The sequence below is a fragment of the Lepus europaeus genome, chromosome 3 (assembly GCF_033115175.1).
Source record: "Lepus europaeus isolate LE1 chromosome 3, mLepTim1.pri, whole genome shotgun sequence".
Lineage (NCBI taxonomy): Eukaryota > Metazoa > Chordata > Mammalia > Lagomorpha > Leporidae > Lepus > Lepus europaeus.
The window spans coordinates 31327629-31449524 of record NC_084829.1 but is presented as its reverse complement, the minus strand read 5'-3'; the positions used below and the strand labels follow the sequence as shown (position 1 = coordinate 31449524).

The following is a 121896-nucleotide window of genomic DNA, read 5'->3' as shown; positions in this document are numbered from 1 at the left end:
GCCCAGATGAGGAATTGAGGCCTAGGGCCATTCAGTTGCATTTGGCACAGGCATATAGCCAGTGGATGACACTGAGATCTGGGACTTAAACATGACAGTGGGCTGGGTGCAGGCCATGAGTCCTGGGTGGCAGGAGGTCTGTCAAGCTGCGGGTGTATAGCAGATGAGACTGGGCAGGAGCAATGCAAACTGGGAACACAGGAGGGAGCCGCTTGCTTCAGGGGATGGAGGGCGGAGTGAGCATGACTTTGCTGGGGCTGTGCTCAGAGAGAAGCTATGTCCCTGTGAATGAGGGTTTATCAGGCACAGAAGGGAATTCCAGGCATTTTGGGAGGTGTTGGGGTGGAGGTAAAGGGAGCTTCTATTTTGCTTTCTTGCAACTTTGGAGTTCTGGGGCTTCGGCACTTCCGAGTCACACATCCTCCAGACCAAGGTGGTCTGTGAGTTGCTGGGGAACCACAGCCCCTGAGGCACTAGTCATGCAACTCTGAAGGCCAGGATTTCCTTCCAGCGCACCTGAATCATCTCCAGCGAATGCAAGCCAGAAGCAAGCAGGACTACAGAGAGGAGAAGGAGAGGGACAAGCCTTCCCAACCCCGAGCTGTGTGTCCCCCCCCCCCCCCCCCAAACACCTGGAAGCCAGGGCGGGGCCCGGGCAGGGTAGATGTGACAAGTGCAGGCTGACCTGTGCTGGGAAGGTGGAGGAGTGAGGACATGCGGGGTGGGAGGGGTGACCGGCCGCTCAGCCAGCCTCAGACCCCATTTCCTTACCTGTGTGCACAGTTCCATCTCCTACCTGCCTAGCCTTGCTGCTTTCCTTCTCTTACTTGTGCCTGGTGGATGCTTTCTCCAGAAGTTCAAGGTCTGACCCGGAGTGGGGCATCACCAACAGTCACCACGGGGTGCAGTGGGAATGGTGCCAGGGTGGCCACCCAGCCCTGCTATGGAGGACACACAGCAGTTTGGCAAGACCAGAGGCAGTGAGTTTCTCCTGGTCTAGGGGAGCTTGAGGTCTCCTTTGTCACTTCCTGCTCCCTGCCCCTCCCGCCCCTCAGCCCCTGGAAGGGAGTCCCACCCCACTCATGGGCCTTCTGCTTCTAGCCTGGGGTAGGAGGGAATCTAACAGAGATGGGCTGCCCTCGGCGGGATGGCACTGCTCAGAGCCAGCTGTACTCAGAGATCCCAGGCCAATGCTGGTCTCAGCAAGACCTCAGGTGCACAGCCAGCCGGCCACTGGTCTGTTGGCAGCCAGAGTCTCTTGTCCTACAGAGGCTCCCCTTAGTGGGTGCCCCAGTCTGGTTCTTCTCTGGGCTTGTGGCCTCTGCAGGGAGAGAGAGAGAGAGAGAGAGAGTGTTCCATCACTAATTCACTCCTCAAATGGCTGCAATAGCCAGGGCTGGCCCAGGCCCAAACCAGGATTTAGGAACTCCATCCAGCACTCCCATGTGGATGGCAGGGCCCAAACACTTGAACCACTTCTGCTGCTTTCCCAGGCACATTAGTGGGAAGCCAGATCAGAAGTGGAGCAGCTGTGACTGGACCCAGTGCTCTGATTTGGGATGCTCGCATCTTAACCCACTGTGCCCCAACACCAGCCTTCCCCCGGCTCCCTGCTTTCCTCTTCATGAGAAGTTGGAGGGCTACTTGGATATCGGAGGTGGGTTCAGGGGCTTGTACCAACATCTCACTGCATCCCCTCTCTCCCACCTCTCCTACCCCAGTCTCTTTGCAGGTGTAGAGAGAAGAATCTGTGTTCCCATGCTAGTGAGAGATAAAGGTTGATAGGATGATGCATGGGGACAATTTAGTTGGAAAGGAAATTTAGGGCTCATTTATTCCAATTTCTCTTTGTAAAAAAATTATTTTCATTTTTATTGAAAGAGAAACAGACAAAGAGAGACAGAGATCGTTCATCTGCTGATTCACTCCCCAAATGCTGGACTGCTCTGGGCTAAAACCAGGACCCAGGAACTCAATCCAGGTCTCCCTGGATTGTATGGCAGGGACCCAACCACTTCAGCCAACACCTGCTGCGTCCCAGGATGTCCGAGAGTGGAAAACTGGATCAGAAGTGGACCTCGAACCAGCACTCTCATATGCGATGCAGGAGTCCCAGATGCTGACTCTGCCGCTGCACCAAATGCCCACCCCTCTGATTCCTCTTAGCACTTGAGGAACAGGCACAGAGTGGGCAGTGCTGTTAGCTGGGAGTCAAAGCCAGGGCCTAGAACCCTGGCTGGGGACTCTTGGTTTACTCTTGACCATTCTCCTGGCTGCCCTACCCCTCTTACTCTCACTTCTCTGCAGACTCTTCTGTGTGGGGGCAGTGCCTGGATGTGGAGAGAAAAGACCTCAGTTGGCAGGCCCCATGTGGGAGGTCAGAGAAGTGGAGGGCGGAGGGCGAGTGTGGGTGAGCAGGGGAAGCTGTGTACAATGAGATCAAGGGAGACCATCTCCCAAGGGGGCCAAACCTGATCCTTCACTCCCTCTCTTTGACCTTCAGATTGGCAGAACCCAGAACTCAAAATAAGTGGTTTCTTAGCCTAGCCTTGCTCAGACCCCACCGGGGCCTTTCAGCTGGTCTTCCAGCCAGGCAATGGCTGGGCCCACTTGCCACACCTTTCTGACAGCCCTCACCTGCCCTTCCTGGGCCTCCCAGCAATGCTCTGTGAAGGGCCTTGACATTGAACTACAGCAAAGGTGGGTGTGGAGTGTTTATAAGCACATATTGTTTTTGTTTTTTAAAGATTTATTTATTTATTTGAAAGTCAGAGTTACAGAGAGGCAGAGGTACAGAGAGAGGCCTTCCATCTGCTGGTTCACTCCCCAAATGGCTACAATGGTCAGACCTTGCCTGGGCCGATCTGAAGCCTGGAGCCTAGATCTTCCTCTGGGTTTTTCATGTGGGTGCAGAGGCCCAAGCACTCAGGCCATCTTCCACTTCTTTCCCAGACACATTACCAGGGAGCTGGATCAGAAGTGGAGCAGCTGGGACTCGAACCGGCGCCTATATGGGATGCCAATGTTGCAGGCAGTGAACGGCTTTACCCATTATGCCACAGCGCTGGGGCTCCCCAATTTTTTTAATATTTATTTTATTTATTTGATAGGTCAGATTGGCAGAGGAGAGGCAGAGAAAGAAAGATATCTTCTGTCTGCTGATTCACTCCCCAAATGGCCATGATGGTCAGGCCAAAGCCAGGAAGCAGGAATTCCACCTGGGCCTCCCACGTGGCTGGCGGGGACCCAGGTACCTGAGTCATCACCTGCTGCCTCCCAGGGTGCGCGTTCGCTGGAGGCTGGGTCTGAAGCAGCTGAGGGACTCAACAGTTACCAGCTCCACAATATGGGACGCGGGTGTTCCAAGGATTGGCTGCACCTACTGTGCCACAGCGCCCACCCCCTCATCAGTTCGGGGAGGGTTTTTGGTGTCTCTTTAAGACCCAGGAGACTCAAAGAGCCAGGTCTGCTGCCTCAGCCCAGCTTCCCTTCTCCTCCAGGGCCCACAGAGCCAAGGCTACTGGGCCAGGCCTGGGGAGAGCTGGCTTTGGCAGAAGTGAAGCCGCAGGCCCTTCAGGCCTAAAGAGGGTGGGGAGGGGAGGGGATCGGGTCTCATCTGCCTGTGGGCCCTGGCCAATCCAGGATGGGATCAGCTAGGACTTCACATATATTTCACTTGATTTTCCGTTTCCAGGACCAAAGGGCCCGGATGTACTGGCCTGACCTGGCTCAGATGTCCAGTCACAGGCAGCCAGAGGCCCAGCCACCAGCCCTCCACTGGGTCCCTCTGGGAGTGTGTCTCTTGTGCAGGCCAGAAACGACTACCCAGAGCAGCTATAAATTATAATCTAAGAAGCAAGAGGGTGCACCAGCATGTTTATAGCAGCTGTGTTCACAACAACCCAAAATATGGAATCAACCGAGGTGTCCATCATCAGTTGTATGGATTAAAAAAATGTGATAAATACACACACACACACGAATATTATTCAGCTATTAAAAAAGAATGAAATTCTACCACCTGCATCAAAATGGTTACAACTGGAGGATATCCTATTGAGTGAAATAAACATCCCATGTTCTCCCTTATTTGTAGGAGCTAGAATTTTAAAACAATAAACTAAAACAAAAAAAGAAAGAAATGCCTGTTGTGTATCAGTTTTGTTGCAAACAGAGCATTTTGTCAATTTTGTTTTAAACCTTCGTGGAATTGTTGACAATTCTCTAGTACTACAGTTTTACCGTATGCAAGTGAAATTGAACATCTTTTCATTCAATTATAGTTTATAACCCTCGCCTGTTTTCATTGTGAACTATGGTCTTTTCTACTTTTTATTCGTTGAACTATTTATTTAGCAGAGAATTAAGCCTTTGGTTATAATGCAAATTGAAACCACGTTATCTCAAAAATGAGAAAAAAATACTATGTTAAAAAAAAAAAGAGAGAGAAGCAAGAGGGTAGTGAGGAGTGGGGAAACTGTGGAGGAGGACCCCAGGGCTCTGGGCTGGCTGGGCAGGAGCCTATGGGGGGGACAAGCTAAAGAGCACTGGCCTTGGGGCGATCAGCCTACCCCTCCCCCTCCTCTGGGAGGCCGTCTTGTCCGCAGACAGCAGAAAAATGCATGACAAAGGTGCCGGGAGGGCTGTGTCCCAGGGTTGTGGAGATGGCTGGGGAGGGGCCCCTCCAGTTCCAAAACCTGTCCCTCCACCCCCACCTTAGCTACCTGCCTCTGGGGCAGTTCCTGGCTGCAGGTGGGCACAGCTCCAGCGGCACTGCCCTGTAGAACTTCAGGTACACCTGTGCGACTGAAGTGCTTGAGACTGGCTGGTTGTCCCCATAGATGGTGCACGTGGGAGGTGGGCCGCGTGACACACACACTCGGAGAGGGAGAAGGGAACCGGCGTCGAAGACTCACGGACACCACCTAGCAGACAGAGCCAAGCCACCCAGCCCCTCAGCAGCCTGACAGGGCCACTGACCCCAGCCAGCAGCCCAGACAGGGCCGTTCTGGAGCCCAACAGGAGGAGGTGCCTTCGGGTGGGGGTTGGCAGGGGACAGAGGCCCTCTTCCCCAGGGTCTGGGTTCTGGCCTTTCCAGCTGTGGGGAGCTGTGGCCCGGAGCCTGTTGTGGGGTAGACAGACAAACAGCATGCCCAGCAGACAGGCGATCTGAGGACTATTCTCTTGCAAACAGGATCAAGCCCTAAGCCAGTCAGCCTGAGCTCTCTGGAAAGCCCAGGCCCCAAAAAGTCCACACCAAAGGAAAGCTCTGGGCTGGCTTCCTGCACCCCCTCCCCCAAATCGCTCTCGGCCTCCTCAGTAACTTTCCACCAGGCAGCCACCCCCCCCCCCCACTCCCGACAAAGCGCATCCCATGGCCTGAGAGCCTGGGGGCAGGGTGGGTGTTGGGCGAGGCTGGACACCTGACTCCCCCCAGAGGAAGAGGGAGTTGGATACCTAGCTCCCCATGGGGGGCCCCTGGTACCCGTCTGAGGCTGGGTCTCAGAGAGGCTGGGGTGGGGGGGTCTGCTGGAGCTCCTTTTAGGCCCTCGGACTAGGGATTCCGTGAGAGGGGACTGGGGCCGAGGGGGTGGGGGGGGCAGGAAGCTGTCCCCAGGGGAGCCATCCAAGGCCCATTCAAGGGTTGAGCACTTGTTTAGGGTTAGCGCTGCCCCCTCTGGGGACCGGGATTGTCCAGCCAAGGCCATTGTCCTGCCCCCTTCCCCCAGTCCCTCCCAGGCCTCTTTGAACCTGAAGTCAGATTTTTTTTTTCTCTGCACGCACCCCCTCCCTTGATTTTCCCCACCCAGGCCTAGGGCTGGAGGCCTGGGCTGTGGAAGTGGGGGAGGGAGAACTGGGAGCCCCTGGAGAGCTAGGGAGCCGGCGGCCAGGGCGCAGGTTTTGCAGTGAGCGTCCCCTGAGACTGGGTCAGCTCCTTCTGTCTGGACAAAGGTTGGGAAATACAGGCCTGGTAGGTCCATTGCCTGGTGCTCCATGCGGAAGTGGGGCTCAACCCCGGAGACTAGAGGGGAGGAGACGCTGGAGCCCCAAGGCTGGTGGCATAAAACACCCTGGCCTGGCCATCTGCCTCTGAGAAGGGAGTTGGCAGGTGGGCCACCGGCACTGGGGGCTGCGGGGTGGTGGCAAGATTTGGTCGAGATCTCCAAAGGATTGCGGAGTTTCTGGAAGGGGATCGGAAGCCACCTGGCCAGAGAGCCTGGTGCTCTTAGTGACTTGCGAGGGGCGGTGTTTCAGAAGTGAAGAGCTCCCCCGGGGAGGGGTCAGAGCCGGGGTATCCGGGATGGGGTGGAAGGGACCCCAGACGGCTAGGCCCCGCCGACGGCCAGGCAGCTTGTTGTGAGTTGAAAGTGAAAATCTCCAAGGCTCAGAGGGGCGCCTAGCTCCGGCTCAGACGCCACCGCCAACCAGGCAAATATCCCTCGCCTCAGTTTCTCCCACCCCCCCACCCTCTCCTCCACCCACCCAGGGGGCGGGGCCAGAGGTCAAGGCTAGTGGGTGGGATTGCGGAGCGAGAGAGGTGTGGGGCAGTCTCCTGGCCAGCCCTTATTTCACCAGGCCCCCGGTGCGGGGCGCCCTCCTTCCCCCATGGCGGGACACCTGGCCTCAGACTTCGCCTTCTCGCCCCCGCCGGGCGGTGGCGGCGATGGGCCTGGAGGCCCGGAGCCAGGCTGGGTGGACCCCCGGACCTGGCTGAGCTTCCAAGGCCCTCCCGGTGGGCCCGCCATCGGGCCCGGGGTTGCACCGGGCGCCGAGGTGTGGGGGATTCCCGCGTGCCCGCCGCCGTATGACTTCTGCGGAGCGATGGCGCACTGCGCCCCGCAGCTCGCCGTGGGCCTCGTGCCTCAGGGCGGCCTGGAGACCTCTCAGCCGGAGGGCGAGGCAGGGGCCGGCGCGGGGAGCCTGTCGGAGGGGCCCTCCCCTGAGCCCTGCGCTGCGCCTCTTGGTGCCGTGAAGCTGGAGAAGGAGAAGCTGGAGCAAACCCCCGAGGAGGCGAGTGAGCTGCAGGCGGGATGGTGGCCAGGGTGGCCGTGAGAGCGGGAGGTGGTCACCTGCAGCTGTCTGGCCTGGGACCCAAGACGGGGAGCAGGGAGGGGGTCGGCCCTGGGCAGGGGGAGTGCATGGTGGCAGCAGGCAGGCCTGGGGCGGTTGAGGCGATCTGGGGAAGCCAGTGCAGCCGAGGAGCTGCAGCAGTTGGTCCAGGCTGGCCTCCTGCTCCGGCCTGGCCCTTGTGAGGCCTGCCCAAGGTCAGGCCGCTCACCCAGCTTGGGGTTTGCTCGAACCCCTTCTTCTTGGCACTCTTAGACCTTCTGGAAGATGTAATCCTTGTCAGGCCCCGGCATCTTGGCCTGAGGGTTGAGGATTGCCTGAGGGTGAAAACAGTGCTTAACCCTCCCGGAACGGTTGTTCCTGAAAGTGTAGGGTGTGACTGGTTTCTGATAGCAGCTCCTTTTCGGGCTCTGTGGACTTAGTTTTACCTCCATCAAGTTGGAGGCTGTGCCGCCTGGGGCCCCGGAGTCACCGTTTACTTGACTGCACAGCCTGGCAGCCTCCTGGGAGAGTGCTGGATGCGTGCCGATTCTGATTGACTTCAGACTCCGTTCCATTAAGTCGTAAACAAGAAAAAAGAGCAGTGGACAAAGTTGTCTCCGGGCCATTCCGCAGTGGAGAGGGATGTGGCTCCCAGTGCTCCCGAGGGCCAGGTGTGAGCCAGCTGAGATCAAGGCCAAGGCCTGTGGGCCTCGCAGAGGGTGTGAGGGGTCCTAGAGCAACCGGACACTGCAGACCGTCTGCAGGGGTGGCTGGTAACAACAATGGCCGCCGGGCGCCTGGCTGTGTGCTAGCTGCACACCCTTATCTCCTTACATCTCAGAGGGCGTGCTATTGGTCTGTTTCACGGGTCTTCGGTGCTAAGTGGTGAGGCTGGGATTGATTCCACATGCTCACAATAGGATTTGGAAAAGCTGAGAAGACAGGTGAGAGGGCATTCCCAGGTTTCAGTCATGGGCTAAGCAAGAGCTGGAAATAAAAATGAGTGCTCGAATGTGCTAACTATCCATGTCCATTGAAACATTTTCCTAAAGGCTTTCAGGATTGGAGCAGCCCTTGATTTTTCTCCCTGGCTGCTACCTTTGCTGGCTCAGCTACCAAGGCAGTGGCCCCAGGCTTAGTCCTTCAACCTCAGGTGCTCTCTCTCCCCTTCCTTCCTGTCACCCACCCCTACCCCACCCCACCCCTGAGGCTTAAATACTTAACATTTAGACATCTGGTGACTGCCGCATTTTCTGCCTCCTGCCTGGACGGCTCCCTGAACTGCCCCACCCCACCGTGCTGTAGCTCAAGGCCAAGTTTCTTTCACCTCCTACCCTGACCCTTAGGAAACTCTATTATCTTTCCTTTCCTTGCACTTCCTAAATCAGTTGCATCTACTCCTGGTCCCAGTCACCATTATGCCGAAGCCTCCCAAGTTACACCTTGTGGATTTCTTACAGTGTGCTGCCAACACATCAGCTAGACCCTATTGCTTTAAAATGGGAGTGACCATTGCACTGAGTAACCCAGAGTTGCAGGATTCCCAGGACTTGTGCAGGTCCCCTGCGCCACCGCCTTTGCTCAGCCACTCCCCTGTCCTACCCTTCCTGGGGCTGCAAGGCCATTCAGGGCTTTGTCACTTGAGGTGCTATAGCTATAGCCCCTGGATCTTTGAAGATTGTCAACCTCATACTCTTCTGCTCTTGCCCTTATCGACTCCCCATACCCTCCTTCCCCACAGCACTTCTGTCTGTGGGATAATTGTTTGTGTCCGCCTTAGAACGGAAGCTCCCGGAGATATCAGGCTATTTGTCTGCTTTGTGTAGCCGCTGGCTTAAAAAAGGTGCTCAATAAATCTTGCATTGATCAATGAGGCTGCCTTGCTATTTGCAGAAAGAGTAAAAATAAGATAAATCAGGTTTTTTGTTTAAATCGAGCACCCAGTGTGTCATTTGGTGTTTCCATGAACATTGTATACAAAGTATTTTCAGTCATGCCTCTTGGGACACCCATGACTTTTGGTGGTATGTTTGCTTATGTATGCACATGCCATGCCATGGTTTGTGGGACCTTGGGACAAACTGGGGAAAGTGTATTAAATCTAGAATCAGATATGGTATTGTATTTCACTAGTCTCAAAACTTTCTCAGACTAGGAGTCACTTGAGTCAAAGAGACTTGTGAGCATTAAATGAGGTGGCAGGAGGGAGCTCAACAGGTGCTCTCGGGGAGACTGGAACCTGCCTTGTACCTTGCATGGTGCCCTGCGTATACTGGAGGTCCCAGTTTCTGAGGGTCAAGTCCTCATCATATGCAGAGGCCTTGAGCAGCAAGTGGATGAATTATTTGGTAAATATTTTCTTTCTAGATGTTTGGGGGGCAGAGATACTTCATTGGGTCACAGATTCTTTTTCTTTTAAGATTTTGTTTGAGTCCTGGCTGCCCCACTTCCAATCCAGCTCCCTGCTAATGTGCCTGGAAAAGCAGTAGAAGATGGCCCAAGTCCTTAGACCCCTGCACCCATGTAGAAGACCCGGAAGAAGCTCCTGGCTCCTGGCTTCAGCCTGCGCCAGCCCTGGTTGTTGCAGCTACTTGGGGAGTGAACTGGCAAATGGAAGATCTCTCTTTCTGTGTGTCTCTTTGTCTCTCTCTCTCTGTAACTTTCAAATAAAGTAAATAAAAAACACTTATTCATTCATTTTATTAGAAAGGCAGAGTTACAGAGACCTTCTATTGCTGGTTCACTCCACAGATGGCTGCAATGGCCTGGCAGGAGCTTCATCCTGGTCTCCCATGAGGACTTGGGCCAACCTATCCTTCAATTCCGCCTTCCCAGGGGCATCAGCAGGGAGCTGGCCCAGAAGTGGAGTAGCCCAGATATAAATTCACGCCCATATGGGACAGCAGTATCACAGGCAGTGGCTTTACCCACTGCACCACAATGCTAGCCCCTACAGTCAGATTCTTGAACCCCAAATGGAAAGAGAAGGTAGGTGGTGTGTATGTGTCTGCTCTCACGAGTCCTCTTTTTTTTTTTTTTTTGAATGCAGTCTCAGGACATGAAAGCTCTACAGAAAGAACTCGAGCAGTTTGCCAAGCTCCTGAAGCAGAAGAGGATCACTCTGGGCTACACTCAGGCTGACGTGGGGCTCACTCTGGGGGTTCTCTTTGGTGGGTGTTCACCCCACAGGGGCCACATCTTCCCTGGGAGGAACATTCTTGAACTCAGGAGGAGCCAGGGGAGGGTATTTGTTTCGGCCGCAGACTCCACCTTCCCCCAAGAAGAGGGGGAGGAGGCCTTGAGCAGGTCTGGAAGGCAGGCCCTGGGGTAGGATCTTGAAGGGCGGGGAGAGCCGGCAAGGCCTGGGTCTTGGGTCATGAGGTCCTGCCTGCCACCTCATGTTGCTTTCTCCTTCACCCGGCCTCTCCCAGGAAAGGTGTTCAGCCAAACCACCATCTGCCGATTCGAGGCCCTACAGCTCAGTTTTAAGAACATGTGTAAGCTGCGGCCCCTGCTGCAGAAATGGGTGGAGGAGGCCGACAACAATGAGAACCTTCAGGAGGTGAGGATGCAACGGGGGCTGTAGGAGTGCGAGGCCTCCGTTCAGCCCACAGAGGGACCAGGGCCAGGCCCTTGATATCTCAACCGCCCTGGCTCTGGTGACATCCAGTCGATGCCTCCTTAGCCATTTGCTCCTGCGGCCCTGACTTCCTCAGTGCACTATTTATTGCTCAGCAGATGCAAAACCTGCCCTTGTCACTCTTCCCACCCGCCCAGATTTGCAAAGCGGAGACCCTCGTGCAGGCCCGGAAGAGAAAGCGAACGAGTATCGAGAACCGAGTGAGAGGCAACTTGGAGAACATGTTCCTGCAGTGCCCAAAACCCACGCTGCAGCAGATCAGCCACATCGCCCAGCAGCTGGGGCTCGAGAAAGACGTGAGTGCCCTGCCCCTGTGCTCATCTCTCCTCCTCCCCACCTCCCCTTCCCAGGCTTGCCTCCTGCCCTGTGACCACTTGAGGTCCATTGGGCTTTGGGGGAGATAACCCAACAAAGCCAGACCGCACCCCCGCCCGGAGCTCATAGGCTAACGGCACTCTTCCCTGTCATCCACTCCCAGGTGGTCCGTGTGTGGTTCTGTAACCGGCGCCAGAAGGGCAAACGATCAAGCAGTGACTGTTCCCAACGAGAGGATTTTGAGGCTGCTGGCTCTCCCTTCGCAGGGGGGCCTATGTCTTTTCCTCTGGCACCGGGGCCCCATTTTGGTACCCCAGGCTATGGCAGCCCTCACTTTGCTACCCTGTACTCGCCAATGCCCTTCCCTGAGGGGGAAGCCTTCCCCTCTGTGCCTGTCCCTGCCCTGGGCTCCCCCATGCATTCAAACTGAGCTGCCCGCCCTTCCCAGGAACCCAGGGTTGGGGCAGAGGTCAGGGGAGACGCTAGGGAGAGAGAACCTGGAGTCAGGGCTTTGGGGATTCAGTTCTTATTTCACTATGGAAAGCATTGGAAACACAAAAGGTGGGGCAAGGAGTTTTGGGAACTGGTTGGCGGGAAGGTGGAGTTCAATGATGCTCTTGATTTTAATCCCCACATCAATCACTTTGTTTTTAAATAAAGAAGCCTGAGACACAATGGATAAGACACTGTTTAGTCTTTGATTTGTCCTCTGGGAATGCAAGTACTGGGTGAGAATGGGGATGATCAGTGTGAGGGATCCACTGCTCTCATCCCTAAGTGGCCCTGGGCTCTTGTGTGTTTTTTTGTTTTTCAATTTTGGTTGGTTGGTTGAAAAGGCAGAGTAGGGGATTTTCCATATGCTGGCTTACCCCCCCTACATGGCTGCAACTGCTGGGGCTGCCAGGAGCCTGGAACTCCATCGGGACCGCCCATGTGGGAGGCAGGGGCTCAAATATTAGGGCCATCATCTACTTCGTTCTTAGGTGCATTAGCAGGGAGCTGGATCTGAAGCAACACAGCCAAGGACTCAAACCAGCGGGATGCCAGCAAGCTACCGCTTATAGCTCGCTGCATCATAGCCCCAGTCCCTACCTTTGCCTTTTTTGGATGCCGGGGTTCATTTGGTTTTCATTTAAGGATCTGGCACACCCTGTCCACAAAGGACTCACTAAATGCCCACATCTCTGGCTCCGCCACTAGCTAACGAGGGGCCTTTGCTGTGGGAAAAACCCAGGTTGGTTAGGTCTAGCAGGGAGGAGACGGGACAGGTTGTAATAAAACAGAAACGATGCTTTGACAATCTCTTGGCTTCATGTAAGGCCCCAGAAGGTCCTGTGTACCAGTTGGTGGTTTAGGAGGTTGCCCCACACTGGACCAGGATGATATCTGTTTAATCTGTCTTCCTTTTTGGGAGAGAGAGGGCTCCTGGTTCATCCCATAATCTCTCACCTTTGTAGCAAGCAGGCTCCTTCTCAGCTCATCTCCCCTCCCCTTCCTTTAAGGATCCTCATTCTCCCCAGCAGGGGGCAGCACAGAGTAGGAGACCCACAAGAGTAACTGCCAGAATGGAGCTGTTCTTTATTTGGAAATAGAAGCAAAGCTTTGCAAAGCCAGGTGGCTATGATGGTGGTGGCAGCAGGACCAGACACAGTGCAAGGTGGCTGCCCTAGGTTTTCCCAGGATGCTCTTGGCATCACCATTCAAGAACGTGAAGAACCTTCCCTGCCCCCTCGCATCTTCCCAGGCCTGGCTTCTGCAGTTGGTGGTACTCTGACCATACTTTGGTGTCCACAGCAGTGGGGCTGTACGCCTTGTAATAGCAGGAATTCCCAGGTCACTGGCAACTTCCTGGAGGCAGCTCTGACAGGAAGCCATGTCTTCTGTGGCCTTGGCCATGAGGCCCTGTTCTAGGCACTGCATCAGCACCCACAGCAATGGACCCCTCTCTAGTTACCCCATGCTGAGGGGCAAAGAGAAGCTATCCGAACTCTACTGTGTCCACCCCTGGCCTGGGGGTGCCAGTGCCGTGTCCTCTAGTGCCTTGGTCCTCAGGTCTGGATGCCAACACAGCACCTTGGGCACCGGAAGTCTGCCTCCATGGCAGCTTGGATGCTGCAGCCGACACAGGCCACGTGGAACCAGACATCACAACCATCACACTGAACCCAGGCCACTGTGTCTTCTTGGGGTAGGCTGCAACAAGGGGCTGCACAGGGCTCCCTGCTCCCACCAGCAGGGGGCGCTGTGGAGGCAGCCATGGGGTGCTTCCGGGGACGGCCGCGGCGATTTCTGAAGGAAGTGATAAACACCAGGGTCATCGGAGTTTAGGATGAACCTAGGTGGGCTCACTAGACCAGGGCAGACCTGGAAACCTAGTGGGGAGCCTGCAAATTCATCTCCCCCCCACTCAAGCACTAGAATGGGGTTAAAGCCATCTGAATATAAGAAGGTAGAAACGCCTAGTCTGCCACCTGTCAATGCCCCAGCCCCAACCAGCGCTCTGCTCTGGCCACTCCAGCTCTAGTCTTTCTCTGCCCACCTCCCATCCTCACTCCCACACCTCGGAAAGGAATCCAGAGGCATCCAATAGAAGGCAGTGCACTGGAGAACCCCTCCCCCACTTACCCACTGGGTGTCAGCGGGGCTTTCTCCACGCGGAGTTTCTTCCTGGGCTGCAGGAGCACTGGTAGGGGCCCCTGAGGAGCCTCCTCGTCGTCCAGTTCTGCCAACACCCGGTGAGCTGATTTCCTCCGGTTTCTTGGGGGTGGTGCGGAAGGGGTGGTCCCCGGTTCCCCAGGTGGGGTGGGAAGCGGCCGGCTCTGTGGCCCACTCCCGCTCCGGGAGAAGGTGAGGGGCTGCGGCCGGAGCTTGCTGAGGCTCCCGATGGAGTTGAGGATGAGCGTGGCCTTGGGGGCAGGGGAGAGGGTGCTGAGGGGCCGCTGCGGGGCCCCCTGCGAGGGCAGCATGGGCCGGAAGCCAGCCCCAGCCCCAGCCCCGGCTTCACCCCTAGACCTGGGGATGGTGATGGCAGCGAAGTCCTGAGGTTTGACCCGGACTTGTTGGAACATGAAGTAGAACTCTGAAGGGCTGGTTCCAGGGGCCCCTTCAGGGCCAAAGGTCAGGAGGTCACCATCATTCAACTCCAGCCTGTGACCTCTGGGGAGGCGGACATTATTGACCAAAGTCCCTGTGCGTGGAGGGCAGCAGACAAACACAAAGGCGGACATGAGTGCCCAGGGCAGCAACCCGGCCCGGTTCGCTTTTCAGGGGAACGTGGAGAACGGGGCTCCTGACGTCAGAGTACCCCTCATCCTCAGCCCCTCTTCAGGTGTCAGCATGTCTGAGCCTGGGAGCTGGGAACGAGTTTCTTTTCCTTGTGTGTTCCCACAGATGGGCTCCTTCCTTCCCTCTGCGGCTGGGGCCCGGTTCTCTCAATGCTCGCTCTCGCCCAGCCCAGACTCCTCCAACTCCTGGCCCTCCCACTTAGCAGCTGTGAGACCCAGAGCCCTTATAGCTTCCTGGGTTGTAAATTGGGGCTCCTGTTAGTGCCGCCTACATTCAATGCACTTAAAACAGTGCCTGGCTCATTAACAGTGCACGCTAAATGTCTCGTAATGCCCCCCAAGCCTATGTTTTACCCAACATGGGAGCCACAGCCCAGAGGTTTTGCCAGGGCCTGGGGGCAAAGCTCAAATGTGAACCTAGGCCTTCTGAGACTCAGCTGCTGAGTAGGAGAAAGACACACGCCCAGGGTATTAAAATACGACTCGGGAACAGTCGCTGTGGCACAACGGATAAAGCCGGAGGCTGCCTGGGATACTGGCGTCCCATGTGGGCGCTGGTTTGAGTCCTGGCCGCTCCACTTCCGATCCAGCTCCCTAGCTGCCGGCCTGGGAAAAGCAGCAGAGGATGGCCAAGTGTTTGGGCCCCTGCCATCCATGTAGGAGACCTGGATGAAGCTCCTGGCCACGGCCTGACTCAGCTCTGGCTGTTGCAGCCATCTGGGGAGTGAATCAGCGATGGAAGCCCTCTCTACCTCTGTCTCTCCCTCTCTGAAACTCAAGTAAAATAAGTAAATCTTCAAGGCTGGAAAGTGAAGTCTGTGCGTGGTCCCAGCCCACCGACTTCCCCGATGGTGCCGCCCAGGGCCCCCGCTCTCCAGGTGGTCCTGTATGAACCAAACGGAGCCCACCGTGGGGCCCCTCGCTCCTTCCTCACGGAACAGCCCAGGGGCAAGGCTGCCCTGTCCGCTGCTCACCATGGCTGCTGTGGTCCTCCAAGCTGACTCTCCAGTCTTCTCCCCGGCGCTCAGCGTGCAGCTCCGCGTGCACCCCAGAGATGAGGCCAGGCTCCTGCTGGGGCCACAGGGCCACATCACAGAGGTCAGCCCTGCGGCCCAGGCGGTAGGTGCAGCCAGCCCCGGTGGGGGGGTGGAAGGTGTAGAGATCGCCGCCTCTGCCGCCCCCTATGCGCAGCAGCTGGAAGCAGGGCAGCATGGGCGGGCGCCCCTCTGCACCACCTGCTGCACTTCAGGAGTCCATCGGCTCTTCCATTGCCTGGGCCGGGGCTCGATCTCACTTCTCAGTCTGGTGCAGACGTGAGCTGGCTGTGTGCAGTTTCAACCTGGAGCGCTACTTGGGCAGTGCAAACCCGGAGGAGTGCAGGCAGCTGAGGCGAAGCAGATGTGCAAGGGAAAAAAAAAATCAGGGAGGACAGGGTGCAAGGGGCAAACCCGGAACGCGTCCTCCCGCCACTCAGTGGAGCTGGATCCTCGGGCCGCCAGACATCCCGGGAGCCTCCGACCTGCACGAGGCAAAGGTCAGGTTAGGCAGCTTCTGGGGAAATGCAAATCGGAGGCGTGTGGGTGCTGCTACACGAACGGGCTGCCCCGGTGCAATGTGAAGACAAGCTTCTTCCTGTCAGACCTGCTTATCCAAAACAACACCCCCCTCCCCGTTCGCCCGCGCCCTCGCTCTTTTTGGCCAATCCCTCACTCAGAACTAGCTTGAACCCCGGGGCGGGGGGAGTGAATTCACTGTCACCCCCCAACACACACGCACACACCCGCAAAAAGCAGTGCAAACAGGTCCCTAGGTACTCCCAACAAAGCGGATCTAAACCTCGCTTCCCGGCTTCCTTCGGGTGGGGTAAAGACAGAAGGAGCTCCCGGCGAACACGCGAGCGCTCGCCCTCCCGGCCTCAGCTCCGTTTCGGATCTACCCGCGCGGCGCAGTCTTGGAGCGGGCTCCTCTCCAGGCGACGCCAGTCCGAGCGGCGGCCGCAGGTCCTCGGGCTCCTCAGCTGGGCTACGCGCTCGCACTGCAGTTTGACAGCCAGGAAGCCGGGGCCGGGAGGGGCGCGGTCTCGGCGCGCGGGCAGCGCAGACCCCTCCTTCGGAATTCCCGGGTCCGAACTTCGCGCCCAGAGGGCCCGCCCCCCGGACCGCGCCTGATTGGCTAGTTCTGTGACCTTCTTCCGCTCCATTGGGCGGCTCGCTGGGCGGGTCCCGCGAGCTCCCGCCTTCCGCTTTTTCTGATTAGCTCAGAGGTTTTCCCGGGTTCCCGAAGTGGGGCGGAGCGGCCAAGGCGCGCAGTTGCTTAGACGCAGTAATTGGGCCCAGCTTTAGGCGCCACTGCGCCTGCGTGCACCTTTGCTCCTTTTCCTTCCTGGACAAAACGGGGTTTCAGAGCGGCCCGCCAAGCCGCCCGCCTGGCGCAGGCGTAGTCGGGGGCGGAGGCCGGGCGGGGATCGAGGTGTGGTGGGTGTGGCCGAGGGGGCGTTCTCGCGCTGGGTAAGGGGTGTTCGGGAAGAGTCGGTTGGGGGCGGGAGGGGGCTGAGACGGGGTGCTGGGGGGTGCAGGGGGTCACAGGGGAAGAAGGGTACAGGGGCTGGGTAAAGGAGCGGATGAGGTGGTCAGGACGGCCTTAGAGTTCAGGGTCCTGCAGGGTGAAGGTTGGGGGTATCGGGGCACAGGGGAGAGAGAGCAGAAATCAGGCTGGGGTGCTGGGAGACGCGAGCAGGCTGCTTGTTAGCTGGGAGATGAGGGTGAGGGTGATGGACCAGAATAATTCCTTCAGGAAAAAAGACTAGAATGCAGGAAGGGAATCCCAGGTGGGGGTGAATTCGGGGGGGAGGGTGTGAGAAAGATCTTGAAGGGCCCACTCTGCTCTAGGACCCTAGAGAGAGCAGGTCCGCAGGGATGGACGCGGAGGGCATGGGCGAGAGGGTAGTTGCAAGAAAGATCTGGCTCTTGTGCAGGGGCATCTAGGCCATCTGGACTCCCAGGCGGTCCTGGGGAGGCGTCCAGCCCTACATGTGGCCACATTCATCAGGGGCCAGGCCTTGGGCCAGCGCTCTGCTAGGAAAGGACCCGGGAGTCATGGCCTGGTGGTGTCTGGATGGGCTTCCCCAAGGCCTTGCCGAGCCGTGGCGAGAACTCTGGAGGCTGGGCTCGGGGCCTCCGCACGGTGTGCCTCCTTCCTCCTCTCAGGCCAGGAGCAGCAGGGACAGGAGAAGGGTAAAGACACTGCCCGAGTCCTAGCAGGATGATCACAGCCCAAAAGCTCCCCCTCGGCCCGTCCACCTCCTTGAATTTTCTCCGCCTCCCTCCTGGTTTCTGCCTGAGTTTGTTTTTGTTTTTTTGTTTGTTTGTTTGTTTGTTTGTTTTAAGATTTATTTATTTATTTGAAAGTCAGAGTTACACAAAGGAGAAGCACAGAGAGAGAGAGAGAGAGAGAGAGAGAGAGAGGTCTTCCATCCACTGGTTCACTTCCCAATTGGCCACAACGGTCGGAGCTGCGCCGATCCAAAGCCAGGAGTGAGGAGCTTCCTCCAGGTCTCCCAGGCGGGTGCAGGGACCCAATGACCTGGACCATCTTCTGCTGCTTTCCCAGGCCATAGCAGAGAGCTGGATTGGAAGTGGAGTAGCCAGGACTCGAACCAGTGCTCATATGGAATGCCGGAACTGCAGGTGGTGGCTTTACTCCTTAGGCCACAACGCCGGCCCCCTGCCTGAGTTTTGCATTAGGACAAGCAGGCGGTGGGGTGGGGTCTCATACTTCTTCCACAAGAGTGGGAAGAGGAGCTGAGAGACAGTGGAGCTGGCTGTAATTTAGCATTGTGCCTTTGTTATTGTAGGGGCTTTCTCTTTGGAAGGTGACCTGAAAATTGAACTGGAGTGTCCTTGTTTCTCCTCTTATCCAGGGGAGCGTAGAAGGCTGGAGACAGCATCTAGAGTCTTCACGTCACATGGAGATGTTTCAGCCCGCAGGTCAGTGGGGCAGCACAGGCGAGGGGCTGGCGGTCGCCCCCTGCTGCCTGGGAAGCTGACTGTGCTCTTGTGGTTCCTCAGGTGTCTCTGGCTTGATGCCCCCCTCCCACTTCCAAGCCCGGCCCCTTTCAACCGTGCCAAGGATGGCTCCCACCTGGGCTTCAGACATTCCCCTCGTCCAGCCCCAGGCCCATCAGGATGTGTCACAGAGGCGGATGGACACCGACAGACACCAAGTGACCCTGTGGGAGCAGGATGTGTCCGGTGACAGGCAGGAGCCGGGGCGGAGAGGCAGGTAGGGGACTGTTGCCACCTCGTTCTCAGACTCGCCTTCTCGTGGCCTCTCTTCGCTGAAACAGATTCCATGGCCTGTTACAAACCTGACTCCATAACTTGCTCGTTTTTACATGAGCAATTATTGGTACCCGCATTGCATAAATAATAAGGCAGTGTGTTAGGCCTGGGGATGGGGCAGAGAAAAATGAAGAAGAGAAATCTGGTCTTAAACTTTGTCTTTAAAAAAATATATTTATTTCTGTGCAAGGCAGAGTTACAGAGAGAGAGGCAGAGACAGAGAGACCTTCCATCCACTGATTCACTCCCCTAATGCCTGCAACACAGCCTAGGGCTGGGCCAGGCCGAAGCCAGGAGCCTGAAACTAAATCTGGGTCTCCCACATGGGTGGCAGGGGCCCACGAACTCGGGCCATCTTCCACTGCCTCCCAGGTGCATTAGCAGGGAGCTGGATTGAAAGTGGAGCAGCCAGGACTTGAACCGGTGCTCGGTGCCCGCAGCAGTGCACATGGTGGCCAGCCTTCTCCCACCCCTAACTTAAACTTGACATTGCTAAGGAATTTAAACTCCTGGAGGAGACAGACTGACCACGCATAGTTTAGAGCTCGAGGAAGAAGTACTAGAAATAGGCCTGGCGCCGTGGGTGTGGGTTTATTCTGATGGAGCGGGTACAGAAAGCCTTTTCAGAGGGCAGGAGGCTGAGGGCTGGCCCAGCAGTCTGTGAAGGTATCGTCTGTGAATGTTCTTGTTGTCTCCTGTGTGTTTTTCGCAGTTGTACCGCTTTCATTCTGCCACTCCTGTCTACCATGAGTGGGAGCACATCAAAGAGGAGGGGGTCCGAGGAAGAAGAGGGAGCAGAGACAGACCTGCTGTCTCTGTTTGACTGTCAGCTAGAGGTCTTGTGCACCTCTTAATTTCCCTAGGCTCCAGAGCACTACTCTCTATTTATTTGACAGGCAGAGTGACAGAGGGAGGGAGGGAGGGACACCGAACACCTGCTGCTTCACCTCCATAGTGGCCACAGCACTCAGGTTGGCCAGGCAGAAGCCAGGAGCCAGGAGCTCCATCCAGGTCTCCCTCACGGGTGGCAGGGGCTCCATGCACGTGGACGACTTCTGTTGCTTTTCCAGGCGCATTAGCAGGGAGCTGAGTTGGAAGCAGAACTTAAGGACTCAAACCAGTGCTCTGGTGTGGGATGCCGTTGTTGCAAGTGGTCGCTTGATGTCCTGTGCCGGTTCTGTGGTCCCAGCCTCCAGGAGGGAGCTGCCTCAGGAGTCCTGTCGCTGGGTTAAGTTTTTGTGACCCCTGTAGACCGTGCAAACCTTTTTGCAACAAAATAAACTTTTAATCCCTTTTTTTTTTCATGAACTACTTGAGGTGTTCTCATATTACTTAAAGATCTGGACCGTGTTGTTCACTAATGTGCTAACCCCTCAGGCCCTCAAACAGCAGAGCGTACCTGACCCTCGATGCCTGTAGTGCGGCCTTGCCTTGTCGGGACTGGAAGCTTCCCACCTTTCTCCCCCTGTGCTGGTCTCCCGCTTTTCCTCCTCCTCAGGTCGGAATTCAGCAGTCTCTCTCTCTCTCTCTGTGTTTTCCAGCCTCTGTGCAGAGCGAGTGACCTCATGCTATGTACACTTGCTGGTGAATACAGCCTGTGATGCCTCTCACTGGCGTTTAGGTCCCACGAGCCCAGGCTGAACCTGCTGTGCTTCGCAGGGCCCGGATGGTTGACAATGATGATGTGAACCTGGAGAGCTCAGTGCCCCAAGCTTCATCCCTCGCAGGAGCAGACTGGTCCTCTTCCTCCTCCTGTCTCTGTGTGTGCCCTCGCTACCCTCCCAGCACCAGGGATGCGTCTCACCTGTGCCAACTTATCTTTGAAGGTCCCTGGAACTGGCAGGGTCGCAGGCCCTGAGCCAGCAGGCCGAGCTCATCTCTCGGCAGCTGCAGGACCTGCGGCGGCTGGAGGAGGAGGTGCGGACGCTGCGGGAGACCTCGCTGCAGCAGAAGATGAGGCTGGAAGCGCAGGCCATGGAGCTGGAGGCGCTGGCTCGGGCAGAGAAGGCCGGCCGGGCTGAGGCCGAGGGCCTGCGGGCCGCCTTGGCCGGGGCTGAGGTCGTCCGGAAGAACCTGGAAGAGGGAAGCCAGCGGGAGCTGGAGGAGGTTCAGAGGCTGCACCAAGAGCAGGTGGGCCTGGGGCGGGAAGGGTTTGGTCTCACAGCAGGGTCACAGGGCAGTAGCTCCCTGGCAGAAGGCAGATGTCAAAGAGACCTCCATGAACCATGGAATGGTGAGGTCTTGGGTGCAGGAGAAAGACACAGGTGGCCTGGAAAGAAAATTTGAGTGTCACGGCCATACTTGGATTCCACTTTTCCCCCGCCCAGTGCTGGAAGCCCCCCTTCCTCTTCTGTAGGAAGTAACCCGCCTCCTCCCTTAACTGCAGGTGCCCAGTTCACGTGGGAGCATCGTGGGGTGGGCAGTGAGGAGGGTTATTCAGTCATTTCTCAATGCTTGGTCATCACCATCCTAGTGAGCAAACCTGAGTCCCGGCCCTCGTAGATGGAATTGATGGCCAAGTTGGGGACACGCAGGGTCCACGTTCAATGTGGTCGTTATTCATTAATCGCAGATGGAAGAAGTGCCTTGGAGGGGAGCCCTGACTTAGTCTGGGGGTGAAGGCAGGCCACCATGACGAGCCACAGATGTCACGAATGAAACCACAGAGGCACTGGAAGAGAAGGAGGGTGGGTTCCCTTACAGCTGTGGAGCAGGCAGGGCCTCTCTGCCTGTGCGTGAGTCAAGCTGCAGGCGTCTGGTGCAGGGGTCGAGCTGTCCGTGAGGACGCTGTGCCCCATACCCAGGTGCCTGGCTGCCTCTCCCTCGGACCCCTGACTTCAGCTTCCTGCTCATGCAGATGGGAGGCAGCAGGTGACGATGGCTCAAGTGGCTGCTTCCAGCCACTTGGGTGGGGGACTTGGATCGAGTCTCCGGCTACTGGCTTTGATCCCCCAGCTGTTGTGGGCATTTGGGGAATGAAGTAGCAGGTGGCAACTCTGGCTCACTTGCTCTCTCTCTCTCTCTGCCTCTCAAAGAAATAAAAAAGTAAAAATAACTATATTTTCTAAAAAATCTAGAAGTCATGAAAGCAAATGCTGATAATTGATTTTGTGGTGTTGGTGCCAGGAGTGACGCAGAGTTAGAGTGAGTGAGAAACCCGGGAAGCACACTTGCAGCGCACATCCCAGGAGGAGACCAACACCCCTCAGATACAATGTGTGCCCAGGAATCAATAGAGAAGGCACAGCCCTGTCAGAAAACAAAGGACATAGGCAGGTTGTAGGAAGTGTGAGAACAGCCTTTTGCTTCGTGAAAGAGGCGCAATAAGAAGCAGCTGATGTTTGTGTTGTTACGAGTTGGCTGGTGAAGGGGCACGTGGGGTGGCGAGGGGAGCTGGGGCACTCCGGAGGGCAGCTGTGGGGGTCCGGGATGCTGGAGGCCGAGGGGCTCGAGTACAGGAGATGAGGGGCCCTGGGTGGCACTGCAGAGCTCCCGGCATTCAGACCAGTTCAGAACTTTATGTTTTCAAAGATTTATTTATTTATAGGTTTGAAAAGCAGAGGGAGAGAGGGAGAGACGCACACAGATTGTCCATTTGTTGGTTCACTCCCTAAATGATTATAACAGCCAGGACTAGGACTAGCCAAAGCTAGGAGCCCAGAACTATGTCTGGGTCTCTCCGATGTGAGTGGCATCATCTACTGCCCACCCAGGTGCCTTTGCGGGAAGCTGGATTAGAAGCAGAGCATCTGGGGCTTGAACCAGCTCTCCATTATGGGTTGCCAGTGTCATAAGCAGCAGATTAACCACACTGCATCATAACACTGGCCCCAGAACTCCATCTTTTAAAGCAATGAGTCGAGCCAGCTCTGTGGCAGAGCGGGTAACATCGCCACCTGATATGCAAGCACCCCGTAAGGGCTGGTTTGTGTCCTGGCTGCTCCACTTCCAACCCAGCTCCCTGCTAATGACCTGGGTAAGCAGTAGAAGATGGCCTAAGTATTTGGGTCCCTGCCATCCACAGGGGAGACCCAGAGGAAGCTCTCAGTTTCTGGCTTTGGCCTGGCCCGGCCTTGGCCATTGCTGCCATCTGAGGAGTGAACCAGCTGATGAAGATTTCTCTCTCTGTTACTCTTTCAAAATAAATAAATCTTAAAGGATCAATGAGCAACCGTCAAAAGGTTTTAAGCAGGGACATAAGATGATCAGATTTGTGTTTTAGATTGAAAAGATCAGTTTTGTGACTTTTGTCCGAGAGAATGACCTTGCTACATGGAGACAGCTGGAGGGGCAGCCCGGGCAGTGGGGCGGCCACCTTTCCTTCTGCCCGGTCCATCCCGTGACTCTTTCAGGGGCTCTGGCGCCCCTACTAGGCTTGCAGAGCAGTGAGAAGGGAGGCGAGACCTCCCTCCCCGTGCTCCCTTACTCTGGCGGTGTGATGAGAGTAAGCGCGTCAGTGAGATGCTGTCCTGTGAGCAGTGCTGGGAAGGCCGGGGACAGAGCTAGGACCGAGCGTGGTGGCAGGGAGGGGTCTGCGGGCCTGCCTGAGGGGCCGGTGTCAGCCGCGGACTGCAGAGCAAGGAGGAGCCCACGTCCAGCCCCAGGCAGACCCTTGAGCTGACACAGCATGAACAGTGGGAGGGCCGTGGTGAGGGGCTCCGAGGAGTGGGCCCGGCCTGGCCACAGCCGATGACGTGGGGGCTTGGAAGTCAGTTCTGTTCTGAATGCCACTAAAGGTGCTCAAGGACTTGGTTGGGAGGTGGGTTCTGTTGTCCAGGTGGGAGGTGGTGGGCTACCTGCTGATCAGAGGCGGGGAGACATAACTGAGGACGTGATGGGGCACTGACTGGACCTGCTGATGGATTTGGGGGTGACCCACGAAAGCCAGGTGCCAAGCACGGCCTCCATTTGCTATGTGCAGCTGGGAGCGTGGCTAGTTGGTCTCTGGGGTTGCACAAAGTGGGAGTGAAGGGAGGAGGCCAAGGTGGGGGGGAGGTGTGGGAGGCCCTGATGCCGGGGAGTGGCTCCTGCTGAGTCTCTGCCTCTCGCCACAGCTGTCCTCCCTGACCCAGGCTCACCAGGAGGCCCTTTCCAGCTTGACCAAGAAGGCCGAGGGCTTGGAGAAGTCTCTGTGTAGTCTGGAGGCCAGGAGGGTAGGGGAGGCCAAGGAGCTAGCTGGGACGCAGCGGGAAGCCAAGCTGCTTCGGGAACAGCTGAGGTCAGTGGCAGCCGGGGGGTAGGGGGCAGTGGTGGTGGCCCGAGTGGGCCCACAGTTGGGGTGGGGGTGCTGCCCCCGCTGATGGCTGCCCTGTCCCCACCCCAAACCCTAGCAAGACCCAGAAAGATCTGGAGGCTCACGTGACTCTGGTTGAGAATCTACGGAAATACGTGGGGGAGCAAGTCCCTCCCGAGACCTGCAGCCAGGCCTGGGAGCCCGAGCGGCAGGAGCTTCTGGAAACCATGCAGGTGAGAGAGCGCAAGGTGGGAGGCCAGCCCTTGGAGGAGGGGCCGTCCCCAGGAGAGGAGGCCATGGGGGGCCCTCGGGCAGGCACGGAGGCCCTGCAGGGGCGGCCGCTCTCCCTCTGCCCACAGCACTTGCAGCAGGACCGGGACGGCCTGCACTCGACCGCCGAGCTGCTGCAGGTGCGCGTGCAAAGCCTCATGCACATCCTCACCCTGCAGGAGGCGGAGCTCACCAGGAAGGTACCCCCCCCCCCCACGCCCGGCCTGCCGTCCCTGTGGACTCTTCCTTTCCGCGAGTCCTCTGGCTGTGGCTGCTGGTGCAAAGAAGCCTCCTCCTCCCCCGCCCCACTCGCACGCAGGTTCAACCGTCGGATTCTCTGGAGCCCGAGTTTGCTAAGAAGTGCCAGTCCCTGCTGAACCGCTGGCGGGAGAAGGTGTTTGACCTCATGGTGCAGCTCAAGGCCCAGGAGCTGGAGCACAGGGACTCTGTGACGCAGCTGAAGGGACAGGTCACCGGGCTCTCTGTCTTCTCCCTGTGTTCCACCCCCCACGCCACCCAGCCCGTGCTCCTTGGGGAAGGGTGGCGTTTATTCACAAAGCCGAGCACCTGCCCTCTGCAGCTCGCATTCCAAGCAGCGAGTCATTAGGAAGTGTCCAGAAGTGATGTCGGCTGTAAAGAAGACAATTTAAAGAATGTGGCAGAGACCCTGGGGTGGCTCCGCCCGCAGGGAGGGTGGTCAGGAAGGGAGGGTCCCTTTGCAGCCCAGGGGCAACTGAGGGTGGATGGCCTGATCAGGTGAGGCAGGTCCTGGGTGGTGGGCCAGGGCGCTGTCTCAAGGGGTGGGCAGCCTGGAACGTGCGCCTGGAAGGAAAGCTGGACTCTGATTCTATTCCCGGGAACCCAAGCTGTTTGTCCCCAAACCTGCCTGTGTGTGCCGCTTCCGCCCCAGTGTCCCCGCTGGGGATGGCTTGGCGTGCGGGGCACAGCTGGCCCCTGATGTGCCCTGTCCAGCTCCCTCTCCTCCCCCAGGTGGCTGAGCTCCAGGAACAAGTGACAGCCCAGTGCCAGGAGCAGGCCATCCTGCAGCGCACCCTGCAGGACAGAGCCGCAGAGGTGGAGGTGGAGCGGTTGAGTGCCAAGGTCGGTGTCTGAGATGCGCAGAGGCTGGGGGGGGGGGGCAGGAGGCGGTGGATAAGGAGGCCCCCCCCCCGCTGTGGGGCTGCAGGCTGGGCCCCAGGAGGAACCCTTTCCTTTCCTGCATCCTCCCCCCCCCCCCCCAGAGCCTGAAGATGGAGCTGAGCCGGGCTCAGGAGGCCAAGCATCGGCGGCAGCAGCAGACAGCCTCGGCCGAGGAGCAGCTGAAGCTGGTGGTTGATGCTATCAGCAGGTACCTGGGGTGGCGGGGTCGGGGAGTAGTAGTTGGGTCTCCCCGGCTTCCTGGTCACCTGGCGCTTAAAGAGCCTCAGGCTGGAGGGGCTGGAAATGTGGCAGCTGGAGGACACAGGGCTGGAGGCATGGAGGCTCTTGGCCCTGCAGAAGTTGCTGTGTTGGTTGTTTCCTGGGGCACCCCCTGGGCATCCACACAGGATGGCTTGTCAGGAGCTTGTGCTGCGAGTTCAGCTGGAGAGGCAGCGCTCCCTCCCGCAGTTCAGTCTGGTAACGGCTCGCGCGCAGTACAGCACCCGGCAGGGTCTCCGTCTCCAGAACTGCTCAAGGACGGCGGGTGGACGCCACATCTTTCTCTCTTTATATATCAGCTTGCTCAGGCCTGCCCTGTTTAGTTAGGGGAAGACATAATCCATGTAACGCTACACACCTGCTGCTAGATCGCGCATCTGCAATGCATTCCCGGTCCCTTTTTTTTTTTATTTTTTTCTTAAAGATTTATTTACCCATTTGAAGGTCAGAGCTACACAGAGAGAGGAGAGGCAGAGAGAGAGAGGGAGAGAGAGAGGTCTTCCATCCTGTGGTTCATTCCCCCAATTGGCTGCAACAGTCGGAGCTATGCCAATCCGAAGCCAGGAGCCAAGAGCTTCTTCTGGATCTCCCACGTGGGTGCAGGGGCCCAAGGACTTGGACTATCTTCTACTGCTTTCCCAGGCCATAACAGAGAGCTGGATTGGAAGTGGAGCAGCTGGACTTGAACTGGTGCCCATATGGGGTGCTGGCACTGCAGGCAGCAGCCTCACCTGCTGTGCCACAGCGCCAGCCCCAGCCCGTGTCCCTCATGCCAACTTGGTAGTCGTGGCCTTGCTGAGGCTGTCATAGAGCCTTTGGAAGAGCTGCTTCGTGCTAGGAGCAGCCTCTCCTCGGGCCCCAGGCACCGGGGTCCTTGGGATGGGCGGTAGGCTGTCCGTGTGGAGCCCTTGGTGTGGCGCTGGTGTGTAGTTTGTGCTCTGACTGTCCACGGTCCTCATGGGGCTGTCCTGGATGCATCAGGGGAGTTCTGGGGGTCAGCAGGATGGGCCTTTGCAGCCATGGCCTTCTCTTGGATTCATTCCTTGGGAACCCATTGGCCTGAACAAACTGGGAGCCATTTGCAACCTGCTCCGCACCGGCCTGGGTGTGCGAGCCAGCACCCAGAGTCCGCCCACTGCAGCTGCGCCTGCCTCCAGCAGAGCAGAAAGACAGGCCGTGGGCAGGGTTTCCTGCGGTGCCCAGGGGTCAGGCAGGGTTCTCACAGAGTTCCTGCCAGAAAGCACCAACTTTGGGATGTTACCAGGTTGGCGAAATGGTCCCTAGGTTGACTCGATGGCTGTGTCAGAAGATGGATCTCAAAGTTTTTCTTAAATTTATTTTTTATTTGAAAACCAGAGAAACTGAAAGAGAGAGAGAGCGAGAGAGAGCGCGCTCTTCTGCGTACCGGTTCACTTCCCAAATGCCCACAGCAGCTGGGCTTAGCCTGGCCAAAGCCAGGAACCCAGAACTCGACGTGGGTCTCCCACGTGGGTGGCAGGGACCCAAGTACCAGAGCCGTCACCTGCTGCTGCCGCCTCCCATGAGGTGCACTGGCAGGAAGCAGAAGTTGGAAGTAAAGCCGGGACCTGAACTCATGTGCGATGCAGACGTCCCGAGAGGCGGCCATGTTGTTGACCTCTGCTCCTCACGCCCACCCCCGGAAGTGGCTTTAGAGCCACAGCAGGCGCTGGGCGCTCCCACTGTACTTGCTGTGGTCACCGCTTGTTTTTGCATCTCTGAGGAAGCTCCAGGCCTGCCCCCATTTTCCCCTTGGGCCCGCCTCCCAGGGCTCCCAGCTGAAGGCCCTCAGTTTTCATGGGCCAGCGGCTGATGCCGCTCATGGACCTGCCGTTCACTGTGTCAGGGAAACCGCACTCCTGGGCTTGTTTGAGAGCTGCGGAGCAGTGATCCAAGACCAGGTGGTGAGAAATCAACTTTAGGCCCGGCACTGTGGCATAGTGGGTAAAGCCGCCTCCTACAGTGCCGGCATCCCATATGAGCACTGGTTCGAGTCCCGGCTGCTCCACTTCTGATCCAGCTCTGTGCTTATGCCCCTGGGAAAGCAGTAGACAATGGCCCAAGTGCTTGGGCCCCTACACCCATGTGGGAGCCCCAGAAGAGGCTCCTGGCTCCTGGCTTCGGATCAGCCCTGTCCTGGCTGTTGGAGGCCATCTGGGGAGTGAACCAGTGGATGGAAGAGTTCTCCCTCTTTGTCTCTCCCTCTATTTCTGTAACTCTGCCTTTCAGATAAATAAGTAAAAGGAAGCCTCGAGTTTGCCTGAAAAGATAAGGCAGTCGTCTGAGGCCTTTTTGAGGGGGAGGGGCTCCTTAGACATGGAAGCTTCAGGCCATGTTCTTCCACCCCAGACATGGTGCGGTGTCCAGCGCCAGGAATCCCAGTCCCTGGAGACGGCCCCGCAGCCCACAGGGGAGCAAGTGGCCATCAGGCAGAGACCAGGCCCTGAGGCGTTGTTGTCATTGAGCCCTTTACAGCCGGGGCGCCCGGGGCCAGATGGGGTTCTGTGCACCTTGCTGTGTTGGTTGCAGGGTTTTTATTGGGGACACTGATTCTCAGGATCCAAATGAGAAGTTTACTCTGCATGGGTTGTGGGACCAGGAATAGCTGTGCCTTTTTAAACATTTTTTTTATAAGCAACCAGGTTGTATTTCTGTGACAGTCACTAAAAGGCTAAAGCTCCTCCCAGGTTTGGTTTTAGCAGCTGCAGCTTGGGGCATGAGGTTGGGGCACATGCGCCCCAGCTCCTGCCCCTGGCCTCTCTTGTTTCCCTCCCCTGCTTTCCCCCACCCCCACCTGTGTGACAGTGCAGGATCAGGGGAGGGGTCTGTGCAGGCCCGCAGGCCCTGTGCGGTGTGAGCGGTCAGGGTCAGTGGCCTGTGCTCCTCCAGCTCCCAGGTCTGCCTGCAGAGCACCATGGCTAAGGTGGAGCAGGCAGTGGCCCGGCTGCCAAGCCTCAGTAACCGACTCAGCTACGCTGTCCGCAAGGTCCACACTGTCCGCAGTGAGTTGAGGGTGGTGGTGGGGGAGGTGGGGGGCTCTGAGCTGCATCCTGGCCCAGCCCTCTGATCCCACGGCCACTTCCTCCTCCTGCCCCCAGCCCGCACGTGTCTGCTTCCCAGACTCCCCTTGCAAGCTCAACCTGTCGCTTTCCACCTTTTCTCTCCAGGCCTCATGGCTCGAAAACTGGCCCTTGCGCAGCTGCACCTGGAGAGGTAAAGTGTGGGCAGTGTGTGTGTGTGTGTGTGTGAGTTTGTGTGTGGCGGGGGGCTTCAGGGTGGGACCCAAGAGAACAAGGACCGGAGAACGGACCGGGGAAGGGTGGGCGCGTAGGGGTGAGGCCGCTGCTGCTCTTTCCCGGCCCAGCTGCCCCCCGCCCCAGCCCCCGCCTCAGCTGATGGAAGACGCGAGCCTTGAGCTGCAGCAGCTTCGGGAGGAACGCAACCGCCTGGACGCCGAGCTGCAGCTGAGTGCCCGTCTCATCCAGCAGGAGGTGGGCCGCGCCCGGGAGCAAGGTACACCCAGTCTTGGAGGTGCTGGGTGCCCGCAGGCATGGAGGGGGAGGAGGGAAGACTTTGGGGTGGGGATGGTGTGGGGTGCAGACGCAGAGAGCCCTCCCCCTCCCTCGCAGGGGAGGCCGAGCGGCAGCAGCTGAGCGAGGTGGCCCAGCAGCTGGAGCAGGAGCTGCAGCGCACCCAGGAGTCGCTGGCCAGCGTCGGGCTGCAGCTGGAGGCCGCACGCCAGGGCCAGCAGGAGAGCACGGAGGAGGCGGCCAGCCTGCGGCAGGAGCTGACCCAGCAGCAGGAGATCTACGGGCAAGGTGTGGGGGCGGGGCGGGCGGTGGGCGCTGCCCGAGGTGGGGCTGGGCTCGGGCCTCCTCCCGACCCCCTTCACCCCAGCTCTGCAGGAGAAGGTGGCCGAGGTGGAGACCCGGCTGCGGGAACAGCTAACGGACACGGAGCGGAGGCTGAACGCGGCCCGGAGGGAGCACGCCAAGGCCGGTGAGGTTTGCGGGGGTGGGGGTGGGGCGAGGTGGGGGAACGCGGGATGGGGGACACGTGGTCCTTCAGGAAAGAGGGCAGTGATGAGACAGAAGCTCCTGCTTTAGTGTGCAAGCAGTGAGTGACGGGGGAGTGGCACGGATTGAGTCCCCTTAGATGCGCAGCCCGAGTGCCCTCCCAGCCCTCCCCCTCAGGACGGCCACCCCCGCCCCACTTCCACAAATAGGATGTTCTGCTTTATAACCTCGAGACTGTGGCCACACTGGAAGAAAACCAACAGAAAGTGTACAAAGTCCGACATTCAGATTTCTCCTAGGGGTCTGGGAGCTGCTGGGGGGTGGGAAGGCCCGTGAGGTGGGGTGGGGTCACAGATTCACAGGGTCCTGGGACCTCCGCCCAGCCACCGCGCTCTGCGGGGAGACGCTAAGAGCCACGCAGCCAGCCGACAGCTCCCCTAGCAGAGTCCCTGAGCTGGCCTGTCCTCACCATGCCTGCCCCTCTGTGCCCCGGCTGCCTACGTCCCGCTGACCCAGCCTGCCCCTCTGTGCCCCGGCTCTCTGCGTCCCCGCTGACCCAGCCTGCCCCTCTGTGCCCCGGCTGCCTACGTCCCGCTGACCCAGCCTGCCCCTCTGTGCCCCGGCTGCCTACGTCCCGCTGACCCAGCCTGCCCCTCTGTGCCCCGGCTCTCTGCGCCCCCGCTGACCCAGCCTGCCCCTCTGTGCCCCGGCTGCCTGCGCCCCCGCTGACCCAGCCTGCCCCTCTGTGCCCCGGCTGCCTGCGCCCCCGCTGACCCAGCCTGCCCCTCTGTGCCCCGGCTCTCTGCGCCCCCGCTGACCCAGCCTGCCCCTCTGTGCCCCGGCTGCCTGCGCCCCCGCTGACCCAGCCTGCCCCTCTGTGCCCCGGCTGCCTGCGCCCCCGCTGACCCAGCCTGCCCCTCTGTGCCCCGGCTCTCTGCGCCCCCGCTGACCCAGCCTGCCCCTCTGTGCCCCGGCTGCCTGCGCCCCCGCTGACCCAGCCTGCCCCTCTGTGCCCCGGCTCTCTGCGCCCCCGCTGACCCAGCCTGCCCCTCTGTGCCCCGGCTGCCTGCGCCCCCGCTGACCCAGCCTGCCCCTCTGTGCCCCGGCTCTCTGCAGTGGTCTCCCTGCGCCAGATCCAGCACAGAGCCACCCGGGAAAAGGAGCGGAACCAGGAGCTGCGGCGCCTGCAGGATGAGGCTCGCAAGGAGGAGGGGCAGCGGCTGACGCAGCGCGTGCAGGAACTGGAGAGGGACAAGAACCTCATGCTGGTAGGGGACAGCAGGGCGCAAGGCCGGCCGGGCGGGAGAGCGGGGAGGCTGTGCCTCTGCCAGGCGGCCCCTAACCTCTCCTTCCCAGGCCACCTTGCGGCAGGAGGGTCTCCTCTCCCATTACAAGCAGCAGCGACTCTTGGCAGTTCTTCCTTCTCTACTGAACAAGGAGAAGTCAGCCGAGTGCCGGCTGCGGCCGTCGGGGTCCTCAGCGTCCACTCCTCCAGCCGCAACGTCGTCCTGCACCCGGCAATCCATAAAGGGTAAGGCGCGAAGCCAGCAGGCACCAGTAGGGGGCGCTACCGGGCCCACTCCGGCCCTCTGCGCCTGGCCCGGGGAGGCTCCCCTGGCGCAGAGCCTGCTGGCCGCGCTGCCGCCCACGCACAGCCGCCCTGAGAGCTTCTCCCTCGTGAATTTCCCAGGGTCCATCTCTGTGCTGCTAGATAACCTGCAGTGCCTGAGCGAGGCCATTACCAAGGAGGAGACCATCTGTCAGGGAGACGAGCCCCAGCCCTCCAGGTCCAGTCTGCGTTGACCAGCTAAGCGGCCGGGGAGCGAGAGGAAGCCCGCCGGGGGCCCGGACCCCTGGGAGGTGGTGGGGGAGCCCAGCCCTCCTCCCCACCCAGCCACCCAAGCCCTCCGACCCCAGCTGCCGCCAAGTGTGAACTCCCCCTGCACTGAATAAAGACGCCTACAGCAGAGCTACTGTGCGGAACTCGGGGCGTCGCCCTCCTCACAGCCCCCCACCCCCACCCCACCCCCCAGAAGCTGCCTTTTCAAAGCCCCTGTCCTAGGCGCCTTTGCAAGGTTTTGGGGAAGCTCCTGTTTTCTCTTCCTCCTTCATCTGAGCATTTGCTTAAATCTCTGGGAGATGGTGGAGGCCTGGCGTGGCAGAGGAAGCCTTCGCTCATTAGCCGAGTTCTGGGAGCCAGGGGCCCTGAGCCCACGGCACTTCCAGGGGACAGAACAGACAACTGACGGACGAGGACAACCATGTCAAACAATTAGTGCTAGGAGGAGAAAGTGAAAAACCATGGTTTGATGGAGACCGACTGTGGGGAGGAGGGAGCGCGAGATGAGAGGATGGGAGGCATCAGGAGGGGACCCTGGGCTGAGACCCCGCTGAGGAGCAGCTGTGTCCCTGTCATGGAGGCCCCGGTGGGGACAGTGGAAGGGCGCTAGGGCGAGCGGCCTAGCGCGGCTCAGATTCTGAGGTCACTCGGGAGCCCACGGAGTACTTAATAAGCAGGAAAGCAGGGACCTTACCTGACGGACTTGTTATTTACAGAGACGCTGTGGAGGGTGGGTCTTGGGGGTGGGGGAGCAATGAAGCGACCAATGGGAAGTTTGTGGGCCAGGGTGGGGCTGGCTCCACTTGCAGGTGGATGGGCTGGGGTGGAAGAGGAGAGAAACCCTTGTGAGCCCCCCAGAGGGGACAGCGGTGTCCCTTACTCTGGGGAGCAGCTGTGGAGGACACGTTACTCTCGAGCCACTTACAGACCTTAGGCAGAGAGCAAAGGTGTTGGAGGGTCTCAGGCTGACAGGTGAGCCGAAGCGGTGGAGAGAGCTGGGGCCGGCGGGGCAGGGCAGGGCCCAGGGGGCAGAGAGGAGGAAGAGGCCCTGGCCCAAGTGATGTAAGCAACTGTGGGTGGGGGAGGCCACCAGGATGTCCTCCTGTCTCCTTCCTCTTCTGCCATCACCCAGGCTGCAGTTCCCTGGGTGTCACCACCTGGGAGGCCCTGGGTGCCTGAAGAAGCCATGTGCGGAAGAGCAGCACATCAGGGTCCTGTGGGAGCCAATTCCCCGGGGAGAGTGAAGCCCCCAAGTCGTAGGGGTGGGAGGGAGGCTGGGGTCACAGCTGCCACTGTCCCAGCCGCATCCGATGCTCCAAGGGCACGTGTCCCCCTACCATCCTCACCCCCCCACACCTCCCACCCTGCCTGGGCGTCCCGCCTCCCGGCCCTGTAATTACCACGCTTCCCCACGCCGCGCTGCTCCCATTCTTTGGCTTCCAGTCGCTGCCAGGGATGCAAGGTGACCTTGGAGATGACCGTGGGTGTTGACTGGAGTGTGGGTGGAGGGGGCACCCAGGGCCTGGCCACGAGGCTGGGCCTGGGCCTGGGCCTGCAGTGGGGGAGTGGTGGGGAGGGGGATCAAACAGGGACGCCACCAGCACGTGGTCAGGTGGCCTTCCGAACAGGTTTGGCCAGTTAGGTTCTGACGATGCCTTGTGTCCCTGGGCTGGCCCCTCCCCACAGATGGGCCTCCCCCCTTCCTTCTCCCCTATAAAGCCTCTTGGGGATCCCAGCTTCCCAGACTCAGCCACCCCACCTGTGGGGGCCAGTCCAGAGTCATGATGCTCAACTGGAGGCTGCTGGGGACCCTGGTCCTTTGCCTGTTGGCTGGGGGTGAGTTGGGAACGGGCTGGGAGGGTTGGGGGTGATGGGAGGGTCCAGGTGACCCGCACTCAGCAGGGGGCACTGCTGAGGGTGAGTTGGATGCTTGCAGTGGAGGAGACCCTGGAATTCTCAGCAGGGGGCCCCAGGGATGCAAGCAGGTGCATTTTGCTGGTTTGGGTGGAGCTCCACACAGCCACTCAGAGCTTGGCTGTGTGGGGCGAGAGTCCAGCGGGGCTGCATCTGTTGGGAGTGGGAGGTGGGCTCGTTGTAGAGGCAGGGTCTGGGAGACTCAGGGGCCAGGGTGTGCAGCACTCTGGGCGCCCTACCGACTTGGGTGGGTTGTTTTTTTGGGGGGGGGTAAGCCACCTAAAATTGATCAAGTTAAGGAGTCACAGCAGGATGCAGGACGATGACTTCAGTGTTTTGCAAATGTATAGAGAATGGGTTTTGAGGTTTGTTGGTGGGGTCAGCTCAGGCCGTGTCCATCACAGACCGGCTCCGCCTTCTGGCTCTGTAGCCTGGTAAGGGTGGGTACACAGGCCTGGCCCTGACCTCTGACCTCTCCTCCCTTTATTCTACAGGCATCTCAGGCATCAGGGACCACCCCTCTCCCCAACCCACAGAGGCCGGAGAGGAGGAGAGCACCCCAACTCTGCCTCAGGGTCCCCCCATCCCTGGTGACCCCTGGCCAGGGCCACCCCCTCTCTTTGAAGACCCTCCACCTCCGGGCCCCCACCGTCCCTGGAGAGGCCTGCCTGAGACTGGGACTGCAGTCTGGCCCCCGGAGCCCCCCAGCACCGATCCCCCTCAGCCTCCCCGGCCTGATGACCCCTGGCCAGCAGGACCCCAGCCCCCAGAAAACCCCTGGCCGCCTGCCCCTGAGGTGGACCACGAACCTCAGGAGGAGCCAGACCTTGACCCGCCCCAGGAAGAGTATAGATGAGGGGGTCCCGGAGCGGCTGCTGCGCCCCTCTGTGCCCTTCTGGGTCCCCTGTAGTAGCTTGACACCCCGAGGACTTCCCTCGTTCCCTCAGATTTATTCTGAAACCGGAAGCTGTCGTTTTCGGGGCCGCCTTGAGACCCGTATTTAGCCCCGATTCCCCCTTTATCTCTGACAGCGAAGCGCACGCTCCTACCTCACCTCGGGTCCTCTCCCGCTCCAGCCTCCCTCTCCTTCCCGACCCCGGGCCGCTGGGGCCGCGCTGGCTGCACGGTGCTCTCTGCTGCCACCTAGTGGCCATCAGCTGAGAACCAAAACGGAAAAATAAAAACAGAATTTTCTTAATTCTGAATCTGCGTCTTTCCCAGTGAATATTCCAGTGCCTTTCTCACGGTCCCAAACGCAGAGATTCCTGTCTCGCCTCTACATGGTGCATAAGACGTGGGACTCATGGGGACACTGAGACCCACACTGCTGCCCCCTGGGACCCCTGTACTGCAAAACGAGAAGACAAGTTTTTCTTCAGTCGCTCTCGGTCCGAATGCTCCTGGCAGCACAGGGGAATCTCGGGGGTGTGGGGACAGGACCAGCTCCAAGGAAGTCAGTTTCCGAATTCACACCAGCTCCCTGCCAGTTATTTTATTTGCGTACCTAATTTTATTTGACAGGCAGACAGTGCTGGTTCACTCCCCCAAATGCCAGCGACAATGAGTGCTGGGCCAGGCTGAAGGCACCGGGAACTCCATCCAGATGTGGCAGGGACCCAAGCACGTGAGCCGTCGCCTGCTGCCTCCCGTGGGGCACGTTAGCAGGGAGCTAGAATTGGAAGCAGGGCTGGGACTCCAACCCAAGCACTGTGATGTGGCCTGTGGGAGTCCCACACAGCGGCTTTCACTGTGATGTGGTGCATGGGTGTCCCACGCAGCGGCTTTAGCGACAGGCCCAACGCCAGCTCCAAGCTCCTTCCTTAAAGAAATCCTTTCTGGAGCTACCAAAGGTTGACAGAAAACATAAAGCAGCGCTTTGCACCTTAGTAAGAGATGTACTTTTTAAAAAAAGATTTATTTATTTTGAAAGGGAGAGTTAGAGAGAGGTCTTTCATCTGCTGGCTCACTCCCCAAATGGCTGCAATGGCTGGAGCTGAGCCTGGAGCTTCCTCTGGGTCTCCCATGTGGGTGCAGGGGCCCAAGGACTTGACCCATCTTCCACTGCTTTCCCAGGCCATAGCAGACAGCTGGAAGAGATGCATTTTTATTTTCTTTATTTTTTATTTTTTAAGGATTTATTTATTTACTTGAAAGAGTTACACAGAGAGAGAAGGAGAGGCAGAGAGAGAGAGAGAGCTCTTCCATCTAATGGTTCACTCCCCAGTTGGCTGCAATGGCCAGAACTGTGCCGATCCAAAGCCAGGAGCCAGAAGCTTCTCCAGGTCTCTCATGCGGGTGCAGAGGCCCAAGGACTTGGGCCATCTTCTACTGCTATCCCAGGCCATAGCAGAGAACTGGATCAGAAGTGGAGAAGCCAGGACTCAAACCAGCGCCCATATGGGATGCCGGCACTGCAGGCAGTGGCTTTATCCACTATGCCACAGTGCCAGCCCCACGATGCATTTTTAATAAAAGCTTACTGGGGCTGGCATTGTGGCATAGTGGGTAGAGCCACCAACTGCAATGCTAGCATCCCACATGGCACTGGTTTGTGTTCCAGCTGCCCCATTTCTGCTCCAGCTCCCTGCTAATAGCCTGAGAAATCAGTGGGAGATTGCCCAAATACTTGGGTTTTTGCCACCCATGAGACCCAGAGGAAGCTCCAGGCTCCTGGCTTTAGCCTGGCCCATTGCAGTCATTTGGGGAGTGAACCAGTGGATGGAAGATCTCTCTCTGTCTCTCCCTCTCTCTGACTTTCAAATAAACAGAAATAAATACTTTTTGTGTGTAATTATTGTCGGTATACGTAGTTTTGATTAGTCGTGTCTTGGAATAACTGTGATATAAACTCAGTGCCAGATGATTTTTAACACTTAGAGTCTTATTGTCATTTATTTGAAAGGCAGAGGGCAAGAGAGAGAGAGAAAGAGAAATATCTTCCATTCGCCTGTTCACTCCCCAAACGCCTGCGACAGCTCCAGCTGTGCCAGGCGGAAGCCCAGGAGCCAGGAACAGTCCAGATCTGCATTCGCAGGAATCTGGATTCCAAGGGGAGTAGCCAGGATGGGAACCAGGCGCTTAACTACACGATGTGGGTGTTCCCGGCCGACGCTCAACCAGCTGCCTCGTAGGCGGACGCCTAGTAGCCTGCATTCACCCATTCATTCATTAAGTCGTTAATTACCCCTCAGAAATGTCACCAGTGCCCGTGCCTGGGAGAGTGGGAGGGTCGGCGATGTGGGTTCCACTGGCAGGAAGCTACCGGGAAGCCGGGAGGGACAGCACTCACGTGCGAGGGTCAAACAACAGCATCGCGGAAGGCAAGCCTGCGTATAGCTAGGTAATTACATGAGTAAGCCCCAACGCAACAGCCTTCGCAGCAAAGCCGTGAGCCGGGACTGCGCTGGGCGGCCGCAGAGGGAAGGCCCGGGGCGGGAGCCGCAGCCGCAGCCGGCAGGGAAGGTGCCGCACCTGCCGCCTTCCGCCCCGCCCCGCTGGCTACCACAGGCGCCGGCTTTGGTGGGGCTTTGGTGTCGCGTTTCTCCGCGGGGCGTCTCTCCGCGCAGCCTGCCCCCTGCTCCCGAGGCCTGAGTGGTGGTGGTGTTTAGGGGTGTCTGCATGTCCCCCCGAGACCCTTCCCCTCGTGTCCCGCGGACCCCCAGCGTGCTACCGCCGCCCCCTGCATGGCGCGCCGCCCCGGGGCTGCGGGGAGCCCCGCGTCCTCCGGGACTCTTGCCACTCCGAAGGCCTCCTTCCCGCCCCTCCCTGCCCCCTCGGGCCTCTTCACTTCTCAGTCTCTGTGTAGGGGGGGGGGGGGTTGCTAAGGTGCTGCCGGTGCCCTGCCGATGCAGCTCTAGCCTGATCTGCGTAAGGAGCCCATCTTTACCGCCCTGTCTCAGAAGAGGGAGCAGAGGCTGGGAGAGGCGCCGTGGCGCAGGCAGGGTCACCCAGGTGCTGGTGGCCCACGTGGGATTTGAACTCAGATCTGTGCTGTGCTAACAGCTGATATTCACTGCTTCATTATCTCATTGCTTTATCTTTTTAAAAAAGATTTATTTAGGGGCTGGCGCTGTGGCACAGCAGGTTAAAGCCCTAGCCTGAAGCGCCAGCATCCTATATGGGTGCCAGTTCTAGTCCCGGCTGCTCCTCTTCTGATCCAGCTCTCTGCTGTGGCCTGGGAAAGATGACCCAAGTGCTTGGGCACCTGCACCCACGTGGGAGACCCAGAGGAAGCTCCTGGCTTCAGGTTTGTTTATCCAGTTGAAAGGCAGAGCTAGGGAGAGAGAGAGAGAGAGAGGCAGAGACAAAGAGAGAGAGACAGAGACAGAGAGATCTTCCACCCACTGGTTCACTCCCCTAAATGGATGCAAAGTCGGGAACTGGAACTCCACCCCCTCTCCCAGGTGGGTGGCAGGGGCCATCTTCCGCTGCTTTCCCAGCTCCCTTATCAAGGAGCCGGATCTGAAGTGGAGCAGCCAGGACTCAATTGGGATTGCCAGCATCGCAGGTGGCCACTTAAACATGCCACAGCGCCAGTACAGTCCCTGCTTTTCTGTGTTAAAACATTCTTTTTCATTTTATTTGAAAGACAGAGAGACAGGGAGAGATATCCCTCCACTGACTCATTCCCTAAATGCCCGCCACAGCCAGCGCTGGGCCGGGGCTTCCAACAGAGACCCCGGCCCAGACCTCAGCCTGGGTTTTCCATGTGGGCGGCAGGGGCCCGAGTCCTGGAGCCAGCCTCTGCTGCCTCCCAGGGTGTGCATTAGCAGGAAGCTGGAACTGGAACAGAGCCAGGGCTGGATCTCAGGCACTCCAATGTGGGGTGCAAACATCCTGAACCACTGTGCTGAGTGCTGCCAATCCTCCCCCAGCTCGCTCTTTCTTTCATTCTTTTTTTTTTTTTTTACGATTTATTTATTTATTTGAAAGGCAGAGTTAGAGAGAGAGAGAGAGAGAGAGAGAGTCTTCCATCCGCTGGTTCACTCCCCAAATGACTGCAATGGCCAGAGCTGGGTCGATTTGAAGCCAGGAGCCTGGAGCTTCCTCCAGGTCTTCCACACAGGTGCAGGGACCCTAGGACCTGAGCCATCCTCCACCGCTCTCCCAGGCACATCAGCAGGGAGCTGGATCAGAAGTGGAGCAGCTGGGACCCGAATCGGAGCTCATAGGGGATGCCGGCACCACAGGTGCCCCCAACCCCAGTTCTTTATCTGTGTAACCCTCACATAGAATACAGTGCCCAGGCCTTAAAGGACACTCAAGGCCTGCTTTATGAATGGAATGGCTGAGTGTATTAATGAGTGACAGGTTTGGGCAACAGAGAACAGACTGCGATTGTTGGGCGGCGGGTGTGTAACTTGCAGAAGAGGGAGATGCTGTTGGCCAGGCTGGGGGAATGTTAGGGAAGCTCTTGGCGCCGGGCTTGGAGCTCACATCTGGAATCCTTTCTCCTCTGTTGGAAGCGTGCCTGGGTGGGCACACTGCAGCAGGGAGGTGTGGGCAGGGAAGGGAAGAAACACGCCTGGACCCCTTAGCCCAACCCTCAGCAACCCTCAAGCCAGTGAGATGGCACTCATTGGGAAAGGGAAGAGAAAAAAGTTTTTTTTTTTTTTTAAAGTTTAATTACTTATTTGAAAGGTAGAGTTGGAGAGAGAGAGAGAGGTCTTCCATCACTGGTTCACTCCCCTAATGGCCTCAAGGGCCAGGGCTGGGCCAAGCCAAAGCCAGGAGCCAGGAGCTTCTTCCAGGTCTCCCACATGGAGGCAGGGCCCCAAGCATTTGGACCATCTTCCACTGCTTTCCCAGGCACATTAGCAGGGAGCTGGATTGGAAGTGGAGCAGCTGGGACTCGAACTGCTGCCCATATGGGAAGCTGGTGCTGCAGCTGGAGGTTTAACCTGCTATGCTACAATGCCAGCCCCAAGGGGGGGGGGAAATTCTTAAAGGAGAAAAAAAGTGGGGGAAAGAAACAGCCTGGCGTGGCCAGGGCAGGGGTCGTGTGCTGCCTTGTTCAGCGCTGCTGCACGGCCTTGGTTTCTGTTCTCCCCTTGTAAAGGCCAAGATTCCCGTGCCCTGTTTGTGCACCTGCACTTCGCTCCTGATCCCCGGCCTAGAAGACGTCCCAGTGCACAAGTTATTGACACCGTTTCCCAGATAAGGGAACCACGTGGAGCACCGAGAGAGGTGAACTCCCCCGTGCAAGACAATGACAGATGCCAAAGTCAAGATCAGGTGCAGGATCGCCTGACTCCAGACCAATTGTTCCCAGTTCAGTGCAACAGGTAGGAGAGAGAAGGAGGAGGCATGAGTAATCGGAGATTCTAGAGTCTATTAATAGGCAGGGGATATTGGCATTCCAACGTGCTGTGTTCACGCACTGGGGAGGAGACCAAGTGGAAAGCAACACAGAGAGACCCACTGAGGTCACACAGTGCCCATCCCTTTCCATCCGCCTTGGCTGACCGCACCCGGGAGGGATGGCGGTGGGACATTGTCATAGCTTAAGTCCACATGGAGTCATGAAATAATAGAATAGGATCACAGATTTGTAGAACAACAGCCCGGTCGGTACCTTGCGCATGGTAGATAGCCAAAAAGTGCTTGGCCAGTGAAAGACAGGAGGCCGGAACCGGTGTCACGATGTCGTGTTGTATGGAAGCCAAATTCCCCTGGGGATGCATGGAGCACTGTTGCTGGCCTTCGGGTCGGAGGGTCGTGCGCTGGGTCTGCTTTGCTCTGAAGAGCTCCAGGCAGGGAAGCTCCAACCTTCCATCGCTCCCAAGATCCCCATACCATCAGTCTTTATTGAACACCTACTGTGGGATACAGCAAGCCAGGGACCAACCCAGGAAGCAGTTTCAGTCTCCCTCCCTCTAGCAGCACTGTGTGTGGGGAGGACATCGACAGGTGGATCATGACAACGAAATGTGATAAAATCAGAGAGGTACACCCTGAGGCGGGAGCCTAGGAGAGAAATTCTAACTCCTCTACCAATTTTTTAAAAAGATTTATTTATTTATTTGAGAGGCTGAATGACAGAGAGGCAGAGAGAGAGGTCTTCATCTCCTGGTTTGTTCTCTAAATGGCCATAACAGCTAGAGCTGGGGCAGCCTGAAGCCAGGAACCGGGAATTCCATCCGGGTCTCCCATGTGTGTGGCTGGGGCCTACATACTTGGACCACCTTCCACTGCTTTCCCAGGTGTATCAGCAGGGAGCTGGATTGGAAGTGGAGTAACTGGAACTTGAACCAGCGTTCCAATTCCAATACAGGATGCTGGTGTTTGCACTTAATCTTCTGTGCCACAACATCAGCTCCTCTTCATTTGATTTTTTTTTTTTTTACTTTTTGACAGGCAGAGTGGATAGTGAGAGAGAGAGACAGAGAGAAAGGTCTTCCTTTTTGCCGTTGGTTCACCCTCCAATGGCCGCCGCGGTAGGCGCGCTGCGGCTGGCGCACCGCGCCGATCCGATGGCAGGAGCCAGGTGCTTATCCTGGTCTCCCATGCGGGTGCAGGGCCAAGCACTTGGGCCATCCTCCACTGCACTCCCTGACCACAGCAGAGAGCTGGCCTGCAAGAGGGGCAACTGGGACAGGATCGGTGCCCCAACTGGGACTAGAACCCGGTGTGCCGGTGCCGCAAGGCGGAGGATTATCCTGTTAAGCCACGGCGCGGCCTTCATTTGATATTTAATTCGGTGTCCCTGGGTGCCTGGAACTAGCTCACAAAACTTGTTGAATTACAACCAATTTCATCCCGTAAGGCTTCTCCCCTAAAAGTCTCAAATCTACAGGAATCAGTAGCCTTTCCTTCTGCAGCATAATCTCCACTCCTGTGAGGAGGAAGGCTGGACAGCCTGTTGGTGGAGCATCACCCTGTGGCCCGGATTCTCATTCATACCCCGCCGCCATTGTGTGGCCTTGGGATGCGACTTCCCTGGGATGAGATTTCCTGAATAACGTTAGAACTACACACTGCAGAGAGCCCCAGGCCCTGGTGTGTGGGTGTACCAGGCTCTGCCACCAGAGGGCAGCATAGACGCACCTCGCAGGTGTTTTCCGCGGGCGCGCTCCTTGCGTTGCGTCACTCAGCCCCTCCCAGCCGCTCCCTGGGTCACCGTCAGCCTGCACGAGCGTCCCTTAGTCACCAAGTGACCCCTCTAAGATGAGGCAGGCACGTGAGGTGAGGCAGGGCAGGCTCTGGAGCCCTCAGGAGAACTCAGGCGCAGCTGCCTGGCCAGGTACACAGTCATTACTTAGCCGTTCTGTCCTGGTGACTGGTTTCCTGCCGCGAGCCAGGGCTGCAGAGGTGTGGATGCGGTGTGAGTCAGAGGGACGGGGGCCTGCCCACTCGGGGATCATCTTCTAGTGGGGGGAGTGACCGCTGAGCAGATGCACACGGGTTACCTGTGACAGGGAGTCATGGGGGAGGCAGAGGAAGGAAAACAGAATGATCACTCTGTTACTGTTGTCTCTTACTGTGTGTTCTCAGGGTGGGAGCTGGCACACACTTTAAAAAAACATTTATATAGGAACCAGCGCTGTGGTGTAGTAGGCTAAGCCTCCGCCTGCAGCGCCGGCATCCCATATGGGCACCGGTTCTAGTCCTGGCTGCTCCTCTTCTGAGCCAGCTCTCTGCTATGGTCTGGGAAATCAGTAGAAGATGGCCCAAGTGCTTGGGCCCCTGCACCTGCATAAGAGACCCGGAAGAAGCTCCTGACTTCGGATTGGCCCAGCTCTGGCCGTTGCAGCCATTTGGGGAGTGAACCAGCGGATGGAAGACCCTTCTCTCTCTGCCTCTGCCTCTCTGTAACTCTGCCTTTCAAATAAATAAATAAATAAATAAATATTTAAAAGAAAAACAAAATCTCAGGGTAGAATCTCACCTAGGGATAGAAGGCATCACGCTTAGCTCCCTGGACCTGTGTCTGCCCCACTGAAGTGAGTCCCGTCTCCCAGGGTCCCTGAGAGACTCACAGCCAGGAACTGAACGTTACCCCGGTCACGGGGTCGGGGGAGATGCTCCGGCCTGAGGGTTCAGAGAGCTGAGCAGGACACGAGGCCAACCTTGGCCCCTCTCTCAGGAGTCTGTAGCTCCTGCTCACCTGCGGGATGCAGCATGCGCCAGGCCGGTACCAGGGACTAGAGGGAGCCCCCAGAGACGCTCAACCAGCCCCGAAACAGGAGGGGGGGCCCAGGCTGAGCCCCCCTCAGGGGGCCGGAGCTCCCAAGGCTCGCCGGTGACCAGCATGGCCCGCCTGGGTCAGGGAGGGGGCAATAATAATCTGTAGGAACAGAGGATGAGCGCCGGCTTTTCTCGCACTCGGAGCAGAGAGGAGAGAATATTATTGCACTCAGCTCCGGGCCCGGGAGTGTAACTCTCCCTCAGCTGACTCCCTGCTGCTGTGGGGAAGGAGTGGGGGTGAAGGGACAAGACTGGGTGGGGGGCAGTGTCCCCATCGGGGACTTCTTCCTCCTTTAGGATCCTGTGTCTGAGGACAAGCCTGGCCCTGCGCCCCGCCCTCACTTGGCTGTGTGGCTGTGCCCTCCCCCCCACCCCCCCACCCCCCACCCCCCACTCCCCCACCCCCGCAGGAGCCTGCAGGCCTGCAGAGAGCACGTGAGGTTGGCGCATGCGCAGAGTGGGCAGTGCAGGCCGCCCGGAGGGGAGCTCCCTGGATGGGGAGCAGAGCTGAGCGTGCCCAGAGCACTGGATCTCCCAGAGAGGGGCGGGTGTACGCCTGGGGGGGTGTAGACAGCTCCCCAGGATGCCAGCAGCACGCCTCACTGTGTGTGTGTGTGAGAGGGGAGGCACCTAGCAGAACCCCTGGGTGCTTTTCAAATGCAGAGCGCTGCTCTGGCCATCAGCACCCCAGGGAAGTCCTGGGCTGTGCGTGGAAGTGCCCGCAACCCTCAAAAATAATACAGCAGGAGGAAGAGGAGGGGCTGGGCGGGGGGTGAGGGCGGGCCAGGCGGAGGCGCAGGGCCTCGGTGAGAACCCAGCGCATGCACACCCTGCTCCATCGGACACTCCTGCTGGCCTCCCCAGCGCCTACAGAGGACTACGGGCGGAGGGGTGAAGGGCGCAGACACCAGGGGGGAGGGGGCTGTGCTCCCAGACAGGGCCTGGACGTGGACTTGCCGACCACGCTGCTGGGAACTCACTGAGCCACGTCTGTGCCACGGAGCCCACAGTCAAGGGAAGTGGATTCTGTTCGTTTTCAGCCCTGCAGAGTCTATTCGAGAAGAGGACGAAGGAGCAGGGCCGGGTGGAGAGGGGGGCCTGCCTTGATGCTCTTGTAGAGGTGAGAGGGTGGAGAGGTGGCGGCTCAACTCCGGGGGGCAGTGAGCCGGCCCCGCAGGGCACCTGGGCCATGGGGGAACCTGCCTGGGAACAGATGGGTATGACTCTGCAGGCAGACACGACCCCTTCGTCAGGAGAGGGACTGGGGCCGGGGTGGGGGTGGGAATGGGGACAACACGGGGCTGTCCGCTCCCCTGCAGGGAAACGTCCCCACTGGGAGCAGCCACGGGAAGGAGGGGCGGGTGCTGCTCCCAGGTGAGAGCTGAGTGCACACGGCACGGTGGGTGTGCTGCGGCGGCCAGGACAGAGACGAGGCTCTGCGCGGCCTCCGACCACTGCTCCACCAGCTTCCAGCTTTTCCCCTTCCTACTGTCGTTCACTCCTGGGTCTGCCAAGGCTTCCTCGCAGAGGAGAGAGCTGGGCCAGAGGACCAGTCGGCTGCACAGGGTCAGGGGTCCACCTGGCCTTGGAAGTCCAAATGGCTGGATCTGAGTCTTTTCTAAACTTTTTTTGCTCGGTAGCAGCTGATTTGGACAAATAATTTAAAGTCCACTTCTTCATCTGTGAGATGGGGAGAAAGTGCACTCGGCCTTGTGGGGATTAAACCTGACCGCCAGGGTCCAGTACGCAGCAGTGGGCGGTGTCCAGCCCGAACAGGCAGGCAGTGAATGGGGGCTCTCTTGCCCCGCCTCCTCCTGACCACGCCCTCCTCCCCATACAAAGCCCTTCAGTCCCGCCCTCCAACGCCCAGTGCCTTTTTGCATTTACTCCCTTTCCATCAAATCCAAATAGTGTCAGAGACAGGACAGTCCCGGTCCCAGCAGCCTGCCGTCGGTCCACCTGCTCTCCCTCTGTGTGTGCGTCCCACGCCAGCTCGGTCTTCACGCACCAGCAGCACCGCCAGGGCCCCTGCTCCTGCGCTTCTCCGACATTCCTCCAGGCCCCGGGGAAGTCCTGCCGCCTCCCCAAAGCCAAGTGTCTGCACTGCAGCCTCCTGACCACGTCCACGTCCCCAGCTGGACTGCAGCTCCGCCAGGGGTGTGAGCAGGCGCCCTCCTCTTAGACAGAGAGCAGGGATGCCGAGCCGGCCTAGGACAGCATGTGCTTTCAGCCCGGTTCTCCCTGGGAGGAGGTTGCTCCGAGCCACCCACACTCTCTCATCCATCCCTTGGGCTGGGCCCTCGCGGGCTGGCCAGGGACAGACTCGGTGCTGTGGAATGCAGATCTAACCGCCGGCACTGCTGTCAGTATCGCCCGACTAACCAGCTTCCCAGAGGGCGACCCTGGCCCGGATGGGCACCAGCCAGTGCCCCTCGCCTGTCCTTAGCCCACGAGCTCCAGGCTTGCCCCGTCTGAGCAGAGAGACACGCGGAGTTTAACGGTTGACCTCACACAGGGCGGTGGGCCCTTGGGGTCTCACTGCCCGGGGCCAGGGTTGCCTGGCAGCTCGTGCTCGCGCTCAGTGGTGCGTGCACCCCAGCGAGGCTGTCCTCAGGACGTGGCTGCGGGGTTCATTGACACGTGACCGCGCTGTTTGCTCCGTGCCTACATACACGCCTAGGATGAGGCTGCGGTATGCCTTCGACACAGTAAGAGACAGCAGTAACAGAGCGATCATAATGACAGGGGGACAGAGGTCACTGAAAAGCTTCTGAATTGTTTATTTCTGGCTTTTTCCACCTAATATTTTCAGACCAAGATTGACTGTGGGCAACTGAAACAGTGGAAGCAAAATTGTGGTTGTTGGGGCGCTGGTACTGTGGATAAGGAGGCTTCTGTACTGCAGATAAGGGGGCACCTGTACCGCGGAGTAGGCAGGATTTCAGTAAGAAATGGGGAGAACAGGGGCCGGCGCGTGGCGTAGCAGGTAAAGCCACCACCTACAGTGCTGGCATCCCATTTGGAGTCCCAGCTGCTCCATTTCCCATCTGGCTCCCTGCTAATGGACCTGGGAAAGCAGCAGAAGATGGCCCAAGTGCTTGGGCCCCCACACCTGTGTGGGAGACCCGGAGGAAGCTCCTGGCTCCTGGCTTCAAATCAGCCCATCTCCGACTGCTGCAGCCATTTGGGGAGTGAACCAGCAGATGGAAGACTTCTCACTTTCTCTCTCCCTCTGCCTCTGCCTTTCAAATAAATAAAATATTCTTTTTTAAAAAAGAAAATAAACTGGGGGAGCAGGCTGCAGCTCCAGGGGTCCAGATGCCGGCAGGGCAGAGCAGCCCAGGGTAGGGCGCTGGGGTCGGGGAGGGGAGGGCAGGGCAGAGGGGATGGGAGGAGAGCGGCCCTCTAGTGATGGGAGAACCGTGACCGTGACCGTGGTGGTGTGGGCGGCGCTGGCGGGAGGCCGAGAGAGACTGGGCCTCCTCCAGCCTGGCCGTGCCAGCCCTGGCCGAGGTATGACGACAGCCGGGAGGAATGTGAGAAAGAAAACACACAAACTCTGCCACCGGTGGCTGATGGGAAGTTTGGGCTCGAAAAGAATGACCCACAGTCCCGCTGCACCCTGGCCACGTCCCTGCCCTCTTGGGGTGGCCCTCAAGGATCCTCTCTCCATGCTGTTCCCTGTCCCAGAAGGGAGGGCCCCCTCCTTTCTCCTCAGGCCCTGGCCGGGGCCGGAGAGTCTGGGGAGGGGCAGAAAGAACAGTAGCACTGTCAGTAGCACCCGTGTGTCCTGGGTGAGGCAGGAAGGTTTCTGGAGGTTTCTGGGGTGCGCGGGTTGGAGGCCCAGGAGGGAGGCGGGCCTTGGATAAACCCACCCTGTTTGCCACCCCCAATGGGAGGGTGCAGACAGGGGCCACGCAAGGCTCCCTTTGCAGGGTGCCCATGCCTGGGTGGATGGGGGCCCACACCCTGTCCCATTCAGTGTTCCGGATCAGTCCTGCAGAGGAGCCATTCTGTACCATCTCCCCATTTTCCAGATGGGGAAATTGCCGGAAGCCAGGGGTTAGCTGGGACCCCTGGGTTCCTGATCCTAACACGAGGGTTTCTTGTTTTCCCTATGCATCTACCCTCTTAGGGGCCACCATCCTATCACCCTGTTCTGTGCAGAACTCCCACGACCCCTCTACCTCCCCACTCCAGTTCTGAGAATGGCAGGAGGTCAAGGGTTAGGTGGCTATTGACATTTAAATTAATTAAAAGTAAGTGAAATTAAAACTTCAGTCCCTAGTGGTGGTGTTGGTGGTGGGGTCTTACCAATCCCCACTCCCATTGTTAGGTGGCCCCACGTGGCTGGTGGCCCCTTATCACCCAGAACCGGTGTAGAAGCTTCCGGCCAGCAAGCTGGGCTGCAGCTGGAGGCGGGGCAGGAGGTAGTGAGAGGGATCAGCCAGGGAGACAGCTGCCTTTGTGAGAAGACAGGAAATTCTGGAAAAGAGAGTCTGGGGTGGGGGGGGGGCAGGGGTTGCCCCAGGCAGCTGTCTGGGGGACAGGGACGAAGGCCCGCCCACCTCCCAGGCTCCTCCCTCCGATACCGATCCTTTCATGGCAACACCAACACTGGTGAGCAATTGAGCAATTAACTGGCTGGGGTGCGGCCGGGGCCAGAGCCTAGGGAGGGAAAAGCAATGGAGGAGAAGGTGCCACCTACCCTTCGCAGCTGCCCCCACGGCTCTGGCCTCCATCCTCAGGGACAGGAGCCTACCCAGCCTTCCTTGTTCCTACCCAGAGACCCGCGCTGCCTGCAGCTTCCTGTTCATTCATCCAGGCCAGGGAGCCAGCTAATGGGCCACAGGCCCCACCTTTCCCATTAGCCTTCTTAGCCTCTGTGAGTGGCCGCTGAGTAAGTGAAGCCCAGCTGTGCCGGGGTCCCCGGGTCAGGCCACTCCCCAGGCTGAGCACCCAGCTCCCCTCTTGCTGTCCGTGGAGCCCCACATCCCCTTCCTGGAAGGGCGAGGTTGGGGACCCAGAATGTGAGCACCCAGATGTTGAGTGGGGCAAGTTTCACTCACTGTTGGGACAGGTAGCCAGGTCGCAGGTGTGTGGCAGGTGGTACCTGGACAGCGCAGCAGGGAGACAAGGCCATGGGGGCAGATGTTCAAATCTGAGGAGGGAAGTGGAGCCGAGTCGGGGGCAGGGGGAGGGTCCCGGGGCAGTGGGCACGTCCGGGGGGCTGCAGATGGAGTCGGCCGGGGCAGCCGGAGGAGCTGCCCAGGTGTAGAAGGAGAAGCTGGAATGGCCGCTTCTAGGAACAGAGGCAGGCTGGGGAATGAGGCCGAGCCCGGGGAGGCAGGGAGTGAGGCCGCCAGGCCATGGGCCCCAGAGTGGGCGGCCGTGGGGCAGAGCGCCTGGTTCCAGGTTAGGCAACTGGAGGCAGGCGAGGCGGGCGAGCGGCAGCGTCGCCAGGGCCACGGGGCCCACGCTGCAGCCGGGCTGCTGCTGAGTAGGCAGAGGCTCCTGCTGATTACTTTAGCTGCTCCCGGCCACGCCAACTTCCCCGGGGCACCCACCCCCTCCGCCCCTCCTCCCCTCCCCACGGTGACTCCTGCCCGGAGAATGTCCAGCCCTGGCATAAAGGCCCGGGGTGTCCAGCGCTGCTGTCAGTCAGGAGGCCGCTCGGAGCGCGATGGGCTCCTCTCGGGCACGCCGGATGGGGCGTGTGGGAGGGCGAGGGATGGTGGTGGCCTTGCTACTGGCTTTTGGTCTCCTCCTGCCAGGTAGGCGGCTGCAGGCCGTGTGGGGGAGGGGGAGGAGGGGTGCAGGGAGGGGATCCAAGCCCTGGAGGAAGGGTCCGGGTTTCCTGTGGAGGCAAGGACGGGGCTGCAGGGAACCCGGCTGGGGCAAGGACGGGGCTCCGGGGTCTGCAGTCTGAGCCCCTGGGGCCGCTCCACAGAGCTTCGTCCCCTCGGGCAAGTTCCCTACAGGTTCTGAGCCTCAGTCTCTGGGACTGTGAAATGGGGCACTAACACTGCCTGCCGTCCCGCGCTATGTCTCCAATTGAATCATGAATGGGCACGTGCTTAGAGAATTCCCGAGGGCTATGTAAGTGTTGCTGGCGGCTTTTGTTGTTGTTGTTGGAGGTGCTGGCAGATGGGGACGGGCTCTTTCCCAGCAACAACATTCAGGACCCCTTCAGGGTACCAGACAGGGTTCTCAGCGCTGTGAATACATCAGCACTTGGGGCTATTACAGGGGTGGGAAGCAGAGCTGTCATTCCTACTCTACCCACAAAGACCTTGGGCTTGGAGAGGTTAGAGAACTGCCTGGGAAGCAGCAGAACCCAGTGAAGTCGGGGCTCACACCTGGGCTGCCCCCCTGGGCTGGAGACATAGGCCACCAGGTATTTGCTAAGAAATTGCTGTGGCCTTCCTCATGGAGCCGCGGGCTGGTGGAAAGTGGGTGTGCTTGCTGAACCCGTGCAGAGGTGTGGCAGGGCCTGGGGCGGGGGGTGTTGGCATGAGGTTCGAGTGGAGGAGACAGTGCTGACATCGAGTGGGGATGGGATCTACTTCTGGAGGAGTGTGGCAATGATAACCCGTGACGTCCAGAGCTTCAGGTTTTGTAAGACATCTTCCCAAGCTCACTTTGCCTTCCTGGGAAGGTGAGAGAAAGGCTGGGCAGATTCCTGGTGGCTTGCTAGGATGTGTGGCTCTGTCCACAACCCTCGGCACCCGAAGGGGCTGGGGTGGTCCCAAGAAGCCCGAGAGGAGGAGGAGAAGGAGGGCTGGGCTGAGTGAGCCTGGGCGTGGGAGCGGAGGGTCCCCCTGGAAAGAAGTGGCTCCGCACCTGCACCTGGAAGATGTGAAGGCGGCAGAAGTCAGGCTGGGTGGGTGCGGGCAGGGAGAGGCAGGCTGACAATGGCCAGTGGCCTCTGAGCAGGCTTGTGGGCCAGTGTCTCTGGGCTAGGCTGGCCAGGCAGGGTGAGTCAGGGTGCGGCGTCCTGTTACACTGGTACCGGCAGGTTCTGAAGCAACAGGTGGGTGCCCCCACATCCTGGCTCCCACCCAGCTCCAGGGGCATGGCTGGCGCTGAGACAGGAGCCGGGACTCTCACAAGGAAGCTGACCCCTGACCCCACGTCAGCCCCTCAGCCACCGCAGTCCCTTTCCCTAGCATCTCTCCGCACCCTTCTTCCTTCCCAGCCCTCCCCGGCTTTGCCTTCTGTCCTCCCCTGTGGGGTCCCACAGAAGGGTCTGGGAGTTTTCCTTGGGATGCTGCCCCTCCCTCCCGGAGTTCCAGCCCCGCCCCCCACCCCTCACCCCCGCCCGGGTGGGTTCCTTTCTTTCAGCCCTGCTTGTTCCGGCCCCAGCTTCAGTGCCTTTGATTTCCAGCCCGCGCGCGCCTTTGAAGTCCTCCCACTTTGGAGTGTCAGTTCCTATTTTCCTCATAGATGGTGACCTCCCCATCCCACCGCACCCTGGTCCTGGCCCAGAACAATGACACTGTCCTTACTCTGTCGTCCCAATGTCCTCCAGACACAGCCTTCAGCTCGCTCTCCTTTGTCCACCTCCAACTCTGAAGTCAGAGCCAGGACAATGGGCAGGAAGGTGAGGGAGGAATTCAAAGCTCTCTGATCCTTGCTAACCACAACTCTCCTCCCCAGGAACCTGGGCCAAGAGCATCGCCACCTTCTCAGACCCCTGTAAGGACCCCACGCGGATCACCTCCCCCAACAACCCCTGTCTCCCTGGCAACGGTGGCTCCGGCAGCTTCAGTGGCCACAGTGGCCACAGTGGCTCCAGCAGCTTCAGTAGCCACAGTGGCTCCAGCAGCTCTAGCAGCTTCATTTCCAGTTCCAGTAGCTCCAGTGGCTCCAGTGGCTCCAGTGGTGGCTCCAGTGGCTCCAGTGGCGCCCAGGGTGGTTCTGCAGGCTCTGTGTTATTTAAGCCAGGAACAGGATATTCTCAGGTCAGCTACTCCTCCGGCTCAGGCTCCAGTCTGCAAGGTGCATCCAGTTCTTCCCAATCCAGCAGCATCAGCTCCCAGTCGGGCAGCATCTACTACCAACCAGGGCATGGCTCCGCTCTGCCAACCAACGACGAGGCTTCTCGCACCGTCATGGGCTCGTCCCAGTCCGGAGGGACCTCGAGCAGCTCCAACCTGCGGCCCTGCAGCTCCGACGTCCCCGACTCTCCCTGCAGCGGGGGCCCTGTCGTCTCCCACTCCGGCTCCTACCTCTCCAGCTCCCACTCCGTGTCGGGAGGGAAGAGGCCTGTGGTGGTAGTGGTGGAGCAGCATGGGCCCGGGGGCCCGGGAGTGCTTCAAGGTGCCCCCTGTAGCAATGGCGGCCCTCCAGGAAAGCCCTGCCCCCCCATCACCTCTGTACAGCAGTCTTATGGTGGCTACGAGGTGGTGGGTGGCTCCTCCGATAGTTATCTGGTCCCAGGCATGACCTACAGTGGGGGTAAGATCTACCCTGTGGGCTACTTCACCAAGGACAACCCTGTCAAGGGCTCTCCGGGAGCCCCCTCCTTTGCAGCCGGCCCCCCCATCTCCGAGGGCAAGTACTTCTCCAGCAACCCCATCATCCCCAGTCACAGCTCCTCCAGCTCCAATGTCTACCAGTCCGGTGCGTCCTCAGTGGTGGTGTTCCAGCCGGTGGGCTCTGGTGGGGTCCAGCCCTGTGGGGTCGGCTTCCCAGGCTCCCAGGGGCCCTGCTCCCCACCAGGTTCTAGAACCCAAGTCAGTTCCAGCATTTCCAGCGGCTCCAGCTCATCCTACCATCCCTGCGGTGGGGCCTCCCAGGGGCCCTGCTCCCCACCAGGCACCGGCTCCTTGGGTGGCGGCTCGGGCTCCCAGTCTGGTGGCACCATTGTCCTGCAGCCCTGTGGGAGCAAGTCCAGCTCTCCTGGTTACCCTTGCATTTCTGTCTCCTCCTCTGCATTGAGTGGGGGTCCCGATGGCTCTCCCCAGCCTGATCCCTCCGCCGGAGCCAAGCCCTGCGGCCCCAGAAGCGCTGGAAAAATTCCCTGCCGCTCCATCCGGAACATCCTGGCCCGCGTGAAGCCTCTGGGGCCCCAGCTGGCTGACCCTGAAGTCTTCCTGTCCCAGGAAGAGCCAGTTGACCACAGTCCTTAGACCAGCTTCTGTGCACATGCACACACAGGCACACACACTCCCGTGCGCGTGTGCACACGCACACACACACAGCTTCTCCCACTTGGGAGACATCTGGGGCACAGGGTTAGCTCAGTTTCCACCCTCCCTCCTGAGCACGGCCTCGCTCTCTCTGTTCCCCCATTGTGGCAGACTCTCCCTTATCATCTCTTCTTTCTTCGTCTTCTCGGGATGGGAAACCCCAAAGCCCTTTCCTCGTTCTCTCCCATGGCGCGGATCCCCACCCCACTGCAGGGTCCTCTCCCTGTCAGTCCACATTAGCATCCCCTCTGCCCTTTTCTTGGAGAAGCCCATGGGCTAACCCCACCCATTCAGGTCCTCGAGGGGAAACCCCTGAAACTCCCAGGGTACCCCTGCTGCCTGGATAAGTCATCCCTTCCCCTCCTCCTTTGCCAAATAAAACCAAACCCAAGCCATCATCTGAAGACAATGGTTACTTTTCACTGACTTCTCTTGGCCATCTGGTCAACCAACCTCCCAGGAGGACGCTGGATTCTTGCTCCAAGACCACAGCCATGCTCCATGGTGACACTCGCCACGCCCTCTGAGGTCACTGTTTCCAACACACCCCTCCCTTCCCAAGCTTGGTCTCCATCTCAGCCCCCTCCCTCTCTGGCTGCCGGTTTTCTCAATGCTTCCCTGTGGGCAGAGGCCCCAGAGCATCCTCAGAGGTTGGAGCAGGTTCCCTAGCTCTGGATCCCAGATGGGTGGCTCAATAAACCGAGTGAACTCAATGCAGGCTTTCTTTTTTTTTCTTTTTTTTTTTTTTTTTTTTTGCCTTCTGGGGCCCTGGGTTCCCCTGGGGACCTGGGCGGCGCTCCTATGCTTCTAGAGGTGCCAGGCCCCCCATTTTTGTTTGTCAGTTGGCTCAGTATTGTTCTGCCTCCAGCTGCTCCCACGATGGAGGAAAAGAATAAATACTTGTTGAAATGAAAGCAGAGGTTGCCTGGTCTCTCATGCCCTTCCTTCCCCTTCTCCCTCTCACTGCTCCAGGAAGTGCATTCTCTCTCCTCTGCCTCGCTCACCAGGGGTCTCCCTTCCCCTTGCATGAAGCCTCATCACACCCTCCCCGTTCCCCCACCACCACCACAGGCACCTTGCCCTTGACCATCCCCGTCCCTCACCTGCCAGACACCATCCTCTCTGCCGGTTTTCTGGGTTTCGGGAACATCTGGAAGCCTGGGAAGGCCGGGCCACAACAGCCCAGACAGGATTCCTGGTGCCTGAGTAGGCGCCCCGGTGGGCGTTGTGCTGGGAGCTGGGGGTGGAGAGAGTGAAAGAGAGGACAGGAGCGGGCAGGGAGCTCAGTGAAGCCCGGTGACTCACCGGCCTTAGGACAAGGTCCCGGCCCCTAGCAGCACTGTTGGCTTAACAGTGTCCTCTCCACCTCCATGCTTGGCTGTCACGGCTGGGTTTCGGGGTGAGAGCCGTGGCTCTCGGGTGAGAGGTGAGAGGGTGGCACTTCCCAGGGGAGGCGGGGTGTGGCCTCCGCGGAGGAGAGAACAGGTGCAGAGTGCGGTGGAGACCAAGGACAAGCTCCTACCCCAGGGGGCCGACGGGGATGTGCCTGTCTCTGTAGGGAGCGCCTTTCCCCAAGCTCAGGCCACCTCTCGGCGCCTCTGCCTCAGGATCCACCCCATGCCCCCCTACGCAGACAGCGGTCGCTGGCTCCGAATTCACAGCTCCCGACCCAGTGCAGAGCCAGCAGCAGCGCGACAGTGTCCAGAGAGGATCTGGACGGCCAAGCCCACCTGGAGGGGGCGCTGCAGCCAATGTCAGTCCCGCTTCTGTCTTCACGTTCTGTGCCTGCTCCCTGCCCTACAGCCAAGAGCAGGAGCTGAGGCCCTCGGGGCAGGAGGGGCTCGGAGGGGGTGCTCTCTGAGGCTCCTCTAGTTTCTGGGGTGAGCCAGGTTAAAAGATTTTGCAAAAGCAGAGGATGTCACTGCCCTGCACCCATTGGCCAGTTCTGGAGAGGAGCAGCCAGCAAGGGCTGGCGGATGAGGATGGAGGATGAGTCTGTGAACAGTCAAGGCAGCCACTAGGGGGCTCCAGCAGCAGTGGGCTATTTATTATAACACCTTTAAAACAGAAAATTATTTACTTGAAAGGCAGAGTGACAGAGAGAGGGGGGAGAAGGGGACAGAAAGAGAAGGAGATAGAGAGATCTTTCATTTATTGGTTCATTCCCCAAATGGACACAATGGCTGGGACTGGGCCAGGCTGAAGCCAGGAGCCTGGAACTCCATCTGGGTCTCCCACAGGGTGGCAGGGACCCAGGTATTTGGGCCATCATTCGCTGCTGCCCCAGGTGCACTAGCAGGGAGCTGGATTGGAAGTGGAACAGCCAGGACTCAAACAGGCATTCTGATATGGGATGCTGGCATTGCAAATGGTGGCTAAACCCACTGTGCCGCAACGCTGGCACCCATTAAAGCACTTAAAAATTATTTCTCTATTTCAGAGAAAGATAGACAGACACACACACGAGAGAGAGAGAGAGAGAGTGCACTTCCATTGGCTGATTCGTTCTTCAAATGCCCAAAATGGCCAGTGTTGAGCCAGCCCAAGCCAGGGAGTCCATCAGGCCTCTTATGTGAGTGATAGGAACCCAACTACTTGAGCCATCACCACCACCCGACAGAATCCACATTAGTGGGAAGCTGGAATCAGGAGCCAGAGCCACGTATTGAACCCAGGCGCTCCAATCTCAACATGTGCATCCCAACCAGCATCTTAGCAGGTGGGCCAAACACCTGCCCCTAAAAACCCTTTTTGCTGTGTTAACTTCAAACATGTTTGTAACTGCCCATTTTCTGTGGTTGCAACAAAATACCTGTGGTTGGGTAATAAATACATCAGAGATCCTTATTTAGCTCAGCGTTCTGGAGGTTCAAGGGCATGGTGCTGACCTCTGCTTGGCTCTGGTGAGGATCCCTGGGCGGCATCACCACCTTGTGATGACATCGCGGAGAGGGAGACATCGCATGGTGAGCCAGGAGGCCAGAGGCCTGGAGAGCCAGGCTTGCTTCTTCATAGCAACTCTCTGGTAAAAATTGATCCACCCAAAAGACCAGCATCAGTCACTCCCACTGGGTCCCACCTCTCAAGGGTTCTGCCACTTCTCAGCATGGCCACACTGGGGACCAAGACTCAGCTCGTGACCCCTTGGGGGGCACACTCAGATCACCTCCAAATCAGAGTTGTATTTAAAAGTAGACAGAGGGCTGTGGCATAGTGGGTAAAGCCGCCGCTTTCAGTGCTAGCGTCCCATATGGGCACTAGTTCAAGTCCCGGCTGCTCCACTTCCTATTCAGCTCTCTGCTATGGCCTGGGAAAGCAGTACAAGATGACCCAGGTGCTTGGGTCCCTACACCTGCATGGGAGACAAGGAAGAAGCTCCTGGCTCCTGGCTTCGGATCAGCCCAGTTCTGGCTATTGTGGCCATCTGGGGAATGAACTAATGGATGGTCTCTCTCTCTCTCTCTCTCTCTCTCTCTCTCTGCCTCTGCCTCTCTGTATCTCTGCCTTTCAAATAAATATATAAATCTTGAATCTCCATTCCCCTGTCACCCAGCTTCACCCGCGATCCAGCCGTGGCTGTGCCCCGATGATCACACGCTCCCCTGTGCTGTGACTGGGCAGCAGTTCTTGGTGTCTCCTAGATTTCAGGGACACATCCGGCCACCCGTGCTGCCTGCATCCTAATGTCTGGGATTTGTGAGTATGCTAGATTACTTGGCAAAGGGTGTTGGGGTTGCAAGTGAATTAGGGTGTTAGTCAGTGGACCTCAACCTAACGAGATTATCCTGGATTATCCGGGAGGGCCCCACATAAACACAGGACTTTGAAAGTAGACATGGGAGGCAGGGGAGGATGCCAGAGTGACACCAGGGGATGAGAACCTGGAGCTTTGGGCTTTGAAGATGGAGCAAGGCGACCTTGAGTGGCGGAGCGCAGGTGCCTGTGGATGCTGGGAAAGGGGAATGGATTCTGCCCTGGAGCTTCCAGAAGGGAAGTCGGCCCTGCTGACTCCTGGATGCTAACCCTCAGACACTCATTTTGGACTTTCAGTAACAGAACTGTAGCATAATAAATGTATGTGTGGGGCCGGCACTGTGGTGTAGCGGGTAAAGCCACCATTTGCACTGCAGGCATTCCATATGGGCAGTGGTTCAAGTCCTGGCTACTCCACTTCCGATCCAGCTCCCTGCAATGGCCTGGGAAAGCAGTGGAAGATGGCCCAAGTCTTTGGGTCCCTGTACCCACTTGGGAGACCTGGAGGGAACTCCTGGCTCCTGGCTTTGGATCGGCCAACTGGGGAGTGAACCAGCGGATGGAAGACCTCTTTCTCTCTCTCTGCCTCTCCTTCTCTCTCTTTAAAAATAAAAATAAAAAAATAAACAAATAAATAAATGTGTATGATTGTCCACCCTGAAGCAGCCACAAGACACCGACAGTGCCATCTCCCAGGCGGAGAGCCTCCTGCGGGGGGAGGGGGTCAGGTGGGGGAGACACCAGGTTGCATGGGGCAGGGGTGTTGGGGTCCCCAGAGAAGAAGAAGAGGACCCAGTGTGTTGCCGAGAGAGGCAGCGAGGCCACGGAGACCCCAGGGGTGGAGGTCCTCACAGGCCTGGCACAGGGAACGGCGAGGGGCAGGGCTAGCAGCCAGGTGTGAGCTGTGAGCCAGGACACCTGTGTCAAGAAGAGGCCGGGAGCTCAAGGAAAGGAGCCAGGTGGGTAACACCCAGCTTCCTCCGGGACATTCAAGTGGCACCTGTTGGCACGGACCGAATCAGGAATGAGGGTGGAAGGAGGAGACGCATTGTCCCCACGGCCACGGGCCCAGCCCGTTTCCACCGTCCCCCGCCCCACCACCAGCATAAAGGGGCCGTCTGGGCCCCGCGGAGTCGCTGGCACTGAGCAGGATGTGGGGCCGCGTGGCAGGGAACCGAGCTCCTCTGGGCCTGCTGCTGGTCTGCCTTCATGTCCCAGGTATGGAGGCCACGCCCGACTCTGGGGTAGGAGGACGCTGGGGTCCCCCAGGGCGCTGGAATGGAGGGAAAGGCAGGGGACCCACTTGGGAGTGGCCATTGTGAAGGGGGTTGAAGAGAGTGGGATCCAGGCAGGGAGGGAGCTGGGGCCGAGCGAGCCCGGGCGACACTGGCTGCCCTGCCTTCTCTTCCCCAGCACTCTTTGGCCGGAGCATCAGCCCAGTGGAGGAGAAACTCTCTCACAGCTTGCTGACCAACTTGCCTCTGCTGGGACAGCCGCCCCTGACCGGCCCCTCCAACTCCGGACACCCTCAGTTCGCTGGAGCAGATCCCTTGCCGCTTCCTCCGCTGTCAGATGACTTCCTGCTGGCAGGCGGCTCCGCGGTGCAGAAGTGGCCTCTGTCCTGGGGGCTGCAGTCCTGGTCCTCGGAGGAGCCCTGGCAGATGATGATGAGGGCTGCGGCTGAGGACCAGGCAGAGCAGGTGCTGCCCGAGGGACCGTCCTACCTTTCCAGCACTGGGGCCCTCCCGCTGGGCCAGGGGTCCTGGCCCACCCAGTCCTCTGCACACCCCCTGCTCCCTGCTGCTGACTCCTTCGTCCTCCACCAGGTCTTGGAGCCCGCCGGGCGGCTGCCCCTCTTGAAGTGGCTAGGAGCCCAGAGAGAAGCCCTTGCCCAACGCCCGTTCTGGTCTCTTCTGCACAGGCTTCTGGCAGGCAACCCCTGGGGCGCCCTGAGTCCTGCTGTGTCCTGGGGAGCTGGAGGCTCTGGGACCGGGTGGGGAACAAGGCCCATGTCTCACCCTGCAGGAATCTGGGGTCTCAACAATCAATTCCCAGGCACCAGCTGGGGCAATATTTATCAATACCCAGCCAGCACCTGGGGGAGTGTGAATCGGTACCCAGGAGGCAGCTGGGGGAATATTAATCGGTACCCAGGTAGCAGCTGGGGGAACAATAGTCGGTACCCAGGAGGCAGCAGGGGGAATTATAATTACCTGCATCCTGGAGGTGTCCACCCTCCAAGCTCTTCTTAGGCCAGCCCTGGTCCTCCAAACCCCAGGTTGCAGTGGGGTTAACACACACCAGCGGGGAAAGCCTGAGCTAGAAGCCAGAGCAGGGAGTTCCGCCTTCCCCTGCTGGGGTGAGCTGAGCGGGTTCAGCTCATGTGGCTTCCAGCCTCATCACTGCCCCGTACCCCGCCTCCCTCACTGACCTCCAATAAAGCATGCAATTCTCCACGCTGCTTCTTCTCCGTGTCTTTGTTCCCCGTGCACAAGCTGAGGTGCGTTTCGCGTGTCCCTGTTCTCTAGTCACTGCCCCCCACACACACCGGGGTCCCTCCAGGGTCCCCTGCAGATGCTGTCTTGCTGTCTCCATCCTTTGCAAAAGAGAAAAAGCCCAGGTGTTTGACAGTGGAGCCCCACAGTCTCGCCTCGGCCAGGTGGAACAGGTAGCCAGCTCCAGGACGGCCCTGGAACCTGAGAACGGGACGGGGTGGGGTGGGGTCGGGGGGCAGCAAGAGGACTTCAGGGGGCGCCTGGGGCGGGAGGGAAGGCCGAGGCCCAGTACATATGCCTTCCACCCCATTGTCTGCTTCTCTTCCCCCAAGAGAGAAGCCCTTGGGAAGTGGGGAGGCGTGGGTGTCCTTCCTTCACGCAACACTTAGCTCCTTGTGGCTCAGAGAGCGCTTGTTGGATAAACAGCAGCCCTTGATAAAGCAAAGTGGCAGGGACAGCAGGGAAGCACCTTGGAACTCAATCCAAGTCTCCCATGTGGGTGGCAGGGACCCAAGTACTTGAGCCATCACCTGCTGTTTCCCAGGGTCTATGTAAGCAGAAAATTCGAATTTGAAGCGGAGTTGGGACTTTACTCCAGGCATTCTAATATGGCAAGACAGCACTCCAAGCAGTGCGCCAAGTGCCTGCCTGTCGGGGTGGGGGAGGGGGTTAGTGTACCCATGGTGCTGTGCAGCCATCACCATAAGCCCTCCAAGCAGTGCGCCAAGTGCCTGCCTGTCGGGGTGGGGGAGGGGGTTAGTGTACCCATGGTGCTGTGCAGCCATCACCATAAGCCCTCCAAGCAGTGCGCCAAGTGCCTGCCTGTCGGGGTGGGGGTGGGGGTTAGTGTACCCATGGTGCTGTGCAGCCATCACCATAAGCGATTTTAGCACATTATCATCAACCGCAAGAGAAATCCCACATCCATTGGCAGTCACTGCCCGCTCTCTCCCACCCCCCACCCTGAGACAGCCACCTACGTATTCTCTGTTCTGGACAGTTCCTGCGAGAACACACCACTCACCCAGCGTGCGGTCTTCTGTGCCTGGCACAACGTTCTCATGACGGTGCCTGACTCCTTTTCACTGTCCAGCTCCCTTTTCTTCCATTGTCATCCAGGGTCATCTGATGGCTCCACGTCCAGCCGTCTGAGGAGCTGCCAGACTGTTTGCCAAAGTGGCTGCCCCGTTTCACATTCCCGCCAGCCATGTCTGTGGGTTCCGATTGTCCCACGTCCTTGCCAACACTTGTTTGTCTCTGTGATGGCCAGACTAGCAGTGTGAAATCGTATCTCACCGGAGAGTAAAACTTTTTAGGTATGCATCCTTCACATACACTTTAGGATTTTTAACGACTTATTTTCTCCTGCTAATGTAACATACCTTACAAACCCCCCTCGAGCAGTATTACAGAATCCGTTCTTCTCTCATTATGGTGCGCTGACTTGATCTATTACCATTATTAAATACTATTATTATGCATTCCTTGTTAGCATTTTATTATAATTAGCAGGCCAGTCTAGACACTTAAGCTTGCAGGAGATAAATAATTGGGTTGACCTGGTTAGTTTTCCTTTTTTTTTTTTTTCTTAGCAATTTTCTTTTTGCTAATTTATCATCTTGGTATCTGCGGTTGAAGCTGTCTTCTCTCTCATTATTGCCTCTGACACCACCGCTTGTCAATCTCTTCCCGCTAACGTCCCCACTAACAGCGGGGCTGCTTGGCTTTCTCGCCACTCCCTGTGGCCTTCCTCTGCTCGTATCCGGGAAGGGAAGCACTCACCTCTGCTCTGTAAGCAGACACATAATTAACAGAGGAACCAAATGAATGGCTCCTTTATTATTATTATTATTATTAAAGTCAATTTTAAAGACTCCATTCACTTCTCTTTTTTTTTTTTTTTGACAGGCAGAGTGGACAGTGAGAGAGAGAGAGACAGAGAGAAAGGTCTTCCTTTTTGCCGTTGGTTCACCCTCCAATGGCCGCCACGGCTGGCGCGCTGTGGCCGGCGCACCGCGCTGATCCGATGGCAGGAGCCAGGTGCTTATCCTAGTCTGCCATGGGGTGCAGGGCCCAAGCACTTGGGCCATCTTCTACTGCTTTTCCAGGCCACAGCAGAGAGCTGGATCGGAAGTGGAGCAGCTGGGACTTAAACCGGCATCCATATGGGATGCTGGCACCGCAGGCAGAGAATTAACCTACTGCACCACAGTGCCAGGCCCTCCATTCACTATTACACTGTCTTCTGTGCCCTTTATGTTAACTTTTATCCTTTGAGTGTCAATCATCGCATGGCCTTCCACAGCCTTAATTGACTGCAATTAACCATAATCATCAGCCCTCGCCCTCATTGGCCTTCTTCCTGTGCTCAGCTGTCTCCACTTGAGCAACAAGCGCTCCCGAAGTCAGCGTCCGTCCGGGGCCCTTCCAGCACTCCTCCTTGGAGGGATACCACAGAGCCTTCAAGTCCCATCTTGATTCTTTGTTTCCCTGAGTCCTGAAATCAGCTCTCATCTATGCCGTGTGTTCTAAGGGGCCCCAGTTTCTTTCTTTCTTTATTTGAGAGGCAGAGTTACAGACAGAGACACAGACAGACACGCACACACACACAGAGATCTTCCATCTGCTGGTTCACTCCCCAAATGGCCGCAATGGCTGGAGCTGTGCTGCTCTGAAGCCAGGAGCCAGGAGCTTCTTCCAGGTCTCCCATGCAGGTACAGGGGCCCAAGCACTTGCACCATCTTCTGCTGCTTTCCCAGGCCATAGCAGAGAGCTGGATCAGAAGAAGAGCATCTGGGACTTGAACCAGCACCCAGATGGGGTGCCAGTGCCACAGGTGGAGGCTTAGTCTACTATGCCACCACAGCACCAGTCTGAGTAGAGTGTTTGAAACCAAAGCTAGGTGCTGGGGGTTCACAAGAGAGCTGGAGGGAAAAACGCCACCTCTTCTCTTGACCACTTTTAAGATAGACAATTGCCACTACGTTTGCTAACTTAGTGTGATACGTTGGACATAACTCGTTATGAAAACTTTTGCATCACCAAGACACTGCAGGAGAGGAGCACGCCCCTGGCCAGGCTTTACGTGAGAATGGCTGAAGGACCATGTAGAGGCGGAAGTAGGTGTGGGGAAGGCTGGAGGGTGCCACGTAGGCCACGATCCTGGCCAGGGGAGGTTGGTGGGAGCCAGTGCCCTGGAGAGATTTGGAAGTCAGCCGACTGGGATGGGATGAAGAGCTCAGCGGGTTTCCCACCTGTCCTCACCTCGCGGGGGCCTGGGGAGCTACAGTCATTCAGAGGATGACCATGCTCAACTCTGTTAAGGTTTGAGTTGTGTTCCTAAAGAGATATGTTGAGGTCTCCATCTCTGATACCTCAGAGTGCACCCCTTTTTGGAATTAGGGTCTTTTGTAGAGGTAGTCAAGTTAACATGAAATCATTGGAGTGGGCTCTCGCCCAGTGTGACTGAAGTCCTTAAGAAAAGGGGCAATCTAGGGGCCAGCATTGAGGCAGAGCAGGTAAAGCCGCCGCCTGCTGTGCCGGCATTCCATATGGGTGCCAGTTTGAGTCCTGGCTGCTTCACTTCCAATCCAGCTCCCTGCTAATGCGCCTGGGAGAGCAGTGGAAGATAGTCCAAGTCTTTGGGCCCCTGCACCTATATGGGAGAACGGGAAGAAGCTCCTGGCTTTGGATCAGCTCAGCTCCAGCTGTTTCAGCCATTTGGGGAATGAACCAGTGGATGGAAAATCTCTCTCTCTCTCTCTCTGTAACTCTGCCTTTCACATAAATAAATAAATATTTTAAAAAAGAAAAGGAGCCATCTGGCACGGCGTCGGCACAGTGGTTAAGCCACTGTTGGGGACACCTGCCCCCCCATCGGAGTGCCTGGTTGGAGTTCCAGCTCCGCTTCCTGCCAGTGCCGACCCTGGAAGGCGACAGCAGATGGCTCAAGTACCTGGGCCCCTTCCCCCATGGGAGACTCTCATTGAGTTCCAGGCTCCTGGCTTTGGCCTGGTGCACTTCTAGCTGTTGTGAGGATTTGGGGATTGAATCTGTGGACGGCAGATGGTTCTCTGCCTGTCTCTGTGCCTTTCAAACAGATAAAAATTAAAACAATCAAAGAAGGAGGGATGGGGGAAGAAGGAACCTGGGCACCAGCGCCACCCAGAGGGTCCTATTGGCCTTTTGAAAAAACTTCTCTGGGTGGTGAAGGCGTTGGAGGGGAGGAAGCTGGATGAGCGGAGACGGAGGTGATGATGTGGGGGCTGCAGCAGGAGGGAAAGGGTGGTTAGGGGCCCCCACGGCAAGTCCGCGCGCCCCAGGCTGCCGGGCCGACTCCAGCCAGGCGAGTGGCCAGGAGAGGAAGTGACTCCTCGGATGCCTGCTGCAGGGCCTGGCGCTGGGCAGCCTCACCCGGGCGGGCGGTGCATTGGTTTAATTGCTAACTGCATTTCCTGTTTATGCCCTTCTTTCTCACGCGGGCAGCCCCGGGGCCTCCCGTCTGGGTGCGGAGGTCACCTCCTCGTGGGCCTCACGCGCACGGCCTGGCTCCGCCAGCTGCGCCTCCGTGGGACCACTGCCCGGGGCTGTGCAGGCTGCTGGCAGAGCCTGGGTCTTGCACGGGCCCACTCTCCTTCGGGACTCAGGCTCTCTCTACTCCTCCCCTCTCTCCCCACCACCCCAGGGCCCTGCTCTCTGCAACGGCACACACACCATTTGTGGGACTCACAGGTCAGTGGGGGACCCAGTGGATGAAGGCACAGGTGCACCGGGTCCCTTTCCCGCTAATGCTGTGTGCAGGCACCTTGAGCCCTCGGCCACTCTGCCCCTTGCTGGTTATCCACCTGCCTTCACCTTCCTTCCTTCCTTCCTTCCTTCCTTCCTTCCTTCCTTCCTTCCTTCCTTCCTTCCCTCCCTCCCTCCCTCCCTCCCTCCCTCCCTCCTTCCTTCCTTCCTTCCTTCCTAGATTTTATTTATTTGAGAGGTAGAGTTACAGACAGTGAGAGGGAGAGACAGAGAGAAAGGTCTTTCATCCATTGGTTCACTCCCCAAATGGCCGCTACGGCCAGAGCTGTGCTGATCTGAAGCCAGGAGCCAGGTGCTTACTCCCAGTCTCCTGGTGCCCATATGGGATGCCGGCGCCGCAGGCGGAGGATTAACCTACTGCACCATGGCGCTGTACCCCCCCGCCCCCCGCCTTCTCTTTCTCTGCCTATGAAGCCGTCATTCACTTACTGGATTTTTCACAAAACCTGAGGAATCCGAGGAAGGTGCACCAGGGGAAGCAGAGGAAGGGAGGAAGGAAGTATTTGATTCGGGGGAAAGACTCAAGACGCTCCTTATTAACCTTTGATGTTAAATAAAAAATATCACTTAGGGGCAGGCACTGTGGCACAGCAGGTAAGGCCGCTGTCTGCATTGCCAGCACCCCATATGGGTGCTGGTTTGAGTCCTGGCTTCTCTACTTCCAACCCAGCTCTACTATAGCCTGGGAAAGCAGTAGAAGATGGCCCAAGTCCTTGGGCCCCTGCTCCCACGTAGGAGACCTGAAGAAGCTCCTGGCTCCTGGTTTCGGACTGGCCCAGCTCTGACTGTTGCAGCCATCTGGGGAATGAACCAACAGCTGGAAGACTTCTCTCTCTGTCTCACCCTCCCTCCCTCCCTCCCTCCGAGTGTCTGGGTTCAAGTCCCGGCTCCCCTCCTGATTGCAGCTTCCTGCTAATGAGCACCCTGGGAAGCAGCAGGCGAGGCTCAAGGACTCGGGTCCCCGCCACCCACATGAGCTCGACAGGCTTCTGGTCCCAACTTCAGCCTGGCCCAGCAGAGGCTGTTCTAGGTATTTGAGGAGTGAACCGGTGGATGGGGGAATCTCTTGTCTGTTTCCCTGTCTCCCTGTCCCCTGCCTCTTGCCTTTCAGACAAAGCTGAAACTAACTCCCTAAGTGCTTCAGAAGATCTTGGGCAGTGGTTACTCCTTGGCGATGGAAGTTTTCCAGGCCTTTCAACTCTGTTCTTTGTGCTTTTCCAAGGAGCATGCACAGCACTAGGTTTGCAAAGAAAACCAAACAAACAGAGGGAAGAAAGCCCATCCATCTGCCAGTGACTCATCCGCAGGTCCTTCCTGGGCCTCCCTGAACTCCCGGGCCCCCGTGGCTCCTCGTGACATTGAATAAATGTAGCTACTGGGCCAAGCACCAAACTCCCTCAGCCTCAGTTTCCTTATCTGTAAAGTGGGGACAGTCAGAGTTCTCCCGCGATAAGGCTGTGGAGATGACTCAACAAAATGTTTGCAATCTATATGCCTAGCACAGTGAGAAATGCAGCTCAGAGAGGTTAAATAACTTGCCTAGAGTCACACAGCTCGTGAGACGGTTCCTGGGAAGTAAGGATGGAAGTCAGTCACCTGTCAGTGAAAGTTGTGGGGACGAGAGTCGAGAGTCGCCATCCAGAGAGGGACGTGCAGATGGTGCAAGGAACCTGGGGAGGAGACACGTCAATCAGAGGGTACCCCCCAGGCATGCATCGATGGAGACTTATAATGGAAGAAGGGGCCAGCGTTGTGGCGTGCGGGTAAAGCTGCCGCCTGTAGCACTGGCATCCCATATGGGCACTGGTTCGAGTCCCGGCTGCTCCACTTCTAATCCAGCTCTCTGCTATGGCCTGGGAAAACAGTAGAAGATGGCCCAAGTGCTTGGGTCCCTGCACCTGCGTGAGAGACCGGGAAGAAGCTCCTGGCTCCTGGCTTCAGATTGGCACAGCTCCAGACATTGCCACCAACTGGGGAGTGAACCAGCGGATGGAAGACTCTCTCTCTCCTCTCTCTCTCTCTCCCTCTCCTCTCTCTATGTAACTCTGACTTTCAAATGAATAAATAAATCTTTAAAAAAAAATAACGGAGGAAGCAAAAATCGAGTCTGTGGTGCTGGGCCTGTGGCAGAGCCTTTGTCTTGTAAGGAAGCTTGTTTCTAACGGCCAGGGTTAAAGCTGTGGTGGAGGCCAGGGTCAAAGCTGTGGTGGAGGCCGGGGTCAAAGCTGTGGTGGAGGCCGGGGTCAAAGCTGTGGTGGAGGCCAGGGTTAAAGCTGTGGTGGAGGCCGGGGTTAAAGCTGTGGTGGAGGCCAGGGTAAAGCTGTGGTGGAGGCCGGGGTTAAAGCTGTGGTGGAGGCCAGGGTAAAGCTGTGGTGGAGGCCGGGGTTAAAGCTGTGGTGGAGGCCAGGGTCAAAGCTGTGGTGGAGGCCAGGGTTAAAGCTGTGGTGGAGGCCAGGGTTAAAGCTGTGGTGGAGGCCGGGGTTAAAGCTGTGGTGGAGGCCGGGGTTAAAGCTGTGGTGGAGGCCAGGGTCAAAGCTGTGGTGGAGGCCAGGGTTAAAGCTGTGGTGGAGGCCAGGGTTAAAGCTGTGGTGGAGGCCAGGGTTAAAGCTGTGGTGGAGGCCGGGGTTAAAGCTGTGGTGGAGGCCGGGGTTAAAGCTGTGGTGGAGGCCAGGGTCAAAGCTGTGGTGGAGGACAGGGTTAAAGCTGTGGTGGAGGCCAGGGTTAAAGCTGTGGTGGAGGCCAGGGTAAAGCTGTGGTGGAGGCCGGGGTTAAAGCTGTGGTGGAGGACAGGGTCAAAGCTGTGGTGGAGGCCGGGGTTAAAGCCGTGGTGGAGGCCTTCCCGAGGCCGGGAGCAGAGGGGAGGCGTGCGTCCTGGGAATGAAACGTGGTTGTGACGGCTCGCCGAGGCAGGCTTCAGCCGCAGCCCCAGTCTGCTTCTGTGTGACCACTTCGGGTTCTGCTCCTTATTAACCCCTGCCAGACCGCGGGCGGCTCAGTATGTGGTGGAAAACCCATCATCAGTCACTCTGGTTCGCATGCACAGCATTGAATCAATTCCTGTGGCCGCCATGTAACCTTAGACTATCCAATCACATGTATGCAGGTAACCGGATAAAGGAGACAAAGAAATAAAAACATATATGGAATAACCCGGAAATAACCATCTTTGTTGAGGGCTCAGAAGTTTGGATAAGAAATTCCACCTGGGCCTTATGCTGGCATAATAGAAGACTACTTCTGTTAAAGCTTCGGGGTCCTGTCTCCGTACACGGATCCTGCTACAGGCCGGGCCCAGCCAAAGAGAGGGTGTGGCTGCAGAGCAGGTGGCCGCTATGGAATCCAGGGGGCCACACCGGACAAGAGTCGCCAGCTGGGTAGTCACTGCCTCCTGCTGGAGGCACGCGTGTGCTGACCGGGAGTACCGGCTTCTGTCGTAACCCGCTTTTAACCGAAGCCCAAGTGGCTCCAAGGTCAAGTGCATAACAGGGTGGCACCCGCAGTCCTGCTCCGCCTGTCAAGAGAGGGCGGAGGGAGGAGCTCCTTCTGCCAGTCTGATGGAAGAATGCGTGCGCCGCCTGTTGATGGTCCACACAGAGTCTGTCCCTGGATCCAGCCAGGCCGACAGCACGGGCGCCCTGCGTGACGAGGCACTGCTCTCACTGACCCCGCCTGGAGGTGGCGCTGCCCACCGGCCCTCACTGGGACAGTGAAAGAAGTGGGGGAACCCTAGGCAACTTGTGCTCCTGGGGGGGATGTGGCCCCTGCGGACAACAGAACAAGGAACAACAGGGCTTCCTCTGAGGCTCTGGGCTCTTGTTGCCTCATGGACCCTGGGCGCCGTGTAATGATTGCTTTTCCTTCTTTGAATTGGCTGCTAGGGTGCTCAGTTCCAAATGTATGACTCCTTCCCAGCCCCACCCAGCAGGCTGTTTATGCCAACTTCTCAGGGTTTATCTGATTTTTCTAACTCTTCATTTGCCCTAGGTGTGACTTTTAAATGCTCTTCTATTGTATTATCTTTGGGCAATTTTAGATTTTGTTTAAAACAAGGCTGGTGCAAGGGAATGCGATGTTTTATTTGATGACTGGGGTTCGCTACCACCTGGATGGCATGTCCCCAAAATATCCACCTCCTCCGGCTCCGGTTTCCCGGTAATCAAACACCATTCTGATTCCTAGTCAGCCTTGCCTTCTGGGTATCCTGTTAGGAAGGGGACACCCAGGAAAATGGACAAGAATATCCCACTCGAGGGGCTCAGTGGTTCCTAAACTGGAAACCCAGCTTCTTTTCGGGGAGTGAGGATTGTTCTAGAACTCAGAAGGGAGCTGCCCCGGACGAGACACGCAGGGCAGCCAACTCCACGCCCTCATTTTATGCCCGTGTGTAACAGAACAGCAAAGGACGCTTTTCAGGGGAGGGCGAAGGGCCCTAGGAGCCAGCCCTCAGAGTAGGAGGCCGCTTGGGGTTGAGCACAGTGAATTTGGGGGCTAGAGCAGCCCTCAGCTTCTTCCTTTGAAAAATAGGGCTCATAAAATCGCCTCCCTCACGCGGAGTAAATGAGCTAATTCGGGTAAAGCATTTAGCACAGCCTCAACAAGTGCCCAGACCACAATCATCAATTACCCTCACCATGACTGCCGCAGGTGGCTGTGGCGACTCTACCTTGTACAGGATTTGGGGAACCTCCTGCCACACCACAGTCCTCCACTAGGGGGCAGCCCGAGGCTGGGAGGGGCCCGAGTCCTGCGGCCACTTCCTGAGCTGGGTCCTGAGCTCTTAAGGTGATTATCCCGAGTTCTCCTCAATAAACTTCCTGCCTGCGAGCCAATCTTTTTTTTTTTTTTTTTAATACTCTTTTTTTAAAAGAGTATTTTTTTTTTTTTTTGACAGGCAGAGTGGACAGTGAGAGAGACAGAGAGAAAGGTCTTCCTTTTTGCCGTTGGTTCACCCTCCAATGGCCGCCGCGGTAGGCGCGCTGTGGCCGGCGCACCGCGCTGATCCGATGGCAGGAGCCAGGTGCTTCTCCTGGTCTCCCATGGGGTGCAGGGCCCAAGCACTTGGGCCATCCTCCACTGTACTCCCTGGCCACAGCAGAGAGCTGGCCTGGAAGAGGGGCAACCGGGACAGGATCGGTGCCCCGACCGGGACTAGAACCCGGTGTGCCGGCGCCGCAAGGCGGAGGATTAGCCTAGTGAGCCGCGGCGCTGGCCAAGAGTATTTTTTTTTTAAGAGTTACAGAGAGGCAGCGACAGAGAGAGAGGTCTTCTATCTGCTTGTTCACTCCCCAAATGGCCACAATGGCTGGAGCTGTGCCGATCCAAAGCCAGGAGCCAGGAGCTTCTTCCAGGTCTCACGCAGGGTACAGGGGCTCAAGTGTGTTGGGCCATCTTCTACTGCTTTCCCAGGCCATAGCACAGAACTGGATCGAAAGTGGAGCAGCCAGGATTCGAACTGGCACCCATTTGGATGCTGGCACGGCAGGCAGCAACTTTACCTGGTACAGCACAGTGCCAGCGCTGCAAGACAATCCTAACAACTGGTTTCCGTGGACATCCGGTCTAGACAGGCTGGCATGTAGATTCTGAGATGGCTTCCAGCTCCATGCAGATGTGGCCGAGTGAGGAAAGCAGCCCTGGGTGCCCTGCTGCTTCTTCCTGAAAATCGGGTTCCCTCTACCCACAGCCCTCCGGGAAGACGGCCCCCTTTGCTTGTCCTAGGGCCCAACAGCCAGCTCCACAGTAGCAAGGCCCAGGAAGGGGCAAGCTTGGGGACAGCCTTCGGGCAATTGTGCCGAGATTGCAGGGGTTCCAAGGACATAGAATGTGATTTAGGAGGAGGGGGGATTCCAGGGCTAGGTTCACCCCCTTGGCTTCTCAGGCCTCTCATTTCATGGGTCCTGGAGCCCAGGGCAAGGGCCTCACTGGCTTGAATCTAAGGGGGTGAGCAAAAGAAATTCTTATCTTATTTAAACCACTGTGAGCTGCATGCCACGTTAGATTGCCTGGTTTGAGTCCCAGCTACTCTGCGTTCCATCCAGCTCCTCGCTAGTGCACATCCTGGCCGGCAGCAGGTGATGGCTCAAGCGCCTGAGTCTCCACGCCCATTCTGAAGGAGTTCCAGGCTCCTGGGTTTGGCCTGGCCCAGCCCTGGCTGTTGCAGGCATCTGGATAGTGAACCAGCGGATGAAAGATTTCTTTCTTTCTGTACTTCTCATCTACCCAAAAGGAAGTTGGTTGCTCTCAGAGCCTGGAATGTACTGATGCTTTCTTCATTTTATTTTTTTTTTAAAGATTTTGTTTATGTATTTGACAGGCAGAGTTACAGACAGAGGGAGAGACAGAGAAAAAGGTCTTCCATCCACTGGTTCACTCTCCCAGTGGCTGGACCTGGGCCAATCTGAAGCCAGGAGCCAGGAGCTTCAGGGTCTCCCCACATGGGTGCAGAGGCCCAAGGACTTGGGCCATCTCCTACTGCTTTCCCAGGCCACAGCAGAGAGCTGGATGGGAAGTGGAGCAGCCAGGACTTGAACCAGCGGCCATATGGGTGCTGGCACTGCAGGCAGCAGTGCCGGCCCTATGAAACAAAATCGTTACAAAGATGTTCATTTCAGTGGGTTTTATTCTTTTTCTTTTTCTAATATTTATTTATTTATTTATTTGAAAAGCAGAGTTACAGAAAGGCAGAGCCGGAGAGGGAGAGAGAGGTCTTCCATCTGCTGGTTCACTCCCAAAATGGCTTCAACTGTGGGAGCTGTGCCAATCCAAAGCCAGGAGCCAGGAGCTTCTTCTGGTCTCCCATGCAGGTGCAAGGACCCAAGGACTTGAGCCATCTTTTTCTGCTTTCCCAGGCCATAGCAGAGAGCTGGATCAGAAGAGGAGCATCTGGGACTCAAACCAACACCCATATGAGATGCTGGCACTAGCAGGCATTGGCTTTACCCACTACGCCACAGTTCTGGCCCCTGGTTTTATTCTTTGGTTCTTTGCCTTGTCTCTCTTGTCTCTCGGGTTCTTTTTTTTTTTTTTTTACAGGCAGAGTTAGACAGTGAGAGAGAGAGAGAGAGACAGAGAGAAAGGTCTTCCTTCCGTTGGTTCACCCCTCAAATGGCCGCCACGGCCGGCGCGCAGCGCCAACCCGAAGCCAGGAGCCAGGTGCTTCCTCCCGGAGTCCCATGCGGGTGCAGGGCCCAAGCACTTGGGCCATCCTTCACTGCCTTCCCGGGCCACAGCAGAGAGCTGGACTGGAAGAGGAGCAACTGGGACTAGAACCTGGTGCCCATATGGGATGCCGGCGCCGCAGGCAGAGGATTAGCCAAGTGAGCCACGGCGCCGGCCCTGTCTCTCAGGTTCTTAACCCTTGCGTGTTTAGTCTCCGTCTTTCGTGCCAGTGGGTTTCGTCGCACGACGACTGTTGGGCATCAAGTCAGTGCCTCTGCACGGAAATCCACCTGCCAATCGCAGTTCGGTACTGCAGCCGTGAGCACAGTACTAAACTGTGTCAGTAGAGGGCGCTGGCGGAACACGTCAGGAAGAAATTTTCTGTTGGTTCCCTGAGCCACAGTGCGGGATTCCTTTCTGTTTGTAAATTTTATTTATTAATTTTGTTTGAAAGGCAGACAGAGGTCCTCCGTCCACTGGGTCACTCTCCAGATGCCTGCAACATCCAGGGCTCGGCCAAGTCAAAGCCAGGAGTCCAGAACTCCATCCAGGTCTCCCACGTGGGTGGCCGGGGCCCCAGCACTGGAGCCATCACCTGCTTTCTTCCCAGGAAGCCGGAGTCAAGGAGCTGGGACCCCAACCTGGGCACTCCAGTGCAGGGTGTGGGCGCCCCGAGCAGCAACTTAACCGCTTCTAATGCGCGCTCCGTCCTGACTGCTGCGGTTCGTGCGCGGAGCCCGTCATGGGCGTGGGCAGGCACTTGCGATGCTGTGTACTGACCGCGCGCGTTCCCTCGGCGGGCGTGGACGCCGCACGTCCCAGGCCTCGCACTCAGTGAGTAGGTGCCCAGCGGCCACGCCCCCTCCGCGCTGCCCTTGTGGACTGGCGTGGCCCAGGCACCCCTGCATGTGGAGGGCGGGTCCACGGCCTCTGCAGTGGGGCCTGGATCCAGCTTTGGGGTGGGGACGCTGCGCGGCCAGCGCCCTGTCACCCCGCAGGTGTTCGGTTACGCTTTCCCTGCCCGGAGCCGGGCGCGGCCTCCGCCGCTGGCCGAGCCTCGCTGTGGTCTACGCAGGCTTTTCCCGGATCCTACTGCCTTTCAGTTTGGCTCCCAGCTTCTCACTGGCAGGGTTCAACCTCCGCTCAGCAAGCGCGCGTGCAGAGTGTGCAATACTTTAATGATAAGGGACCATCCGGGCAATCCAAGCATGCTTTTAAGTAAATGAGATGCAGGGCACTGCCATGGAGCACGAGGAGCAGGTGCTACGGGTTTTACTTATTTTTAAATGCTTCGCTTTTGTAATAAAAAATTATTTCATATATTTGAAAGGTGAGCGTGCACTACAACAGCCAGAGCTGGATCAGGCTGAAGCCAGGAACCAGGCACTCCCTCCAGATCTGCCACATGGGTGGCCGGAACGTCACCTTCACCTGCTTTCTCCCGGGTTGCTCATTTGCAGGAAGCTGGCATTGGAAACTGAGCCATTAGTCAGACCCAGGCATCCAGCTGTGGGATGCCGGCATCCCAGCTCCGGTCTGATCCCTGTGCCCCAGTGATGTGGCTCATCAGCCTGAACCAGGAAGGGTTTTAAGAGATGAGGTGTTTGGATAACTAAACAAGATACACAGTTGCCGAACTGATTGTTACAGAATAATAAAATAACTGTGTCAAATGCTTTCTACCCCTACTTTGTTACCCCTTCAGTCAGTATGGAAAATGAAGCATATGGCGTTTTGCCGGGTTCCCTCCCAGAGCTCCTGCCGGCCACAGCTGATTGGATGCACCTGTTTTGATTTTTTTCTGTATCTGCTGGAGCCACATGTGGTTAGGGAGCCGTGTGCCTGGCTGTAGTGATGCCTGAGAGAGTGGCTGCAGTTCCTCTGCTGGCTCAGATCTGCGTTCCCTGGGACGGACACCCGGACACCCGGCTCAGGGGCTCCTGCACGGCCTCCTGCAGGGCGTCCCTGGCCGAGGACCCCTGCTCCTCTGCCCAGGTGGGAGCCCGGGGGGAGGGCCTCAGTTTTCCTGGGACAACAGGCCTGCTGCTGTCTAGCTGAGTTCTTTTTATTAGTTATTTATTTATTTATTTATTTGAAAGGCAGAGTTACGGGGGGGGGGGGAGGTCTTCCATCTGCTGGTCCACTACCAAATGGTCACAGCAGCCAGGGTGAGCCAGGCCGAAGCCAGGAGCCAGGAGCTTCATCCAAGACTCCCACGTGGCTCCAGCCAAGCTCTTAAGCAAAGGTAACTCTCTCCATCAGCAACAAAATTATACTTCCTGAAGTTCCCTGGCAGAGATTTGAGGCAGGATTTCTGGGATACGACTCTGACCAACAACAGTCCAGCAGGGTTAAAGAATATTTTCCAGGTTATTCTATGAGAAGTGGTCAGTTTTCTCGCCTGTAAGTTCCCTAAACTCTGTCCCTGCATCAGACGTGTGTGCAGGTATTTCAAAAAGTTCATGGAAAAATGGAATTAAAAGATAAGTTTATTTTAGTGTAAAAAATTCATATATATATATATACACACACATATATATATGTAAAATCCTGATTTACACCTAACAGTGATGAGAAAAGAAAACTCTGGAACTTTCTCAATCCAAAGGTAGGAAGCAAGGCCAGGACCGCTGATGGCCACGTGGGCTGTTTCCATAGCTACTTGGCTATTTTGATTGACATTGCATATGGTTTGAGGGCTGCACTATGGAAAAAAAAAAGCTATTTCCTGATTGAACCATGATCTAGGCAAGACAGGCAATCAATGGGAGATATCCTCTTAATGAATGGGTAATCTTAGGGAGAGAGAGAAAGGGAGAGAAAGAGAGAGGACATTCCATTAAGGGACAGTACCTGGTTAGAACCCGGGTTTTCAGACACCTTATCTGGCGTCAGTGTTCACTCTGAACGTATTAGGGTCACAGCATCACTGAGGTCCAGGACGTCAGGGGAACCCTAGTCACGGGACAAGCCCCCAGGGCAGGCCCCCTGCGCTCCGTGCCGCGCTGGGGCAGCGCTGCTGTGCGGCCAGCATGCACGAGCCGGTGAAGGGGCAGCCGCGGGCTTTCTCAATGAGAGACGCCTGCAGAAGTGGCCCGCGGCTCACGGAGAAGGCGTGTCGCTGTTTTCCCACGGGGCGCCCGTCACCTGAGGGCGCCCTGACAGTCGCTGCTTCCACCGGTTAGCCTCACTGTGTTTTCCTTTCTTAGCTGCGCCTAAAGCAGTGGCAGGTTTCTGGCAAGTGGAATTCTGGAGTGAGGACAAGGCGGGTGCCTGGGTGCCGGCAAGCACTGGGGGCGCGGGCCCCAGCCTCGGCTAAGGAGCGCGATCGGTTCCCGGGAGGGGCGCGCCTCGCTCCACAGGCCGATGCCCAGGTGCCACCACCAGGGGGCGCAGCAAGACACTGCCTCGGGTAGACGCCGGCCGTCCGGGCTCTCAACTGACCAGGCGGAGTGTTTCCATGGATACGGTTTCCATAGTTTCGCTGGCGGCCACTGCCCCTGCCCCTGCATGGCTCCTTTTGCAAGCTGACTATGTATTCTAATAAAGATCTCCAGTCCTGTCCATGTAACAAGGGTACCGTGTCCAGACGTTTCCACCGGCGGGTTTTCACCACTCGTGACATCTGGTGTTTGCCTCTTAGTTTGCAGTGTGTGTGATTCAGAATCCAGCTCTGCATTCCCGCTCAGCTCCCCTCACGAACTGGGCGTCAAGTGCAGGCGGCTAGGCACGGGGTGGGGGGGGTGGGGGGGTGGGGGTGGGGTGGGGTGGTGGTGACTGCTAATCGGAACAGGGCGACACCCGGCCTGCCGTGGTCTCTGCGGGAGAGACACTCCCCGGGGCGGCGCTTGGCTTCGCTGACGCTAAGGGAACACGTCCCGAAGGGGCCGCGGGGCGTTGGACAGTCCCCATGAGCTTCTGCAAGTCGTGCCTCCGGCTCTGCACCCTGTGTTCTGAGCTGCTGATGCTGACTCGCTCGCACTGGAATTCCCGCTGTACCAACCTGTGCACCGGGCGCGGTTACGTGAGTCATTACTGCCCATCCCCTCCTTGTGCCGTGCACACACTGGCAAACTCCCGGGGTGTGGGGAATCACAGCACTTCGAGCAGGCTTGTCTCAAGGCTGTTTCCTCAAGGCCTTTGGGCGGGATTCTAAGTTAGAAATAGAGCACCTTGTTGGAGTCCTGTCTTCAAACTCTTTGCGGGTGGGACCCGAGATGTGGCATTCTTAAAAGCAGAACTCACTACTGAAGGCAGATAGGTATCATAGGCGTCCAAACTGATAAAACAGGCCAGCGCCGTGGCTCACTTGGCTAATCCTCCTGCGGTGCCGGCACCCCGGGTTCTAGTCCCGGTTGGGGCGCCGGGTTCTAGTCCTGGTGGCTCCTCTTCCAGTCCAGCTCTCTGCTGTGGCCCGGGAGGGCGGAGGATGGCCCAAGTGCTTGGGGTCCTGCACCCACATGGGAGACCAGGAAGAAGTACCCGGCTCCTGGCTTTGGATTGGTGCAGTGGCAGCCGTAGCAGCCATTAGGGGAGATCTTTGTCTCTCTCTCACTGTCTCTCTTTCTCTCTCTCTCTCACTGTCTAACTCTGCCTGGCACAAAAACAAAGCAAAACAAAACAAAACAAAACCATGAAATGCTATTGGGGGGGTCTGCGCTGTGGCTAGTAGGCTAAGCTTCTTTTTGTGGCACTATCCCATATGGGTGCTGGTTCAAGTCCTGTCTGCACCACTTCTGATCCAGCTCCCTGCTATGGCTTGGAAAGCAGTAGATGGCCCAAGCACTAGGAACCCTGCACCCATGTGGGAGACCAGGAAGAAGCTCCTGGCTCCTGGCTTCAGATTGGTCAGGCTCTGGCCATTGTGGCCACTGGGGGAGTGAACCAGCAGATGGAAGACCTCTCTGTCTCTCCCTCTCTCTCGCTCTGTAACTCTGCCTCTCAAATAAATGATTAAATTTTTTAAAAAAATATTTATTTGTTTATTTGAGAGGTAGAAGCAGAGACAGGGAAAGAGATCTTCCATCCACTGGTCCACTTCCCAAATGGCTGCAATGGCCGGAGCCTGACCAACCCGAAACCAGGAGCCAGGAGCTTCTTCCCAGTCTCCCACATGACTGCTTTCTCAGACTCATTAACAGGGAGCTGGATCAGAAGTGGAACAGTCAGGACTCAAACCAGCACCCATATGGGATGCTGGCGCTGCAGGCTGGAGCTTCAGCCCACTGCACCACAACACTAGCCCCGGAAACTTGTCTTTTAATCCCCTCATTCTGTAAACCTTCTGCAGTACCCTTGTGTTTCCAGCCACCTGCTGTAGGCGCAAGGATGGTCCCTCAGTCGTCAGCCTGTTTTCAGATTGGGTGCTCTCCAGGAATGGGGACTGTGACTGGGTCTTGTTTGGCTCAAATTCCAAAGCAGATGAAGAGGAAGGTCGCAGAGCCTGCCACTACAAGCATAAAGGATAACAAGTTTAAACACCCATGAGTTGCTTCTGTGAAGAGGTTGCCATGCATTTGCTCATCATTTGACACACAGCTCAAATGAGGCAAAAAGTGAATGATCCCGGAGCGGAAGACCTCAGTCTGACTCCCCCTCCCCGACCCTGCACTGCCATCTAGCCTCGGTAGGATGTGGGAGGCCATTTATTTAATTTCTCTGAGCCTCAGCCTTCGCATTGCTTGCTAAGACAGGCTGGTTTTCCTGCCTGGCAGAGCCAGTGTGAAAGCAGCACCAAGCGTTCCGTGAGTCTCAGGTCCGTTACCGCAGCCTCCGGAGCTTCCTGGAGTCTGCATGGGCCGAGCGGGGTCCCTGCCGGGGCTCCAGGTCCCTCCGTTACAGCACTTAGCACTCAGCACATTATCCTCCAGTTGCCGGCTTGCTTGTCCCGGAACGCACGTCTGCTCCCTCTGCTCCCCGCTGAGTCCCCGGCACACACCGGACACGCATGAAAGGAACCGTAATTTCTTTGTGTTGCCAAGCAAGACCAAACAGAAGGAGCAGCACCAAAAGAAAGCATGTGTTCATTTATTCCAAAATATGTCTTTCATTGACTCTAAGACATTGAGTACAAAATGCACCATTCAGGGCCCCTGCTGTGGCACAGTGGGTACAGTTGCCGTCTGCAGTGCCGGCATCCCATGTGGCCGCCGGTTCGAGTCCTGGCTGCTCCACTTCCGATCCAGCTCTCTACTATGGCCTGGGAAAGCAGTACAAGATGGCCCAAGTCCTTGGGCCCCTATACCCATGTGGGAGACCTGGAAGAAGCTTCTGCCTCCTGGCTTTGGATGGGGGCAGCTCTGGCCATTGCGGCCAATTGGGGAGTAAACCAGCAGATGGAAGGCCTCTCTATCTCTCTGCCTCTCCTCTCTCTGTGTAACTCTGACTTTCAAATAAATAAACAAATCTTTAAAAAAATGCACCATTCTTTCTGTCCCACTAAAAAAGAAAGAGTACAGCCTGCTAAAGCATGACAAGCCACCAGGGGCGTCCTAGGCCACTTTTTGTTACTGTAACCAAGTTCTTGAGGCAGGCTAACTTTGTAAAGAGGTTTGTTTAGCTCACAGCTTGGAGACTGAAAGGTTCTGACCTAGTGGCCCGGTGGGTTTGGCCCCGGTGCGGAGGGGGTGGAGGGAGGGTCCTGGTGCTGATGAGGTTAGGATGGCGGGAGGGGGTGTGAGAGGAAGAGGTTACCTGCTGAATCAGGAGAGTGACTCAGGGGTCAAGCTCAACTCCTATAGCAACCCCCTTCTAAGAGAAGCTCCCCCAGTGACCTAAGGACCTCCCTCCAGGCCCCTCCTCTTAAAGGTCCCTCCACCTCAACAGCGCTACAGGGAGGGACCAAGCGCCCAACACGCAAATCCATTCTGAACTGCAGCGGGGGAAAGGTGTGTCTCAGGATGGGTGGGGCACACAGTTACTGAATACAACTGTTTCCTATACCATCCTCAAGGTCCCTGTTCTCAGGGCCCTGATTGACATCCTAGTGGGAGGAGACAGTGTGCCAACAAAGGAGCACAGAACTAAACATAACTCAGCTCGTGACCGGCTCCTTGCAGGAAATAAACGTGGTAGATAGAGACTCAGGAGAAGGAGCTGCTTCTGGGTCAAGCAGAGGATAGGTCCTGACCAGATCTGAAAAAATAGCTCCGTGTTTACCCAGGCTTAAAGCCATGCCCTCCGAAAGCACAGCGCTGAGTCACCATTGCCAGATAGCTTCATCGCACATTCGCATATGCAAAGATGACGGACAGGCCCAGCACACACGTTTGCCGATATTTTCGTGAGAGGTGACACGCCCGGGTCTAGATCCTGCTCAGGTACAGTTCTGTATGGGGTGTGCATGCCTGGCTGCCTGAGCCTGGCCAGCACAGGAGGGGCAGCAGGTGGCCAGCTGCGCTCACCTGGAGCTACCACTCCTTAACCTGCTTTGAAAAGTCCTTTCAACGCGGGACTTGGTAAAGAGAAAAGGAGGATTGGCTCGGTGGGGTTGAACATGCAGGGTGGACTGAGCTGTGTACATTCACGCAGCAATAGACTCATAGATGCGTGGAATAAATCACACTGTCGGATGAGTAGCATAGGAGGAGTTTAATACGAGCACAACATGGTTTGGAAGCCAACTACCAAATCTGCCGTTCTGGGTTAGGGAGAAGTGGTTAGGAGGCATTGGCCTTAAATCTGAAGTTTTTTCAGCAAAGACCTGTGCCTTTGGCAGAACTGCTAGTACAAAAGTGTTGCAGGTTTCTTCTTCTCTCTGAATTCTATTTTTTTTTTAAGAATTTATTTATTTGAGAGGCAGAGTTACAGACAATGAGAGGGAGAGAGAGAGAGAGAGAGAGGTCTTCCATCCACTGGTTCACTCCCCCATTGGCTGCAATGGCTGGAGCTTTGCAGATCCAAAGTCAGGAGCCAGGAGCTTCTTCTGGGTCTCCCGTGTGGGTGCAGGGGCCCAAGTGCTTGGGCCATCTTCTACTGCTTTCCCAGGCCACAGCAGAGAGCTGGATCAGAAGAGGAGAAGCCGGGACTAGAACCGGCGCCCATATGGAATGCTGATACCACAGGTGGGGGATTAAACTACTGTGCCACAGCTCCGGCCCCTGCCTGAATTTTTTAGAAATGTCGCAGTTCTTAGGTCACAGCTCTTTTCTCCCCACGGGGCTCTTTGTCCCGTGACAACATGAAGAAGGCACATGGACAAGGAAGAAGGAGCAAGCAAAGGAAGGTAATTGTGAGAAAGAAGAAGCTCCAAGAGTTGAGAGGGACCTGAGAGGGGTTGCTGGCGAGGGGGTCAGGTCTAAATGTTTATAAAGGAGAAATTTCTATTTTTTTTTAAGATTTATTTATTTATTTGAAAGTCAGAGCTACACAGAGAGAAGGAGAGGCAGAGAGAGAGGGGTCTTCCATCCGCGGGTTCACTTCCCAGTTGGTTGCGATGGCCAGAATTGTGCTGATCCAAAGCCAGGAGCCAGGAACTTCTTCCAGGTCTCTCACCGGGTGCAGGGGCCCAAGGACTTGGGCCATCTTCTTCTGCTTTCCCAGGCCATAGCAGAGAGCTGGATCAGAAGTGGAGCCGCCAGTGGAGCAGCCAGGATACGAACTGGCGCCCCTATGGGATGCCGGCACTGCAGGCAGCGGCTTTACCTGCTATGCCACAGTGCCGGACCCCTAAAGGAGGAAGTTCATCTGATTGGTCAAGGTATATGTTAATGAAGCATTCCACATGAGTGAATCAGGGAGTCAGTAGATCCTGATTGGTTCATCCAGGAACCAATCAGCAGCGGCCAGGCAAGAGGCTTAAACTGCAGGATTCGAAAAATGGTTCCAGCGGGGAGTGTCAGAGCCCTCCGGAAACTCCTCCCCCAGGCTCCGTACGACGGGGACCAGGGTATCGTGGGGGTAATCAGGACCCCCAAGTGGTTTTTGATGGTAAGGCTGCCCCTTGTGCGTCCGTCCTGGGCAACAACCCTGGGGTCTTTGGGGAGCAGCAAAAGGACCGAGCTTCCATCTCTCTAATCTGACGGGAGCAGAATTTAGAAGGAAGATAAAACCCTTCGCTGTTTCTTGCCCGCCTGCTGAAGCGCTAGGCGAAGTCGCAGTGGCTGCACTATTTACAAAGATTCCACGCTTCTCCAGTTGCCCGTGGCCCTTGATGTGCAGAAACCCAGCCACACCAACTTCCCCAGCCAGCGTGTGGAGTTCTCATCCTTTCTTTGTCTGTTGCACAAGCCCAGCCTGTGCTGATCTGTAGTTCTGCTTCCTGGAGGCCAAGGCAGACTCAGATTCCTTGTGCTTGCAGGTGCCCGTTGGTGAATGCCCAGCCCCAGCCCCCAGCCTGCACCGCGCGGGAGGGTTTTACAGATTCACCTGACTTTTCCTGTGTGTTAACTAAGGCGCTGTCTCCTTCCCTGCGGTAGACATCATGATATCCTTGCAGCATTCCCAGTCACCAGACTCCTCCTTTGCTGCCCACTGCCTCCTTGGGCTGCGGAAAGAGGGGAGGTCCTTTTGCCACTGCTCTCCCGCTCTGCACCATGGGAAGGTTACACATTCTTAACCTCTTGGCACCGGAAAGGAGCTGCCCCAGTGTTTGCTCAGATGCAATCTCTAATGTATTCTCAGGAGTTCACAGGCTCTCTGTGGCATTTAAAAGGATGGATGGCATCCGTTAGGCACCCGCTGGGCTGGGATTACACGAGCTCGCCTAAGCAAGCTGCGGCATGCCATTTGTCTGCTGTACAGAAGGTCTGGGAAGAGAAGAGTGGCCCAGGCTCAGTGACACTACTGGGGAGCCTGGTGATTTCTTCCCTCTGCTCCACTCTCAGAGTGGAAGCCTCTGCCTCCTACTTTGTCTCCTTACAGTCTCAGCTTGTATTAGTTGGCTTTTTATAACTGTGATGTAAGTGCGAGGCAGCCTAGCTTTGTAAAGGAAAGAGAGTCATTTAGCTCACAGCTTTGGAACTTCAAGTCAAAGACCATATTTCATCCATTGGTTTGGCTTCCATGAGGGCAGTGGGCAATGGAGCAAGTGCAGAGGAAAGATCAGATGGTTAGCAAGGAATGGTGACAGTGGAGACACTGGGTGGACCTGAATTCAGGCTGTTGTCACAACCCTCTCCCACTAGGATGAGCTGCTAAAGTTTCCACCATCACTCAACCGTGTCAGCCTGGGACCGAGCCTCTAACACATGGGAATATGGGGGACATTCAACTCCCAGACCTGTGTTCCAGGCAGGGGGAGGAGTGACAGGCAAGGGGTAAAGGGCTTTCCCTCATGAGCCTCTGCCTCGTGGTTTGGAAAGGACACCGGAGACTTCCGCCCACAATGTATGGACCATAACTGTGCTTCCAGGGAGGAGGGGTACTGGACATCATCAGCTGGGCACAGAGCCAGCCCCCAGGAAACTTGGGTTCTCTAAGGGTGGAGGAAGGGGGAGAATGGATGTTGGGCAGCAATTAGCTGTTTCTGCCACAGGTATCTCTTTGGAAGATTTTTAAAAATGTATTTATTTTAAAGGCAGAATGACAGAGGAGAGACTGAGAGACATCTTCTGTCTACTGGTTCACTCTCCAAATGGCTGTGGCATCTAGGGCTGGACCAGGTCAAAGCCAGGAGCGAGGCCCTCCATCCTGGTCTCCCACTTGGATGATAGGGGCCCGAGTACTTGTGCCATCTTCTACTACCTTCTCAGGTGCATTAGCAGGAAGCTGGATTGGAAGCAGAGTAGCTGCAACTCAAATTGGCACTCTGATAGAGGATATCAGCATTGCAAGAGACGGCTTAACCCACTGCCCCACAAAACTGGGCCCCTGGATGGTCATTTTTATTACTTTTAACATTTTATTTATATATTTATTTACTTACTTATTGGGGTGGGAGTGAGCAGGGTGCCCTCATCAGCTGGTTCCCTCTCCAAATGCTCACAACAGGCAGGGCTGGGCTGAAGCTGAGGATGGGACCTCCGTCTTGGCCTCCTACATAGGTGTCAGGGGCCCCATAGCTTGGGTCATCACATCTGCCTCCTAGGCAGGAAGTTGGAATCAGGAGCTGGAGCTGGGAATCGAACCCAGGTACCCCAACAGGAGATGCAGGTGTTTAACCACCAGGATAAGTGGCCACTACCGTGGATGATAATCTTTTAAATTCCCCATAACGTAAGCATTTACTGGATCCTATTGATGATGAATATAAAACCAGCCTAAGGATAATAGAAATGACTATCCTTACAATTGTCATAGGCCAACAAGATTAGAACAAGGGGAGTGGGTATTTAGACGAGTGGTTAAGATGCCACTTCTCACATCAGAGTAGCTGCGTTTGGCACCTGACCCCGGCTCCTGCCTCCAGCTTCCTGCAGGTGCAGATCCTGGGAGGCAGCAGTGATGGCTCAAGCAGCTGGGGCCCTGCCGCTCATGTGTGAAGCCTGGATTGGGTTCCCAAGTCCTGGGTTGGCCCGGTTCAGGCCTGGCCATGGCAGGTGTTTGGGGAATGAACCCACAGATGCGAGCTCTCTTTCTCTGTGTCTGTCTCTTTCTCTGCTTCTCAAATTGATCAATAAAATTAAAAAAAAAAAAACAAGAATAGAGGACAGACTGTCTTAAAAATCCAATGGAGCATTTTCATTACTTGAAATGCAAGTAACAGCACAGGGGCCAAGAAACTGAAGGCTTTGAAAGAGTTTGTGCGAGAAAATCCAAGAAAGAAAGAAGACATCATGTGACAGTGGAGATGTGGGTAACTATGCTGTAACCAGGGGTGCCACATTACTGTTGGAAGCAAAGCATTATCCTGCACAAGAATATCACGCATTGTACTGCATTACTGCTGTTATTTCTGATTATTGGAACCATAGTCCTATAAACATAAGGACTTTATACTTCATTTCCTATTGTATATATAGTTAGGTAATTTAATTATAAAACCCTTTTAAGCCAACACTGGGAGTTTGCAAAACAAAACTCTTTCTTGAAAAAGTTGTATAACACAATCTTGAGAAATATCAGCCCTTCCATGAACAGCAGCCTAATCTAATCACCCAGCCACAGCTTGATTTCATTTAATCAATGTTTGGTTCCTCAATTCAATTCTTTCAGTTTAAAGACTGGAAGACAGGCTCTGCGGTGTTAGAGGTCCTGCCCCTGGGCCCTTGGGCAGCTGGCGAGTCCCTGGCTTTTCAGTTCCCTGGTGCTCCCCTGCACTGAGTTCCAGTCGCATCACTTGCCACGTGCCAGAAAAGTCAGCCTGCCTGCCTGCCTCGGGCGCCATCCGCTCAGCAGTCTGAAGCTGACCCAGGTCGTAGCCACCAGGTCCAGATGATAACAGGTGCAGTAGAACCTTGGAAGCACAGGCTTACACTGGATTCTGATGTTTCCATGTAATAGTCTGTTCCCCTGACTCTAGACCGTGACTCCATAGTTCCAGTATTTAACCATGCAGTGACGCTGAGCGTAGCGGCCGGGTGAACAAGCAACCATCGCCCGTTTCACATCTGCTCGTCTCTTTGCTTTTTGCCCTGCATTCCTTGCGGACGGCTCCTAGGCGATGCCCTGGCCTTGTCCGTGGCCTTGGCATCTTGAGCATCACTTCCATGACCGCCCCTGTGACTCACAGAGGCAGCCGTGTCCTCCCAGTCTCAGGTCAGGCCCGGACGCCGTGTTCTGGTTTCACCCCGTGATTGAAACGACGCAGTCACTGCTGTGGAGGCCTGTCCCGTGGGGGGTGCTCAGCACATACCTGTGGGGTGACCAGTTAGCTAAATCCCATATACAGAAGCCTTTGGCCTGGATGTTGGGAAGGCTGAGTATTGCCCCCCCCCCCCTTTTTAAGATTTATTTGTAAGGTTGTGCAACAGAGAGGGGGGAAGACATAAAGAGAAAGAGCTTGCATCTGCTGGTTCACTCCCTAAATAGCCACAACAGCCTGGTCTATGCCAGGCCAAAACCGGGAGCCAGAGACTCCATCCTGGTCCCCCACATGTGGCAGGGTCCCAGGTACTGGAGCCATCATTCGCTGCCCTCCCAGGCATCTTTGTAGAAATGCTAGATCGTAAGCAGGGCAGCTGGGACTCGAACCGCACTCTGGTATGGGATGTGGGCATTGCAAAGTGCAGGCAGCTGAAAGCGTTGCGGCCCAAGGCCAGCCTCTAGGTATGGCCCCCTTGAGAGGCCTTCAGCTCACAGGTAGACGAAGTATGTCTGGATCGTGCAAGGCACTGGTAACACGATGAGTAAATGAATGAGAGAAATAGGGAGAAACAGACAACATTTGTCTTATTTATTTGATCAGACTTCATGAATATGTCATATCTCTTAAAAGATGTATTTATTTGAAAGGCAGAGTGAGACAGAGAGAGAGAGAGAGAGAGACAGAGAGACAGACAGAGAGAGAGAGAGATCTTCCATCCACTGTTTCACCTCCTAAATGGCTGCAACAGCTTCTCCAGGTCTCCCACGCGAATGCAGGGGCCCAAGCACTTGGGCCATCCTCCACTGCTTTCCCAGGTGCATTATCAGGGAGCTGGATTGGAAGCAGAGCAGCCGGGACTCGAACCGGTGCCCATATGGGATGCCAGCACGACAGGTGGCGGCTTTATCCGCTACGCCACAGCCCCAGAACATGTCTTATATCTGAGTTGTGTGTGTCTCTCTCAAATAGTTTTCATGACTAAACCTGGTAGATAGCTGAAAGGCAATTTTCCAAAGAAGTAACCGTGACCAGACAGAATTGGGAGATATTCAGAGCAGCGGGTGTCCTTGACCGGCTCGCTCCCAGGCGCAGCCGCCTCCCTCAGCAGGTGTCGCCGTGGATGCCGACAGCAGGAGGGACTGGGACACTTCAGGACATCGTGTGTCACGGTGCTGCAGGGCTGCTGGGGGTTGGTGTTCCCAGAATCAGCTGTGGTCACCACCCGGATCCTCCCAATGGGGCGCTTCCAGTCATGGCCTGGGGGCGACGGCAACCTTGCTGGACGGACTTAACGAACACTCGGGGCAATTTTCTAGGGAGGAAGAAAGTGTTCGATTTTAAGATTCTTGTTCCTTCTCTTAACTCTTGTAGCTTCTGGAGCTCTGCACAGCCCAGATTCTATGACTCTCCCTTTGTTACCCATTTTCTTGAGATTCTGTAGAGATTACATAATTTCTAAAAACTTCTGCAATGATGTAGGAGAAAAAACATTTTGCTAAATGGAACTGGGGGAGGGACAGAAGTAGAAACATGAGGGTAGTTCACAAAATTGTGGAGGGGCATTTTGGCACAGCAGCTGAAGATGTGACTTGGGGCACCCCCCCTTATTTAGAGGGTCTGGGTCTGGGTCTGGGTCGGGGCTCTGCTCCTGATTCCAAATCCAAGCTAAAATTCCTCCTGAGAGGCAGCAGGTGACAGCTCCAGTATCCGAGTCCCCACCACTCCAATGGGAGACCCAGTTGGAGTTCTTGGCTCTTGGCTTTGTCCCAACCTAGCCTTGTGGGCATCTGGGGAGTGAACCAGCAGATGGAAGATTCAGACTACTTCCTATAACCCGAATCTGCGCCATTGCCTGTCTTCCATCTCTACAAGAGACCATGCTAGCGACAGCTCTACGCCACTGCTTAGCAGCCTGGCTGGGCAAAGGAGAGTGTCCCTCGCCCCCTGGCAGGAATGTGACTTTTGGTGTGAGCTGCACCACCAGAACCGCGCTGGTCTGTGACGGCAGCAAGGTCCACAGGGTCCTCCCTTGGCTGGAAAAGGCTGATCTTGGCTCGAGTGTGAGTCAAGGGCACGGGGAGGTTTGGTTTCCCCATTTCCTCTTGTCAGCCATCTAGAACGCTCGAGTTTTAAGCTGTCATTTCAGTGGGATTAAATGCGAACGCCTCAGCTGTCTAAGGCCTTACTGTCAGCTTTACTCATGAACGGACCCAAAGCCGTGGGCTGGCAGAGGTCGATGAGCAACAGGAGTGAACGAGGCTTCCCGGACCTGCCCGAGCTGGCTGACCGTGCAAGCCGCCACTTGTTGAAGTTCGGCAAGCACTTAATCCTGAGGTCAGCGGGCAGAGAGGCCCACCCTTGCCCGCTGAGCAGCAGGCTAGAAGCAAAAGGCTTGGCTTTTGGACCAACAGGCAGCAAGAGGAGGCCAATGGGGCTGCAGAAGCAAGGAGCGCCCTCAGAGACTGAGAAGTACCCAGAGCTCCCGTGTGAGAGGTGTTAGCGGTCTCTGCAGTATGGAGCAGCCGTGCTCATCAAAACCTACCCAAGCCTGGCCAAAAACAAAACAAAACAAAACAAACCATATGCCCAATTGCAGCATGGGTGAGTAGTTAAGCCAAAGGCAGGTGGTTCCTGCCGGGAGTGCACCGCCCCAGCATCTCCGACTGCTGCAGCTCTCCGTAGTTCTTCCTGGATCTGTGCCGCTGTTTCTTTGTCTGCTCTATCACCTGCTTCTCCCCTTCTCCTGTCTCATGGAGCTTCCTCTTGCATTAATTAATTACATTAATTTATTTTAAGATTTATTTATTTGAAAGGCAGAGTTGCAGGGCGGGGGGGGGGGAGGGGTCTTTCACCTGCTGTCTCACTCCCCAGATGGCTGCAATGGCCGGGGCGTCGCAGGCGGCATCTCTGGCCCCTCTGTACTCATCTTTTATGCTGATTGCCCCTTTTTCCTTCCCCACCACCTCTGTCTCTCCCTGGGCTTTGCAAAGCTCCCTCTGGGCAGGGCTCCTCCCACTCGACAATTTCTCCCTCCGTTCTCCCTCCACTTCCCATGGCCTCCAACTCCTCATCTGATACCCTTAGTCCCATGCTGACCCTCTCGCCCCTGGGGCAAATACTCACTAAGATGAAGGCAAGTCCAACACAGAGTGCAACAGCGACCGCGGCCGCAGCCAGGGACACGAGGATAATGCCCAGGGGCGTCAGGAGCTTAGTGGGTTTCACTGTAGAGACTGAGTCTGTTCCCTCAGGGCGAGTGTCTGGATTTTCCGTGGTAAAATACCCCGTGGTCCTGGGGTGTGCAGTGCTGTGGTCCCCCATGGTCCTGGGGTCTGTGGTGACGTCATCCCCCGTGGTCCTGGGGTCTGTGGTGACGTCATCCCCCGTGGTCCTGGGGTCTGTGGTGACATCATCATCTCCCGTGGTCCTGGGGTCTGTGGTGACATCATCCCCCGTGGTCCTGGGGTCTGTGGTGACATCATCCCCCGTGGTCCTGGGGTCTGTGGTGACGTCATCCCCCGTGGTCCTGGGGTCTGTGGTGACATCATCCCCCGTGGTCCTGGGGTCTGTGGTGACATCATCCCCCGTGGTCATGAGGTCTATAGTGATGTCATCCCCCATGGTCCTGGGGTCTGTGGTGACGTCATCCCCCGTGGTCCTGGGGTCTGTAGTGACATCATCCCCCGTGGTCATGAGGTCTGTAGTGACATCATCCCCCATGGTCATGAGGTCTGTAGTGATGTCATCCCCCGTGGTCCTGGGGTCTATAGTGACGTCATCCTTCATGGTCCTGAGGTCTATGGTGACATCCACCTCCGTGGTCATGGGGTCTGTAGTGACATCATCTTCCATGGTCCTGGGGTCTGTAGTGACACCATCTTCTGTGGTCTCTGGGTCTGTGGCATCATCCTCCGTGGTCTCTGGGTCTGTGGTGACATCATCCTCTGTGGTCTCTGGGTCTGTGGTGACATCGTCCTCCATGGTCCTGAGGTCTGTGGTGACATCGTCCTCCATGGTCATGGGGTCTGTGGTGACGTCATCCTCTGGCTCTGTGTGAGCATCCTCCGTGGTCTCCAAGGCCTCCATGCTGTGACCCTCAGTGATTGCTGGGTCCTCAGTGGTATAACTTTCTCTTGTGTTTGAGTTTGTGGGGCTGACATCTGGGTCCTTGGTAGAAACACTCCGACTTGTTCCTACACAAAAGCAATCTCATTTAACGTGTGCTGTTGGCAGCCTGCGTCCCTGCTGCCCCAACTTCTGCTCAGTATTTGTCAAGCTATCCTTGTGTTCCAATGATGCATAACCCTGGGCAACGTGGCTGGATGTGTTTGAGTTAAGAATTTGGGATGTGGTGCCGATAACAGACACTGCAATGGGTCCTCACGCAGTGCAGTATGGATGGCTTAGAGCTAAGCCACGTCCTTGCAAGATCTGTCACCCAGCTGCTGGTTCTGTGCCTTCCAGGTCTTGTCTATTTGCATGCAGCTGGAGGCCTGACTCTAACCTCACTCCCTCGAGGCGGGATTGCCACAATGAGGCTTTCTGACCCCAGGTTGGTGGGTGCCTCCTCTCTCCCAGATGTGCCTGGGGGGTCTGGTAGACAGAGGGGGCAGGAGGTGCAATTCATGTTGAAACTCAATTCAGATCATGGCTTGGTATATGACTTAGAGTGAGACAGCCCTGGGGTGAGATCTGAGGCTGATCAGTAATGGAGGCCGGGGAGAAGCCACGCGTGGTTGTGGGTGTGGTGAGATGGGCATCAGCAGAAGGAAGAGATCAGTGCTCTCCACCTTCGCACCCCTGGCCTCACGGGCATGGGTTCGGGACTGAGAGCGTATTCTTAGCGGTAAATGTGGTCTACATTTTGGAGTTTGGGGGCCCCCGCTGCCTTCCCTTCCTCCCTCCCTACTGCTGATTGAACTCCTCTAGTAGAATTCAGTCTTTCATTTCTCAAGGAAGTTGAAGAACAGAAACTTAAATAAAATGAAAATATGTAGACACAGAGTGTTCCCTGCAAGGTGGGTGTGAGAACACGGATGAGCAAGGTGCTGGGGACCCTGCTTCCCTGAGGCCGGGAGTTGGGACGAGGGCAGACAGCAGGGTCCAGTGCCCCCTGCCCGCAGCCCCCTGCAGGTTCACTGGACACTGGCTCTGCCTAAGTCCTGAGACCCCCACCCCATCGCTCCAGGCCCATTACTCACCTAGCTCCCAGCACCCAGAGAGAAGCAGCAGCAGCAGCAGGTGCAGGGGGCACATGGAGGAGCATTTTTTTCTTATCATCTCGAGGGAACCCACAGGGGCTGGGAGTCTGGATGCCTTTTCCTCACTCCTTCTCTCAACCCGACTTTCAGTCTCTCCGCTCCCTGGGCCTGGGGGGTTTATATCTACTGCTGCCGGGGAATCCAGGGCTCCTGGGTCTTCCTTCTTGCAGGGAGGAGCTACCGACTTCGTTAGTCCTTGTCACTCAAGGGAAGAAGGCTCAGGCTCGGGGAAGTGGTGGGACAGGAGGAAGAGAGAAGTCGCAGGGGGTAAGAAGGGGCTCTGGGCTTTGGACAGGAGCCCAGGGCTGAGCCCCAGCAGGGGATCAAGCTTGTCAGTGTGAGTGGCGCTGCTTTCTGATGCTGAGCCCTGGGTGACAGTTGGTTCACACGGAAGTGCCAATGCCTGGAGAGGACCTCAGGCCTCCTTTTCCACAGCTGGGTGGGAGGGGAGGGCAGGGTGATGGAGGACAAGGAAGGCCAGGCCTGTGGGGGCAGCAATGTATGGCGAGGGGAGGACCAGATGTCAGAGGGGAGCGAGCACATTGGTCCTTAACAGAAAGAGGGGAATCCTTGTGGGGGGCCATCAGCACCCCAGATTTCTAGCTGAAGACTCGTCTCAGTCACCCACCCAAATCCTTCTCACCGGCTTATCTCTGGCTCACTCATTTCTCTCCCTGTTACTGGAGAGTCCTCACCCTAGTAATCACCCCAGCAAGCTTTCTTTAACCACTCGACACAATTAGTTCAGGCCAGGTTACCAATGAGAGGCCGCGCATCGGGGGCCTGGGTTCGAGCCCTGGCTCTGGCTCTGGCTCCTGCTTCCTGTCAGTGCAGATCCTGGGAGGCAGCAGGTAACCACTCAAGTAATTAGGTTTCTGCTATCCATGTGGGAGACCTGGGTTGAATTCTTGGCTCTGGGCTTCAGCCCTGGCCCAGAGTTGCAGGCATTTGGAGAATGAACCAGTGGATGGGAACTCTGTCTGTCTGTCTGTCTGTCTGTCTCTTTGCCTCTTAAAAAAAAAAGTCAGTTCACATCCGCAGGTCTTGCCAGGCCACATGAGAATGCTCGTAATTCTTCCTCCTCTGGCCCCATCTCTGTCTCATGCAAAACATCCAGAAAATTGGAGTTGCTCTGTGTCCACATAGAGACGTTTCCTGCTGTTTGTGGGCCATTCTTACCCAGGGTCCTCCTAAGCGGCAGAGGAGCTCTGGACTCCTCAAGGGTTGGGACCTTGCTCCCCTCTTAGAAGCAGCTCATTTCCTGGAAGTCAATAGCCAGTGTATCAAGTTTAGCTGATTGTTTCAACAACTAATGCTATTTGGATGTATTAAATATTTTAAAGAATATTTAGGTGGGGCCAGTGCTGCAGCTCACTAGGCTAATCCTCCACTTGCGGCGCCAGCACCCCAGGTTCTAGTCCTGGTCGGGGTGCCGGATTCTGTCCCGGTTGCTCCTCTTCCAGTCCAGCTCTCTGCTGTGGCCTGGGAGTGCAGTGGAGGATGGCCCAAGTGCTTGGACCCTGCACCAGCATGGGAGACCAGGAGAAACACCTGGCTTCTGGCTTCGGATCAGTGCGGTGCACCGGCTGCAGCGGCCATTGGAGAGTGAACCAACGGCAAAAAGGAAGTCCTTTCTCTCTGTCTCTCTCTCTCACTGTCCACTCTGCCTGTCAAAAAAAAAAAAAAAAAAAGAATATTTATTTAGGTGGCACAACAGGTTAAGCCGCCACCTGCAACACTGGCATTCCACATAAGCACTGGTTTGAGTTTTGGCTGCTTCACTTCCAATCCAGCTCCCTGCTAGTGCACTTTGGAAAATAGCAGAGGGATGGTCCAAGTGATTGGGCCCCTGCCCCTGTGTGGGAGACCTGGATGGAGCTCCAGGCTCCAGGCTTCAGCCTGGCTCAGCCTCAGTTGTTGCAGTCCTTTAGGGAGTGAATCAACAGACAGAATCTCAATCTCTCTCTCTCTCTCTCTCTCTCTCTCTCTCTCTCTCTCTGTGTCTCCTCATAAAATAAATAAATAAGTGTTTTTAAAAACATATTACTTAGGAGGCCAGTGCTGTGACATAGTGGGTTAAGCCAAGGCCTGCAGTGCAGGCATCCTATATGGGCACCAGTTTGAGTCCCAGCTGCTCCACTTCTGATCCAGCTCCCTGCTAATCCCCCTGGGAAAGCCGTGGAAGATGCCCCCAGTGCTTGGGCCCCTGCACCCACATGGGAGACCTGGATGAAGCTCCTGGATCCGGGCTCCTGGCTTCAGCCTGGCACTGAGACCATCTGGGGAATAAATAAATCTTAAAAGAAAATTTAGATGTATTCAGAAAGTATTTGTGAATGTTTAATTTAACTAATGAATATATCTCAAAAGACTAATAGGGAAAACACTTTTTTCTAAAAGATGTATTTATTTATTTGAAAGGCAGAATTACAGGAGAGATAAGGAGAGAGAGAGAGAGAGAGAGAGAGAGAGAATGAATCTTCCATCTACTGGTTCACTACCCACATGGCTGCAACAGCCAGAGCTGGCCCAGGCCAAAGCCAGGAGCCAGGAGCTTCTTCTGGGTCTCCCACGTGGGTGCAGGGACCCAAACACTTGGGCCGTCTTCTACTGTTTTCCCAGGCCATAGCAGAGAGCTGGATTGGAAGAGGAGCAGCCGGGACTAGAACTGGCATCCATATGAGATGCTGGTGCTTCAGGCAAGGGCTTTAACCCTGCTGAGCCACAGCACTGGCCCCGCTTAGTCTGATTTTTTGAAAAATTTAGTTATTGGGACAGGCGCTGTGGCATAGTGGGTAAAGCCACTGTCTTCAGTGCTGGCATCCCATATGGGTGCTGGTTCGAGTTCCAGCTGCTCCACTTCCAATCCAGCTCTCTGCTATGGCCTGGGAAAGCAGCGGAAGATGACCCAAGTGCTTGGGCCTCTGAACCTGTATGGGAGACCTGGAAGAAGCTCCTGGCTCCTGGCTTTGGATCAGCATAGCTCCAGCCATTGTGGCCAACTGGGAAGTGAACCAGCTGATGAAGACCTCTCTCTCTCTCCCTCTTTCTCTCTGCTTCTGCCTCTCTATAGCTCTGCCTTTCAAATAAATAAATAAATCTTTTGAATGGCAGAGTTATACACAGAGAGAAGGAGAGATCTTCCATCTGCTGGTTCACTCCCCCAAATGGTCACAACAGCTAGGGCCGGGTCGGGCCAAAGCCAGGAGCCAGGAGCTTCTTCCAGGTCTCCCATATTATGGGAGGCAGGGGCCCAAATACTTGGATCATCTTCCGCAGCTTTCCCAGGTTCATTAGCAGGGAGCTGGATGGAAAGTGGAGCAGCTGGGACTCCAACTGGCACCCAAATGAGATGCTGGCATTTCAGGGTGGGGGCAGCCTAACCCGCCGTGCCACGATGCCAGCCCCAAGTCTGATTTTCTTACAGTTAGGCAGAGGCTGTGAGTTAGTGAGAGGTGATGATCCCTTCTCAGGGCAGCTCATCAGGGAAGGCAGGATGTCAACATGACCTTTCCTGGTGGCGGTATCCTAGTCACTCGGTTCAATGGGGTCAGGCAGGATTCTCCACCATCTAGTTGCTATTTTTCCCCCACCGTAGTTATTGGATAGTGGCAGGAGCTACTTGAGATGAAACAAGAGCTGTTTTGTTGAGCTGTTCGCCCACCGACTTTAGCCTCTGTTGCTGTGGCTCGAAGACTCCTGTGAGGCTCTGATGGCTTCTACACTCATGAATTAGAATTCTCCTCTAGGGAAAAAGCGTCCCATCTTACTGACTTATTCATTCAATTATTTGTTCACATCGTGTGGACGTCTGCTGTTTTCTGATGCTGTCACAGAATACCTGAGACTGTGAGATTACTGAGAAAAGGAATTGATTTGGCTCAGAGCTCTGGGGGTGGGGAACCCCAGCGTTACAGAAAACAAGGCGGGGCTGCTCACTCTCACAAGCCAACACGTGAGAGTCAGGAGTGGACGCCCGGAAATCAGGTTTAAACAAGAGGCTGGCGGTCTCGGGAGATGGAGGGCATCCCGAAACTCTCAAGCTGGTGAGAGAGCTTTGGAAGGGAGCAGAAAGGGGAGGTGTAGGGGGAGTCGGGAGCAAGCAGACGAAGGACAGGGCCGGCTTCACACTGGCCCCCCTCCAGGCGAGAAGGGGCTGGCTACCCTCACCCGCATGCCTGGTGTGGTGAGCCACTGCACTCTGCAACTTCAGCCAGCTCTCTCAAGACCGCGTCCTGAAGTCCTCAAGCAAGGAGCACTTACCTGTTAAGGTAAGGAAGAGTCTCATTGGCTGCACAGCCAACAGTTAGCCTTTGTTAGGCAAAGTGGAGGCATGTGAGCTACTGGTACACATCCATGGGCTGGAGCTTCTGGCCAAGGCTTTTGCACAGCATCGTGATCCTGTAGAATAGAGCAAGGCTGAGCAGGAGCTTGGAGAGAAGGCAAAACACAGGCACAGCCCCTTCCTAAGGTAGCTAATCCACTCAGTGTGGGAGAGAAGTCACTCACTCGTGCAAGAATCAACCCAGTCCCATGAGAGTGGAATTAATCCCTCCACACTCCAACATATCTTAAAGGTACTATTACTTCTCAACACCATCACACTGGGAATCAAATTCCGATGTGAATTTCAGAGAAGACAAACCATTTTCAAACCAAAGTAGAACTCGATGTTTAGTTCATGCTGTGAGTTGTGACCAACACTATCGCTATTTTTTTTGCTCAAATTTAGGTCATTGGGAGCTATTTCAGGTTGACTGCAGTCCTTTTTTTTTAGATGTATTTATTTATTTGAAAGACAGAGTTACAGAGAGGCAGAGGCAAAGAGAAAGGGGGAGAGGGAGAGGGAGAGGGAGAGGGAGAGAGAGAGAGAGAGAGAGAGAGAGAGAGAGAGAGAGAGAGAGAGATCTTCCATCCGCTGGTTCACTACTCAGATGGCCGCCAATGTCTGGAGCTGGGCTGATCTGAAGTCAGAAGACTGGAGCTTCCTCTGGGTCTCCCACGTGGGTGCAGGGGCCCAAGGACTTGGGCCATCTTCCACTGCTTTCCCAGGCCATAGCAGAGAGCTGGATCAGAAGTGGAGCAGCCAGGATTCAAACTGGAGCCCATATGGGATGCTGGCACTGCAGGCAGCAGCTTTACCCACTACGCCACAGCGTCAGCCCTTGTAGTCCTTTTTTTAAAAATTATTTATTTAGTTTATTTGAGAGGCAGAGAGACAGAGACAGAGAAATTCTCCCATCTGCTGATTCACTTCCCAAATGCCTGCAGGAACCACAGCTGGGTCAGGCCAAGGCCAGGAGCCAGGACTCCATTCAGGTTTCTCAGGTGGGTGGAGAGACCCGGATGTGCATTAACAGTACACTGGATTGGAAGCAGAGGCAAGACACTACTCCAGGCACTGCTGTAGGATGCAGGCATCCCAAGTGGCAACTTAACTCTGTCACACAACGTCCATCCCAGACCTGGGTTCTGCCTCTATAATTTTACTATTTCTAAAATGTATATTTCTAAAAAAGATTTTATTTTCTTTATTTGAGAGGTAGAGGTAGAGACAGAGGGAAGGAGAGACAGAGAGAAAGGTCTTCCATCCACTGGATCACTCCCCAAATGGCTGCAACAATTGGAGCTGAGCCGATGTGAAGCCCAGAGAAAGCTTCCTCCAGGTCTCCACGTGGGTGCAAGGCCCAAGCACTTGTGCCATCTTCCACTGCCTTCCCAGGCACATTAGCAGGGAGCTTGCTGGGAGGTGTTGCAGCCGGGACTCAAACTGGCACCCATTTGGATGCTGGCACGGCAGGCAGCAACTTTACCTGGTACAGCACAGTGCCAGCGCTGCAAGACAATCCTAACAACCGGTTTCTGTGGACATCCGGTCTAAGACAGGCTGGCATTTAGATTATGAGATGGCTTCCAGCTCCATGCAGAATGTGGCCGAGTGAGGAAAGCAGCCCTGGGTGCCCTGCTGCTTCTTCCTGAAAATTGGGTTCCCACTACCCACAGCCCTCCGGGAAAACGGTCCCCCTTTGCTTGTCCTAGGGCCCAACAGCCTGCACCACAGTAGCAAGGCCCAGGAAGGGGCAAGCTTGGGGACAGCCTTCGGGCAATTGTGCCGAGATTGCAGGGGTTCCAAGGACATAGAAGGACTTATAGAGCCCATAGAGACTGCACTTGACCCCAGGTACTATGATATGGGATACGGTATCTATCATGCCACAATGCTTGGTACATATTTGTCCTTTTTTTTTCAGATTTATTTATTTATTTATCTTAAAAGCAGAGTTAGGGAGAGGCAGAGGCAGAGGCAGAGGCAGAGAGAGAGAGAGAGAGAGAGAGAGAGAGAGTTATCAGAGCTTGGCCGATCTGAAGCCAGGAGCTAGGAGTTTTCTCTGGGTCTCCAATGCAGATTCAGTTGGGCCATCCTCTGCTACTTTCTTACATGCATTAGCAGGGAGTTAGATTGGAAGTGGAGCAGCCGGGACTCAACCCAGCGCCCACATGGGATACCAGCACTGCAGGCAGCGGCTTCACCTGCCATGCCACACAGCCAGCCCCCACATTTGTGCCATTCTAAGTGGCTGGTGCCATTCTAAGTGGCGTAAGGTGGTGTATCATTGTGGTTTTAAATTACATTTCCTGATGATCAGTGATATTGGGCTTATTTTCTTATATTTCTTGGCTATTTTTTTTTTCTTTTCAGAAGTGTCTATTCAGATCCGTGTTCATTTCTCAATTGGATTTTTGTTGTTGTTAACTGTTGTTGAGTTTTTTGAATTCCTTGTATATTCGGGATATTAGTCCCATGTTGGATGAGTAGTTTGCAAATGTTTCTTGCCCTTTCTGCCAGTCATCTCTTCATGCTGGTGACTGTTTCATTTGCTGTGCGGAAGCTTTTCAGTGTGATATAATCCCACTTGACTAGTTTTGTTTTTGTTGCCTGTGCTTTTTGGTACTGATCCAAAAAACCTTTGCCTAAGCTAAGTCTCCAAGTGCTTACCCTATATATTCTTCTAGTAGTTTCTTAGTTTCAAGTCTCACAGGTAGGATCTTACATGATCCATCTTCAGTTAATTTTTCTTTATGATGAGAGAAGACCTAATTTCATTCTTCTCCGTAGGTGTATTCAGTTTTTGCCAGCACCATTTGATGGAGAGACTGTCCTTTCTCTAATGTATATTCTGTAAAAAGTCAGTTGACAACACATACGTGGATTATCTTTCTGGGTTCTCTATTCTGTTCCATTGACCTGTGTGTTGTTTTTTGCCGGTACCATGCTGTTTTACTATTGCTGTGTAGTATGTTTTGAAATCAGATATTGTGCTGTCTCCATTTTGTGTGCTTTTGCCCAGGAATATTTTGGCTTTTCTGTCTTTTGTGGTTCCATATGAATTTAAGGATGGTATTGCTTATTTCTGTAAAAAAATATCATTGGCATTTTAATGAGGATTGCATTGAATCTGATCTGTGAATTGCATAGGATAGTATGGACATTTTAACAAAATCAGTTCTTCTAACTATGAGCACAGGAATCTTCCCACTTTTTGTGTGTCCTCTATGATTGGTTTTAAAAATATTTATTTATTGGATAGAGAGACAGAGACAGAGAAACCGAGCGCTTCCATTCACTGCTCCACTCCCCAGTGCCTGCGAAGCCTGAGGCTGGGCTAGGTTGAAGCCAGGAGCTGGGAATTCAAGCTGAGCCTCCATGTGGGTGGGAGGGGCTGCTCCCCGGTGCACAGCAACAGGAAGCTGTGCTGTGTCTCAAACTCAGACCCTCTGATACCCACGTCAAATGCCCACCCCGCTCTGATTTCTTTATTAGGCTTTTTATGTTAACGGCAGTGATCTTTCACTTCCTTGGTTCAGTTTCTTCCTAAACATTTTTATTTTTTGTAGTCATTTGAGTGAGTTTGCTTTCTTGATCTCTCTTTCAGCAAGTTCTGTATTAGTGTCTAAACCTGCTGCCGTGCTGTGTGCGTTGATTTTGTGTCCTGCAACTGTAGTGAGTCACGGTTAGCAGGACTGCGTTCCTAGAGTTACACAGCGCAGCGCACTTGGTGTGGTTCACAGTTACCTGTTAACGTATTTTCTGAGCAAACAGAAGAGAGGAGTGCAAAGATTCTAATAGTGAAGGATGACAAGCAGAGGGAACATTACCCTGATGTGAGCACATGCTGCATACGGGCACTGAAATGTCACACTGGGGGCCGGCGCCATGGTGCAGTAGATTAATCCTCCGTCTGCAATGCCAGCATCCCATATGGGTGCTGGTTCTAGTCTTGGCTGCTCCTCTCCTGGTCCAGCTCTCTGCTATGGCCTGGGAAAGCAGTAGAGGGTAATCTAAACTCTTGGGCCCCTGTGCCCACTTGGGAGACCCAGAGGAGGCTCCTGGCTCCTGGCTTTGGATTGGCTCAGCTCCTGCCATTGTGGCCATTTGGGGAGTGAACCAGCGGATGGAAGATCTCTCTCTCTCTCCCTCTCACTCTCTGTAACTCTGTCAAATAAATAAATAAATTAAAAAAAAAACTTAAAAAAAGAAATGTCACGCTATACCCTGTAAATACATACAATTATCTTTTTTAAAGATTTATTTTATTTATATGAAAAGCAGAGTTATGGGGTGGGGGTGGGGGGACAGAGAGAGAGAGGGAACTATTGGTTCACTCCCCAGATGGCAGCAATGGCTGGGGTTGGGCCAGGCCAAAGCCAGGAGCCAGGAGCTTCATCCAGGTCGTGTGGGTACAGGGCTTCCTGAGGCACACTAGTAGGGAGCTGGATCAGGAGTGGAGCAGCCGGGACTCAAACCCATATGGGACGCCGGCACTGCAGGCAGCAGCTAAACCAGCTGCACCCTTGCACCAACACATAACCCCAATAGGTACCACGATTGTTAATAAAAATGTTAATGTGTAAAGAGATGGACGTGCTAACTCACCCGATTTGACCTTCACACAGTGAATGTGTGTGTTGAATTAGCACACTGTCATCCATACATATGCACAATGAAAATCATAATAATAAAAGGAAAAATGCCCAGATCTGCTGATTCCCATAGTAACAGATGAGCTGTCAGCTCTGTGGTGTGGCACTCAGAGCCACAGCTAACCCCGGGCTCATCTCCCTCCAAAGAGCTATCCGGTCCTACAGGTCTTCTGACCGACCGTCCACCAGCCGTGCCAGCAGCCGCCCTGCCAGGCTGTGGGCTTGCCTGGCATGTGCCCTCTGACTCAGCATCACCCAGCCCTTTCTCCTCTTGTCTAAGTTACCGGTTTCCTCCTGGGCTACATTAAGTTTCAGTACTCAATGCTCCGGCCTGTAACCTGTCTGTCTCTGTCACCCAACCCTGACCTATGGGTCCACCCCTGCTTCCCCAGTGTCCCAGGACCTGGTGCTAAGCCGGGCTCCATCAACACGGGTCATGAATGGATGAAGCAATGACCGAGATGGATGATCTGTTACTTCAGGATAAAGGGCTGGGGGCTATTCTAGCTGACGAGGAGTAGCTGAGGGGCCAGTTACTGCCTTTGAGGGTATTACAAAACGCTGTTGTGTGGTTTGTGTTTTTATTGTGGTAAAATTCATGACAGTGACCTGCACGGATCTTAAGTATCTAGACAGACGAGCTTCGACAAATTCACTTATCCGTGTGCCCAGCAGTCGGGTGAACATATAAACCCTGCCGCACAGAAAGCACCCCTTCCTAGAAATCACCCTCACCCTCGTGGGCGATCGGGTCTGGCGTGTGTCTCCATCGATTAGCTCTGCCTGTTCTTGAATTTCAAGTGAAGGGAATCCTTAGGGTAGGTCATCGCTGGCTTCTGGCTTTTCCATAGCCACAAACACCAGCTTCCTGAGCAGTGTGGTCGGTGGCGCTCCGCGGGGCTCTGTCGCAGACCCAGGCCCAGAACCCCGGAAGCGGAAGCGGCTCAGCGGGTTAAGCTATGAAACAGATGCAAGTGATATATTTGCAGCAAGGCAGGGCTGGGGCAGTGCCGAGGGACGCGCAGGGGGCACCGGAAGCCTGCGTCGGGCTGGGCATGGAGAGCAGGCCTGGGGCTGCCACACGGACCTCCGTCCCTGTCTGAGCTGAGGCCCCGGGGCCGCAGGAACTGCTGAGAGCCTGCGTCCTAGCACAAGCTGGCGCTCGGCTGCCTGGCGCCGGCCACCGGCCCGGGGGAACCGCACCTGCTGTACCTGTGAGAGGTCCAAGCCTGCAGCAGACAGCGGCAGCGAGGGAGCACGGCCACACCTGGGCTCTTTCCCTCCCAGCACACCCGATCGGTCGCCCCTCTGCTTTCTAAGCTCGCCCGGAGACCGTGCAGCCATCTTGGCCAGCGTGGCTGCCTGAGTCCAGCTCCTGCCTCCCCCATCCCTCCCTGGATCCCACTCAATTCTTCCATCACCACAGAGACCCTCAGGCTGCTGAGACCTCTGGACTCCACGTGGGGACACAGGAGCTGGGAGTTCCCAGCGAGAGGGGCTGTAGGAGATGGGGCCTCTCCTCCCAGCAAGGCACAGACAAGCCCACAGAGGGTGGCTGCCACACTGCTTAGCTGTTTTTATTTAACAGTTCTGCACGGCCTAGCCTTCTTTTTCTGGCCTGGGAAAACCAAGCGTTGGAGCGCTGCCAAGGCTGCCGCTGAGCTGCGAGGGGCAGTCCTTTGTGGGGGACGGGGAGTGGAAACCCAGTGTGTCTCCTGGGGCCCCAGGTCAGCTCCCTCCGGCTGCCCCCGCTGTGGCGATGCTCAGGGCCCCAGTGTCCCGGTCAGCTCCATGACTGTAGGAGGACACTCGTCTCTGGAATCAGCTACGGCTGCGCTCAGCGCACTTCGGACTCCATGGTAGCCTGGAGGGCACGGGCCAAGGCTGGAGCCGTGGGGATGGTAGAGATCTGTGTTGAAGAGGTTTCTTAGGCACGGAGAGGTTTTCTAGAAAACAGGAGGAGCAAGCGGGTCAGTCTCTCCCGTCCCCGGTCCCCACCCCTGCCATATGGCCTCCTCCCAAATTCTTTCAGCTCCTTTTCCCATTTTCTCCAGTTGGGTAACTGCGGGCTTCTCACACCCTGTCCTTGGTCACTTTCTGCCCTCCCTCCCTCCCTCCCTCCCTCCCTACCTCCCTCCCTCCCTCCGGACAAGGACTTTCTGCCCCTCTGGCACTCACAAGAGAGAGGACGAGCCCTGTGGAGAGGATCACAGCCATCGCCACGGAGCCCAGGGCGATGAGGGCGACTTCCCACGGCCTCAGCTGTCCCTTGAGTCTTTCCTCAGGCCCTGGAGTGGCGGCGCTTGTGCCTGGTGTAGTCCTCCCAGGCGTGGTTGTGCCTGGGGGGATGGTTGTGGTGACCTCACTGGACGTCGAGGTCTGTGTGGATGGGTCCGTTGTGGTGGTCCCACCAGAGGTTGACGATGTGGATGGGTCCGTTGTGGTGGTCCCACCAGAAGTTGACGATGTGGATGGGACCGTTGTGGTGATCCCACCAGAGGTTGGTGACGGTGTGGACAGAACTGCTGTGGTCCCATCAGAGGTTGATGTCAGAGGTGTGGTCAGGATGGTTGTGGTCACCCCACTGGACGTCGAGGTCTGTGTGGATGGGTCCGTTGTGGTGGTCCCACCAGAGGTTGACGATGTGGACGGGACCATTGTGGTGGTCCCACCAGAGGTTGACGATGTGGACGGGACCGTTGTGGTGATCCCACCAGAGGTTGGTGACGGTGTGGACAGAACTGCTGTGGTCCCATCAGAGGTTGATGGTGTGGCCAGGATGGTTGTGCTGGCCCCACTGGAAGTCAAGGTCGGTGTGGACACGACAGTTGTGGTGTTCCCGTTGGAAGTTACAGCTGAATAAGAAAGATGGCTGGTTGGCTGCACTGGAGATTTGGTTTGGTTCTGTCGCTACTTCTAGCACGAGCACTGATGGTCATAGTGACAGCTGTCACTAAGTGCTCACTATGTTTCAGGCATTGTGCTAAGTGCTATGCATGAAATAGTCCTTCGGATCCTCACAAGATGGGAACTGTTGTTACCCACGTCTTATAGACAGGAAAACTGAGGTTTGGCTAGATAAAGCACCTGGTCCCAGCTCACACAGGTGCTCAGTGGAACAGAGATTTAAGCTAAAGCAGGCTGTCCCCAGAGGCAGCCGGTAACCCATGCACTGTTCCACAGCCCAGCGGTGGGGAGTCCCATGATCAGGAGCTATGGGGGCAATGCTGTTGCTGCTGCAACAACTCAGGAGCTTATGGAGCTCTCCAGATAAATGTGAGGGGGAAAGCTGAGAGGCCCGTGTAGACAAACCCAGCTATTCTCCAAGTGGTATTGGGCTTCTTTAATTAAAAAAAAAAAAATTTTTTTTTTTTGAAAGAGAGCGCTCCCGCCTACTCTCCAAATAGCCACAAATGGCCAGGACTATGCAAGGCCAATGCCAGGATCTGGGAAACCAATGCAGATTTCCCAAATGGGGTGGCAGAAATCCAGTCAGTCAAGGCATCACCACTGCCTCCTACAGTCCACACTAGCAGGAAGCTGGAGCCAGGAGCTGGAACAGGACTCAAACCCAGGCACTCTCCCCTGTGGGTGCAGGTGTTCCAGGTAGGATCTTAACTGCTGCACACACCCACCTGGGCAATTGTGACCTTCGTCTAGGAGATAAGCAAGAGGACCCAGTTTGGGAAGGGGCCATAATATGCATGTAATTCTCATGCACACAAAAGTTTGAAAGCGGGCCGGCACTGTGGCGCAGTGGGTTAAAGCCCCAGCCTACAGTGCCGGCATCCCATATAGGCACTGGTTTGAGTCCCAGCTGCTCCACTTCCAATCCAGCTCTCCGCTATGGCCTGGGAAAGCAGTAGAGGTTGGGCCAAGGCCTTGGGCCCCCACACATGCATGGGAGACCTGGAGGAGCCTCCTGGCTCCTGCCTTTGGATCGGCTCAGCTCTGGCCGTTGTGGTCATTTGGGGAGTGAACCAGCAGAATGGAAGACCTCTCTCTTTCTGACTGTACCTCTCTCTGTAACTTTGTCTTTCAAATAAACAAAAAATAATTCTAAAAAATAAAAAAGTTTGAAAGCCACCGGTTTAAGGGATCCCCAGAGAGCCTTGGCATATGCTCTAGCTTTTAAAAGCCATCCAAGGCCGGCGCCGTGGCTCACTAGGCTAATCCTCCACCTGTGGCGCCAGCACCCCGGGTTCTAGTCCCAGTTGGGGCGCCGGATTCTGTCCCGCTTGCTGCTTTTCCAGTCCAGCTGTCTGCTGTGGCCCGGGAGGGCAGTGGAGGATGGCGAGGGTCCTTGGGCCCTGCACCCACATGGGAGACCAGGAGGAAGCACCTGGCTCCTGGCTTTGGATCGGTGCAGCGTGCCAGCTGCAATGCACTGGCTGTAGCGGCCACTTGGGGGGGTGAACCAACGGAAAAAGGAAGACCTTTCTCTCTGTCTCTCTCTCTCTCATTGTCTTACTCTGCCTGTCAAAAAAGAAAAAAGAAAAAAAAAAGCCATCCAAGTATAGCTTGAACAAATAAGATCTTCCAGTATTCAGGGCAGGGACTGAACCTCTTGGTTGGTCAGTTAGGGTTGGGAAGAGAACCTGGGCTGCTCTTCTTCCAGCTCGTGCCTCTTTCTCTGCTCTCTCTGGTGTCCCGTCCAGTGTACCCTCACTTCATCAATGGCTGCATCTCCCCTGGGCCATAGGTGTTCTCTCCCTCACCCTCTGCCCGTGCTCTTCCTAAGCGTTGCCTGGATGAACATAAGGAATACAAATTTTGATTCAGGGAAAGAATCCTAAAACCTCCTGATGATGCCTCTGATTGGAGTTGGGGCAGCATCAAGAGAGAAACCAAGTGAGAAGTTGAGATAAGAAGCCAGACTGGGGAGAGGGGATTGATTTTTCTTGTGTCATTCAGGGGCAAAAGCAAACTAGTCAAGGCCATGATGGGGGCAGGGCTGGTGTTGTGGCTCAGTGGGTTGAGCAGCTGTCTGTGACATGGGCATCTCACGTGGGCACTGGTTCTAGTCCCGGCTGCTCCACTTCCAATCCAACTCCCTGCTAATGTGCCTGGGAAAGCAATGAAAGATGGCCCAAGTGCTTGGGGCCCCACACCTATGTGGGAGGCCTGGAAGAAGCTTGTGGCTTTGGACCAGCCCAGCTCTGGCTGTTGTGGCCGTTTGGGGAGTGAACTAGCAGATGGAAGATCTACCTCTCTCTGTCTCTCTCTTCCCTTCTCTCTCTCTAGCTCTTCCTTTCAAATAAATACATAATTTTTTTTAAAAAAAGAAAAGAAAATACAGGACATTTACCCTGACGGGACAAGTTCAAGAAGAAGGAAAGCTGTGTGAGTGTGGGACAGCACCCTCGAGAAGTGTTTAATCAGCGGCTAAGTGGAGGCTGCCAGAGACATTGGAAATGGATCCCTGCCTCCTTCCTGCAGGTGGCCAGACACTAACTCTGGGCTCCCTTCCAACCCGGATGCACCTGTGCTCGGGATTAATTGATTATAGAAGAAACAGGTCTGACTTCTAGGCAGGAAAGTTGCTACTGGGAGCAGAACAGAGAACGCATGCCTGGTTGGATTGGAGAGAAGGGAGCAAAAATAAAGATCTTTAGCCCTGTGATGAGCAGAGAGCTGAGCGGAGGGAGTGTGCAGCCAGGAGCTGCCCACCTCTTCCCCAACCTCTACTCAAATGCCGCGACTTTAGCAAGTCACTCACCATTCCCTAAAAGCAGAAGGAGGAGAAACAGCTGGCATGCAGGGGAGGTGGCTTTTCTCCTCATCTTGAGCCAGTCCAGCTGCAGAGAGCTGGAAGGGAGTCTTGAGTCCCAGAGGTGGCTAAGACCTGGAAGGCAAAGAGACGAGTGAGGTTCTTGAGAGTGGAGTCTCCAGGTGGAGTGAGGAGAGCTGGAGCGCTGGGAGCTTGGGTCTCTAAGGAATGGGTCTTCCGCCAAAGAGGGATGCCAGCAAGGGCACCCGGAGCTGCAGGACGGGAGGCTGGGCGTCTGCTCCCCTAGGCTCCCTGCAGAAAATGCCACCTCTGTCCGTGCTCTTTTAAAGAGGCCTTACTAGCATCATCGGGGCTGGGCAGGGCCTGGCTGCACGGCCTGTTGTTCCTGCAGCTGTGAGCAGTGCAGAACACCCAAGTTCATAGGAGGAGACAAGGCCAAGGAGGCTCATGAGGATGGAGAATGAGTTGGTCCCTTAGGTGGGGCCTGGGGAGGAACAGGAAGGAGGGTGATTCTGGGGGATCTAAACTGTCAGTGCAGATGGGATCCACCCTCTGAGGCAGAGATGGAGCTGAAAACCTGTTCTAGCTGGGCACCAGGTTTCCTGGACAAGTGCCTGGGATGGCTGAGCAGAAGCAGGAGCGTGAGAAAGAAACCTCGATGAACAGAGCTTAGGTGAGTGGGAACTGGAGCCTGGACCCCTGGGTGTGAGTGAGTATGCAGTAGGCACACAAAGCATAACTTGAATGAGTGGAGGGAGAGAGACCTGGGCTAGACTCTGGGGCCTCTGGGGCCTGGGGGCTGGGGGTGTAAGGGCTGCTGCGGAGATAGGACCAGTGGTGCACCTGCTTTTAGCAGCTTTTAACAGGTTTTAACCTGTTTGTAAGGGCCCATTTGAAAATTGCAACATGGCCATCAATAAAAATGAAATTGGGTCATTTGGTGCAGAGGTAAAGAGGTCTCTTGGGACTTCTCTGTCCATATTGCAGAGTGCCTGGTTCAAGTCCCAGCTGCCCTTCCTGTCCAGCTTCCCGCTAATGTGCACTTTGGGAGGCAGCAGCTGATGGCTCAAGTGCTTGGGTCCCTGCTACCCGAGTGAGAGACCTGGATTGAGTTCCTGCCTCCTGGCTTCAGCCTGAGCCAGCCCCAGCTGTTGCAGGTATTTGGGGAGTCAGCCAATGGGATAGAAAATCTCTGTCTCTTTGTCTCTCCGCCTTTCAAAAAAAATTAAACTGCCGCGGCTCTCTAGGCTAATCCTCCGCCTTGCAGCGCCGGCACACAGGGTTCTAGTCCCAGTCGGGGCACCGATCCTGTCCCGGTTGCCCCTCTTCCAGGCCAGCTCTCTGCTGTGGCCAGGGAGTGCAGTGGAGGATGGCCCAAGTGCTTGGGCCCTGCACCCGCATGGGAGACAAGGATAAGCACCTGGCTCCTGGCTTCGGATCGGCGTGATGTGCCGGCCGCGGCAGCCATTGGAGGGTGAACCAACGGCAAAAAGGAAGACCTTTCTCTCTGTCTCTCTCTCACTGTCCACTCTGCCTGTCAAAAAAATAAAATAAAATAAAATTAAAATTAAACTGTGTTAACTTATAGTGAGCTAAATCATATTTAAAACAAAGATAAAAATACTTCCTAATCCATTACTTCCTTACAATTATAATACCTTTTACCATTATCCGTGCCCACGCTGTCATGTCTATCACATGTGTGATTACATACATACATACATACATACAGAGGTGTGCAGCCCATCTCTTCCAAGCCTCACACCCAGCATCACCCTGGTTGAATGAACTCAGCCATGGTGGGGGTTTTCACCCCTAGATGCTCAGTTGTTAAACTTTCCCCAGTGCACACTGCACGGACAAAGGGGGCAGAATCTTCCTGCTTCCAACCCTCCGTGGTAAGAGTGCTCCTCTGGTTTCTGAAGAACGCACAGGAACTTTTCCACATGGGGAGCTCTGGCTGGTTCTTCCCACCACTGCTGTGTGCCAGGCAAGCTGCATGACCACAGGAGAACCTGTCCTTGGGACACCACCGGCCCTGCCGGGGACCTGAGCCCTTACAATTCCATCTTGTTGAGACACTGGATGAGGCCAGCAGCAGTGACACAAAGAATGTTGAATAAGCAGGAGAGATCAAAAATAGTAATGGGAGGGGCCAGCACTGAAATGTAGTGGGTATAGCCCATATGGGCACCGGTTCAAGTCCAGGCTGCTCCACTTCCAATCCAGCTCTCTGCTATGGCCTGGGAAAGCAGTAGAAGGTGGCGAAGTCCTCAGGCCCCTGCACCCACTTGGGAGACCCGGAAGAAGCTCCTGGCTCCTGGTTTCGGATCAGCACAGCTCCAGCCATTGCGGCCATCTGGAGAGTGAACCAGCGAATGGAAGATCCCCCCGCCCATTTCTCTCTCTCTCTCTCTCTGCCTCTGCCTCTCTGTAATTCTGCCTTTCAAATAAATAAATACATCTTTAAAAAAATAAAAGAGGCCGGCGCCGCGGCTCAGTAGGCTAATCCTCCGCCTTGCGGCGCCGGCACACCGGGTTCTAGTCCCAGTCGGGGCACCGATCCTGTCCCGGTTGCCCCTCTTCCAGGCCAGCTCTCTGCTGTGGCCAGGGAGTGCAGTGGAGGATGGCCCAAGTGCTTGGGCCCTGCACCCCATGGGAGACCAGGAGAAGCACCTGGCTCCTGCCACCGGATCAGCGTGGTGCGCCGGCCGCAGCGCGCTACCGCGGCGGCCATTGGAGGGTGAACCAACGGCAAAAGGAAGACCTTTCTCTCTGTCTCTCTCTCTCACTGTCCACTCTGCCTGTCAAAAATAAAAAAATAAAAAAAATTAAAAAAAATTAAAAAAAAAATAAATAAAAGAGGGCTTGTGGGAGTGAGTTTGCTCCTTTTTTGTTTTGACCTTGCTTTTCTGGGAGGACGCAGCTCGAAGTCTCTCATCAGACACCAGATGTCCCCAGCTGGATCTTGGACTTGTCAGGCTTGAGAACTGTAAGAAACAGAGTTCTGTTCTTTACAAATCACCTACCCTGTGATATTCTCGTATAGACGCACAAAAGGGACTAAGGCCGTCCACACATCTGGAAGACACAGAGAGAGCAAGAGAGACTTTCCAAAGACAAAGGCAACCCTGGAGGGCACTGGAGCGGCCTGGGTGGAGGGAGGAAGGGAAAGCAGCTGCCTTGAGGGTGGTCGCCGTGTCCACCCCTGCCCCGTCAAGGGCCGGGCACCTCCTGGATTCCTGAGATCTGAAGTCACAGGGAAAACTCTGGGAATGCCGTTAGCTGGGATCATTTCCAGGCCTAATGAGGCTGCGGGCTTCGCCCAGAGCCACTCTCTGCTTGACCTGGTTTTCTGGGTCACCTTGGCCGTGACCCGTGGCCACTCCCTGGGGACATTTTGGCCTCTCCTCTTAACTAACTCCCCTTTGTGGCTTTTCCATTTCTTCTCCACAACCTTCTCCCCCAGGATTCCTTCCCTAGGATGTCTTCAGTGGTTCAGGCCAAGACTTCTTTCTCCAAGTGTCTCCTCTGTGGCCTTGCTTGTGGTCGCCACGGAGGTGGCCTCTTCAGGGTGCCCGTGTCCCTGGCTTCCTCTGTGAACACCTTGATGACTCATTCTGTGATCACCTTCATGACTGTGGCTTAATCATAGCTCATATATTATAACTTGATGTACAGCCAAGGTCAAAGGCCCTTCCACACTCATTTCACTGTTGAGCCTGCAGGACCCTGGGCCCGGGTCTAGGCCACGGGTGTAATAAGTGCCAATGTTTCCCAGGGGCAGAAGGTTATCCCTCTAAAAAAGAAAATGCTAACATTTTAGAAGATTAACCCTTCTTTCTCATTTCACAACCATGGCCATGGACTTCCATTTGGTAGGAGAAATCTCTCTCGTTTCCTTACTTTCTCTTTTCATATCCTTGTTGTGTTATTGCTCATTTCTCCGAGAAAACAAAAAAGCAAGTTAAAAGCGAATAAAGTAAAGACTCCACCGTGTCTGCATACTCTGTGTACTATCCTGCACCGATGCCATTTGGTGGAACTTGCAAAGCAAAACCAAATCAGCATTCCAGTGTCGAAGGGGTGGACCTCTCAAAGAACAGGAACTAGTCATTGTATTAATTATAGAAATGCGTGTTTGTGGGATTAGGAGTAATAGCTCTGGATGGGCCACAGTTTTGAAATTATTGCATGGCCTTGCAGTTAAGCGCATGGATTCCTGAATTGTTTTTAAAAAAACAAACAAAAAAACCAGTCCTGGAGTGGGTTCTGGCTCTTTAGGATTTTGAATTAGTGCTGGACTGAGATAAGACGTTGGAACCACTGGGGGTGGAATTGGTGTATGCTGCGTGTGAGAAGAATAGGAACTCTGTGGGGAGGCCAAGGCCATAACACTATGATTTCAAGATGATTTGGCTCCCAAACTCAGACATCTACACCCCAAAGTTAATGGCACTGAGCAGGTGGGAAGGTGACCCAGTTATGGTGTTCAAGAGGTAGGCCTGCTGGGAGGTCCTAGCTCCGTGGGGGGAGGTGATTCTCATAGGAGGGTTGGTTATGAAAGCCTGAGCTGACCTGGCTGCCCTCTCTTCTTCCTGGTTTGCCCTGTGGTCCCTCTTCCCAACGTGCTCCCTCACTGCTGATGCCACTCGCACAGAGGTGAACCCAGCCTTGAGCCATGGCCTCCAAAACTGTGAGCTCAATAAGCCTTTCTGTTCATAACTTAGCTACTTCAGGTATTCTGTTATACTGATGAAAAAAATTGACTAACCCGAATTCCAACCCTGCTGTGTGCCCGTGACTAAGAGCCTTAATCCCCCTGCATCTCCACAGTTCTGACACAGGAAATGGAGATGATAATACTACTTTTCCCATACAGTTGTTGTTGGGTGGATACAATGAAATAGCAGGTGTACCCAGTGTTTGATACAAAATAAATGTGTAGTTAATATTAATAAATAGTATTAATTAATATTAACTCTATTATTGTTGCTGTTGCCTGCTGGTCTCAAGTCAGAGGGTTCCCACATGTTTTGGAGAAACAAAACAAGCAGATGTGGTCCGAGTGTGATGCCCTCCCGCTGGACGCAATCTGGGGCTTAAAACAGGAGGAGCCCTCTACGGCGAGGGAGTGGCTCCGTCACCTGCATCCTGCCGTCTGCCAAGGGGAAGGCATCTCTCTGTGACAAAAAGTAGAAAATAAAAAATTCTGAGCGAGAAGAAAATGCCCCGCAGTAGGAGAGGAAGTATGGGTGGAGACCCGGATGCACAGCTCTCTCAGGCCACACGCGAAGCACTGGGTGGCTCATGCCCACGGCGGGGCTCTGGGAACCTTCGTGGTTCGGGGGCTGATGTCTTCCTGTCTTCCATCCTCCCTGACTTCCGCCCCTGGTATTCTGCCTTGATATTGCCCAGAGGCTTGTGTGCCCAGCCGCTCGTCTCTCCTAAGAAGACACACACAGTGCTCACCCTCTCCTCCCAGGCTTCAGGGCCCTCTCTTTTGATCCCTTTCTCCATCTCTCTTTTTGTTTTAGGCCTCATTGCTCCCCCTCTTGCCCGTATTACAAACTATGCTTTCGTTTGTGTGTGTGTGTGTGTGTGTGTGTGTGGTGTAAGATTTATTTATTTACTTGGAAGTCAGAGTTACCTAGGGAGAGAAGGAGAGGCAGAGAGAGAGAGAGAGGTCTTCCGTCCACTGGTTCACTCCCCAAATGATCGCAACAGGCAGAGCTGCACTGATCCGAAGCTGGGAGCCAAGAGCTTCCTCCAGGTCTCCCATGTGGGTGCAGGGGCCCAAGGACTTGGACCATCTTCTACTGCTTTCCCAGGCCACAGCAGAGAGCTGGATTGGAAGTGGAGCAGCCAGGACTTGAACCGGCGCCTCTATGGGATGCCGGCACCAAAGGTGGCAGCTTTACCTGCTATGCCACAGCCCCCCTCCCCATCATTTCTACTCTACACTATAAGTAGCGCTATGCCATATCGCTTAGCACAGACACAGTACTGCTATGGAGCTTGAAGGAGCTTGAGTTTGTCCTGGGGCACATTCAGGATGGGGGAGGGGCAGCAAAATGCCCTGCTCTGGGACTTTCTCAGCTCTGCACTTGTTTCTAACAAAACCTCCTGGCGTTTCACCTTTGAGTGGCTGGGAATCCAATGCCCACTTTCCAGCCACGCTCCTCTTCCTGCTTCTGTTTCCCGGTCCTTCCCGGAGGAGTCTTCTAAAGAGACACAAGCATCATCTTTGCCCCTCCGGCCTTTGGTGAGTGTGAAACTGGAAAAGCTGCTGAGGACCTGAAGTCAGATTACCTAAGGGGAGGGGCCGGCGCTGTGGTGTAGTGGATAAAGCTGCCATCTGCAGTGCCAACATCCCATATGGGCACCGGTTTGAGACCCAGTTGCTCCACTTCTGATCCAGCTCCTTGCTATGTCCTGGGAAAGCAGTAGAAGATGGCCTGAGTCCTTTGGACTCTGCGCCCACATGGGAAGACCCGAAGGAAGCTCCTGGCTTTGGATTGGCTCAGCTCCAGCCATTGCAGCCATCTGGGGAGTGAACTAGTGGGTAGAAGACCTCTCTCTCTCCTCCCTGCCTCTGCCTCTCTGTAACTCTTTCAAATAAATAAATAAATAAATAAATAAATAAATAAATAAATCTTTAAAGAAAAGTTACCTAAGAGGGAGATGGTCCAACAGTGTGATCTCCACAGAGAACCTTTTCATGGCTCCCATGCCACATCTTTGGAGAGGAGCAGCGGTGCCCCAGGGAGGCGGAGGAGGAGTTGCCCCTCCCTCCCACAATCTCCAACTGTCCCTTCAAAGCCACCCTGAATAAACATAAAAGCTAACTAAAAATAGTATGGTGGCTACAAACAAACAGCTTTTATGAATCCCTTCTAAAAAGTGTGTTCTGTGCCTGGGTGTTTGTGCAGCAGTTAGGATGATGCTTGGGACGCCAGTGCTGTGGCATAGTGGGTAAAGCGGCCGCCTGCAGTGACAGCATTCCTTATGGGCACCGGTTCAAGTCCCGGCTGCTCCACTTCACTTCTGATCCAGCCCTCTGCTGTGGCCTGGGAAAGCAGTAGAAGATGGCTCAAGTCCTTGGGCCCCTGCACCCACGTGGGAGACCCGGAGGAAGCTCTTGGCTCCTGGCTTCAGATCAGCGCAGCTCTTGCCATTACAGCCATCTGGGCAGTGAACCAGTGGATGGAAGACCTCTCTCTCTCTCTCTGCCTCTCCTCTCTCTCTCTCCACCTCTGTCTCTCTGTAACTCTGCCTTTCAAATAAATAAATAAATCTTAAAAAAAAAAGATGATTCTTGGGACGGCTACAATCCATATTGGAGGCCTGGGTTCAAGTCCAGCTCTGCTTCCTGCCCAGCTTCTGGCTAACGCACATCCCTAGAGGCAGCAGGTGATGGCTCAAGTCCTTGGGTTCCTGCTACCCACATGGAGACCTAGATTGAGTTCCTGGCTCTGGCTTCGGCCTGGCCCAGTCCTAGCTGTGGTGGGCATTTGGAGAGTGAACCAACAAATGGAAGATCACTCTGTGTCTGTCTCTTTCTCTCTCTTTTTGTTTCTCTGTCTTCCAAATAAATAGAAATAAATTTTTAAAAGTATTCCTCCCCTGCTCCACAAAATATCCATGAACTGACAATCTAAAGATAGCTGAGAATAGTTAGCTTCGTTGAATATTCTGTCGTGTCAGACATTATTCAAAGTGCGTTGCAGATATTAGCTCGTTTAATATTCATGACTACTCTAAGCTTTGGGCGCCACAATTATCCCTCATTTTATAACCGAGGAAACCAGGCACAGAGAAGCCTCGGTTCTCCTCGCCTACACCCAGAAAACTAACAAGTGGCAGGGTCAGGAGTGACACTCAGCCCGTCTGGCCGCGGCGCCACACTCACGACCACTACACAGATATCAAAGGCACTCGTTGCAAACTCTGCTTACAAAATGCTCCCAGCCGCCCCTCCAGCCCGATGCACCTGACCCCTGCCCACAGAAATTCTGGAGCTTCCCCAGAGGCCACAACGGTTCAGCAAGGCTAAGTCTGCAACAAAGCCAGGCTTGACGTTCGCCTGCGGGGACGCGTGATTAACTAGGACGGGGGAGAAGCAGGTTCCCCAAACCCGGCTGACGTGGACAAGGTCACAGTCGGACGCCCGCTCTGAGAGTCACGTGTGACAACATGAGGGACAAGGACACAGGGTGAGGCCTCAGAACTCTTGTCTTGTTTACAGGGTGCGAGATTACCTTATCCTGGTATTGGATATTTTAGGATTCAGACATTTGCAAACAAACAGGAAAATCAGAGACACACCAGAGCTTTGGAAAATTTCTCTGTCCAACTTACCAAAAAAAAAAAAAAAAAAAAAAAAGTCCTATTTGACAGCTCTTGCATTCCAGATTCTCTCTGCCCCAGCTTTTAATTTTAGCGTGTCCTGATTCAGACGGCCTTCGCACGTCTACACAAGGCGTCTGTGTCTTCTCTGCCTAGTGTCTCCAGTCGCATGTGGCTCCCCCACACTCTGGATCTGTGCAGCGCGTTCTGCCCGTACAACAGGGCCCTTGAACCTGGCAACTACATTTTCCAGGCTTCCTTGATAGCACGAGCCAGGCACATTTTCAGTTTCTGCACTGAGATGAACTTGGCTGAGACCCAGTTCTGTAGCCGCCATGGCTGCCTGAGTGCCTGGGCTTTTCCTGCGTTTCCCCGTCTGCACACTGCGGGCTGTGGAGGAGGGCGGGGCGGCACCAGTTACCTGCACACCCCTGCCTCTGGGGGACAGCAGTGAACCTGAACGCCGTTAGCTGTCACCCCACCTCCCCTCCTGCAGTTTTAGAAGCAAGCACATCCCAAGTGGTTTCTGTTTCCCTAAGTGAACTCTGACCGTGAACAGGATTCGTTATAACAAGACGTTTCAGAAAGTTGATCTCCCAGGATGGGACTCTGGGTTGTTTATCTGTGCCCACATAGGCACGAAGCAGGGGTGACTTCATGCTCGTATAAAATGGGGGTGTTTGCATTCCACAGTGAGAGATAGTGAGAGTTACTTAAGTTATCAGCTGTGGCTGTGGCTGGAACGAAGTCATTGTTCAAGGGAAGGGCTGGGTGCGCAGGTGGCTGTGTGACAGGGGAGTGAGTCCGCAGGCCCCTGGGTGGAAGCTTTGGAGAGACGCCAGAGAGCAAATGACCCTGGGTGCCACGTTCCCGGGCAGGGAGGTGTCTGGGAAACAGAGCTTTCTCTGCTACGCAGGATTGCGGATCAGCAAGCCAGACCCAAGTCGGATCCTGCACATTGGAGGGTTGTTTTCACCTGGTGTTTACATGCTTGCCAGTCTCTTCTGTGCCATTCAAGGCAATCTGTTAAAAATGGAGGTCCACGATTAGAGTGGAAACGCTGGGGTAGACATAGATGAGTCTCGGAAACCTGAACCCCCAAATCCCACGCAGCTCTCCCCACCGTCAGAGCAGCCCCTCTCCTGCACACCAGGAGGTCACCTTCTCCCTAGTGAGCGCCCCGCCCCTGAAGCAGCTCCTTGGCCAGGGGATGCAAGTCTGCTTCAGTCCTGCCACGGTCACAGATAACCAGGAGTTTCGTGGCCTGAAAACACCTCCAGTTTATTCTCCATGGTTCTGGAGGTCAGAGGCCAAACAGGCTCTCCTGGACTCTAGGTGAGGGGGATGAGGGGCTGTGTTCCTTCTGGAAGCTCTAGGGGGAGAAGCTGTGCCCTTGCCTTTCCCAGCTCTTCCAGGCTTTCCTGACTTGTGACCCCTTCCCCTGTGTTCAAAGCCAGGATTCTAGCATCTTCGGAGCTTCTGCCTCCTGTCTCCTGTGCGAGGCGTTGGGCCCACCCACACAGGCCAGCGTGATCTTCCTTAACGTGGTCATGCCTGAAAAGCCTTTTTGCCATTTGAGGTGACTTTTTTTTTTTTTTTTAATTTGACAGATAGAGTTAGACAATGAGAGAGAGACAGAGAGAAAGGTTTTCCTTCCGTTGGTTCACTCCCCAAATGGCCTCTATGGCCGGAGCTGCGCTGATCTGAAGCCAGGAGCCAGGTGCTTCTTCCTGGTCTCCCACGCGGGTGCATGCCCCCAAGCACCTGGGCCATCCTCCACTGCCCTCCCGGGCCACAGCAGAGAGCTGGACTGGAAGAGGAGCAGCCGGGACTAGAACCTGGCGCCCATATGGGATGCTGGCGCCGCAGGCGGAGGATTAGCCAAGTGAGCCACGGTGCCAGCCCCCTGAGGTGACTTATTTACAGGCTCCGGGGATTAGGATGTGGACTCTGTGTGTGTGTGTCTGTGTGTGTATGTGTGTGAGTGTGTGTTGGGAAGGGGCGGAATTCTCCTGCCTGCCAGAGACTCAGTTTACCTCCTGGTTTACGAGCACCGTGAATCGGTCTAGGAGCTGAGTTAGCCCAGCTGACGTCCAGCAAGGAAACAGAGGCCTCAGTTCTACAACTGTGGAGACAGGATTTGTGCTCCGCAGAGGAAGGCCAGATCGGATGAGGAGGCAGCCCTTGACTTTGACTTTGAGGGGCCCTGGGCAAAGAATCCCCGCATGCTGTGCCTGGTCCTCTGACTCACAGCCGTGAGCTAATCCATGGGTGTTGTTTGTAGCTGCTGTATTTGTAGGAAAGTGTTACTCACCAATAGAAAGCAAACACACGGGGTGAACTTATCATATATTCTGGATTCAAAATATTAGCTCACGTAGCTGGGAGTTGCCCTAATAGCTTTCTTGGGTGGTTGAAATATGGGCTCCCTGGGCAGGTGTTGTGATCCAGCAGGTTAAGCCCCTGCCTGGGACGCCCACATCCCATTTCAGAGTGCCTGTTCCAGTGCCACCTACCTTGCACTTCCGATCCAATTTCCTGCTAATATGTCTAGGAACAGTGAATGATGGCCCAAGTACTTGGGTCCCAGCCAGCCACATGGGAGACATCATGAATTGAGTTCCTGGTTTCTGGCTTGGGTCTGGCCTAGCTCTCACTCTTGCAGGCATCTGGGGAGTGAACCAGTGAATGGAAGATATGCTCTCTTCTCTCTCTCTCTCAATAAAATCATTATAAAACAAAATGGACTTCCTGGTGGCTTACATCAAGTGGAGTTGAGATTCCAGTGTTTCTTTGATCTAATCAGAAGAAAAAGCCCAAAGACTTAAGGAGAGAGGGAGAGAGTGCTGTTGGCATAAATTTTTTTTTTTTTTAAGTTAGAGAGAAAGGTCTTCCTTTTTGCCGTTGGTTCACCCTCCAATGGCCGCTGCGGTAGGTGCGCTGCGGCGGCGCACCGCGCTGATCCGATGGCAGGAGCCAGGTGCTTATCCTTGTCTCCCATGGGGTGCAGGGCCCAAGCACTTGGGCCATCCTCCACTGCACTCCCTGGCCACAGCAGAGAGCTGGCCTGGAAGAGGGGCAACCGGGACAGGATCGGTGCCCCGACCGGGACTAGAACCCGGTGTGCTGGCGCCGCAAGGCGGAGGATTAGCCTAGTGAGCCGCGGCGCTGGCCTGTTGGCATGAATTTAACACATGCAACTCACTCACCCACTGCTTCCTGTGTCCCCAGATGGTTCAATTGCTACTTTTAAAAAAATGTTATTTATTTGAAAGGCAGAGAGAGAGCTATTGAGCTAGCTTCCATCTGCCAGTTCACTTCCCACATGGCTGCTTCAGCTGGGGCTGAGCCAAAGTTAGGCACCAGGAACTCTGTCTTGGTCTCCTACATGGTTGCAGGGGCCCAAGCACTTGGGCCATCTTCTGCTGCCTTCACCAGGGGCACAGCACGGAGCTGAACTGGAAGCAGAGCAGCTGGGACTGCAAACAGCTCTGATACGGGAAGCTGGTGTCACAGTGGCTGCTTAACCCACTGCGCCACAACACCAGCCGATACTTCCCTAACTGAGCCAAGCCCGATGTCTTACGTGGCCGCTCATTGCCAGAAACGCTGGTGGGGGACCTGGCCTTGGAAGTGGGCCTCCTGATTTCAGAGGGCATGGCTGCCTCGGGAGACAGTGGCATGGACAGAAGGACGCCTCCACTGCTGAGCACCTCAGCTGCTAACAGCACGGGTCAGTGTTAACCCTGCACCGTTCTCCGGAGAGACCTGTGGTCAGGGGGATCGCGTGGAAGCTCCTCCCACCAGGGGGCGTGGCAGCTCACCTCCTGGACCCGGCAGGTGCTTTGCCTGCCCTAAACATGGTGCTTCCACCTGCCGCACTGCCACTGGGCCTCCTGGGTGCCTTATTGCTCATCGTGTGCCCTCAGCCCCGTCCTTTGGCCAAAGAAACCATGATACACACAAAGGAGGCCGCCGAGGGTAGCTTTTTAACTTTATAAAACCTGAAGCATAATTTACATACAATAAAATGCACAAATCTTGGGTGACTATTTCTATGAGGTTTTGCTTATAGCTATACCTATGTGATCAGCACCCAGACAAACCAGAACATTCTCCTTGCCACTGTCACCCTGCCCGATTCCAGAAAGCTCCCCAGTGCCTTCTCCCAGTCAGTCATTTCCCCGAAGGCAGCCTCGATTCTGATCTTGATCACCACAGATTAATCTCACAAGTGCTTGAACTGCGTGCGGATGGAATCACACAGCTCGTGCTCTTTGGTTCAGCTTCTTTTCCTGAACGTTGTGCCTGTGGGACTCACTGATGGTACTGCAGGGTTTGGTAGTTTGTTTTTTGCCCAATCTTGGGCAGCATTGCATTGTGTAAGAGATCTTCAAAAAGTTCAAAGGGAATGCATTTCAAAGCACTGATTTCAATTTCTTTGCAACCAAATAAATCCATAATTCCAGTTTTCATGAACACTGGTTACTTACCCATTTTTTAAAATATTTATTTATTTGAAAGGCAGAGTTACAGAGAGGCAGAGGCAGAGAGAGAAAGAGAGAGAGAGAGGGAGTCTTCCATCTGCTGGTTCACTACCCAAATGGATGCAATGGCTGGAGCTGTGCCGATCTGAAGCCAGGAGGCAGGAGCTTCTTCCAGGTCTCCCACATGGGTGCAGGGGCCCAAGGACTTGGGCCATCTTCTACTGCTTTCCCAGGCCGCAGCTGAGAGCTGGATCGGAAGTGGAGCAGCCAGACTTGAACCAGTGCCCTTATAGGATGTCGGCACTGAAGGTGGCTGCTTTTATCCACTATGCCACAGCGCCAGCCCCTTACCCATTCTAATATTAGTGGACTTTGTGTAGTTTCTAGTATAGCACTCTTATGAACAAGGCTGTATAATAGATCATCCTTTTTTTTTTTTTTAAAAGAGATTTATTTATTTATTTGAAAGTCAGAGTTACACAGAGAGAGAAGGAGAGGCAGAGAGAGAGAGAGAGGTCTTCTATCCACTGGTTCACACCTGAAGTGGCCACAACGGCTGGAGCTGCGCCAATCCAAAGCCAGGAGTTTCTTCTGGGTCTCCCAGGTGGGTGAAGGGACCTAAGAACTTGGGCCATCTTCTACTGCTATCCCAGGCCATAGCAGAGAGCTGGATAGGAAGTGAAGCAGCTGGAACTCAAAACTGCGCCCATATGGGATGCTGTCACTGCAGGCAGCGGCTTTACCCACTACGCCACAGCGCCTGCCCCAAAAGATAATATATTTTAAAGCTACATAGTAGGCACTCAGAAAACAAAAAACAAAAAACCCTGAGAAGGAACATCACAAGAACAAAGCAGAATGGAAGCAAGCACGTGGCCGTGATAATACATTTATTCTGGAATTCTTTTCTTACAGATATCGTGGTAACATGGATAGTCTCCCAAGGAAACACGAGGGTGAGAAACATGGAGGTGTCCCGGTGGGAGATGGGAGGGAAGCTTTCCTGGGGTCACCGTGACCCCACAATGGAGCTGAGACTGAGACGACCAGCGCTTGTGGAGGCTTCGCCTTGAGCTCATCTCCATGCCTGGCGAGGCGGCACACCTGCTCCGGAACCGGTCTCTGCCTGATCTCTGGCGCTGGTCAAGGTCTCTGTGAGCCTTTTGCTGGCTCCTTTCTGAATGGAGGCCGTGTCCATCTCCATGGTTCACGCCTGGGAGGCATTTTGTGCTTCATTTTCATCACTCCTTGATCATCCTTTTCTTATTCCCCATGATTCTCTCCACTCCAAATTTTGCTTCCCCGTAATATTTTCCGTCATCCACTCTAGGGCCACAGCCATCTTGTCCTGCTGTGGTCTCTCCGGTGGCCTCCCCTGTGGCGCTCTCCATGGCTTCCTCCACGACCTCCCCCATGACCCATTTCAAAGCTGTCGTGACGGCTGCCTCCATTTCTGCCATGAGTCATCCCATCACCTCCCCCAACGTTGTAGCTAAATCCATGGCCCACTCCATGTCCACGGCCTTGTGCTCCTCCATGTCCAATGTCAAGTCCACCTTCATGGACTGGTTCATCTCCCAAACTGTGGAACCTTCCAGGGCCCTGGCCCAAGTCCAGGTCCAGATTAAGGCCACGGTTGTGACCATGTGGGTAAAAGGTATGACTGTTTCTCAGGGGGAAGGAGAAGTCCCTCTAAAAGAAAAAATATATATATAAAGAATTAAGTCCTTTTTCCCTTATCACTGTCATGTCTATTTCAACAATGTCAGATCCTCACTTTGCAAAATGGCCACATCCTCACTATGGTAGCGCTGCTGCTCTCTCTGTCTCTCCTTGTTTTGTTTTGAATATTTATTTATTTGAAAGGCATAGTTATAATAGGCAGAAGCAGAGAGAGAGAGAGTCAGAGAGAGGGGTCTTCCATTCGCTGGTTTACTCCCTAAATGGCTGCATTGGCCAGAGCTGTCATGATCCAAAGCCGGGAGCCTCTTCTGGGTCTCCCACATGGGTGCAGGGGAGCAAGGACTTGGGCCATCTTCTACTGCTTTCCCAGGCACATTAACAGGGAGCTATATGGGAAGTGAAGCAGCCAGGACTCGAACTGGTGTCCATATGGGATGCCGGCACTGTAAGTGGCGGCTTTACCCGCTAAGCCACAGCGCCAGCCCCTGCTTGTGGTTTTACTCTTCTCTCTCTGAGAAAGTGACCTCCCTGATATATTAACATATCCTCTGTGTGAAGAGACAAGTCTTGCCCTGCAGCGTGGTGAGATTTTGCATCCTCAGACTTTCAAGACAAAGGCAAATCCATACCACCATGTGACAGGCAGAGACGCACCTGAGGGATAGTCTCTCTCTGTTAATCAGTTAAGACTATGAGGACAGGTGTGTGGAATGAGAGCACTCAGGTCCTTACAGTCTTTGTGTGTGTGTGTGTGTGTGTGTTATTTTGTTTTTGACAGGTAGAGTTAGACAGTGAGAGAGAGGCCGGCGCCGTGGCTCAACAGGCTAATCCTCCGCCTTGCGGCGCCGGCACACCAGGTTCTAGTCCCGGTCGGGCGCTGGATTCTATCCTGGTTGCCCCTCTTCCAGGCCAGCTCTCTGCTATGGCCTGGGAGTGCAGTGGAGGATGGCCCAAGTGCTTGGGCCCTGCACCCGCATGGGAGACCAGGAGGAGGCACCTGGCTCCTGGCTTCGGATCAGTGCAGTGCGCCAATCGCAGCGCACTGGCTGCAGTGGCCATTGGGGGGTGAACCAACAGAAAAAAAAAAGGAGGACCTTTCTTTCTCTCACTGTCCACTCTGCCTGTCAAAAAAAAAAAAAAAAAGACAGTGAGAGAGAAATAAAGAAAGGTCTTCTTTCCGTTGGTTCACCCCCCAAATGGCCGCTACGATCCAAAGTCAGGAGCCAGGTGTCTCCCATGTGGGTGCAGGGCCCAAGCACTTGGGCCATCCTCCACTGCACTCCCAGGCCACAGCAGAGAGCTGGACTGGAAGAGGGGCAACCAGGACAGAATCCAGCGCCCCGACCGGGACTAGAACCTGGGGTGCCAGCGCCGCAGGCAGAGGATTAGCCCAGTGAGCCGTGGCGCCAGCCATCCTTACAGTCTTGAGACTGCAGACTCTGGGGCCGGTGCTGTGGTGCAGCGGGTTAACCCCCTGGCCTGAAGCACTGGCATCCCATATGGGTACCGGTTCTAGTCCCAGCTACTCCTCTTCTGATCTAGCTCTCTGCTATGGCCTGGGAAAGCTGTTGGGCCCCTGCACTGTGTGGGAGTCCCAGAAGAAGCTCCTGGCTCCTGGCTTGGGATCGGCACAGCTCCGGCCAGTTGTGGCTAACTGGGGAGTGAACCATCGGATGGGAGACCTCTCTTTCTCTCTGCCTCTCCTCTCTCTGTGCAACTCTGGCTTTCAAATAAATAAATAAATCTTGAAAATAAAAAAGACTGCAGACTCTTGGGCTGGCACTAAGCCTCTGCCTGTGGCGCCAGCCTCCCACATGGACAACATTTCATTCCTGGCTGCTCCACTTCTGATCCAGCTCTCTGCTAATGGCCTGGGAAAGCAGCAGAAGATGCCCTAAGTGCTTGGGCCCCTGCATCCATGTGGGAGCCCCAGAAGAAGCTCCTGGCTCCTGTTTTCAGATCAGCCCAGCTCCAGCCATTGTGGCTATTTGGGGAGTGAACCAGCAGATGGAAGACCTCTACCAACCCCCGTCTCTCCCTCGTTAACTCTGCCTCTCAAATAAATTAATTAATTAAAGAAAAAGAAAAAGACTGCAGACTCTAAGCTCCACAATGCAACCAACCTGAATTTGAGTCCAAGACCTGCCACTTACGGCCCGTGCTGGGGCAAACAGCTAAGACCACAGAGCCCCAGCTGCCTCACTTAGACGATGAATAGCGTCTGACCATAGAGCAGATACCATACTGCGATGCACTTTAACTATTCAGCTCTGAGCCTAGCACTTACTGAAACATCAATTCATGTTTGTTCCTACCATCATCTCCTGAGCTGAAATATCAAATTATAAAGTAACTTAGGAAGTTCCTCCTAGAGAGCGGAAATTTATTTTGTAGCCCACCTATGACGGGAGGCCGAGAACTTGGAAACAAAGAACCCTGGTGAACCCTGGTGAACCCTGGTGAATTGGCCGTATTAGGCCAGAACCTCTGCGGCTGCAGTGTGGTGTCCATTTGCCTGCCCATTCTTACGAGTGGCCTGCTGGTCAGCATTCAACCGCCAGATCTCCAGGGCTGGGGACAGGGGAGGGGGAGTCCTAGTCTGTAGTATTTGTCAACGCCCGTGGTATAAACACTGCCACCACAGCATGTTAAGCTACCAACACACGCCACTAAGCTCACAGTTGGGAAGAGACGCACAGTCTCTTGGGAGCCAGAATGACTTAACTCCCACAGCATTCCTCCTATGTGAGCTTACTAACGAGAACCATAAGAAAACAGGAAAAGCACGTGTAAATATAAAATCCATAGAAGTATTCCATGCGTATAAATAAATATAAAATCCAAACGTGTGTTTGTGAAGCCCAGGCCCTGAGAGCTGGGCGGCTACAGGGGGTTCAGAGTAAGTAGCCGGGACGGAGCTGTGTTTCCCTTTGCGTCACCTGAGCATCTTGTGAGGGGTTCGGACGTCCCCACTCTGGCGGCTGACCCCAGGAGAGCCAGGGCCGAGGATGCCCGCTCCTGGTGCAAAGGCAGCGATCGGAAGGGAAGACGTGCGCGTTATCACTGCGGAGGTGCGCGGTGAACGTGAGCGCCACTGCCCGCCTGGAGACTCCCGGGAAATGGTCTAATTTCCAGATTTCACCTTTTACACAATTTCCTTTCGGTTTGGCCTCAACGTCCTCTCTGTACCTCTCCCTTTCAACGATTTCTCTGTCTCTATACCATGCTGTGTGATTTTTTCTTTCCTAGCCTGCCGATGTATTCTCGGCTTTTTTTCGGAACACCCCAACGGCACTCTTCGCACAAGTCCCTTCTCGTGTACGTCTGCCTTCGCGCCTGCTAACCCACCCTAGGTACTCACCAAGCAAAAACTCAGCCCTATTAGCAGTCCCACAGCGACCACGACAGCAGCCAGAGAAATGAGGACGATGCCCCAGGGCTGTAAATATCCGCTCGGCTTGGCCACGGTTGTTGGTGTGTGGCTCTCGTTGACCGGGGAGGTGGCCACGGAGGTGGAGCCTGTTTGATGGGAGGTGGTGCTGGTTGGCTCCTGGGGAGACCCCGTGGAGGTCCTGCTGCCTGCCACTGCGGTGGTGGATGAAGTTCCAATAGTGGATGTGGCCAGGCCAGAGGTATTCAGGGTTGTCCCAGGCACGGGACTGCTGGTAGTAGAGGCCGGGGAGTCCCTTCCAGGGGCCGTGGTGACAGAGTCAGAGGTGGTTGGTCTGAGACCAGTGGTCCTGGTGCCTAGGAAACAGGTCATACACATGATGCATTTACAGTAGAGATCATTAAAGGGGAGGTGGGGATCCCTAGAGCAGAGAACACTGAAAATTTTTTTAGGATTTATTTATTTATTTGAAAGGCAGAGTTACAGAGAGGCAGAGGCAGAGGCAGAGAGAGAGAGAGAGAGAGAGAGAGAGAGAGAGAGAGGAGGGAAAGAGAGAGAGGTCTTCCATCCACTGGTTCACTCCCCAATGGTCACAACAGCCGGAGCTGGGCTGATCCAAAGCCAGGAGCTTCTTCTGGGTGTCCCACATGGGTGCCAGGGCCCAAGGTCTTGGACCATCTTCTACTGATTTCCCAGGCCATAACAGAGAGCTGGATCGGAAGTGGAGTAGCTGGGACTTGAACCGGCACCCATATGGGATGCCGGCGCTGCAGGCAGCAGTTTTACCCGCTATGCCACAGCACCAGAAGGGCACTGAATATTACATGTTTTAATAGTGGTGGTTTGAGGACAGGGATTGCTGGGGAGATACAGTAGGAGTGATTGACTTGTATCAGAACAGAGGTGAATGTTGGAGAAGAGAAGGTAGACCATGTCCTCCGGTGGTGTTGGAGACCCTGGTGGGTCCTGATTCTCTTGTCACCATAGGCACCAGGTTTAAGGAGGATGTGGGAGGAGAGGACAGAATAATATTTACTCATGGGGACCGGCATTGTGGCATAGCGGGTAAAGCCACCACGTGACACCAGCATCACCTATCTAATCCCAGTGCTCCACTTCCATTCCAGCTCTGTGCTGATGTTCCCGGGGAAAGCAGCAGAAGATGGCTCAAGTACTTGGGGCCCTGCACCCATGTTGGAGACCCGGATGAAGCTCCTGGTTCCTTGATTCACACAGGTCCAGCTCCAGATGTTGCGGCCATTCGGGGAGTGAACCAGCAGATGGAAGATCCATTCTCTCTCCCTCTCTCTCTCTCTCCCTTTCTCTCTCTCCTCCACCTCTCCCTCTCCCTCTCCCATTCTATAACTCTGCCTTTCAAATAAATGCATGAATCTTA

At 55.7% G+C, this 121896-nt stretch overlaps 7 protein-coding genes across 17 annotated transcripts in view; 5 read left to right on the top strand and 2 right to left on the bottom strand.

Annotated features, from left to right (window-relative positions):
• Window positions 1-6606: 6606 nt before the first annotated feature.
• Window positions 6607-11435, top strand: POU5F1 (POU class 5 homeobox 1). The gene is made up of 5 exons (XM_062187401.1): window positions 6607-7011; window positions 10100-10220; window positions 10482-10612; window positions 10828-10986; window positions 11169-11435. Exons 1-5 carry the CDS (start codon window positions 6607-6609, stop codon window positions 11433-11435), a joined length of 1083 nt encoding a protein of 360 aa, XP_062043385.1.
• Window positions 11436-12543: 1108 nt separating this feature from the next.
• TCF19 (transcription factor 19) lies at window positions 12544-16355 on the bottom strand. Of its 6 annotated transcripts, none has more exons than XM_062185791.1 (4): window positions 16226-16355; window positions 15264-15808; window positions 13631-14192; window positions 12544-13294 (listed from the first exon to the last, which is right to left on the bottom strand). In XM_062185791.1, the coding sequence occupies exons 2-4, from the start codon at window positions 15499-15501 to the stop codon at window positions 13054-13056; spliced, it is 1041 nt and encodes a 346-aa protein (XP_062041775.1). In that variant the 5' UTR covers window positions 15502-15808; window positions 16226-16355; the 3' UTR covers window positions 12544-13053. The 6 variants fall into 6 exon arrangements, with proteins under 6 accessions (XP_062041775.1, XP_062041774.1, XP_062041778.1 ...); XM_062185790.1 differs by having other exon boundaries at window positions 15264-15673; XM_062185794.1 differs by lacking the exon at window positions 16226-16355 and adding an exon at window positions 16126-16217 and having other exon boundaries at window positions 15264-15673.
• Window positions 16356-16649: 294 nt separating this feature from the next.
• CCHCR1 (coiled-coil alpha-helical rod protein 1) lies at window positions 16650-31554 on the top strand. Of its 6 annotated transcripts, none has more exons than XM_062185789.1 (18): window positions 16650-16758; window positions 18209-18275; window positions 18357-18570; window positions 20456-20759; window positions 23684-23847; window positions 23960-24095; window positions 24222-24332; window positions 24452-24601; window positions 25123-25233; window positions 25374-25480; window positions 28459-28571; window positions 28737-28782; window positions 28934-29082; window positions 29199-29387; window positions 29467-29568; window positions 30702-30853; window positions 30942-31116; window positions 31276-31554. In XM_062185789.1, the coding sequence occupies exons 2-18, from the start codon at window positions 18254-18256 to the stop codon at window positions 31386-31388; spliced, it is 2358 nt and encodes a 785-aa protein (XP_062041773.1). In that variant the 5' UTR covers window positions 16650-16758; window positions 18209-18253; the 3' UTR covers window positions 31389-31554. The 6 variants fall into 6 exon arrangements, with proteins under 6 accessions (XP_062041773.1, XP_062041771.1, XP_062041772.1 ...); XM_062185787.1 differs by having other exon boundaries at window positions 16650-16796; XM_062185788.1 differs by having other exon boundaries at window positions 16650-16796; window positions 18143-18275.
• Window positions 31555-33027: 1473 nt separating this feature from the next.
• Window positions 33028-34504, top strand: PSORS1C2 (psoriasis susceptibility 1 candidate 2). Its single transcript, XM_062187399.1, has 2 exons — window positions 33028-33261; window positions 33834-34504. Exons 1-2 carry the CDS (start codon window positions 33207-33209, stop codon window positions 34193-34195), a joined length of 417 nt encoding a protein of 138 aa, XP_062043383.1. The 5' UTR covers window positions 33028-33206; the 3' UTR covers window positions 34196-34504.
• Window positions 34505-48208: 13704 nt separating this feature from the next.
• Window positions 48209-52452, top strand: CDSN (corneodesmosin). The gene is made up of 2 exons (XM_062187398.1): window positions 48209-48299; window positions 50185-52452. The coding sequence occupies exons 1-2, from the start codon at window positions 48209-48211 to the stop codon at window positions 51657-51659; spliced, it is 1566 nt and encodes a 521-aa protein (XP_062043382.1). The 3' UTR covers window positions 51660-52452.
• Window positions 52453-56623: 4171 nt separating this feature from the next.
• On the top strand, window positions 56624-79174 carry C3H6orf15 (chromosome 3 C6orf15 homolog). Its single transcript, XM_062187155.1, has 6 exons — window positions 56624-56690; window positions 56886-57651; window positions 64943-65087; window positions 65134-65517; window positions 78797-78859; window positions 79091-79174. The coding sequence occupies exons 1-6, from the start codon at window positions 56624-56626 to the stop codon at window positions 79172-79174; spliced, it is 1509 nt and encodes a 502-aa protein (XP_062043139.1).
• A 37715-nt stretch (window positions 79175-116889) lies between these two features.
• The window catches only part of LOC133756472 (mucin-22-like), a 15154-nt gene continuing 10147 nt past the window's right edge, over window positions 116890-121896 (bottom strand). Inside the window, exons 2-3 of the mRNA XM_062187154.1 lie at window positions 120049-120172; window positions 116890-117028 (exon numbers count right to left, since the gene is read on the bottom strand). Coding sequence (XP_062043138.1) covers window positions 116890-117028; window positions 120049-120172 — 263 coding nt within the window. The remainder of the gene's footprint in view (window positions 117029-120048; window positions 120173-121896) is intronic.

What these genes read in the sequence shown, in the direction of transcription:
- POU5F1 (XM_062187401.1), top strand. Translation starts at nt 6,607, where the DNA reads ATGGCGGGACACCTGGCCTCAGACTTCGCCTTCTCGCCCCCGCCGGGC. An exon ending in TGGAGCAAACCCCCGAGGAG is followed by an intron (nt 7,012 to 10,099) that starts GCGAGTGAGCTG and finishes TTTTGAATGCAG; the next exon opens with TCTCAGGACATGAAAGCTCT. An exon ending in ACAATGAGAACCTTCAGGAG is followed by an intron (nt 10,613 to 10,827) that starts GTGAGGATGCAA and finishes CCACCCGCCCAG; the next exon opens with ATTTGCAAAGCGGAGACCCT.
- TCF19 (XM_062185791.1), bottom strand. Translation starts at nt 15,501, where the DNA reads ATGCTGCCCTGCTTCCAGCTGCTGCGCATAGGGGGCGGCAGAGGCGGC. An exon ending in GGAGGACCACAGCAGCCATG is followed by an intron (nt 14,193 to 15,263) that starts GTGAGCAGCGGA and finishes CTCCACGCACAG; the next exon opens with GGACTTTGGTCAATAATGTC. An exon ending in GCCCCGCTGACACCCAGTGG is followed by an intron (nt 13,295 to 13,630) that starts GTAAGTGGGGGA and finishes CACTTCCTTCAG; the next exon opens with AAATCGCCGCGGCCGTCCCC.
- CCHCR1 (XM_062185783.1), top strand. Translation starts at nt 17,319, where the DNA reads ATGTGGCCACATTCATCAGGGGCCAGGCCTTGGGCCAGCGCTCTGCTA. An exon ending in AGAGGCTGCACCAAGAGCAG is followed by an intron (nt 20,760 to 23,683) that starts GTGGGCCTGGGG and finishes CTCTCGCCACAG; the next exon opens with CTGTCCTCCCTGACCCAGGC. An exon ending in CTGCTTCGGGAACAGCTGAG is followed by an intron (nt 23,848 to 23,959) that starts GTCAGTGGCAGC and finishes CCCAAACCCTAG; the next exon opens with CAAGACCCAGAAAGATCTGG.
- PSORS1C2 (XM_062187399.1), top strand. Translation starts at nt 33,207, where the DNA reads ATGATGCTCAACTGGAGGCTGCTGGGGACCCTGGTCCTTTGCCTGTTG. An exon ending in CCTTTGCCTGTTGGCTGGGG is followed by an intron (nt 33,262 to 33,833) that starts GTGAGTTGGGAA and finishes TTTATTCTACAG; the next exon opens with GCATCTCAGGCATCAGGGAC.
- CDSN (XM_062187398.1), top strand. Translation starts at nt 48,209, where the DNA reads ATGGGCTCCTCTCGGGCACGCCGGATGGGGCGTGTGGGAGGGCGAGGG. An exon ending in TTTTGGTCTCCTCCTGCCAG is followed by an intron (nt 48,300 to 50,184) that starts GTAGGCGGCTGC and finishes TCTCCTCCCCAG; the next exon opens with GAACCTGGGCCAAGAGCATC.
- C3H6orf15 (XM_062187155.1), top strand. Translation starts at nt 56,624, where the DNA reads ATGTGGGGCCGCGTGGCAGGGAACCGAGCTCCTCTGGGCCTGCTGCTG. An exon ending in AAGCTGTGGTGGAGGCCAGG is followed by an intron (nt 65,088 to 65,133) that starts GTAAAGCTGTGG and finishes GGTGGAGGCCAG; the next exon opens with GGTAAAGCTGTGGTGGAGGC. An exon ending in CCCCCAAGTGGTTTTTGATG is followed by an intron (nt 78,860 to 79,090) that starts GTAAGGCTGCCC and finishes CTTGATGTGCAG; the next exon opens with AAACCCAGCCACACCAACTT.